At 45.4% G+C, this 144,179-nt stretch overlaps 7 protein-coding genes and 4 long non-coding RNA genes across 13 annotated transcripts; 6 read left to right on the forward strand and 5 right to left on the reverse strand.

Annotated features, from left to right (window-relative positions):
* Positions 1-15,675: 15,675 nt before the first annotated feature.
* On the reverse strand, positions 15,676-19,594 carry LOC125545064 (uncharacterized). 3 transcript variants are annotated; one of them, XR_015617739.1, is made up of 6 exons: positions 19,422-19,594; positions 19,245-19,305; positions 19,058-19,131; positions 17,810-18,023; positions 17,030-17,204; positions 15,676-16,393 (listed from the first exon to the last, which is right to left on the reverse strand). It is a non-coding gene; the product is annotated as an uncharacterized LOC125545064 (long non-coding RNA). The 3 variants fall into 3 exon arrangements; XR_015617740.1 differs by having other exon boundaries at positions 15,676-15,970; positions 16,283-17,204; XR_015617738.1 differs by having other exon boundaries at positions 15,676-17,204.
* A 14,711-nt stretch (positions 19,595-34,305) lies between these two features.
* On the forward strand, positions 34,306-37,716 carry LOC125544430 (uncharacterized). The gene is made up of 3 exons (XR_007299459.2): positions 34,306-34,838; positions 35,682-35,963; positions 37,438-37,716. It is a non-coding gene; the product is annotated as an uncharacterized LOC125544430 (long non-coding RNA).
* Positions 37,717-40,632: 2,916 nt separating this feature from the next.
* On the reverse strand, positions 40,633-41,076 carry LOC125545146 (uncharacterized). The gene is made up of 3 exons (XR_007299928.2): positions 41,002-41,076; positions 40,789-40,914; positions 40,633-40,693 (listed from the first exon to the last, which is right to left on the reverse strand). It is a non-coding gene; the product is annotated as an uncharacterized LOC125545146 (long non-coding RNA).
* Positions 41,077-41,117: 41 nt separating this feature from the next.
* Positions 41,118-42,775, reverse strand: LOC125532635 (uncharacterized). Its single transcript, XM_048696622.2, has 6 exons — positions 42,463-42,775; positions 42,180-42,381; positions 41,874-42,077; positions 41,617-41,790; positions 41,306-41,535; positions 41,118-41,142 (listed from the first exon to the last, which is right to left on the reverse strand). Exons 1-6 carry the CDS (start codon positions 42,732-42,734, stop codon positions 41,118-41,120), a joined length of 1,107 nt encoding a protein of 368 aa, XP_048552579.2. The 5' UTR covers positions 42,735-42,775.
* Positions 42,776-42,823: 48 nt separating this feature from the next.
* On the reverse strand, positions 42,824-46,418 carry LOC147988787 (uncharacterized). The gene is made up of 3 exons (XR_015619033.1): positions 46,241-46,418; positions 45,721-45,820; positions 42,824-43,020 (listed from the first exon to the last, which is right to left on the reverse strand). It is a non-coding gene; the product is annotated as an uncharacterized LOC147988787 (long non-coding RNA).
* LOC147988788 (uncharacterized) lies at positions 43,082-44,613 on the reverse strand. The gene is made up of 2 exons (XM_087542706.1): positions 44,422-44,613; positions 43,082-43,953 (listed from the first exon to the last, which is right to left on the reverse strand). The coding sequence occupies exons 1-2, from the start codon at positions 44,611-44,613 to the stop codon at positions 43,147-43,149; spliced, it is 999 nt and encodes a 332-aa protein (XP_087398832.1). The 3' UTR covers positions 43,082-43,146.
* A 3,453-nt stretch (positions 46,419-49,871) lies between the features above and the next one.
* On the forward strand, positions 49,872-51,153 carry LOC147988789 (uncharacterized). Its single transcript, XM_087535900.1, has 2 exons — positions 49,872-50,804; positions 50,884-51,153. Exons 1-2 carry the CDS (start codon positions 49,872-49,874, stop codon positions 51,151-51,153), a joined length of 1,203 nt encoding a protein of 400 aa, XP_087392026.1.
* A 10,759-nt stretch (positions 51,154-61,912) lies between these two features.
* Positions 61,913-62,661, forward strand: LOC147988790 (uncharacterized). The gene has a single exon (XM_087547238.1). The coding sequence runs from the start codon at positions 62,029-62,031 to the stop codon at positions 62,659-62,661; it is 633 nt and encodes a 210-aa protein (XP_087403364.1). The 5' UTR covers positions 61,913-62,028.
* Positions 62,662-63,782: 1,121 nt separating this feature from the next.
* On the forward strand, positions 63,783-81,089 carry LOC147988791 (B3 domain-containing protein Os03g0619600-like). Its single transcript, XM_087535903.1, has 9 exons — positions 63,783-63,907; positions 64,974-65,003; positions 65,066-65,187; positions 65,273-65,371; positions 65,479-65,687; positions 78,613-78,687; positions 78,771-78,968; positions 79,812-79,958; positions 80,805-81,089. The coding sequence occupies exons 1-9, from the start codon at positions 63,783-63,785 to the stop codon at positions 81,087-81,089; spliced, it is 1,290 nt and encodes a 429-aa protein (XP_087392029.1).
* LOC147988792 (uncharacterized) lies at positions 76,857-78,231 on the forward strand. The gene is made up of 2 exons (XM_087547296.1): positions 76,857-77,292; positions 77,568-78,231. Exons 1-2 carry the CDS (start codon positions 76,860-76,862, stop codon positions 77,612-77,614), a joined length of 480 nt encoding a protein of 159 aa, XP_087403422.1. The 5' UTR covers positions 76,857-76,859; the 3' UTR covers positions 77,615-78,231.
* A 5,784-nt stretch (positions 81,090-86,873) lies between the features above and the next one.
* On the forward strand, positions 86,874-88,135 carry LOC125544433 (uncharacterized). Its single transcript, XM_048708132.2, has 2 exons — positions 86,874-87,218; positions 87,326-88,135. Exons 1-2 carry the CDS (start codon positions 87,080-87,082, stop codon positions 87,976-87,978), a joined length of 792 nt encoding a protein of 263 aa, XP_048564089.1. The 5' UTR covers positions 86,874-87,079; the 3' UTR covers positions 87,979-88,135.
* The last annotated feature ends 56,044 nt before the right edge of the window (positions 88,136-144,179 follow it).

Here is a 144,179-nt window from a genome sequence, read left to right on the forward strand (position 1 = left end):
GTACCCTGAGAAAGAGATATGTGCAGCTCCTATCGGGATTTGTCGGCACATTCGGGCGGTGTTGCTGGTTTACTTTTACCCTGTCGAAATGTCTTGTAGAACCAGGATACCGAGTCTGATCGGAATGTCTCGGGAGGAGGTCTATTCCTTCATTGACCGTGAGAGCTTGTGATGGGCTAAGTTGGGACACCGCTGCAGGGATTTGAACTTTCGAAAGCCATGCCCGCGGTTATGAGAGCTTGTAAAACCTGGAGTCAACCTTAATTAAAATATATCAACAGCGTGTGTTACCGTGATGGTCTCTTTCTGGCGGAGTCCGGGAAGTGAACACGGTGTTGGAGTTATGCTTGACGCAGGTTGTTCTAGGATCACTTCTTGATCATAGTTTCTCGACCGTGCTTTGCCTTCTCTTCTCGCTCTCATTTGCATATGTTAGCCACCATATATGCTAGTCGCTTGCTGCAGCTCCACCTCATACCTTTACCTTACCCATAAGCTTAAATAGTCTTGATCGCGAGGGTGCGAGATTGCTGAGTCCCTGTGGCTCACAGATACTTCCAAAACCAGTTTGCAGGTGCCGATGAGTCCGCGCAGTCGACGTGTAACGCCCCGAGACCGTTGTGCCAGGTGTCGTGCAGTTATTCGCTGTTGTTGCGTTGTCATTTGCTTGCGTGTTGCATTTCATCATGTCATTATGTGCATTGCATCATCATGTTTTCAAAACTTGCATCCGTCCGGGTTCCCCCAGTTCTCTCCGTTGTCCGTTCTGAGCCCAACCACACTTGCACGCGCCCGCGGCATGTCCGAAATAGTATTTTTATAAGTGGCCGGAAAATGTTCTCGGAATGGGATGAGATTTTACGTGTGGTCTTATTATAGTGTAGATAGACCGCCTGCCAAGTTTCATCGCAATCGGAGTTCGTTTGACGCCCCAACGATTAAATATAGCGGCAATAGTAGCCGGTCTAACGTCGGACGTTTTCGGTCTCCGGAAACCGTGCCGGGCTGCATCTCTCCCCTCTTCTCTCAGACCAACCCGCTCTTCACAATCTGCCAGACCCAACCTAACCTCTCTCGTCAGCCCGCACCCCCCCTCACGTGTGCGTCCGAAATTGTCCCGGACCCGACCCAAGCAGTCGTCACCGTCGTGTCCGGATCATCCCCAAACATCTACAAAACGTCACCGTTTTCTTATTTGGACTTCCTAGCTATTTTACTCGCGATCGTCCGATTACGATCGTAGGGATGAGGTATCCCCTAACCTAAATTCATAATAAATATCAGTCTAACCCTAGATCCTAGGGGCTTGTCCCATCATTCCCTCCCAGCCGCCGCCACTTCACTCCATCCCATCACCCAGATCCGTCGCCACCCACCTCCTGTGTTTCTGTGCCTGACCAACCCCCGTGTCTCCTCCCGATTCCCATGGATGTTGCTTCTCTGCCCGGCTCCTCTCCACCTCCAGCCCGTGCTCGACGCCCAACCTTCGAGCCCCGCGCCATGCACCGCCGCCGGTGTCCAACAGATGAGCCCATGTGACCACCTCTTCCTTTGATTCCCTCCTCTCTGTCTCTCATCTCTCTCTCGTTTTTTGTTATGCACAGGAGCAGACCAAGTCTCCGCCACACGGATCTCCGCCACTGGCTGCCTCCCCTATCTGCTTCACCTCGCGCCAAATCATGCGTGCTTCCAACAGCAGCGCCATCTCCGCCTCACCTTGTTCATCCGCTGCCTCCCGAAGGCCATGGAGCCTCGTTGCCGATGCTCGCCCTTGCCGTTGTTCATCCCTGTCGTTCGGCCACTGGACCCGTTCGTCCTCCGTCAACTTCTGCCGGATCCACGCTCACCTCGCCTCGCCGGAGACACCACGTGCCACCGCCCGGGGACCCCGCCGCCATGGCTCTGAACTCTCTCGCCTCTGTCTGTAACGGGCAGGAGGCCAGCCGATCTGACGCCAATCCACCGGTTGCCTCCGCCACCCTTGTCGTTTCGGACATGCATCATAATTGTTTGTGCATCATGCCATGTCTATGCCGTGGTTGTTTACTATGTTGTGTGCCTCTTTTCCGGTGATTGCTTCTTCGGGTTGGTTCCGATAACGTCGCTTTTGCGAGGACCCGTTCGACTACGTTCCGTTTGTCTTCTTCATGGACTCGTTCTTCTTCCTTGTGGGATTTCAGGCAAGATGATCATACCCTCGAAATCACTACTATCTTTGCTATGCTAGATTGCTCGCTCTTTTGCTATGCCAATGCTACGATGCCTACCATTTGCTTGTCAGCCTCCCAAAATTGCCATGTCAAACCTCTAACCCACCTTGTCCTAGCAAACCGTTGATTGGCTATGTTACCGCTTTGCTCAGCCCCTCTTATAGCGTTGTTAGTTGCAGGTGAAGATTGAAGTTTGTTCCTTATTGGAACATGGTGATGTTGTTCCTTGTTGGAACATGTTTACTTGTTGGGATATCACTATATATCTTATTTAGTTAACGCATCTATATACTTGGTAAATGGTGGAAGGCTCGGCCTTATGCCTGGTGTTTTGTTCCACTCTTGCCGCCCTAGTTTCCGTCATATCGGTGTTATGTTCCCGGATTTTGCGTTCCTCACGCGGTTGGGCTATAATGGGAACCCCTTGACAGTTCGCCTTAAGTAAAGCTTTTCCAGCAATGCCCAACTTTGGTTTTACCATTTGCCACCCAGCCTTTTTTCCCTTGGGAGTCGCGCATCCCGAGGGTCATCTTTATTTTAACCCCCCCCCCCGGGCCAGTGCTTGTCTAAGCGTTGGTCCAAACTAGAGCCCCTTGCAGCGCCACCTCGGGGAAACTCGAGGGCTGGTTTTAGTTGTACGGATTGCTTATCCGGTGTTGCCCTGAGAACGAGATATGTGCAGCTCCTATCAGGATGTCGGCGCATCGGGCGGTGTTGCTGGTTTAGTTTTACCCTGTCGAAATGTCTTGTTGTACCGGGATACCGAGTCTGATCGGAACGTCTCGGGTGGAGGTCTATTCCTTCGTTGACCGTGAGAGCTTGTGATGGGCTAAGTTGGGACACCCTGCAGGGATTTGAACTTTCGAAAGCCGTGCCCGCGGTTATGGGCAGATGGGAATTTGTTAATATCCAGTTGTAGAAAAACCTAAAGTCGACCTTAATTAAAATGAATCAACAGCGTGTGTAACCGTGATGGTCTCTTTCCGGCGGTGTCCGGGAAGTGAACACGGTTGTTGGAGTTATGCTTGACGTAGGTAGTCCAGGATCACTTCTTGATCATACTTTTATCGACCGTGCTTTGTCTTCTCTTCTCGCTCTCATTTGCGTATGTTAGCCACCATATATGCTAGTCGCTTGCTGCAGCTCCACCTCATACCTTTACCTTACCCATAAGCTTAAATAGTCTTGATCGCGAGGGTGCGAGATTGCTGAGTCCCTGTGGCTCACAGATACTTCCAAAACCAGCTTGCAGGTGCCGATGAGTCCGTGCAGTTGACGTAACCAAGCTCAGGAGGAGCTCGATGAAGATCTTGTCATTTGTGTTGTTTCGTTCTAGTTGATCAGTAGTGGAGCCTAGTTGCGGTCGATCGGGGACCTTTGTCGCATTTGGGGTTCTTCTTTTATTTTGGTTCCGTAGTCGGACCTTGATTGTATTTGATTGATGTAATGTTTATTCATGTAATTGTGTGAAGTGGCGATTGTAAGCCAACTATGTATCTTTTCCCTTATGTATTACATGGGTTGTGTGAAGATTGCCTCTCTTGCGACATATGCCTTCAATGCGATTATGCCTCTAAGTCGTGCCTCGACACGTGGGAGATATAGTCGCATCGAGGGTGTTACACGACGTAACCAAGCTCAAGGAGGAGCTTGATGAAGATCTTGTCCTTTGTGTTGTTCCGTTCTAGTTGATCAGTAGTGGAGCCCAGTTGGGGTCGATCGGGGACCTTGTCGCATTTGGGGTTCTTCTTTTATTTTGGTTCCGTAGTCGGACCATGAGTGTATTTGGATGATGTAATGTTTATTCATGTAATTGTGTGAAGTGGCGATTGTAAGCCAACTATGTATCTCTTTTCCTTATGTATTACATGGGTTGTGTGAAGATTACCTCACTTGCGACATATGTCTTCAATGCGATTATGTCTTTAAGTCGTGCCTCGACACGTGGGAGCTATAGTCGCATCGAGGGCGTTACAGATAATTACTTCACAGTTAGTATCGCTAAGATATTTTCATGCTACTATGAGAAAAGCGGTGTTCGTCTATATATGTTGTATTCCACCTAAAAGTTAAGTTTAATTCATATATCCTCCTCCCTTCATCGCATGGATGCTGAAGCCTCCTCATTTCATCAGATTTTATGTGTGTTAAAAAAATGTCATGACGGTCGACAGATCATGATTTGATGTAATATTTTGTCCAGATGAACCAAAGAAATAGATAAGTCATGTTTCTCCATTTTCTGATCTCAATAAAAGGGTCTGTGGGTTTCTTTCTGATCAGAATATACACAACGTCGAGGTCTAGGTATGACTACAAGCTACCATCACATACTTCCTCCACCCCAAAACAAATGTCTCAATTTTATACTAACTTTAATATAAAGTTGTACTCGATTTGAGACCCTTATTTTATGATGGAGAGAGTACTAGATAGAAAGTGTGGCCTGCTGCACCACGCTTGATCTCGTTTAAGATAACCTGGTAACAAAACAATAAATAACTTTGAATGGAAATGAAGAGTTAGCAGAGAGATGAAAGTATAATGATCCAAAATTTCATATTACTCGAAGAGTAGAGATAATAAGTAGAATGGCCAAGTACAGAACATCCCTTGCCTGTAGCAGGCCACATAACCTCCACATATCAGGTTGTCTCCATCAAAAAGCAAGTACCATAATACATAAATGGCAATTGGGATAACACAACCCATGATACAAAACATACGTTCCTATTACCAGGATAGGGAAATGGTGGCAAACAACATATTGCCGTGTGTCAGGTTGCCTCTTAGCAAGGAGCCAGGCACGAATTCTCAATTCTGTTTCTTCTACTTTTCCTCGGATCGCTGCAGCAAAAACAGATATACAATACACAAACTTGCATTTGAAGTCACAAAGTCTAACAACAAACTCACATAAGCATTATAAAAGTAGTTCACACAAGTTTCATTTGAAATCACATAGTATCTCTTTGGTACAAGCGCCTACTTACTAAACAACAATGTGGTCAATGTATGTCCACATGCAACCACACGATAAAAGCAACACCACAATTATGACGAACTGAAGGAGAATTATCAAGTTCTTCCATCCACTGGACCCGATAAGCTGTTTCTGGCTTGCACCATTGCCTAAGCCTAATTCAGATTTTCTCTTCTTGTTAAGCACATACTAATTGTAATGATACTTCACCTTCGCTCAGCTATTGAAAGAGTCATGGGAGCTGCCTTCGTAGCGAAACACTTTTTCATTGCATTCATACCATGAATGGTAGACTCTTGGACACCTATCTCTGTACATCACATACCACTTCATCTACAAAGAAAGAGAAAATGAGGCAGAGAAGGAATGCAAAATTAAAATATCACATCATGCATAATCCAAGTAAGCATTCATCATTCAAACAATCAAAAGCATCACAAGTGGCAATCCAAGTCCATATCAGCTGCTACATGACTATATCACTAAATCGACGCCAACCTATATAGGTGGACTACTTCGAGGTGTAGTCGGTGAAACTAGTGATCGTGGAGTCAGAGCACGTGGAGGCATTCCCCCACAGTGGAGGACCAAGCGTCGTCAGGAATGAAGGTCGATGGACTCAATGGCATTGGGTCGTCACACTCCTTACGTGGCGGGGCCTTCCTCTCCTTAGCTGGCGGATTCTTCATGGCTAGATCCTCAAAATACTTTATTAGGATCAGCTGCGGGTTCTTCTCAATGAGCGCCGTGAAGCGGTCCTCGGCACGCTTCTCCTTGACCGCGGAGTCGACCCTAATGGAAGCCGCGTCTTCGGAGGAAGCCATAGCCGCGGAATCGATCAGTGCTAACACCGTTCATCACACAATGAAAAATAGCATAAGAATCAAACATCGAAGATTACTTCTAAGAAAATTAATCAAGATGGACACTGTCTCACAGATATTTCAACTTTCGGTGATGGTCGAGCTAGGCGAGTCCATCATGCATGACAAATGTATATCACAGGACGAATTTGCACAGATCGACCGCCATCGGCAAAATTCGATTTTCTTCCTCCAAGAACAACTCTCATCTCTCTCACGTATATATGGTGGACACTCTCTCTAGTGGTGATATATATGGTGGACACTCCCTCACAACTATTTCGACTTACAGTGATGGTCAAGCTGGGCGAGTCCATCGTGCGTGACAAATGTATATCACAGGAAGAACTCGCCCAGATTGACAGCCATCGGCAAAAGTCGTTTTTCTTCCTCCAAGAACAACTCTCATCGACACTCTCTCATGTATATATGGTGGACGCTCTCTCTGGTGGTTGTATATATGGTGGACACTCTCTCACTGATATTTTGACTTACGGTGATGTTCGAGCTGGGTAAGCCCATCAGGCGTTATTAAGATATAACAAGAAGAGCTCATCCAGATTGACCGTCATATTGTCAAAAGTCGATTTTCTACCTCCAAGAACAACTCGCATCGACTCCTGGTGATGGTCTCTCTTCCTTTGTTCCTCCTGCTTTGAAAAGACACAAAGGTGGCTCCCTCACAACGACTATGTGTGAGGTCTCGACTGCCTACACCGGCAGCCGTGCTAAGTTGCGCGACCGTGCTTATTATCCATCGATGAGCATGCAACATGACACATTAGCGTCCCCGTCCGTTGTCAGCATGCGGACATTCGATTGTTGTATATATCGACGACAACCGTCGTCGATCGCTAAAATCATAGCCCACCCCTTGTCTCGCAACCCTTCTCCAGGCAGCAGCGGGTATGCACCAGCATCGTCACAACATAGTTGACACCACCATGGCTGATGAGTATCGATCGTATGTCACCTGTCTTTAGATATTATTATTTCATCCCGTAGCAACGCACGGGTATTTAGCTAGTAATAAATATTGTATTACTACATGCCTTGCATGCCAATAAAAAAGGTCATGTAAGATACTAACTTCTGATACTATGCATTTTAGAGATAGTATTATATATTAGTGATACACATGAAACAAACTTATGATACTATTCATTATGGGCATCCTAAAAGCAATAGAAGTCCAAAGTGCTTTGGATGAAATTTGAAACCACACCCATATGAAAGGAGCAACACGCGCTGAGCACGAGAATGCATATTGTTTTGTGCATCTAGCATGTTAGTTATTACTTCCTCCGTATCAAAATGTAAGACGATGCAGAGGGAGTATCTTACATGCATTGTTTCCTTTCACGTAACCAGGAGCCCTGGACGGAGAGCGATCCGGCGGATCAGGCAGGTTTCCTCAAAGCAATTAATCCGTTGATCGGCGTAACATGGAGCCCGCGGCTGGAAGCTTTTACATGTTCCCAGCGATCGTGACAGGCCTGCCTTACTAGCTGCACGCTGCCATGCATGGCTGCACTCAACTAGGGTACTGGGCACGAGTACACTCAATCGCTGGGTGCCATGCCGTCACGATCAGCGGCAATCGCCAGGCTCCAATGCAAGCCGGGCCATGGCCTCAAATTTGTTCGTTGACTGTAGCATGTTTGCACTGTTTGGCACTGTAGTTTGTTGTTGGCCCGGGGCTTGCCATCCTGACGCCGCCACTGATCATAACCAATCGATCATGGCGGAGATTTTCTCCAAAAAATGCATGCGCGCGCGTTATGAGATCCCTAGTGAAAGCCAACCGGCCGGATAGTGTATACAATGATCGATTGATGCTGGCAATAATCGATCGTCTCCCTTGTTGGATGATGGACTCAGCCGTTTGGAGATATATTGCCTTTTCTAGTTGGACTTGATATTTCATTTTAATTTTCCAAGAATATAGGAATTTGTCAAACGAAAATTTAGTTATACAGTTTAAACATTGGAATTTTAGCCCTATCGTATCAAAAGTTTGACACGAATTTTATGTAACTCTTGGATTATGATTAAACTGCTTATAGGTGAGAATCTCTTGATTGCCCAAATGAAAAACTATAGATGATGGAAGAAATAAATATGAAAAACGTCGATAGTCTCTCTCCATCTGCGACTGCTTGCTTGGGTTTTATGGTGATCCGACTCCCTTTCCTTTGTTCCCATACCCGTTGGTGCCCATTGAACAGAATCAACGACAACATAGGACAGCGCACTCCGGATGGGTATTGCGCCGATGAGACTCTTGCTCTGCCGTTCTAACGCTTGATTTGTCCTTATATATCTTTATATAGTATAAGTCCAAGGATATACTGCCAATTGCTTTTCGAGAATAAGCAGCCATGGTTTTGCCATCTTCATTAATATTTTGGAAAAAGAAGTACAATTAACAAGAGGGGTCAGATCAGATCAAGTCGCCCAACCATCCACCCTACATCTCGCTACCATCCACCAGTTGCTGCCATTGACACCTCCATTTCCTCCTATGTATCTGTCGTTCCATGTATCTGCTTGATGCTACACTATGAGTCAATAAAAAGCATCATTTGTCGGAAAATATGTCATTTCAGCACCGCAGAAACTCGAACATCTTGTAACCAATTTGCTTCCTCCTGCCCAGGTGAGGGCTCCTCGAATGTTATTTATGGCTGAAACTTTGCAAGAATATCAAAGTTTGGTCATGTTTGATCCCCAAAGCTTCAGATTTTTTTTGAATTTACTGTTCATAGAGGTTGTATGGGCGCTAGGTGTTGAAAGTCCAGTCTCATACTAAATCTGTCTAGAGCCGAGAATGTAATCATGTACGTGAACTAAAGCAAATAAAAAACTCTAAGAAAATGGACCTGATTGTAGGCTTAGAAGAACAAGTGATACATGACAGACTGGAGGAATAGGGCTGGACCGAAAGCTTGTTGCTCATGAGATTAATGAGCGCTTGATAGTTCGACTCATTAAACTCGTGGCTCGCTTCTTGATGAACAGAGTCAATCATTGATTCAGCTTGTTAAGCTTAACGAGCTTAACCAACGAGCTAATTAGTTTTACGAGTAGTTCGTTAAGCTCGTTAGTAACAACACATTACATATTTTCATCTTACGTGACAAATTTTTTGAAGCACCTCAGGCTATTCATTCAATCTAATCTACATTGGAGGCAACAAACTAGTGCATTTCCTTTTGTAGTCACCTTCTTCCTTCTTAAAAACCACATCTACACACTTATCTTGTAGATCATAACACATTAGAATGTATTAACGAGCGCTTGCGAGTGCTCACGAGCTTAACGAGCTTCAAATGAACCGAGCCAAGCAGGGTTTTCTGCTCGTTAATCTTAACGAGCCGAGCAGCTCATTAATCCACCCCTACCTGGGACATGTGATGTTTTCGTGTCGTTATCTTGTTGAAGGCATTACTTGGATATACTTGAACTTGTTTTTAGGCTGAAAACCAAGAATGGCCTCTGGTGTTGGATTAGGTGACGACGACGCTTGAGCGTCGTTCCCTTCCCGAAGGCACTGCTTTTGAAGAATATCGTTGTCCTTGATGTGTCAAAGAGGATTGAGACGGATATGGTCATTGTTGTAGTTTGTCGATCATTGTAATGATCGCTCTGGTGTTTTTCCTTATTCTTAGCTTAGGTATAGTTTTGGTCTCATATGACTTTCCTCTTTGCAAGCATGTGCTTTTCCGTGAGTTTGGTGTTTGTTGTATGCATCCTAAGTTTCTAACTATGTTGAACCAAGGTGTGTGCTTATTGTGTTTGTATGTACTTTTATGCTTCATTTTAGTCAATAAACCCTTTGTAAAAAATTAAACATTGTGTACATCACTCAATGTAGATACTAGGTTTCCCCTCTTTTCTATTTGTTTATCAATAAACAGTTTTTTGTCATGAAAAATATCATCTGCACAAGCATGTTACTGTGTTTGTTCCTTCTTGTTTGGTCATGAAAAAGACAAGTCATGCACGTGCAAAGTTCCCCAAGAACATGTACGTGCATGATTAATGCATGTTGTAGACTTATATGTGACATATTTTCTAGGTGCAATACGGATGAGCAAAATCCTTTTGGTGTCCCCCGCAAAAAACAATGCTTTCGGGATATCAATACTCCTACCAACGTCTCCTGGCTAGCACACGGAAATATATTGCTTTGCGCAGCACCCCCAAGCACCAAACAAAACATATGTCTTTTGTTGAGATAAGTAGCGGTGACTTCGGTTCCAGCACATGAGAAAGAGAGGGAGGACTAGGCGAGGTCCTTGATCCTTTGCCAATGGGAATGAGAGGGGTCAGAAACTAGATGGGCTCCTCCAGAATCAGTGGGAGATACAACTTGCAGTCAAGCCTAGTGTTTTACCCCAGAACTTCACGGCAAGAACAGGGATCATGGGTGGGAGTACCAGTCACATCTAGTGCATCGAAGGAGGGGAGGGCTAGGGCCCAGATCGATGGCTGGACGTACAGGGGTGTCTCCAAGGAAATTTGAGTCCACAAATGCAGACCTTATTTCTCTTGGTTGCATTTGCTAAAGACATGTGGTTCCATTATCTGCAGAAGTAGCTGATTTAGTCTAACCATACCGTCACAGATTGTAACCACATCTACATGTTCTTTAGTCACGAGCCAGACTCAAGGGAATTAGTTAGCCATGGTAGACTTGCACCTTCGTGCCTCCCCTTTACACAGTATATATTGTTGAATATATGAGCAAGTTACTACGAGATTTAATCCGAATAAACACAAAATAAATCACGATGGCTAAAGCAGAAAATAAACTAATCATGTGGACTAGCATAAGAGATGAATAGATCGAATCTAGAACACAGACTAGATACATGAATTCTACCACGATCTCGAACAGGAAGGACGGAAACACATAAGGTGCAACGGGAGCAGCACCATTGGCGTTGAGGTTGTCGCCCATGTCGTGAGGAAGAGGTTACCGAGGTTGGGGAAGAAGTCGTCGTCGGTGAAGTCGTCGCTGCCAGCAGTCGCGCGAGTGTGCTCCCCAAAAACCTAATCTCCCCTCTCCGCGATCCAAAAGAATCGAAAACGGTTCAGTAATTAACGCGTCAGTTAATTATTAATTAATGACTCATTAATTTATCCTGAGCAGCAAAAATATAGACAATGTGCATATAGCTCATTCCCGCAACCCGCGTCGGGGCGAGGCGAGCGTGGAAGAGCGTGAGTGTAAGTCCCCTCTTCTCATGCTTATACAAGTGGTAGAAGAACTCACCTTATAAAGAGGTGCAAGTCTCTCAACTTCCGGGGTGGGACTAAACTTTAGTCTCACTCACACCACTCACATGTGTGCATGAATGGGCCAAGAGAATTTTAGAATTTTAGTTAGGCTTTCGAGGGGGGGGGTCCACACTACAGATTTGTTTCACCTCTTTCATTCCCCTTTTGTCAAAACGGATTCGGATCTATTGTGAAAGTTCAGAAGAAGTACAAAGCATCCCCAACATAATAAAAATTGATCACGAAACGACCACTACTACCACCAGTACGAGCCTCCGATGTGTCACTGTCGCCACTCCACTATCGGAGCCAGCCTGACCTTTGTCCCTGATAGCCGGAAAATTGTCGTGCACATGTCCCTAAGGACCAGTGCCCTTGGAGGCATAGCTGTCGTTGTTGAACTCTTGAATCGATTCAAAGAGCCTGACACCATATGTCGCCGCCGCGAACGCGAGGCGAGATAATCTAACCTCTCTACCCAGAGAAGACAACAGGATTCTATGCCGGACCTCCGTCAAATCCGTTTTGATGGACGAACTTGAGCAGGATCGAAGTCCAAAAGCCCAACTCGAAGGTGAGACATTGCCATCCATGTGAACGTTGTCCCTGTGAGAAAATAACCTAGCCTAAACTACTAGCTAGCCATGGCACCTGGATTCCCCTCTCTACCACTAGCCGCTTCCGAAGCGGCAAGCAAATGGGAGGAGAATCCACAGGCTGGTCGACGGAAATGGAAGGGATTAGATTTGTAGCCGCCACCGCCGCTTGAGTGAATCACAGGAAAAGACGCCTTGCAGCTGCCAGTAAGAACTGTTTTTCTTTCGTTTTCCTTTCTCCATAGTTTTGAAATATGTCAAACTGTATCTTCATTTGTGTCATACTAACAACTATGAGTGGTGATAATATTGAATCATGAAAATTTTAAAGACATGGGACAAATATACCAAACAACTATTTTTTTTACAGAGAAAACACCTGAAAGGTTCATATCAAGGAAAGGGCTGCAAAGAATGAGAGTAACAAACACCAGAAAATAATAAAGAAATAACCAACAAACACCTGCTAACTCCAATCGCTTGATTGATTTTGAGGACCGCAAATGAGGACCAATTCTAGTGATGGAAGAACGACAATTTTGATCCAGCGTCAGCAGGGCCACGTCCCAAGCTTGTTGACGCTCTAATCTGGTGCCACCACTCCCGAGTCTGGAAGAGTATATAGACGGCCACAGTGCCACACCGGGGCAACTAACTGGCAAGGCAAACAACACAAAGTTGCATCGTCGTCCTCAACCATATCTGATAACACGTCTTCGTCGAATAGTGTAATGCCATTGGCCTGGGGGCATGACACAAGAGAGGTAAATCGTGGGGAAGTTTACATGACGTAAAATATATCATTTATATTACTAGCCTCCCTTGACGATCAACATAAAAGTTTACAGATTTCAAGATCAATTATGAAATCACACATTATAGCTGCCATAAAACTTTGAGCATTATTACTTAATTGAGACAGGTTTAGATTTGAATGAAAATAAAATAGCCGGCAGCAACCTTGCAAAACGTTGTGCACAATTCATACATCCGCCCAACCGACCCTTCACACTTCTCTTAACGACATTTCATTGTATTTTTAAAATGGATGATCTGATATTTCATTTTAATTTTTCAAGAATATAAGTATTTATCAAATGAAGATTTAGTAATACATTTTCAACATTGCAACTTTAGTCCTATTTTACCTAAAGTTTGACACAAACTTTATACAACCCTTACATTCCAGCACTGATATAAACTCTAGTATCTTCCAACCAATTTGCTTCCTCCAGTCTGTCACGTGTCACTTGTTCAGCCTGCAATCAGGTTCACTTTTCCAAAAAAAATTGCTTTAGTTCACATACATGGTGACATGATCGGCTCTAGAAAGATTTAGTATTGTAGCTAGCTAGTGATTCGTTTTGCTAGTCGGATTCCTCTGCTAGTGATTCTACAGTGTGCTGTTAATTTTACCAATTACTTGAATGCTGCAGAATGGAGCTTTTGCTCTATACTGGCTACTAGCCTACTAGCTAGAACATATTTTGCAGCTGCAGCCACATATATTGATCCCTCTTACCTCCTCTTTTCACGTGGGAGATAAGAAGGTAAGAGTTAATCAGCCTCACTATTTAATAAAATCAACGGCTCAAATCTATTAAATACTCTTATCTTTTATGTGAAAAGAGGATGTAAGAGGGACCATGTTAAAATTGCTCGCTCAAGAGTGCGTAACAGAAAAAAAAATCCATTTAATTGACAGGTATGCCCACAATCAAACAACCTACTGGGATTCAAAAGATATAGTAGGATATTACATCGTCCTTGGTCATACATTGAGAAAATGTGGTCATTTAGGAAGTTGGGAAAGTAGAAATACTTAACTCTAGCAAGAAAAATTAAGAAATTAACAAGGCAAAATAGGTGACCTTGCTGATGAGAGTGAAATCAATGATAACTCTTAACCACTATCAACTGGTGTATGCCTATTAGTTTTACTATTTGCTGCAAACATACCAAATCAGATGCTTGTAGTCAGTATTTAATCATGATAACATCTTTTATTCATCTAAATCCCAAAGATTGATGTCAAATGTGTTTTCTTTTTGCGTGGAGAAACTCCTTTCTTTTGATCAATTCACCATGGACTAATAATTATTATCAACTATCGGCAGAAGTATTACACGCGTTTGTTGTGACATCTGAGATTCGGTGCACCCAACCGACCCCTCCAACATTTATTAATAACATTTCATTTTTTCTCTAATTGGATGACCTGATATTCATTTTAATTTTTCAAGAATATAAGTATTTATCAAATGAAAAATTGGTTGCACATTTTCGACATTGCAACTTTAGTCCTATCTTATCTAAAGTTTAACACAAATTCTATACAACTCTTGGATGATACAACTATATTCAACTTGGATGATGAACTTCGTAGTACCTAATAAAAGGTTCTGTGAGAGCATTATGTAGAAACAATGATAGAAACTAATACCTAGTAACCACACGACCCTCAAGTCACTCCCAGTGCGGCTTGAGGCAGGAAACCTAGCCGCCGCAACTACCTCCCACCGCTCCTCTTTGTCTCGCCGCCACCTGAGGGCGAAGCCCGGGTCAGCCCGAGGAAGGCGGCAGAGGGGGACTTCCACGCCGACACGACCTAGTTGTGCGGACAATGTATCGAACGACGCGACGGCTTCTCCAGGCGGTAGATCATGGTGACACGACAGCGCCCAGTCGGAACAGCAAAGGACACAACAGCTTACCCTATTGAGATCTCTTGAGGGGAGTCGGCTAGGACACGCCGCTCACCTCAGGTGCGTGTGGGTCTTGCCTCTATGTTGCATGGATACTTTAGAAAGCGCGTGTATCCAGCCGGATACTGCCCCGATACAACCCGATACGTATCCTGTAAGTATCCCTCGATTTTTTTATTTTATAAAAGGAAAATAATGTTTGATACTCCTAGGATACTTCTGCGATACTTTTTGGATACCTGAAACCCCTCGTTCGACTTGAAATCCCATTAATAGTAAAAGGCGCACCTTTTGAAGATACCCAACATGGGCATGAGTTCATGCCAAAACATGACTATCAATGTTCTTGTTGGATTAAAGGTGAGCAAGAGAGAGTCGATGCACTGATTGAAACAACAAAACCGGGAAATCCCACTGCCAATTAATGGAAGTGGACCGAGTGCAAGAAAACAAAGGGAATAATCCTATCGAGGCATCACTACAAGAAATATGTCAACTTGTGACCCTCACTATTGGCCGCTGAAAGGTCATAGTTTTTCATTTGCGACCTTTTTGTGACCAAAAACAAAAGGTCAAAAGCTGGCGGTCGTAAAATGAAACTAACGACCTTTTCATTTGGGACCCTCACTGGCTGTCTGCCCAGGCCACGTCGGATCCGACGTGGCAATCTGACGTGGCAAAATTGCGACCAATTGAAAAGGTCAAAAATTAGAATCGGCCCGGTCCAATTGGGTGTTTATATGGGCCGAGCCCATTAATTCAGCCCATTTGTTGTTTTTTTTCCTTTCAATTTGGGTAAGCTACATGGGCCAGGCCCTATAATTTGGCCTTTTTATTTTTGGGTTGTGGCCCTTCTTTTTCCTTTTTCAAATGGGTCCCAATTGTCAGATTCTGATAAGCGGGTCCCAAATGTCCGTTTCTGGTTTGTGGGTCCTTATTGTCATGGTCATGTTCCTCATATTTCAATATGCCAATAATTAAACAACCAATATTTAAATCAAAATAGAAAGAAAACAGGTGTAATACTTCAAATAACAAGAAGCAACAATCTGTGACATCAACACATACAAATGCGATCACAGTATAACAAGCTCTACAGGTGTACAATATGTCACATGAGCTGATGAGCATCAAGCTCTATAGTATAACATGTGTACATACAATCAAATACACAGGCACCAAAACATGGTGGCAACATCAACTAAGACTGATGCACATCTCCAGGCTGATCTTTGGTCACAGCAGCAGCCACCTCGAAAACATAAGATCCTGATCTATATAAATTATTTACTTAAAGATTCTTCTCCTGGAGTTCCTTGTACACAAACTTTTGACGAATGAAGGCCAAAATCAGCGGATTATAAATCAGAAAAGTTAGGGAACATAATCAAGTGTAGCCGTGCATATAACATTCTCCTAACAATGAAACATAGCTGCAGAATTTGAGATCTAATAAGAAACCATGCATATAACATTCTCATAACAAAATTGAGATATATTTGGAAAGGGCAAATGACAAGTATCAACCTACTGCTAGATAACAGAGCAAACATGTCAAAATTATTGAGATATCCTGTTGTGTGTGTCACATTATACATGCATCAAGCTTCAGGCCATCAATGTAAGGACAAGTAGATACCTAACTTCATGCCGATGATATGGATGGGGCTGCTGTAGAACATCTGGTAAGCATCATCTTTGATGCTGAACGTTCCAGATACTTGTCCATTTAGTAGTCTATTATGCGCTCCTGCCATCGCGCCAGAGAGGATATGATAAGTCTAAAATACTATTAGCAGCCCACAATGCTAAAAGGGTGCTCTAAGATAGTGAACTAGTGGATATCACTCAAGTAAACTATTTTACTCCTTACATACAACAGTCAGGAATTAGTACAGTTGTTGAAGCAGGAGTAAGCTAATCATATAACATAAGAGTCAGGAATTCTATGCTTATTTTTAAGAAAAAATGATACAAGTTAAGACTTTGTTTAACAGTAGGTCTAAGAAAATAAACTGTGCATTTGGTGAGAATATAGCAACAGATTAAGAGCATATTGTTCAACATCACACAGATAGTAGCTAGAAACATGCTACGGGAAGCTATTTGCATAAAGTAGAGAACTACAAAACAAGCTATTGACCATCCTACTGGTAGCAAGGACATAAAGATAATCACTTAATAAGATAAGAAGCAGACATGAATCACATAACTATGTACAAATCAATATCCCAACTGAGAGTGAACATGTATTCAACATTACATGCATTTCAATACATGCACGACAGATTCACAGCAAAACTATATATAGCTGTACAAACATGCATGAATAGGAAAGCAACCAAACTACAAGAACATATAAGGAAACAGAGGGAATCACTATAACCTATGGAGTGACAAGCACATATATGAACTCAAAGTAATGCCCAGCTAGACCAAAAGAAGCTGGATTAGTCAGAAGCACATATATGAGCCGTGTCGTCCAGGCCCGCAGCCACCAACTCGCGCCGCTCGCCGCCGCGGTCACCACCTTCGTCGTCGACGCGGCGGTGCTGCCAGACCTGCAAAAAACAGAGGAGGCGTTTGGAATCAGGCGACGGAATAAGGCGAATGGACATCACACTTGCCAACTAATTAACTATAGCATGCTAAAGAAACATTTCATTAACAAATCTGATTCAGGAACTAGCTTATTGAGTATGACAAAAATTCTTAGAATAAAAATCATTTCAAGAAATGCTGCAGTAGCTAAAAAACAAATTAAGCTATACCATTTCAGGAAAATGTGTAAGCTGTTCAACTTTTCTCACATTCACTCCAGCTGCTTCCAAACTTGACGCTGTACCACCAGTGGGGACCCATGTTACTTGACTAGTTGTTCAAACACATGGGGCCCTAATCAAGTATCACTGGATAGAACTAGACAACAGATACAAAATGTTCTCAAAAAGACAGAACATTAACTAGTGTGTGCAGTACAGTGTGCCTAATGATTTAGTCTGCAGGGTTTAGATGCTACTACTAGTACACATGAATCCAACCACTCTGCTTCTACACAGTCATTAGGCTGTAGGGTCTCGTGACTTTTGTTCATCAGTCCAACAGCCTATTTACACTAAAACCAGCGCTACAGCAATAATAATCATAGGGAAGCCGATTTGGTTACCTGTTGGCACAGCCACGGCCCCAGCCCTGCAGCACCTCCATGAACTCCTTGGTGCCCGAGCCCGCGATGGTGCCCAGGTTGTTCACATGGTCTGCCACTTCAAAACAATCATCAGAGAAAATAGGTCTTTCCATGGAGGAGAGAGCATAGACTCGATCATCGGCCTTGTGCCAAATCCCCCACGCCTTCCTATGACGGCCTTCACAACAATGACCTGCAAGCAAAACACACCAAAAACTAAGTCACACATGCATGCTACTAATCCACTGTCATGTAGTTGTTTGGTTATTATTTTAGATTAATATGAATAATTCAATATGTATTATCTGTTTTAAAAAATGGAGTAAATATTTTATGCTAGACTATTGTTTCAAACAAATATATTAGAATGTTAAATTTAACATGCTAGAAAATTAAAGTAGAGTGCCCAACACACACAGTGTAAGTAAGACTAGCATATAGTAGTTTGTCTTGTACAGAATGCTTCTAATCTAAGTAAGCATGAGAGTGTACGTGTTGGAGCTTTGTCATGCATGCAAATAAATATGAGGAGAACTAGATACATGTATGTGACCATTAGAATGCATACGTGTGTAAGGGAGCTCCCTCGGCATCGCTGCTATCGTGTTTGACCAATGAAACAAAAGGTTACAGGGAGCTTTATTGTAACTGGCATGCTTTGTTGTAACTGGATTCACTATTTAGTCACAGGAATACAACACAGTTCAAGAAGTACTCCACCAAAGACAAATCATAAATTAAACTACTGCAAGCAAGAAGAGATAAGAAGAGGGAACTACTGCTTGCAAGTACTACTGCTTGCAAGTCCCAACTTAACAACAGTTGTCATCAATTTAGTTAATCGAAGATGCTACTCTAACTACTCCATTTTGCAAGATGCCACTGTAACTATCAGTACTGGAGTAATCGAATGTGTTGCAAGATGCTACTCTAACCAGATGCTCCAAGTTGATACTCCAAGATACTGCAAGCAAGTTCATACTCCCACAAGAAGAGAAGTCAGACAAGAATCTGTTCCACACACACTGTTCATTCGAGCCTGTGCTCTCTACAAAACTTGAAACAGTACCACACGGACGTCCAACCAGCGGCAGAGGGGTCAGCCACATCACAATAGACCTAGAGCTACAACCTGACAGTAACAATAACCGCACAACACAGCCATTCCTCACGCATGTGACTGAAAAAGTAACAGAAATTCGTTTAACGGTGCTCTCGTAGGCGTACCTCTCGCCTAAGCTCCTCATCTGTGTCATCGCCATCTGCCAACTGCTGGTTCGACAATGTGCTCTCTGCAAAACCTGAAACAACACCACACAGACATCCAACCAGCGGCAGAGAGGTCAACCACAGGTACACAACACACCAAACCAATACCGTGAAATCACAAATCTGACCGAGAAACCCAGGGCACCTTTCTCTTCGTCCGAGGCCGGGAGCACCTCCCCTGTCCAGTCCTTGGGCACGAGCGGATCCTGCACAGACACGAACGCACCAAAAAATAAAAACATCACCGCCTGGGATCGAAGATCGAACGAACAGAGGAGCCGGACGCGAGGGAGAGGGAGAGGGAGAGGTAGGGTTGGCTTACCCGGTGGGCGGAGGCGGGGCTGTCGGGGCCGGGGCGGCGGCGGCGGAACTAGAAGAGGAAGCAGTCGACAAGGAAGGCGTCGAAGAAGGCCACCACCGCCCTCATGAGCGCCTCCGCACGCCCACACATAGAGATCCTCGAAGGAGAGACTTCGACACGGTGCTTGACGGGCTAGATCTTGGGGATGCGCTTCTGCCGCCGCCCCTTCCCGTGCACCCGCGCAGCGGCGATCCGCCCTCCCTGCCTAGGGCAGGGGCCGCGGCCGGTTGGTTTGGCCGGAGAGGATGAAGGCCCGGAGCGACGGGAGCGTCGGGGAGAGGAAGGGAGGGGGTTGGGGTGGCGATGCGGTGAGGAAGGGCGCGGGGGAGGCCATGGATGCTGATGGAAGGGCGCGGGGGAGGCCATGGATGCTGATGGAAGGGCGCGGGGGATGCCATGGATGGGCGCGGGGGTGGCGATGCGGTGAGGAAGGGCTCGCCGGTGGAGCTGATGGGGAGGCGGCGGCGGCGATCTAGAAGGGGAAGGGATGAGGGGTTTGCGGTGGGGTGGAGACAGGTAGGGGTTTGCAGTGGGGAATGGATGGATGGATGGATGGATGTGGGATGTGGGATGAGGAGATGGATGGATATGTGTCATGTCATCGATCCATGGCACAAACGTCTCCACCAATCAGAATTAAGCTCATGTAATTGTATTTCTTCTTTAGTTTCTCTTATATATTTTCTCATCAATGTAAAGAATCTATCAAATATTTACTGCAAAATGGCACCATTTCATTTTCCAGAAATATTAGACCATATTTATGTCCAATTAACCAGATGATTGTGTGTTAAAAACTTTTCATCAACCTCCCATCAAATTGACAAATTTTTGCCAATTCAGCAGGAAACAGGTCAAATTTGAACTACCCCATCGCACAATTTGCTATTTATTTTTTCAAAAATCATTTTTAGGTACAAAAGTATCTATTTAATATGAGAAAGACCAAAAGTTTTTGTAGATTCAACCACTAGCTAGGAACGGTCATGCCCGTCGTTTTGACCGCATTTTGAAACGGGTATGAAAAATTCAAAAAAAAATCAAAAATTTGGAAAACCTTCGCATTGTGTCATTATATATGGCAAAGTTACCAGGAAAAATAATAAACTTGTAATACGATAATTATTTTGAAAAAGTGTTCTCAAAAACGAGCTATCCTGTGTAGAGATCAATGACTTTCAAGCCAAATGATCAATCTTATGCCCATATTCATGGCATAGTTTGTTCAAATGATCTCATATTGTGCACAAGGGTGCATATTGGAATGACAAACAATGTTACCTAAGAAATTTTTTATTTTGTTTGGACGAAAAAATCATTTTTCATTTTCCGAATGGCAAAAATGGGTTTTTTTGTGAAGAACCTATCAAATATTTGCTGCAAAATTAGACGAAATCAATTTTCTAAAATACTAGGCCATATTTAATGCACAAATGACAAAATGGTTGGGTGTAAAAAGTTTTGATCCACCTCTCGTGAAAAAGACAAATTTCCGTTGATTCAACTAGAAGCGGGTCAAATTTGAATTGTACCTGCCTTCTAGTTTGCTCTTTATTTTCTCCAAAAATCATTTCTAGGTACATAAGTATCTATTTAATCAGAGAAACATCAAAAAAAATCAAGATTCAACAACTAGCTAGGAACGGTCATTCCCGCTGTTTTGAAAGCATTTTAAAACGGGCATAAAAATTCAAAAAAAAAATCAAAAAATTGGGAAACTTTCGCATTGTGTCATTATATGTGGCCAAGTTCCCAGGAAAAATAATAAACTTTTAATATGGCAATTATTTTAGAAAATTGTTCTCAGAAACGAGCTATCACGTGTGGAGATCAATGGCTTTCAAGCCAAATGATCAATCTTATGGCCACATTGATGGCATAGTTTGTTCAAATGATCTCATATTGTGCACAAGCGTGCATATTGGAATGGCAAACAATCTTGTCTAAGGAAGTTTTCATTTTCTTTGGACGAAAAAACCATTTTCCATTTTTCGAGTGCCCAAAAGGAGGTTTTTTTGTGAAGAACCTACCAAAAAATTGTTGCAAAATTGGACCAAATTATTTTTTTAAATACTAGGCCATATTTAATGCACAATTGACCAAATGGTTGGGTGTAAAAAGTTTTGATCCACCTCTCGTTAAAAAGACAATTTTTTGCCGATTCAGCTGGAAGCGGGTCAAATTTGAACTGTAGCTGCCTTGTAGTTTGCTCTTTATTTTTTCCAAAAATCATTTATAAGTACAAAAGTATCTATTTAATCATAGAAACACCAAAAAAATTACAAGATTCAACCACTAGCTAGGAACGGTCATTCCCGCCGTTTTGACCGCATTTTGAAACGGGCATAAAAAATTCAAAAAAATCAAAAAATTGGAAAATCTTCGCATTGTGTCATTATATGTGACTAAGTTACCAGGAAAAATAATAAAATTCTAATACGACAATTCTTTTAAGAAAGTGTTCTCAGAAATGAGCAATCATATATGAAGATTCATGGCTTTCAACCCAAATGATCAATCTTATGGCCACATTCATGACATTGTTTGTTAAAATGACCTCATATTGTGCACAAGGGTGCATATTGGAATGGCAAACAATGTTGCCTAAGGAAGTTTTCATTTTCTTTGGACAAAAAACCATTTTCCATTTTTCGAGTGCCTAAGAGGTTTTTTTGTGAAGGACCTCCCAAATAATTGTTGCAAAATTGGACCAAATCAATTTTCTAAAATACTAGGAAATATTTAATGCACAATTGACAAAATGGTTGGCTGTAAAAAGTTTTGATCCACCTCTCGTGAAAAAGACAAATTTCCGCCGATTTAGTTGGAAGCGGGTCAAATTTGAACTACAGGTACCTCATAGTTTGTTATTTATTTTTTCCAAAAATCATTTCTAGTTACATAAGTACCTATTTAGTCATAAATACATGGTTTGGTGGCAATACGTCGAGGTTTTGGCGGTGCCGAGGGCCCCAACTCTAGAGCGCGTAAACTCGCATGTCCGCCGCGTGGTCACCGCGTGACTGTGGCGTTTCCATGTGTTCTGGGCGGCCTAGGCATGTCTAGTGGGTTGGGCACTCCCTAGGTAGGTGCTAGGAAGAAAATTACAACATAAGATTCTCACGAGGAGACCGATCGATGCTCAAACATGAATTAGCAGCCAAGTGTTTGATTAGCAGTACGGGAAATGTACATAGCTAATGGGCGTGAGTTTTGGCTGAGGATGATCAGTTACTAAGAACACCGTCTTCACAAATTTTCATCTCAAAAGGAGGAGCCTAGGTGGTACTTGCTTTGCAAAGTACCACACTGGACATAAATACGAATGTTGAAGTTAGGCTCAAAATAATGAATGGATTGAGCTGGCATTTGGTGGAGGATGGTTATTTGGGTATAGGAAAGCACTGTAGAAAATGGATACTATTTGGACATGCCAAAGTGGTACTTCCTTCACAAAGTGTTGTTCTGAACAGAATAGGAAAATGAATATTGCTGAATTATTTTTGAACTAGGCAAGGAAGGGTTTTTACATATTTGACAAAGATATGACCCAAAGAATTTATGAGATTTTTTGGGGAATTTTGGGAATGACAGAAATATAGGTTGCTTCACAACCTGGGGCAAAAATTGACACATGGACATGACACAGGCAAAACTGATGAGGTGACGCCTAGTCATACCAACCCACCATAATTTACAAGGTTATGACCATCTATATTGGTCATGATCAGCTAGAAATAAGGCAGCAGACTAGTGCTATCTGCTTTATGACCATTTCGTGTAAGGAAATTATGACCTTTATACCCAAAATGGTCGTTATAGTTTAGGGTTTGGAGCCCCCCGAATAGCTTTTGACCAATTAATCTGAAATGGTCATAGATCTATGACCAATTCTTCCAGGGTCACTGACAGAAGGTCACTAGTTGACATATTTCTTGTGGTGCATGCTTTGACCTAGAAGCTCTATTTTGTTTTCATTTTTTTAATAATTAATATATGTAATGTCTATTATACAAACGTATCCCCGTATCCATGTTTGCAGAAAATTGGTGTATCGGCCGTATCCCCGTATCGCATATCCGATACGTATCCAAGTATCCATGCAACGTAGTCTGGCCTCATATCAGTTCACTAGAAAAATGAGCAAGTTGTTGCTTATGGTGGTGGTTTCTCATTCGAGATGTGGATTGCGGTAGCCAGCGATGGGTCTTCGTGAGGGTTCGTCGCTCCAGATCCAGTACCTACTTCCGACAGCTCATTCTTGCAAGGTTGTGTGGTGCCGTCAGAAGGCTCCTTTGTGGACTTAGGTGATTCTCATTTCGACAAGTTTGCCTTCGATTGTAAAATGCAATCAATGGATGACGGCTTGCCGCAGAGGATATGATTGTGCAACACCAGTGGTGGGATTTCTAGCCCAGCGCATGTAACTGCCGGGTTTGCGGAAAAGTGATGGCGACAACACATGATTGACTCTGATTTGATGGTTCTTCTTAAGTACCCGGTCTCGAACTCCATGGTGAAAAACATCGGTCTGACCTAATTAAGTGGATTGTATCTGGGAAATGTGATGTAGTTACCTTGTTCAAGGCATTGCTCGGATATGCTTGCACTTGTTTTTCTGGGTGAAACCCAAGAATGGCCTCTGGGGGTTGGATGCGGTGATGACATCGCTCGAGTGTCGTTTGCTTCCTGGAGGCGTTGTTGTTGAAGATAATTGCTATGGATATTGTCATTGGTAGCTTGTCGATCATTGTTTTGACCGCTTTGGTGATTTTTCTTTTACTTCGCTTAGGTAAAGTTTTGGTCTTGTATGATTTTGCTCTTTTCAGGCGTGTTTTGTGCATGGGTGTGTTGGCGTTGGTTGTGTGCATCCACCCTTCATAAGTAATATCATTGTGTTTGTATTTACTGTATGTTCATTTTTGTTAATAAGACTCACCCTTCGTAAAAAATAAAAGGTTTTGTGCATCACTCGATGCAGATGCCGAGGGCGTTTCCTTCCTATTCTTGTTTTTTATCAATAAACAGATTATTCTTATGAAAATACCATCTGCACAAAGCATGTTACTATGTTTGTTCCTTGTTGTTTGGATATGAAAAAGATAAGTGATGCACGTGCAAAGATCCCCACAAAAGAAAATGTACGTGCATGATTAATGCATGTCGTAAACTTATATGCGATGTATTTTTGTGTCCCCTGCAAAAAACAATGCTTTTGGGATATTAATACTCCTACCAACATCTCCTAGCTAGCACGCGGAAATATATTGCTTTCTGGAGCACCCCCAAGCACCAAACATATATGTCTTTTGTTGAGATGAGCAGCGATGACTTCAGTTCATCCACGTGAGAAAGAGAGAGAGAGAGAGAGAGAGAGAGAGAGAGAGAGAGAGAGAGAGAGAGAGAGAGAGAGAGAGAGAGAGGAGTAACCGTGGGCCTTGATTCTTTGCTGATGGGAAGGAGAAGGACCAGAAACTAGATGGGCTCGTCCAATATGTGTTTGGCATACAACTCGCAGTCAAGCCGAGTGTTTTACCCCAGAACTTCATGCATACAAAAGGCTTTTTGGGTTGGAGTACGAGTGACATCCAGTTCGACGTCGGGGGCGCGTACTACGGCCGAGACCGATAGCTGCAGGTGCATGGGTGCCTGTGAGGACATTTCGGTCCACAAACGCAGTCTTTTCTCTTGCATGGAAGAAAATCAACCATCTTTCTCTTGCTTGCATTGTCTACGGATATCTGGTGCTACTATCTGCAGAAGTAGCTGATTTAGTCTAACCATACCGTCGCACACTGTAACCATCTATCCCTGTTCTGTAGCCAGAAGCTAGACTCCAGGGAATTAGTTGGCCATGGGCACGAAAAAACCCAGTTCGTCAATTGAGGTAAGGAAACCATATATGCGACACAGTTTAATGCTTTCGGGATATTAATACTCCTACCAACGACTCCTAGCTAGCACACGGAAATATATTGCTTTCCTGCAGCACCCCCAATCACCAAACCAAACATATGTCTTTTGTTGAGATAAGAGGCGGTGACGTCGGTTCAAGCACATGACAAAGAGAGAGAGAGGAGTAAGCGTGGTCCTTGATCCTTTGCTGATGGGAATGAGAGGGATCAGAAACGAGATGGGCTCGTCGAGAATGTGTGGGGGATACAACTTGCAGTCAAGCCTAGTGTTTTACCCCAGAACTTGACGCCAAGAACAGGGATCCTGGGTTGGAGTTCCAGTCCCATCTAGTGCATCAGGAGGGCGGTGTACTACGGCCGAGACCGATAGCTGCACGTGCACGGTTGCCTGTGAGGAAATTTTGGTCCAGAAATGCAGACCTTACTTCTCTTGGTTGCATTCGCTACTGATATGAGGTGCTACTATGTGCAAAAGTAGTTGATCTTTACCATTCCGTCGCACATTGTAACCATCTCGCCTTGTTCTGTAGCCACGAACCAGACTCAAGAGAGCTAGATAGCCATGTTAGACCTGCACCTTCGTGCCTCCCCTGTACACAGGATATATGCACTGACATGAATCAAATACAGAAGGGTGTTGCATCCTATCTGTGTCTCTTAGAGTATCAACTGCTGAATCATGTCCATTTGTTTCAATGTTCCTCACAAACATCTAAAAATGGTTGCTCCTTGTCTTTCAAACATGTTCAAATGTGGTTTTATGTTACTTCATCCCTGATCTAAAGCCGCAAGGTTGGGGTTAATTGTGGTCTATTTCCTCTTACTACTTTGAATTCATGAACATTTTTTAAAATTTATGAAAAAATTTATGAACCCATGAACATTTCATTGAATTCGCGAATTTTTTTTAAATTCTGAAACATTTTTTCAATTCACATAATTTTTGGAATCCGGAAACATTTTTCAAATTGGCGAACATTTTTGTAATCTAGGAAAAGTTTCAAATTCGTGAATCTTCCGAGAAATTCAGAACATCCTTTATCCGGTACATTTTTGAAAGAATAAAAAAAGAAAATATAAACAAAAATGAAAAAGAAAACAGGGGCGCCCGCCCCGCAGTGGGCTGGCCCAAAGCTCGCTCGTGGGTGGGTATTGCTCGCTATCCGCTGACCCATGCGGGGAATAGGAGCTCCCCCATTCCCAATCTCGCTCTCGCTTCTCTCCGGCCCAAGTGCCGCTCCTCCTCCGCGCCTAATCGAGCCGCTCCTCGGCCCGCAACTAGTAATACGACCGAGCTCCGATCCCCGCCGCCGTCCGGCTGCTCGGATCGATGTATGGGTCGCCAAGATCAACGCCGACTGCTCCCATTCCTTTCCTTTAGGTGCGCGTTCTCGTTCTCCAGCAAATCTACTACTGTAGTAAAACTATACTGGTAGTACTACAAACATAATATAACAGGACTGATCTGTTCCCAGCATCCTGCTAGCCAGGTCCTTTCCCCCCAGTTCCTTTGTGGAAATCATAGAGGCAATTATATGCCTGGATCTGATAAACTAACACTATCTACTACTAGATCGGCTGAAATTCAGACTGTTGTAGTATACTTCATTAACTGATTAGCAAAGTTGATAGATTGATTTCATGTTTGATGTTCCTGTTGGATGGCAATATAACAATGCTAAAATTTGACGTCTACTCGTAACGGAGGTAATCAACTAGTAGTTTTCTGGCATCCGGCCAGGTTAATACTCACCATGTTTTGATGAAGTATACTAATTGCAAAACTATATGAAAACATCCTTTTGGACAGTGTTAGCCTCCGCCATGATTTATATTACTCCCTCCGATCCAAGTTAATTGACGCACACATAGTACAACTTTACAAAGTTGTACTATCTGTGCGTCAATTAACTTGGATTGGAGGGAATACTATTATTGTGGGCACTAATGCATTGAAGTGATTCTCAATTGTGTTTCGTCATGATATAGTTACTGAGGGTAAACACTATCTGTCAGCTTCATTGAGATATTCCTATTGTTTTTTTAGTGCTCCAAAGAAGGGATGGCTGCTTTTTTCCGGGAGAAGTATTCATAAAATTCTTTTCCAAGATTTTACATTGTCTTTCTTCTTGATTTTCCAGGGTCATGTAAAATAGCATCGAGACACAATTTAAGAAGCATACAAGTGGGCCACGGTGCTTATCCAATATGCATTAAACAGATTTTACTACGCTCGTCGGTTCCATACCAGGAAATCCTTTTAGCAAAATGACATTGGTATCGATGTTGATGCTCATATTGCTATTCTGACAGGAATTTATCCAAGAACAGGATGGCTGATTGAGTATATTCCGATGCTCTACAGATATGTTCAGTAATTTCCCTTTAAGTGCGTACTTGTTAGATTCAGTATTCTCAGTATCACATTAATTTTGGTGATGGTGTTCATATTATTAGGTGAGCAGAGAGTACAACAAAGAGGAAGCGTCCTTTGTTTTGTAAAGAAGGAAATACCAATGCTCAGTCATCCAGAAATTCCAATGGTATGTTCAAGCTTAGTTTAATTACTTAGTTCTTCGTTCTTGATTTGTTACAATCCTACAAGATAGCACTCAAACAACTTTATAAAAATGATACTAGGCGGCATTACTCAATCAGTTCCACACAACCGATTGTGCTTCTATACTTTTGTTTCATGTACCACATGTACATTATATCCGCAGTCGGTCATTTATACCTTGCATGGAACAGTAAAACATTGATGATGGTATTCATATTATTAGGTGAACGGACAGTATCATATTAATCTTGATGATGGTATTCATTTTTTTAAACGGTCACCAGGGGGAGAGATTCCCCACCTAAATATATTTCAAAAAGAAACTGATCCGGTTTATAAAGAAAACCGGATTGAAATCCAAACATGATGGACCAGTTTATAAGGAAAACCAGACCAAAAAGCCACACAAGCAACGAAGCCTCATCGTCCACACAACACAAGGCTACGTACAGTCACCTCAACACACGCCCCCAAGTCCAGAGCCGCTGCTCCGACAACCACCGCTCGCACGCGAGCCACAACGCCGCATGGCACGGACACCCTATAGGCCTAGCTACAAGAGAAACCCGTCCGCCGACCACGAACATTGTGCCAAAAATCCAGGGCCGCCGCCCTGACATACCAGTCAAACCGATCCCACTGATCACGTCGACCGGGTCGGCGCACTCGCAACCCTCGCAGCACAAGAACGACACCCACACAAAGCAAAGGCACGACCCTGCCCCATAGAGTCGTGAATGCATTGCAATCCGAGGCCGCCGACTCGGCACACATCCACCGTCCGGAGTCGCTGCTCCGGCATCCACCAAACCTTAGCCGCACGAGAACACCACCATCGTAGACCAAGAGCTCCAATCAACCGAGACCATCCATGATGCCTGAATTCATATTATTAGGTGAACGGACAGTATCATATTAATCTTGATGATGGTATTCATATTATTAGGTGAACGGTGAGTACTCTGAGGAGCAGACTTTGCTTTGTTTTGAAAAAAGGGTTTCCCCCCGCTTTGTATTACAAAGCAACCATCCGATACAACCAACGATAGGTGCTGGGGTGGAAGCAGCACAATCACGCCCAAAAGAAAAGAAAGAGAAAAAAGAAAAGAAACACATGCCGATAACGGCGGATCGACAAAAACGACGAAGCCTCACGACCACTGCGTCCACCGGAAATCGACCTCCAAGCTCCGAGACTACGAAGCGCCGGTACCAATCAACACCTCCAAGAAGGGACGCGATGATGACAACGCTGCTGCCAAGGGTTTCCCCCGGTACGCGGTGAGGAGAGAGGAAGGGTAGCCCCGACGCCCTCCAGGAAGGTCTGGTGGTACCCTCAGGCGCCACCGCATCAGTGTCGGCCAAGCCAACAGGGATTCCTTCCCGATCCCATCCTCCACCTCAGGCACTCCGGAGCTCGCCACCAAACCGACCAACACCCTGCGCCAACACGGACATGAAGCTTCCCACGCTGTCTCACCACGGCACTGCGAAGATGGCCTGCACAACGAAGAAGGGGAGCCGGGACTAGGGCAGCAACACCGGCAGCATACTGGAGGGCCCCACCTCCACCATCCATGACGGTAGCCGACCGGACGCGAGGCAGGAGCCTACCGGGCCCGTGGCCCCACAGGCCCGGTCAGGCCCTCAGAGGCCCGGACAGCTCCCGCCTTCGCGCCGCAGTTGGCACGCCGTCGGCGTCGCTGCCCCCCGTCCGAGCTGCTCCTCCTCCTCACCACACAGACGACGACGAAGCCATGCCGGGGGGCCAGCCCGCTAGGACCCAGATGGGGCCCGCGGGCCTCGATCTGGGCCGAGGCGCGCCACCGGCCAACCTGCGCCACCACGTCGTCTCGCCACCAAGGGGCTGCACCACCACCGCGCGAACCGCCGGCCACCGATGCCGGGGCGCCGGGCCATCATCAAGCCGAGGAGCACCGCCCCCATGCCCCGGGCAGGGAGCTGCGCGCACGGGGACAAGCGGACTCCGCCGCCGCCAACACCACCCGGCCAGCGCCGGGGGCGCCTGTCGGCGGCGACAGGGAGGGAAGGGGGGGGGGGCTCGCGCCGCCCCGGCCACCTCCCGGGGAGGTGGCACGGAGCGGAACCGGGGGAAGGGAGAGGGGGGGAGGGGGCGGGGGCGGCCGACCGGCGGCGGCGGGGGGGGGGGGGGGGGGGGGGGGGGGAGGGAGGAACCCTTTGCTTGGTTTTGCAAGGATGGAAATGCCGATGTTCAGTCATTCTGAATATATATATTCCAGTGGTATGTTCAAGCTTAGTGCAACTGCTTTCTTCTTTGTTGTTGATTTGTTACAATTGTATAAAATAGCACTCAAACAACTTTTAAAAAATGGCACTAGTGTAGTTTATAAGGATGTAATTGCACTCGGTCATGTACCACCTGATTGTGCTTTTATATTTTTGCTTCATGTACCACCTGTGCATTACATCCTCACTCGGTCATTTATACCTTACGTGGAACAATGAAATCTTTTTACCGCACATGTCATTGCCCAAGTTCAAGTTTATAGTCATGTCGTTTGCCATGACTTTTGTGCTTACGTATATAACAGTTAAAGTAAATGCTTAGAATTGAGAAGGGCGTTTTGGCTATTGGGCTCAGATGAGCCCGGGCATGAACAGTATTAAAAGTAGCAAACAAAAAGAATTGAATTGTGTCTGGTGAAAGATGCCTGAGTGCATTATGTTTGTGCTAAATTCGGTGAAGTTTGGACATTCAAGTAGCTCGAGTGTAGTTCTAATCTTAGCTAACCCTATAAATAAGGAGGGGTGGGGGTCTATTTATAGTGCTAGTCGTGAAAGGGGTAAGGGCATCTACAATGCAAGAGCGCTTATTTGGACGCTTAGGCAATAAAAAGAATTAATTAAAGAAGTGGCGTTGCTGTAGGAGTCCGTCTCCTCAACGCATGGGCGCCTGGTCGAGCGCTAATGCAATGGGTTTCTCGTAGAGAAAAAGGGGCAGCGCTCGTTAAACAGCTCAGACGAAAGGAAAAAAAGAACGAAGCGCCCGATGGCAGCCCTGGCAGCGACGCTAGCACTAATCCTTCGATCGACCAGGATTGGACCATAACGGCCAGGAAGTGAATCCTAGCGCCTTCATTAGCGCCGGCGTTGTACATGCCCTAAGTGGGAAAGAGATACAAGGCCAAAGGCCCGTGGTTGCACACAGGCAGTTACTGGATGTCCAGTGGGTGTCGGACGTTCGGTGGCTCAGGAGGGTCTGGACATCCGATGCGCGTCGGACTTCTCGAGACACTCAACTGAGCCGGAATTATGTTTGCATTTCTGTCGGGTGGTTTTCTTCTTAAGTTCCACCCACTAGGTGCATTGCGACTTGGCATGTGCACGACTCGTTTTCCTTTGTTTCTTACCAAAAACATCGAAGTTGGTTCGGTCCCTAAGGCCTACTCCTTATCTAAGGGGAATGAGCCAAAAAAAAAGCATATCAAATTCAGTCGAATTGAGCAAATGTACCTAATCAAATGAAACTTAAGTAGCACCACCACCTGTTGAACTTAAAGTATTACACATCATTCGACATTCCGAGGCTAATTTAAAGCATTGCTGGTCTAGCGCACCCTTCACATTTTTTGCAAGGCTGCGAGCCCCGCTTAGCGCCTCCTCCTCGCTGAGGCATGATGGGTCATCACCCGGGGTGGTGAGCGCCCACATGGGTTGATGTGTCAACTGCGTGGGCTGAATTCGACGCTTGATGAATTCGACACGATCCCCCTTCTCGAGAGCCTTGGCTCACCAAGGTTGAGATCATAGGCTCTAGAGCCCTGGCCTCTTTCAGGTCTTCTTGAGAAGGGATCTCCCCGAGGACCTAACAACGGCTGGCTCCCTGGTGTTGAACGTTGGCATGGGCTTGGGTTAGCAAATTAGAAGCATAGGTGGTGCCAACACTTGTTTAAGGGGCGACGATCCACGACACCTGTGATGCTCCCTTGATGCTCCTCCTAGTGAAGCAAGCTCGCCTGGCATGAGAGAGCTCTTCCTTGGATAAGTAGGGCTTGGCGAAAAATAGAGCTTTCCACAAAAGCAAAGTACGACTCGACCCCCAAGAAGCCTTCACATAACGCGGTGAACCCGACCACGACCCTTTTGGAATTTAGATGGTGGAGCGCCATCTCATACTACTAGATCAACCCACGAAGGAGCGGTGGGCTGGAGACGCCCAACCCTTGCAGCCTCTCCATCTCATCGAGGAAGGAGGAACGTCTCCAAACAAGGGGCTCTCTCAGAACCCCTCTCTCCTTGATGGAGGTCGCCTCCACAACCCGCGGTTTTAGAGTATTCTTCCTCGTCTATGACGTCCTCCTCCTCCGCTTCTTCTTTTCCTCCGCCGGTGTCGATGAGTTCAATGTTGGGCGCCACCCCACGTGCCCATTAGCTACTGCCCATGCCTTGAGCTTATAAGGCAATGGAATTGCATTACTATCCCCTCAATTCGGGGGTATCGAGGAAACTCACAGGGCGGAGCTTGGGGACAAAGGGGAAGAAGGCTCCATGCAAGCTCGAGGTGAGCCACGGAGATCCCTGGTGGTGGCACTCGAGTGGGAAGGACGTGACGGAGCAGATACAAGTTCATATGGGGGAAGCTAGGGAAGTGATGGGACGAAACATACCATTTCTTCTCGACCCCCCTCCCTTAATTAAAGCGGGGAGGGTCAAAATGGTTACATGCCCAAGACGTCCTCACGACGTAGCCAGCCCAAGCGTCGACGTGACAAGATGTGTCAATAGCCCTTCGACTCTCTGTCCTGCTAATGCCATCAATGCCATTTCCCTCCTCGCGGAATTGAAATGAACCCCACCAATAGTGCGAGGTGTTTGGAGGCTAAACCTCTAGAAGACCGTGCGTCATGGGGGAGGGGGGCACCTTTCCTTTGATCATGGCAGCGGAGCTCGAGGAGTTAGGATGCCACCATTTGACGGAGCACCACAGAGGGAGCAAGATGACAACAAGTCCTATTGCGTCCTGCCTAGGACCGCGGAGGGACAAGTAGACACTTGGGGGCTACTAATGAGGAATCCAAAGACCAAGGTGCCCCTGCCCCTACCCTTGAAGGATGTGCGGCCATGTTACTAGGATTCTATGGCACCCCGAGATCCCTCTCTCAAACGATCAAAGGGAGAGATTTTGTGACCTGAACTCGATCGGCTATACAAGGCGGGTTAGGGACCCCCACGGGGGAAGGTAGAGAAACCCTAGGGCTTACTTGCTTTCCAAGAACCCCTCACTTGGCCCCCAAGGAATTAGGATTTTAATATCTAAGATCTTGTCGGCGATCCTCGAGATCTTCGGCGACCACCATAATGCAAGAGATAACAAGACAGGAGTAGGGTCTTACCTCCCCATGTAGGGCCTGAACCTGGGTAAACCCATCACGTCTTTGCCTTACTATTCCAATCCACCGTGTGGTCGCCATTGCCGGACAAATTGTCATGCAATGATAGCACGATCAAGACAAAATTTCGACGCTACCTACTCCCCCTGCCCCCCCCCCCCCCGCCAACAGGCCCATAGCCCAAGGCCCACTCGCCCAGGCTCGCCAAGCCTCGACCCCTACAGGACCGGGAAGTCCTCCTCCCCCAACACACCACCGCCGCCAACTTCGATGTGGACCTCGGTTTTGTAACCCGACTCTGTTGTAGCCCCGCCTAAATTGTCTTTGCCGAGAGAGTATCTGGTGCATCGGTGCTTGTGGTGCTACCGGTGCACCGGGTGTCGTAGTGCGTTTAAAAATGTTTAAAAACTGAAAAAAAAAATATAGTACATTGCCACAACACCGGTCTATGTTGTCACAAAAATCCAACTCAAAATTCAAAACATTGCACGAGATACAAAAAATGGGAAATTTGGCAACAATGTGATGATGGACCAAATCTAAAGCCCAACTTATGTTATGTACTCCCTCTGTAAAGAATCATAAGAGAGTGATCTAAAAGCTTTTATATTTCTTTATAGAGGGAGTACTATTTAGTGTCAATTTTTGTACCTCGAGCAATGTTTCAAATTTAGAGTTGAAATTTTACGACAACACAGACACTACACCACGACACCACATTCCCTACAGACGTGTGTTGGGGAAAGTACAACATACCATCAGACTGTCGGTCGGGAAAACTTGTATCAGACTGTCGGTTGGCAATACAAACATGTAGCATCTAATTGTCGGTCGGGAATACTTTACTATCCCACGTCACATTATCGGTCGGGAACGCTTCACTTCCCCTTGGATTGTTGGTCGGCAATGAACGCCGACCGATTGTCTGCGGGTACTGGGCCGGCCAGGTAGCTGCGCGCGGGGGGATGAAAACTTGGCGCGGAAACAGCCCACTCCTTTTCTCGTCCTGCCTCCACCCCGTTCCACAGACTGCCCCCAAATCTCGTTCTGCCTCCAAACCTAAATCCTCCACCACCGCCGCCGCCGCCGCCGCTCGAGCCCTCTCTCGCCGCTCGTGCTCTCTCCCCGTCCGGCTACGTGCTCTCCTGGCGGCGAGTCTGTAGCCCCGTCTCCCGCTCGTTCTCCAGTGTCTCCACCGCCGACCCCACACCATCCTGCCACGGCCACGCGCTCCACTGCTGCTCCCCGGCTAGTGCTCTCTCCAGCCAGCCACCACGCGTAAGCTTCCAGCGAGGCTGACGCCACCCTGCCTGGCCCGTACTCCCCATTCTCCACCGTCGTATCCACCATTGCCATCGAAGTAGTACAGAAGAGATCTTGGCGCCGGCGAGAGGGGGCTCGGGATAGGGCTAGTGAGGGGCTTTGGATATAGAGGAGAAAAGATGCCCTCGGTTCCTCCCCTTTCGGCCTTCCCCGGCCGGATCTGCTCCCCTTCATCCACCCCGCCTGAATCCCCGAGCTCCTCCCTCAGGTAGTTCCTCTGCTCACCTCTCTTCCCCTGCTTGTGCTGCTGCCTACTTGCTGCTTGCTACTACTGCGTGACCGTGTGCCTGCTTGCTGCTTGCTACTGCTCCTGTGGTGCTTGTTGCTTGTGTGGTTGTGGTGTGCTAGCTGATTTTCTGCCGCGTGTGCTTGCTGTGGTGTGCGGTGTGCTGCTAGCCAAGGTTGTGCTGCTGAATGTTGATGTTCTACTGCCTACTGATTGGTGATTAATCCAATTTCTTCCTTGGAAATAGCATTAGGCAGTATACATGTCAATAGGTTCTCCCCTTGAAAACTGAAACTTTGCTACGAATTGTAATTCTGTTAAACCTTGTAAGCAATGAACTGTACATTATCTGAGACAACTTTATATGAAGAGAATAACAAAAATATTTTGTATACCACCAACAGGTAAGAAGTGGCATTGAGCTAAACATACTTAATAAGAGGAGAATATAGACACTGATTTATCTCTAGACATGGTTCAGTCTTGCTGTTACACTCAAATGTTTGTAAACAAAACTTTTTCTTCGGGACAGGTGAAAAATAATGTGTTCTTTTCAGAAGAGTACAGATGAAATTGTGTTGCTGTAAACAAATAAGGCGGACCATCTAATACAACATTGTTTCAGAATATGTGGTTTTGGAATGATTATTCCATTTTTTCTTATGAGACCTGGGTAACAAGATAAAAGTTTCTTAGATGGTATACTATTCTGTTGATTCTTTTCCCCTCATCTTTTACATTTTACGATGCTATTTACTGCTTAGCAAATGCTTTTGCCGCTACTGTTCTTAATCATCCGAGTTCTTAGTCCTTTCATTTATGTAGGAATGTCTGAAGAGAGTTATCCCCTATGGGCACATGGATATTGCATAATCAGTCTTTTCAAGGGAATAATTTGCCTAAAGAAGGTGAAGCAATCAGCTAAGCAATGAAACTGGAGTCAAGTAAAGAGAAATATTCCAGTCGCAATCAAGAGGTGAATCGTAAACATTCTGAAGGAGACAAGTCATCCACCCATCCAACAGAAAGTGTAGACAGTTTAAAGCTAACAGCACTTGATCTGGGCAATAACAGCGCATCAGTTTCATCTAGTTCTGACATAAGAAGGTAACGCACTTCTATGTTCCACTGTACATCTATTTTTACATGTATGTCTCAATCACTATGTTTCTAGTCTTCACTGTGTAGGTATATGTCTCTTGCAAGTGTGCTATTTATTGCAGTGGCATACTCGTGGATGCTTCTACTATGCGCACCTTTTTTTTTGAGGGAAAAAAAATGCCTATATGGCTTGTCTATGCGCACCTTGCTTTGACTGACTTTATTGCTTGTCTATCTAAGGCCTATATATAATTGTCGGCGTATATTATCAAATAGTGTTAGGCACATTTGCTTACCTATTTAAGACAACATGGATTCTTTTTTATTACTGCTCTGTTTTATAAAAACTGGCCGTTTGTTTTCTATTTTTATCTTGGCACATATGTTGTCTCCTTGGTTGACTGTTTATTTAGCCTGGTTGACTGTTTCTAGCAACGCTGGAAAAAAACTGCTTTTAGCACATGGGTATGTCGTGTGTTTATGATGATAAAGCGGCCAATATTAATTTGTAAATGTCATGAGCGATAATTTCATGTTTTTAACTTTTGGACGGCAATACAAATTGCACCTCGCTCACGCTGGTGCTATTACGTGTGCCAACCGGACTACTGCTTTTTTTTCCTTAATCGTGTTTGGCTCCCGTCGGACTACACACTTTTTTCCCTATGATTGTAACCGTGTTTGGCTCCAGCGTAAACATATATCTGTTTGTACGTGACAGATTGTACCCAATAGATGTTCTACGTAACTTTGTTCATCTCTTTAGCTCAGCCGTTATAATTAAAATCAATGGATACTATTTTTTTTAGCATTTGTGGATTAAGGTGATGGCTTGTTCTTCTTCTATTTTAATTATATAATCGATACCTACACCTCTACATTTCCAATTGCAGTCTGGAGATTCAAATTTAGATATGAAAACTATATGGGGTTTTCAATTCTTCGGGAATGTTACTACATATATTTTTACAGGTTTCTCTCTGAGGCTAATTTCAATTTCACACCATCCTGGGTGGTACTGTGCATGTAGTACATGCTCTGCTTCATCTTCTTTTTGCTCAAACCTCCATCTGTCAAGTTCTATCGCGAAAAAAAAACAGCTACATAGATATCACCGGTAGGGGCCTGACAAAATGTTACATATCTCAGTTTTGTCATTTAAACCCATTTGATGTCTCTATCTTCATAACTCTGTCTTGCTCTACCTTCAGATAGCCATAAACATTCAGTTCAGAGCTGGATATTGTTTGCTGCTATAATCATACCTACAACACAGTTCTACATTTCTAATTGCAGTCTGGATATTCATATTCAGATATGAAAATATATGCTCTTGTTTGCAGCCCAATGCAGAAAGATACCAAGGGTGCCTCCTTCCCCGCTAGTGATAATGAATTCTCTTCAGTTGAAGGCAGCTTAGAGGAAATATCATGCTCTCCAGCTATGGTGTGGAATATTAACTTGGGATTTTGACTTGCAGATATTCAAGCTGGAGGATGTGGCGATGGGAATATGGATCAATGAGATGAAGAAGGAAGGCTTTGATGTCAAGTACGAGAATGATGGAAGGATCTTGGTGGGTATCTAGTTGCCCACTACCAGGAGCCAATGTAGATGATGTGCCTCTAGGGCAAATTCCAGAAAACAAAGCGACATATTTTTTGCTCTCAAACAATGAACCATAATGTTTGCTCTAGTTAATTAATTAAATTAGTTTATGTAAAATTTGGATGTGAAAAGTAATGAATGTGTGTTATTATTGTTTGCTTTCTGGTTAACGACATGCACGTTACTGTAATGAATTTTCTAAGTTGATTGATATTCCGTTGATAACATGAAATCTAGCTATATGGGAGGGCTAATGCTAGGCCCACCAGAATGTTGGCTGGGAAAGAATGCCCTGTGTGATAGTTGGTTGGGACAGGCCCATAGCAGCCCCAACGGATTGTCGGTCGGGAAAGAATATTGTGTCAGATAGTCGGTCAGGAAAGGCCCATCACAGCCCCAACGGATTGTTGGTTGGGAAAGAATACCGTGTCAGATAGTTGGTCGGGAAAGGCCCATGGCAGCCCCAACGCATGTTGGTTGGGAAAGAATACTGTGTCAGATAGTCGGTCGGGAAAGGCCCATGGCAGCCCCAACGGACTGTTGGTCGGGAAAGGCCCATAGCAGGCCCAACAGAATGTTGGTCGGGAAAGATACATCATAGCTGACAACCAGTCGGTCGGGAAAGGGTTTCCCCGTCTGGACTTTCCCCAACAGACAGGGTCGGTCGGCAATAGGCTTTCCCGACCGACTGTCTATCGGCGTAACATGTATTCCCGACCAACCTGGCTGTCGGGGATGTAGTGTTGTGGTGTAGTGAGACTAATGTTGTGTGAATGTGCTATTTTTTCAAAAAATCCAAACATTTCTAAACACGCTACTTTGTTTGGTGCACTAGTAGCACCACAAACATCGGTGCGCCAGATACTTTCCTTGTCTTTGCCTGCCCGCGGCGCCACCCAAGGACCACACGCGCACCGACAAGATGAAATAAGGTCCCACGCTCCTCTCCATCATGTCACACAATAAAAAGATGCACATAGATAGATACATGGTCTAAATCATCCAAAGAGTGAGATGGAACAAGATAGTTCTTCCCCAAATCCTAGGACAACAAGGGCTTGAATCCATAGAAGGATATTCCCTAAGAAGAGGTCTTGAATCCCTGAGGATCTTCTCAAATGAAGTGTCTCTTTCTCTCTCTCAAGAGGAGTCCCACAAGGGAAGAGATACATAAGCTAAGCTCTAGCGTAGTTCTAATCTTAGCTAACCCTAGAAATAAGGAGGTAAGGTGAGGGGGGGGTCTATTTATAGTGCTAGTCGCGAAGGGGAAGTGGGAGAGAGATACAAAGTCAAAGGCCCGTGGCTGCACACAGGCAGTTACTGGATGTTCGGTGGGTGTCGAACGTTCGATGGCTCGGGAGGGTCCAGGCATCCGGTGCGCGTCGGGCTTCCGCCAGTTTGCTTCTGGTCATGTGACGCCGGATTTCTGGGAGATGTCGGACTTTTGGCGGGTGGGACTGATCGGACGTCTGGCCACTGAGCACTCAACCGCTGGCCTTTTGGTCGGCTGGGCGTGGTCGCGTCGAACATATGTTGACTTTTTTTATCTATCTACGTGTAGAGAAGATGATTCACCTTTATGTATGTGAAGTAGATGTGGCACGTGTCACCTGTCAAACGGGCTCTTGACATGGTTATGTCTGTAGGATGCTCCGCATCACCGAGTGTGTGCTCATTGTGTTTTGTATCTTCTTGATGCTCATTGTGAGTCAATAAAAATCCACTCTTTATACAAAAACTAAGATCAATTACTTAAAAAACGTGTACTCCCTCCGTCCGGAAATACTTGTCGGAGGAATGGATGTATCTAGACATACAGCTGTCCGCATGCTTTTTCCTTCTTCTCCATATGACATGCATCGTATAAAAAAAAGAAAATACACTTGGCTTGTGTTTTTCTTTGGAGAAGATGTGGCTTGTGTATTTTTCTTTTTATTCAAGATGTGGCGTGTATTTGAAGAGGCAAATTTCGTGCATAGGCGCGGTGGGTGAATCCAGATTTGTGTTCCGTATAAAGCGGAAGGAGTGGGCCCGAGGCCGCCGCCCATAGACACTACCGGACTCGCGGGCTATGCCTACGGCCCAGGGCCGTCGGCATAGGTCCTCTGCCGTCGGCATAGATCTATGCCTACGGCCGCCGTCGGCATAGCCCCGTCGGCGTAGATCACGTCAGCGTAGATGTGTCAGACCGTCGGCGTAGTATAGCCGTCGGCATAGGTGTATATGCCGACGGCCGTGGGATAGCCGTCGGCATAGTTTAGCTGTCGGCGTTGTTTTCCGTCTGACGGCAACGGACGGCGCCGTCAACAGCGCGATTCAGGAGACGACACGTGGCGGGATTCAGGAGATGACACGTGGCGCAGGTATGCCGACGGCTTGGCCGTCGGCATAGATGCAAATCTATGCCGACGGCCTAGCCGTCGGCATACCTGCGCCACGTGTCGTCCCCCGGCTTCTCCTGGCGGCAGGGCTATGCCTACGGCAAAACCGTCGGCATAGATTTCCATCTATGCTGACGGCTTTGCCGTAGGCATATGTCTGCCACGTGGCAGCTCCTGGTTTCTCCTGGCAGCAGGGCTATGCCTACGGCAAAGCCGTCGGCAGAGTTTGCCACGTGGCAAGCCCTGGTAACTCCTGGGCGTATATATGCCGACGGCTTTGCCGTAGGCATAGTTTTTTTTGTTTTTTTTTATTTTCCCTGTTTTCTCTTTTCCAATTCATTTGACAGCATTTCAAAACAGAACAATATGAAATTATGCAGAAATATGACAATTCATCATGTGAACATACTCAAGTTCATCTAAACATACTCAAGTTCACCATCATCATCTAAACATACTCAAGTTCATCACATCATCTAAAGATCATCACCGATGGAAGTTCATGAACATAAAAGTAGTGCAAGACATGAAACATGATAAAAGTAGAAATATGAAAGGCATGGCACGATGGCCACATGCACGGAATCATGAAGCAAGAGCACCCCCGCCAAAAGCACCACCTCCGCCATAACCACCACCACCTCCGTCAAAAGCACCACCTCCGCCAAAACCGTCATCGCAACCACCACCACTCTGCCAGATCGGAGTGACTGGGGTCGACGGAGCAGGAGTCGAGCCACCGGTCCCCTACATGTTTCAAAAAAGATTCTAACGGTAAATATGATATGATAGTGTTTCATGAACAAGAACTAGTTTGCTAGTAGTTAGGCAAATGTACTAACCGAACCATCACTGCCTAGTGCCACCCATTCATCGAACGTGGGCACGTGTGGGGGTTCTCCCGCAGGTGGTGGTGGGGGTCCCATTTGTGGTGGATCCGTGCGGTTAGTCCAAGACGCCAACATAGCCTGAATGTTAGTTAAACAAGCAAACTAGAAGATCAGAAGGAATGAAAGTGCAAAAATTTAGGTTGGTTTTAAGAGGGCAAAACTAACCGTCATCATCTGACGGTTGTAATCATCGTTTGCCTTCACTCGTTTCAAGTACTCCCGCACCTCGAGATTCCTATGATCGACAAACTCCTTATATGCCTACATAATTTAGGTTGTTTCTAAGTGAGCAATGCTGAAAATAAACTGAGAATGCAAGATAGAAAAAGATAAGGAGGAAGTACTTACAGCATGCTGGCGGGCTAAGGGAGTCTGTGAACGCCCCGTACTCTCTAACTGGCTCGGGTTGCTAGCCCGAAGCCGTGTGTACGAGATCGAAGGAGTGATCAAGCCATCGAAACACGGATACCGGCCATTCTTCTTCCCCTGGATGGCCACCACCGCCGTGTCGTCGATCTGAGACTGGGCGACCTCAGCAACAGGAACATCCGGATGCAACTCCTGATAGTGATGAATGTAAGACCCCAGGTGCTCCTCGGTCTTGCCATAGTACTGGCTCTCGCCCTCCTTGCGATGACTCCACTCGCGGGCCAGCTTCCACGACTCCATGTCTGAGAGCGGCCTCTTCAACTTGTCCTCCTACAACGTCAAATAGAAGTCAGACATACATAAGAACATGACGTAAAGAAGAACAAAAATGCATCATGCACATAGATATACCTTCATGGCCTTGAAGCCCCAGTGGTTCCTGTTTCCTTGGCCGTGTGTCCCGTCGTCTCGACGGTTAGCCCGGGCCTTGATGCTCTTGGCAGCAAACTCTGCATCGGCGCCGAGCCACCTATCCACCAAACTCGCCCATCCGTCATGCCTTCCATAGCACCAACGAGGAACAACCTATGCAAATTTTGAAAGCATGACATGTGAGCACGAAACATATAGTTGACTGCTTGAAACAATGAAAAGTTAGTAATAGTTACCATCATGAACTGCTCCTTGCTCAAGGTAAGTCGTAGCTTCTGCGCTTGAGTTTTGGGCATCTTTTGGTGCAAGTAGTAGTGGTAGTACTGCGAGACGGCAACCCAGCGCACCTCGTACTGCAACTGACGAGCTTTCTTCTTCGCAGCCGCAAGCAAGACCACGTCGGCTCTGGCCTTGTGCTCGTCAAGAACTCTATAGAGTTGCTGCAATCATGCAAAAACCAGAAGCAAACAAGGCATGAGTTGAGTGATTCAATGATAAACTATGAACGAAACTGAAGACAAGTGATTCAGAAGAGAACTTACCCAAAATTTGGTGATCACGGCCTTAGCGGTCGTCCCGTACTCCGCGTTGCTGCAAGCCTCGTAGTGGGCCCAGCTCGTGGCCAAAACCCGCTGCTGCGGGTCCCTGTCTGGCCGCGGGCAGAATAGGCCAGGCCAAAACTCCTTCAACAGGACAGTGATAAGGCCGTTCGGTTTACGGCCCTTTCCGTGAAGGATCCAGTTTCTGCAAAAGAATCAAATGATTGCCATGTGTACAATAAGAAAATGTTGTCATGTGTTGAAAATATGATTGAGAGGCACTTACTCTGTCCCCACAGGTTCAATGAGCCACTTGTGCTCCTCGATAGAAGGTGGTGTAGGTAGTCCGGCATTACCACGCAGCCACCCCTGCGAAGAACCCGGTGGCAAGTCACCCCACAACGCGGGATCAACCTCCCCTCCACCCTCCTCGGCCTCCTCCTCGCCCTCCTCCTCGGCCTCCTCCTCCTCCTCACCCTCCTCCTCGGCCTCCTCCTCGCCATCAGGAACATACTCCTCCTCCTCAGACTCAGAAGGTGCCTCTGTATAGGAGGGCATCGAAGAAGACCCTCCTATTTCAGACACGGCCCGGAGTTTTTTGCCCCGGTTGCCTCTCCCCCACCTCCTCCTCCTCTAGGGGCTCTCCCCCCACCGCCTCCTCCTCTAGGGGCTCTCCCCCCACCGCCTCCTCCTCTAGGGTCTCCTCCCCCGACCCCTCCACCTCCCTGTGAGGTGTCATCCTCGCGTAGTCGGGAGGGAACCTTGTGGGCTCGTCCACTCCGAGTAAGTCCTTTAAATTTACTGAGGAAACTAGCGCCGCTGGACTTGCCCATGATTATTAAACCTGCATTGAGAAGAGAATAAACAATTAGTAAGGATATCACTTAAACAAGCATACAGGAAAAACATTAATACCAGAAGAGCACATTAAGCATACTATTGTAATGATCATTAAAAGAACTTACATTTTCTAGAACCCATATGAATCATCACTATTGTAATCTATTTGTGGACCGGTCTCATCATCACTATCACGCATATCTTCTTCGTTGTCTGACGGAGGTGGAGGCTCTTCCTCATCGTCAGCGTCTTCATTTAACTTTTCAAGCATAATTATGTCTCTTTGATTCACAACTGCCTCACCATCAATCCGTGCGTCGTCGTCGTTTGGGTCCAGGTCAACATAACCCAAGTCATCATCCTCGTTGTTTCGGACCACGTCATCATGTTCCTCTTGATAGAACACTCCCTCGTATGTCATGGGGTTTATGTTGTAGTAATCATCATCGTTCGGGTCCGGTAGCTTACCATGCGGCGACACCTTGAACACAACTTCCCAACCCTTTAGGTACTCTTTCTGGCATGGGTAAGGCAGATAATATACTTGTGTGGCCTGGGTAGCGGCGATAAAGAGATCAGCTCCGGCATAGACGGTTGATGGTTTAACTTCAACTAAACCAACAGAAGGCGTATGTCTCAGACCCTTTTTGGGGTCGAACCATCGGCATTTGAACACAGTGAGACTTAGGTGTTCGCGGCCACGTTTGAATGTAAGCTCGTATATTTTTCCTACCCTTCCGTAGTAATCTACTTCATTATCTCCTTCAGTGAAGACTCCGGTATTTATGGTTTTGGGATCAGGCCGACTGTTCTGGTGCTCCTCTGTATGGAAGCGATACCCATTCACATCATACTTTTCGCATGTCATGACAACAGGATCAAAACCCATGGAAACCCATCTCAAATCTTCATCCATTGATTCGGTCGGATCATTTCCCTACAAGTTTAATTGAAATTATAGGGTGCATGAGTTTAATTGAAATTATAGGGTGCATGAGTTTAATTGAAATTATAGGGTGCATGAGTTTAATTGAAAGTGTGAAAAATTACTTTCTCGATGAACCACGCAACGAAATTTTTCCTTCCATCAGCACCCTTTCGGAGAAGAGCAAGTGCCTCCGCTTCAGAAGGAGGCAGCATATACGGGCCAACAGCTGTATGGATTAGACAACATACCATATGGATTGAACCCATCACCTGTTATAGCAATTCTGACATTCCCAGCCTCGGCTGCTTCCTCCGGGTACTCTATATCGAGTGACTTCCATGCTTCACCTCCTGATGGATGTACAATTTTTTTTGGATTGTACCTTTTCCCTTCCTTGTGCCACTTCATCATTTTGGCAGACTCCTCGGTGATGAAAAGGCGCTGCAGTCTTTTTATAAAATCAAGATACCGAAGAACCTTCACAGGGATTTTTAGCTGCTGCTTCTGACCATGCTTATCGACCACCTCAATATACCGAGAGGAACCGCACTTCCTACAGTACTTGTCATCCGCATACTCATGCCTAAACAAAAGGCAATTCTTTGGACAAACATGTATTTTCTCATAGTCCATCGAGAGCGCCTTCATGATTTTCTTCGTGCCGTACATGGTTTTCGGCAGTTCATGGCCCTCAGGCAGGCTGTTAGCCCATACTCCCAGAAATGCTTCGAAGCAACCACGGCTACAGCCGTACTCAGCCTTGACTGCCATCAGTTGCGAGATGGCATCCAGCACAGACAGCTTGGCACCCTCATAGAGAGGTTTCTTTGACGAGGCCAAGATTTCCAGGAAGGCCTTTGCGGTTTCCTCCGGCTCCTCCGGTTCATTCGCTGAATGTGACGGAGGTGTTGGCTGTGCAGCAAAGACATCATCTAGCATGTCTCTAACCCCATCGTCCTCATAACCAGCGACGCGTTGTCGTATCACATCCTCTCTACCACGGTCCCGTTGGGCAAAGTTTATCGGCATATTAAAGTTGGGCATAAATCCATGCGTGCGAAGGTGCTTAGTCATCTCACTCTTATCTCTGCGGATACGCCTCTTACACCTGGCACACGGGCATTCTGGCACCATCCTCATTGGACTACGGATATCTCTTTCAAAAACACATCAGTTTTCTCGACCCACTCTGTTGTTACTTGATTCCGACGGAAAAACCCACTATACATCCACTGATTATCTGCCATCTCTGCTTTATTGGAAGCCACACAACAAAATTAAGGATTCATTTAAATTACTCACATCAATATTTTATTTTTTACAAGGTTGACGAGAAACGACATTTAATCCACCTACATCTCTAATAGGTAAAGATGGGTCCTAATCCCACCCGAGAATGTGTAGATTGAGTACGTTGCCCATGCTCTACCCCATTCCGAGACAAAATTTCGGCAGCACCTCCCCGCTGTTCTCCAAATACACGTCTCGGCAAAATGCCGAGAGAATGTGCATCCGGAGAACAACAGGGAGGCGCCACCGAAATCCTGTCTCGGAACGGGGTAGAGCATGAACAACGTACCCAATCTACACATCCTCGGGCTGTCCGTGGAAAGCGCTGGACAATCCGAAAGAGCTGCGGTGATAAATATGCAATTGAATGCATATTTATCGATGCAACCCTTTCGGACGGGAGACCTAGGTTACGCGACTTGATGTGAAAATTTAATCTAGTGACATGATTAAAAGAACGTATGAGGTGGTGGATTTGTAGCTCACCCTCGGATGTAGATGATGTAGTCGATCAGCGAAGGGACAATCAAAGACCAAGAGCTCCAACGTCAATGATCACTCCACCGGAGGCAACACCAGAAATCCTCTAAATTCCACCAAATGAAAAAAATTAGGTCATCACATCACATATAAAGCATCATCACACATCACATCATATCACAAACTTGTTTTAGCAAGACCAACTTAATGAAGTAACCACTCATCATATCCAAATTTTAACTTTCGTCTCTCTATCTTCACAAAAAAATTACTCTTCCCTCTCATCTCATCTTCACAATACATATATCTATAATATTGAGTATGTATCTAAAAACATAGTAAAACTACACAAATATCCATTCATCTCATCTATCTATCTCACATTGTGCACTTAATTTTTTTCACATTTATACTCTCTTTCATTTCATTCATCTATCTAACATCCATCTATCTAATCATCTATTACTATACATATATATGCATTCATCTACAACATTACTACACAAAAAGGTAAAAAAAATCTTACCTACGGATGAGGGGGCGACCACCGGAGCAGGGGACGACCACCGGAGCAGGGGGCGGCCGGTCGGGGCAGGGGACGACCACCGGAGCGGCAGGGGGCGGTCGCCGGAGGGGCCGGCCGGTCGGACCAGCAGGGGGCCGGCCAGGCTAGGCCGAGGGCCGGCCGGGGCGGCGTCCATGCAGGGAGGAGGAAGGGGCGGGGCCGGGGTCGAGGAGGAAGGGGCGGGGGCGGCTGGAGCAAGGGAGGGGCGGGGGCGGCTGGAGCGGGGGCGGCTGGAGCGAGGTGCGGCGGCGGCGGCTGGAGCAAGGGAGGGGCGGGGGCGGCTGGAGCGAGGTGCGGCGGCGGCGGCTGGAGCAAGGGAGGGGCGGGGGCGGCTGGAGCGAGGTGCGGCAGCGGCGGCAGGTCGGGGTGGGGGGTGCGGCGGCGGCGCAGGTCGGGGTCGGGGGGTGCGGCGGCGGCAGCTCGGGGCGTGGGTGAGTAAGTGAGTGGATGGGGAAGAACCAGAGTGGATAAGGTCATCTATGCCGACGGCTAAGCCGTCGGCATAGCTCAGGGCGCCACGTGGCACCTATGCCGACGGCTTAGCCGTAGGCATACCTTTTTTTTATTTTTATTAGCCACGTCACGGATCCGCGTATAAGCTTCCCTATGGCCGCAGCTATGCCGACGGCATATTTTTATTTTTACTTTTCTTATTTTGTATAAATTTTGTAATGTTTTCTTATTTTTTAATAAATATTTTAATGTTTTCTTATACATATATGAGGGCCCGGTACGACGCTCCGGTGGCATTGCTACCCCCAGGGCCCCCGTCCCGCCTAACCCTGGAGCGGTTGACCACGGGATCTAGCCCTTTGACTTTGCACGGACGGGCCTTGACCAGTGGACCTCTCCACCCGGTTGTGTCGGGTCGGCCCAGAGAGACACCGGGGAGCAACATCTGGGCCAAACCCACAGCTAAATCCACTCCGTGTAGACCCGATGCGGTAGTTTCCCCCCTCCAGGTGCCGGCGGCGGCGCCGTCCGTGAGGGGGGCCACGCACCGGAGACGCGTGCGGCCTCTTCGGACATGCCACAACACCACCCCGCATGTATGAAGGCCCGGTACGACGCTCCGGTGGCATTGCTACCCCCCAGGGCCCCCGTCCCGCCTAACCCTGGAGCGGTTGACCACGGGATCTAGCCCTTTGACTTTGCACGGACGGGCTTTGACCAGTGGACCTCTCCACCCGGTTGTGTCGGGTCGGCCCAGAGGGACACCGGGGAGCAACATCTGGGCCAAACCCACAGCTAAATCCACTCCGTGTAGACCCGATGCGGTAGTTTCCCCCCTCCAGGTGCCGGCGGCGGCGCCGTCCGTGAGGGGGGCCACGCACCGGAGACGCGTGCGGCCTCTTCGGACATGCCACAACACCACCCCGCATGTATGAGGGCCCGGTACGACGCTCCGGTGGCATTGCTACCCCCCAGGGCCCCCGTCCCGCCTAACCCTGGAGCGGTTGACCACGAGATCTAGCCCTTTGACTTTGCACGGACGGGCTTTGACCAGTGGACCTCTCCACCCGGTTGTGTCGGGTCGGCCCAGAGGGACACCGGGGAGCAACATCTGGGCCAAACCCACAGCTAAATCCACTCCGTGTAGACCCGATGCGGTAGTTTCCCCCCTCCAGGTGCCGGCGGCGGCGCCGTCCGTGAGGGGGGCCACGCACCGGAGACGCGTGCGGCCTCTTCGGACATGCCACAACACCACCCCGCATGTATGAGGGCCCGGTACGACGCTCCGGTGGCATTGCTACCCCCCAGGGCCCCCGTCCCGCCTAACCCTGGAGCGGTTGACCACGGGATCTAGCCCTTTGACTTTGCACGGACGGGCTTTGACCAGTGGACCTCTCCACCCGGTTGTGTCGGGTCGGCCTAGAGGGACACCGGGGAGCAACATCTGGGCCAAACCCACAGCTAAATCCACTCCGTGTAGACCCGATGCGGTAGTTTCCCCCCTCCAGGTGCCGGCGGCGGCGCCGTCCGTGAGGGGGGCCATGCACCGGAGACGCGTGCGGCCTCTTCGGACATGCCATAACACCACCCCGCATGTATGAAGGCCCGGTACGACGCTCCGGTGGCATTGCTACCCCCCAGGGCCCCCGTCCCGCCTAACCCTGGAGCAGTTGACCACGGGATCTAGCCCTTTGACTTTGCACGGACGGGCTTTGACCAGTGGACCTCTCCACCCGGTTGTGTCGGGTCGGCCCAGAGGGACACCGGGGAGCAACATCTGGGCCAAACCCATAGCTAAATCCACTCCGTGTAGACCCGATGCGGTAGTTTCCCCCCTCCAGGTGCCGGCGGCGGCGCCGTCCGTGAGGGGGGCCACGCACCGGAGACGCGTGCGGCCTCTTCGGACATGCCACAACACCACCCCGCATGTATGAGGGCCCGGTACGACGCTCCGGTGGCATTGTTACCCCCCAGGGCTCCCGTCCCGCCTAACCCTGGAGCGGTTGACCACGGGATCTAGCCCTTTGACTTTGCACGGACGGGCTTTGACCAGTGGACCTCTCCACCCGGTTGTGTCGGGTCGGCCCAGAGGGACACCGGGGAGCAACATCTGGGCCAAACCCACAGCTAAATCCACTCCGTGTAGACCCGATGCGGTAGTTTCCCCCCTCCAGGTGCCGGCGGCGGCGCCGTCCGTGAGGGGGGCCACGCACCGGAGACGCGTGCGGCCTCTTCGGACATGGCATAACACCATCTGATTGTGGTAGGTCATCCGATATATATGAACACTTGGAGCAAAGTCCCCTTCGTATAGACCCGATGCGGTTGTTCCCCATTCCAGTTGTCGGCTGGCGGCGGCACCGTTCGTGAGGGCGGTCACACCGCTCTGTACAGAACCGAAAAATAATGTATGTATGCTTATTAACACATACTGTATGTAAGTTAGTTAAATAATAATAATAAAGAAAACAGGGAAGAAAAAGAAAAAATAACTATATGTATGCTTATTAACACATACTATATGCTTATTAACACATACTATATGTATGCTTATTAACACAATCTATATGTATGCTTATTAACACATACTGTATGCTTAATAATAATAATAATACTATATGGGAAAAAGAAAAAAAGAAAAAAAAACTATGCCGACGGTAGTTGCGGCCAGGGCAGATGGACAGCGCCGCGGATCGATGACGTGTCAGCTATGCCGACGGCTGCCGTCGGCATATGTCCCGGTCGGTGCGCTCTGGATCGGTGACGTGTCACCCGTATCTATGCCGACGGCCACCCGTCACGGCCGTCGGCATAGATTTGACGTCGTTAGCCGGCCGTGATGAGTGTTGTCGGCGGGCCCGCATCTATGCCGACGGCCTCTATATGCCGACGGCAGCTGTAGGCGTAGTCTGGGATAAGCCGACGGCTGCTATGTGCCGACGGCTGCTGTCGGCGTAGACGGGAATAGCCCGACGGCCATTGTACGCCGACGGCCAGGACCTAGCTGTCGGCATAGCTCTGGTTAGGCCGACGGTGGCCGTCGGCATACATTTGGCTGTCGGCTTAGAGCCCTGTTCCGGTAGTGAGAGCACAGATCTACACGGCCTCCAGCTCCAAGTCCCGGTGAGCCGTGAGGACCATGGCAAGCCAGCCCTCCTCCACCACCGCCGACTCCATTCCAGACGAGGCCCTTTCGCTAATCCTGCTCCGCCTCCCGTCGGCGGCGTCCCTCTTGCGCGCCGCGTTAGTCTCCCGGTCCTGGTGCCGCATCACCTCGGAAGGCAGTTTCATCAAAGACTTCCGCAGGCACCACCCTTCGTCGCTGCTCCTCGGCTTCTTCACCCCCAACCTCTACTTTGAGACCGCCTGCTCAGTCCTCGGATCCCCTGAGCTCGCCGCCCCGCTATGCCATGCCGATACCGCTCTCGCACGCTTTGAGAGGGATCAGCGCGTCCAGGATTGCCGCAATGGTCGGCTCCTCCTCTCCAGAGATGGCAATAATCTGTGCATCTACGACCCCTTATCCCGTCGGCGTGTGCCCATCGGCCCGCGCACACTTGATGACCACGACGGGGAAAACCTCGACGATTGCTTGCTCGATGACCTTGCCCCCCGGATGGTCCGCGTGCAGCAACGCGGCCAATGGAAGCAGGCAGAAGAGTCCTTCCGTGTCGTATCCCTGCAGAGGCGGCGGGGACCTCACAGTCGCAGTGTACGAGCTGTCGAGTACGACCCTTGCAAGCACGAGCAAGGGTGGCACGGACACCAATGGGTGCAGGTTCAGTCGGTGAAATTGCTATCAAAGGCAATGTATGCGGCCAACCACATCTTCTGGAGAACTAATGATGCATTACTGCTCGTGCTAGATACTAGCACCATGAGGTTCTCAGAGCAGACTCTCCCGTCCAAGATAAACATTAGCCGTTGCGCCATCGGGGAGCTCCAAGATGACAAAACCTGCCTTGTGTGCCTCCAAGGCCTCAATATCACGTCGGACAGTGATAGCTCTATAGTGCTACGCCGTCACTTGAAGGTTTCCCTGGAAGTCTGGGCACTGGAGGAGGAGGAGGAGGTGGAGAAGAAGAAGAACGACGCAGAGGAGAAGGAGAAAGGAGAAAGAGGAGGAGGGGGAGGGGAAGAAGAAGAAGAAGATGTGTTGGAAGCCGAAGCAGAGTCGCCTGGTGAGTCAGATATGCAGAGAGAATGCTCGTGTGTGCCATGTCAATAAGGTTATCAATGGGCTAGCTGTGGTTAGCGGCTACGGCGACTCCTATGCGATTGACTTGCAGACCATGACTCTGCCGACCAAGTTTAAGTCTGGTGGAGATGCTTATCCCTACCAGATGCCGTGGCCACATGTGCTGGCTGCTGCTACTAGTTTTGTATCTAGCCATTTGGGTGCCAACCTGTCAAATGAGTAAGCTTCTAACTCTCCCTACTTTCATTTGATTGCAATTTAGGCTGGTAACATTTATCTTCTCTTATACATTTATAGAGAGTGCTCAGATTCGTAGCAACAACAGGGATGGCCAAGAAGGCACCTCATCTGGTGGATCGGAGCCCGGTAATACTCGATGTCGCTCATTCCATTCCAGAATAGGGTGGTTTCAGTCAAATACATGAAATATATAGAGGGATTTTTTTTCAAAGCTGGTGTTCCTTAAACCTTGCTAGCTGTATGTACATAGCCTCTAAATTCACTCTATATACTGCAGTATCTCTCCAAAGTCAAGTTCAGGTGGGATCCCCTGACGTCAGTGGATCTAGTGGTACTGAGGATGCATCATGTGATGATGATAACCAGCATGCCTTGGCGCCACTGGGTGTTGGAGATACGGCACACACACATGCAATGATAGCAGCGACTATCAATGCCGTAAATTCCCATGCCAACGGTACCACAGAAAGACATACCTATATTTTAAAAAAATTCTACACATTTTAGATTTATTTTCCTAATGATCTGTATTTATCTGCAGAAGAAGAAACTGGTGGCTGGACATCTGACGGAGGAACAGTGCTAACTACAACGCATGAGAAAGTAGCACAAGGTACAAAGTCCCGCCATCTGATTTATATTCCAGTTATGAACAGAAGAATTCACAATGTGCTTCAATTTCAAATTGCAACTGCACTTTCAGCAATTTCCTTGGGATTCGTAGGTAATGCTATCAGCGGAGTGGGGTGGGGGTGGGGGAAATTTATAAGCGTAGTGATGCTTGTGTTGAGTTCAACATATAGAGGCAGTCGATAGAAGGAGTTGTAAAACTGTGCTGGTAGGAGGGGAATCATAGCGTAGGATGGAGAGTAAAAAATGACTGAATGGTGAAAATGGAGTCACTGTTCCTTATTTATTTTTTCTAAAGCAAAGAGAATGAACTATCAGATGTTTTCTTGTATTAGTGTTGGGCCTGAACTGGATTCAAGTATATGACTTGGAGATCTTATATTTGCATGCTTTAATGCTTTTTCCGTGTACTATTAGGATGAGTTATGTGAACTGCTTGAACGCTGTGTACCATGTATTTTCCGTGGATGATAAATTACATTTCCTGACCCAACTTCTGTTTCTTCTTTTTTGTCCTTGTGATCCTAGATATTACACCAGTTTTACCTGAAGGAGAAGAGTGCGAGAGCGGGAGCGGGAGCAGAAAGAAGAGGTGTGTTTGTCTAGTAGGGTCGTACAATAATTTTAAACCATTTGCTGCCTTCAGAAATGCTTTCCTCAATCAATATAGTTATTTGAAAAATAAAAAGAAAGCTGCTTATCTGAAGTTTGAGCTGCACGAAAATAGTAATACAAATATTCTTGCACAGTGATGAATCGAGTATGCATCTAGAAGAAAGCTGCAACCCTGGTAACCTTCTATGCCCCTTGATTCTCCGCTAGTGTATATCACTATAGATCTTCTGTTGAGAAACTTCACCTTGCCCCTTATTCGGGTCCTTAAAGGAATGCACATTACTGAGTGCTGGAAATATTGCTAATGTGGATATAATCTCTGAGTTCGCATGAATCATGCTAGCAGGATTCAAGCTTGATGGTGAAGGTGATCATGAAGCTGGTAATCTGCACAAATACCATGTAAGTTCAATCCTTCCGTTTCTCTTGTTTTTTACGTTTTCGGTTGTTTAACTTTGAGGAGGGAGAGATGTGGATAATTAAATGTGCTGGAGTAGGCTTTCGTAATTAGCTGCAAATGCTCTTTTCATGTTCCGTAGAAAAGCTTTCTTAATTGATTACTAGAAACATGAGAGCCATTCTATGTTTTCTTAGAGAATTCTCAATGAAAGTTTGCTTATTTAGTATGGTCTGACCAGTCATGTTAGCTAGTTCTATCTAGAATGAGGCTTTCATAATGAATTATGATATTTGGAGGGCCGTGTCTTATTTTTCTTTTGATAATTCTCATGAAGTTTGCTTATTTTACTTTGTTCTGTGTTAAACTTCTGCTTTTGGTACCAAAAGCTTCCGCGGAATAATAAAAGAACGATAAAGATATTTCAATATGCATTCCAGGATGGCGCTGTTCTGCAGTCTGAAAATGCGCAATTTGCAGAGATGGAAACGTTGGGGTCTACATCAAGTGTTGAAGCTCTGCTGGACAGCATGCTGAACTCTAAAGATAAAGATGTATCACATCTCATCAAAGGCATACATACCCCACTTGTATCAACAGGTACTATGTCTTCTCCTACGAATTACGGTGCTCCTGCTCCCAATTTAATTTTCATGAGATTAGTAGAACATCATGCAGATAGTCTTTATATTTCGAGAAGCATAAAAATAGAGGAAAGAAAACAGCAAGCAGCCCACACGGCACTGCAAACCACAACCATTACCATCATCCTTTAACCACACAAACATAGCATCTTTTACCAAGCAACATGCCTGAAACAACCACAACATCTCTGGCAGCGGCTGGTGAGAACAGAGCTTGATATATAATTTGTCGGTGTCATCACCGTCGGGGCCCAGCCTTGTCTCCAATGTAGGATGCAGATGGGGAATAAAAGGATAGGACGGAAAGGGGGAAATGGAGTCAATGTTCCTTGTTTTATTTTTCAAAGGAAAGGGAACATATATTAGATGTTCCTTATATTTGTGTTGTGCCTGAAATAGGTTCAAGTATATAACATCATTTCATCCTGCAGAAGTACACAACAGCCAAACTCCTCTCAGTTCCGAGCAACAAGACATTAGTGAGAAATCAAGTGAAGATATGCATGGTGTTAGTGCTAGGATTCAGCCAATGGACACGGATCCCGTTCATGATGAACTGACTCTGCAAATGGCTAGTGTTTTCCATTCTGTAAGCTGTGTCGAGGCTATTCGAGAAGGTATATCTGAATCCGACAACTTGCCAAAGAATAATACAGAAGATACTGAAATGTTGGAACAACAGAATAGTTGTAAGGCTCACCTGGAAGGCAGTTGTACCGACAAAGTGAGTAAAAGGAAGGTTGCTGCAGAGTCTCATGATTGTGACTTGATTATATTACATAATAACTGTTCAGAAGCTTTCCTTTTCACAAAGCAATTTGCAAAGCAACATGGTGAGCAATCTACAGGAAAGCATAAAATGACTGCTAACAGCGAGGATAAATTGAATCGGTGTAATACGTATAAACGACAAGTTAACCATCAGCCTGAAACAGATAATGAAGGGCCTGGTGGGCGGAGGAAGAAGTGGAGAGCAAATACTACAAGTAATGCTTGTTCTCCTGAGGAGACAATATCAAATAATCATAAAACAATGTTGAGGCACCTAGATCAGCACATGCCTTCGCCATCAAGGTAAAAGAACTTTGTGAATCCACCTGAGTGTTAGTAGTTGTTAGAAATTTGATACTTTGGTGTAATTATAATTTAGTGAAATTGAATCCCCTGACTTAGGCTTGCTGTAAATAAAGTTGTACCATGGATGTTTGTGGGATGGAACCTAACTGATCTTGCACTATTCCACTGTTTAGAGTTGTTTATATCATGCATAGCCTTGCACTAATTAGCTTTGAGATGGTATTAACTCTAAGAGACTGATGCAAGGATAAGTCAGTCTCTTTGTTCAGCGGGCAATATATAATTCAGGGAGCTTTTGTGAATTCATTGTTAGTTATATATCTAGTGAAGTTATATTTGGGATAGTGCAGCTAGACTGTAGTTCATTGCAGCTAGTGATGACTGCTGGCATAGCTTATGTTCCTAGAATTAATCAGTTTTGGACAGGCACTGATGGACTTTACTCTCGGCATTGTGACATCAATGATGTTTGTACTAAACTAATCTGCACACATAGAACTTATTTTACAATACCAGTGTCTGTAAGTGTTAAAATAGATTCTTATCCAGATGCTCATTTCCTTGCTAAATTTTTTTACATAAAAAAATGAATATTTAATGGTGCATCTTTCTTACAGTTTCAAAATCTGAGCATATCTGCCTTGCAGCTCTGTTCCCCTTGCACGGAATGGAATGTGCTCAAAGGTCTTGTCAATGGAAGGGGAATACACTTCTTTAGCCGCTGCCAGTGTAGTCAAAGATGGCATGAGGCTGGTGGAACGTTCCAAGGTTGCTGAGACTGCACTGTCAGCCGCTGCGGTTGAGTCTGTAACAATCTCCACAACTGCGGTCCCTCAAATAAATCCAGGACTTTCGTGTCAGGACAGTTCAATGAGGCAGTCGCCAGCAACCACACAGGGTAAGCCCACTACGAAATCAAGACGTAAGGGTAAGTGCACCAACTTTGATGGGTGGCTGTGCACTGGTAAAGAAAACTAATGGTCCTTTGACTTCATGCAGAAGCAGCTCATCCCAAGGTGGTCATCCATGCTAAGAGGTACCATAAGCTAAGGGCGAGACCCTTCACATGTGGATTCACTGGCTGCAGCCAGGAGTTTCCTTCAAAGTGTGAGAAGAAGATTCATGAGGAATCTAGTGCTCATATTGAGGTAAACACAAAACAACCACTCCCATATTACCTCCTGTACACATGCCTTTCCCTTTCAGAAGTTTATGAAACACACACCAAACGCTTGCCGTTTTGTAGCTTCCCACAAAGAAGATTAAATGCCCAAACAGTCCACATCAAACGCTGCCAACAAAAATTGCAACCATCTGTGAAGACTTTTATGCAATGGATAGTGAACCCTTTTTTCTATCAGAAAATTGTCCCCAACTGCACATTTGCATATCGGATCGCCCCTTAGATTAACTTGATTTTGAGTTAACACTAGGAGGACTTCCCACGCTCGATCAACCATCACCTTAAAGCACACTATCACAGATTAAGCACTTGCTCTGTCGAAAAAGAAAAACAAATAGACTACCAATTACTGGAGGATATACCAATTCAAGCAAGTCGAAGTGAAGCCCCTCTTCGGTGATGAGATCTGGTTAATGTCATGATGATGGCACAACACGATAAGCGGATAGAGGAGGCGCATGTTGTGGGCCTGCACCTAGCTCCGTGCATCATGGTGGCCTTGTTGACCTCGAGCATCTGCAGTAAGACTGACACAAATCAAACTGCGCGCATGATTTTTCTGGTTAACCCATCATTTAGTTTTTGTTAGTTGTACAGGATAATTGATGTTGCCGCAGTATTCGCCGTGCTATCTGCTCTTGATGGTCTTATGTTTAAATAATTATATATATGATTTTAGCATGCACACAAGCAAGATAATCATTCCCATTGCAAAAAGAAAATAAAAGAAAAGGAAAAAGATAATTATGCTTGCGTTGCTGAGCACATATATATGAAACATATGTGTAAATTTTACTTATATATGTGAAAGTGAACTTTACTTTGGATCTGAGATATGTTTGTTCACGTATATCCTTTCAAAATGTTGCAGAGGACCTTTGCGTGCCATGTAGATGGTTGCCACAAGCAGAAGAAACTTAACCCGTGTTTATTCCCTCGGTGCGGCATGAAGTTTGCGCGAAAACACCATTTGGCCAGACATGTTAGTGAAATCCACAAGCAGGAGAAACTTAACCCGTGTTTATTCCCTGGGTGCGGCATGAAGTTTGCGCGAAAACACCATTTGGCCAGCCATGAGAAGGCATTCCATATGCAGAGGGAGACACCCTTCGGGTGTGGATTCACTGGGTGCAGCATGAAGTTCTCTTTAAAGCATGAAAAGAAGGAGCATCAGAAATCTATTGCTCACGTTGAGGTAAACACAAAGCAACCACTTCCATAAAACATAGCTTAACTCCTGTACCCATGCCTTTGTCCTTCAGAATTTTATCAAACACACACCAAACGCATGGCATTTTGTAGCTTTCCACTGGGAGGATTAGATGTCACTTCAAGGGCTGCACCCGGACATATACAATGGTGGGATTGTCAACCTCACATTCGTTTTTGCTTTTATTGATTTGTTTCTCTGCAATTAACTACAAAACTGGATTGTTTTTCATTGTCGTCAACTTTGAATTTCAGAAAAATATGCTTATCAAGCACTATAAGGAGCGGCATGAGCAGGGACGATAGGGCTGCGGCAAGAAGTTTTATTACGAGCAAGCAAAGGACGACCATGAGAGAACCGCGCAGCATCTCATAGAGGGCCTTATGCCAGTGTGTTGAAGACGGCACATTGCAGTCCGCTGACTTCTGAATCTTTTGTACTCCCTCTGTAAAGTAATATAAGAGCGTTTAGATCACTAAAGTAGTACTTGTGTAGTATTTCTTGCGCATTGTTGCAGCAGCCTTTAGGGTGCTCTTTTGTGTAGCGGTTATGTTTAGGGGCTGGCTCCAGTTCTTCTTTCACGTGCCGACTCTGCGCGCTGTGCTGCTGCTGCACAGCCTCAGTTTCTTCAGTTTTCCATGCCCTGAAAGTGTTCAAATCTCGTTTTGGTAGGCAGTAGTAAGAAAAGCTTCAGTTCATATATACTGCAAGCGCTCGAATGCTCTCCATCTTTTCTACCGCGGTGGGGAAGCGAAATGGCATCATCATAGTTTTTTTTTTGGAGCAACCGTTGAGAGCACTATGTTTTTTGGAGCAACCGTTGAGAACACTATGTTTTTTTTTTGAGAAACACATGTAACTTTATTGATCATAACAATTACAGGTACATTGATTTGAATCTAAAATCTAAGAAAATAGAGAGTAACTCCTATGACTAAGAATTACAAATGAAATCTCTTGTAAACACCTTTGCGGTAGCAATCTTTGCTTGAAGAAATACTCCAAAGACTTTGGTAAAGAGACTGCAATTAGACTGGAGCAACAATGTTGTCACTCTTTCACCCGCACGGAGATACTATAACGTTGGTGGCTTTTCCGGCCGCGAACATGACGGCGGAGAAAAGTCCGGCGAGAAGGCGGTGGCGGTCACGGCGGCGGACACGACGGGCGACAGCTAGCAGATCCGGTGGTGGTCGTGGCGGCGGACGCGTGGAAGGGGCCTGGTGCGGGTCAGAGGAACGGCAACAACGGTCGAGGCGCAAGATGATACGCAAGGGAAGAGGAGAGAGGAACTGACTGAGAGAATTGAAAAGGTGGAAATGAAAATAGATCGGGGACGGTTAGGCGGGTGCGGAAGGGTAACTGTCTGTGGAGAGCAGTGGCGGGCATCCACCCGCCGAAACTTTTTCAAAATTTGGATTTATTTGGTGCGTCTTGCCAAAGTGTAGTTGTGAGATTTCCGGCTCAACGCATGTAGCTATTGGGATTGCGAAAAAGTTATGGCGATAGCACATAATTGACTATGGTTTGGTGGTTTTTCTTGAGTACCCGGTCTCGAGCTTCAGGTGAAAACGTAGGTAGGACCTTAATGGATTATACCTGGGAAAGGCAATCTTATTGTGTTGTTACTTTGTTGAAGGCATTGCTCAGATATCCTTGCACTTGTTTTTTTAGTGCAAAAACCAAGAATGGCCATTGATGGTTGGATCTGATGACGACGGCGCTTGAGCGTTGTTCCCTTCCTGAAGGCGTTGGTGTTGAAGAATATCGTTGTCCTTGTGATCTCAAAGATGATTAGTGTGGATATGGTAATAGTTTGTTGATCATTGTTTTGATCGATTTGGTGATTTTTATTTTTCTTCGCTTAGGTGTAGTTTTGGCCGCGCATGATTTTGCTCTTTGCCGCCGTGTTTTTTTCATGTGTGCGGTAGTGTTCATTGTGTGCATCCTAATTATGCAGAGTCCAAGTATGTCTTCATTATGTTTGTATCTACTTTATGCTTCATTTTAGTCAATAAAATTTACCCTTCATAAAAAATAAAAGTTCTGATGCAGATGTCAAGGGTGCTTCCTTCTTTTCTACCTTTTTTTAATCAATAAACAGATTACTCATGAAAAATACCACCTGCACACAAGCATGTTACTATGTTTGTTCCTTGTTGCTTGGAACTTTGGATATGAATAAGACAAGTCATGCACGTGGAAAGCTCCCCACGAGAGAAAATCTATGACATGACATGTCCTAAACTTATATGCGGCATATTTTCTAGGTCCGGTACGGAAGAGCAAAATCCTTACGTGCCCTCCCCTCCCCCCACCCACCCCTCCCAAAAAAAAACAATGCTTTTGAGATATTAATACTCCTACCAATGACTCCTATTGCTAGCACACGGAAATATATTGCTTTCCTGCAGCACCCCCAAGCACCAAAGACCAAACATATGTCTTTTGTTGAGATAAGTAGCGATGACTTCGGTTGAAGCACATGAGAAATAGAGAGAGGAGTAAGTGTGGTCCTTGATCCTTTGCTGATGGGAATGAGAGGGATCAGAAACTAGATGGGCTCGTCGAGAATGTGTGGGGGATACAACGTGCAGTCAGGCCTAGAGTTTTACCACAGAACTTCATGCCAAGAAGTGGGATCCTGGGTTGGAGTACCAGTCACATCCAGTGCATTGGGTGGGAAGCGTACTAGGGGAGAGACCGATAGCTGTAGGTGCAAGGGTGCATGTGAGGAAATTTCGGTCCACAAATGCAGACCTTATTTCTCTTGCTTGCACTCGCTACTGAGAGGTAGTGCTCCCATCTGCATCAGTAGTTGATTTGGACCATATCGTTGCACATTGTAACCGTTTCTCCTTTTTCGTTTTAGGCACGAGCCAGGCTCATGGGAATCTCTCCTTGCTCTTTAGCCATGACAGACTTGCACCTTCGTGCCTCCTCTAGACACAGTATATATGCACTAACATATGAACCAAATAGAGGAGTGTGTTGCATCCTATCTTTGTCTCTTACGGTATCAACTGCTGAATCACGTTCATTTATTTCAATGTTCGTCACGAACATCTGAAATTGGGCGCTCCTTCTCTATTCAAGCATGTTCAAATGCCGGTTTATGTTACTTCTTCATCCTTGATCTAAAGCCCAAAGATTGGGGTTAATTGTGGTCTTTTTCCTCTTCCTACTTTGCATGGACAACCTCAACCTTCTTTCTCCCAATCGCATTCGCTATGTGGACTGTAGCGCTCCTATCAACCGGTGTATCATGCCTATTTGTTTCACTATTTGTTGCAAACAATATAAAATCAGAGGCTCGTTGTCAGTATTTAAACATGATAACATCTTTTATTCATCTAATTCTTTCGGTCGATTCACCGTGGACTAATTATTAGTATCAACTATCAACCAATGTGTTACATGCATTTGTTGTGACATCTGAAATTAGGTGCACCCAACCGACGCCTCTGACTTTTCTTAATAACGTACCTGATAATTCATTTTAAGTTTTCAAGAATATAAGTATTTATCAAATGAAAATTTAGTTGTACATTTTCAACATTGGAACTTTAGTCCTATCTTATTTAAAGTCTGACACAAATTTTATACTACACAACTCTTGGATTATGATTAATCTCCTTTATAGGATAACAATCTCTTGAATGCCTAAATTCCTGGAACAGACCTTGAGAAAATGAAAACTATAAATGGTGGAAGAAAAAAATATATTTTTTGAGACAAGGAAGAAAAATATATGTAAAACATCAATCGTCTCTCTTCTTCTACGACTGCTCGGACTGTGAAGTAAGAGGCCCACCACACGGGCCCTCCCGCACGTGTCCTACGGTTCGTGCGCATACACCTGCCGGGTACTGCAGCCCAAATACGCAAATTTCTGGGCGCTCACGGCCTTGTCATTTAATGGTGCTCGTGTTGCGCAGTCTCTGTACTGGTATGAGCTATATCGCTGCTTCCGTGTGAATCATGAATTCCTCTGTCAATAGTAAGATTATATTGATCTCGACAGTCGACACAATCATACAAATAAATCAAGCTTCCTCTGTCAATAAAATCAACACGCGTATAAATGTTTAACTTTGTACCCTACTCTCTCTAAACATGTTTTTTTTTGCGAGTGAAAAGATTGGAACTCTCTAAAAAACATGTATTGTCTGCATATAAAAAGGGACAAACTCATAACTGAAATAGTACATACAAATTACGGCTCGCAGGGAGAGCAAATTAAATTTAAAAAATTGACTTCTAAGTAGTGTCTCCTAGCTAGCACGCGGGTGTATATATATTGCTCCGTGCATCATGCAGAGCGCCCCAAATAGTACTAGCTAAGTTGGAACTCTAGTAGTAGAAGTGTAAATGAGAGAGTATGAACATGCGAGGATCTTGCTGAGAATGAGAGGAATCAGAAACTAGACGAACACTATTGTTGCAGATGACTCGTGGAACTATTTTAGGATGAGTGTTTGTTTGTATATATGAGCGTCCATTTTTGTACTTTATCAAAAACATCAATTTCTAAATGCTTACATCAAACTTTTTTTTGGACAAGCTTATGAAAAACTTTAATTGAAAAAGAAAAAGGAGAACATTCCCTTAAAAAAATGGAAAACATCAATTGTCACTCTCCTTTCACGACTGAGAGGTCACCCCCATGGTCCGATCCCCTTTCCTTCGCTCTAGTTTCCGCCTGTCCCATTGGCCGGTCGGTGCCCAGTGCCGACTCCGGACATGGCGGCGACGGGTACGACGCTGGGGGGGGGGGGGGGGGGGGATGTCGTGCTGGAGCGAAGGCTGGTGGCAAGCGGCGGCGGCGCTAGCCTCCCCCGTCCTCCTCGTCCGAGGCTAAGGGCATCTCCAGCCGTTCGGCCCCCCAGGGCGCCTAAATAGAGCGGCCTGGGGGCGTGCCGACGCTAGTTCAGCCCCTGGGGGCGACCTAGCTCCCAGTCACGCCCCCAAGCGCCGGCTCAGGATGCGGGAAATTTAAACTTGGTCGTTCCCGCTCTCAAAAGACGCCACAAATCCGGCGATCGGACGTAGTCTGGCGTTACAAAAAACAGAGCGCCGCACGCCGCAAATTCGCGTGCGCAATGATTCACTCGGCGGGGTCGGCTCCAGGCGTTGGCGGAGTCGGCGTGCGCGGGCTCGGCGGTGTCGGAGCTGCTTCGGTGCTGGGCTGTGTCGGCGCGGCTTCGGCACTGCTGGGCGGCGATGTAGAGGCATCATTCGGGCTTGGCGTCCGTGTGGTCGTGGGCGCGGGAGCTTGCGTCGTCGGCGTCGGCGGCGTTGCCGTCTGCATCTGGTTCAGGATGAGGCCGCGCTCCGCCATGTACCACGCCCTGAGCTGCTCGTCGTTGCTCTGGAGCATGTCCGCCCCGCCCATCAGAAAAGCCATGTCGGTGTTCCTCTTCTTCGCAGCGACGTTCGTCCGGAGCAGGTCGAGCTTGATGGCGCTGTTCTTCATCAGCGACGACCAACGCGCCTCGGTCTTCTCTTCACGTAGGACGGCCCGGGCCTGGGCGTCGGCGAGGCAATGCTCGATGGACTTCTGCACTCGCGCGGTTGCCGCGTCGGTGTTTTTCCCCTTCTTTGCCAATTTGTGGCCGTCCGGCCGCCCCTCTGACGCGCTCGGAGTCGTCGCGTCCGGCTTGTATGTCTCCTTGGCCTTGTCGAGGGTACGTCGGACTTCCGCCCACTTCTCGCACTTGTCAATGCGCTTGTAGACGTGGAGGTGCTTGAAGTCGGCATCTTGGTTGTCGCGCAGATACATGGTGAACATACGCAGCAGCTGCGCGGAGGAACAAACAGTTGGCGGGCGGCGGGCGTTGACGACGAAGAGATGCGGGCGAATGGCGTGCGTACCTGATCCTCAACGCTGGCGCCGCTCTCCGGGCGAGCCACGACCTCCTCGACGATTCCATGTCATTTGTTGCACGCCAACTGGATACGCCCCCAATGGTTCGCCATCGCCTTGGAACCGCGCTGCATGTAGACGCCTTTGAAGTACGGGTTGACGAGCTTCCGCTCGTCGAACTCGGCCTTGATGCGGTCCCAGTACGTCTCCAAGCTCTGGTTCGCGCCGATGGTCAGGTCGAGGCAGACGACTTCCCATGCTTCGGCGAGGCATTCCTCCTCCTTGGACGTCCACTTGATGCGCGGTTCGCCTGACCTAGCCGCCCGCTTCTTCTTCTTCTGGCGCCCCTTCGTCGGAACAGGACCCGGCTCCTCCTCCTCCTCCTCCTCCTCCTCGGGTTCCTGCGCTTCGTGCGCGTCCTCGCCGTAGACGTAGCCGAGCTCGGCCTCCATGTCGCCGCTGAGATCCACTACCTCATCCCGGGTGGCGAACCCGGGAGACGCGGCGGCCGCGGTCGATCCTGTCGCGATGATGTCGTCCATGTCGGCTCCTGTGTCGTCCGTGTCGCCGAGGTGCGAGAAGGGCAGCGGTCCACGGCGGAGATGGGGCGTCGGTGTGGACGCGTAGGCGGCGGGCGGCGAGTAGTTGTATGGAGGGTACTGCACGCCGACGAAGGCGGGCGAGGGTGTGCGCGTCGTGGGGTGGCCATGGGGGAAGGTCACGTTTGGGTTGAACCCCCCGTGCGCGTCGCCGTCGGCGTAGCCGGGCGACGACGATCCCCATGGAGATTCGACGCCTTGCTGTCCCCAGGGCGCGTACTGGGCGTGGCTGACGACGGGTGGATTCATCATCCCCGCGTGGTCGACCGATGAGGAAGACGTCGCCGCAGGCGCCGCGTTGTCGCGGGCCTTCTTGGCAATGGCCCTGTTCCGCCGGTCGGTGGTGACTGCGTCGCGTCGCTGAACTTCCACCCTCCACTCGGCGCTCGACATGCCCGGTGGCTTCGATGGCGGCGCCCTCGGCTTCCTCTGCTTCGGCTGGGCCACGGTGCCAATCGTGGTTGCCGCCGCGCGCGGCATGGCGTACTTCTTCGGCGGCATGGCGGCGATTGGAAGGCGAGCTGGAGGGGGTTTGGCGGGAGAAAGGGAGGGAATGGCGGGAGGAAGGCGAGCGAGCGGAAGAGATGCGAGGGAAAAGCGTCAAGAAGCGGCGGGAAAAGGCCCTCGGGTCGCCGCCAGGGCGGGCCCACGCGCCTTTTTCGCTTATGCCGGCTCCCCAAGCGCCTCCCAAGGCGCCGGGTTCGGCCTGGGTCCGCCGGCACCAGTTTTGGCCCGAGCCGGCGAAAAACGGGCTTCTGGGAGCGCGACTGGGCCATTTTTTTGGCGCCGGCGCGGCAAAATCGCCCGGGGAGGGCCTGTTGGGGGCGCGGCTGAAGATGCCCTAAGAGGTTTCCTTTCTTTATCCATTTTTTTTTGGCTCAAAGCGACCCAAAATTGTGAGTTTGCCCCCTTGCATTCCGCCAGAATTCATCGCTTTGTTGTGCACACTTGCGCACTAAATCTGCATTTATTTTTAGATGTGTGGTGCACGAACTAGTTTGCTTTGAATCGACGACTGGGTGTTGGGAACAAGAAAAAAAAAGAGGGTTTTTCCTCTTTTTTTTTCTTGTGGTGCAGTATACACAGGTAGTGCCAATTTATTAAGGCCAAGAACCTCTTGGGCTGCCTTTCGATTTCATCATTTCTCACTATCTATAAGTTCTGGAACCTCTTGGACTGGTGTTCAATCCCTTAATTTCCCACTATCCGTCTTCACAATCTGCCGTTCAAACCCCTTCATTTCCCCCTGTCCATCTTCATATATTAAGCCCAGGACCAACTGCCGCTGATACCTTCATTCCCTCCTATCGATCTGCTGTGGCAGAAGCACCACAGTAAGCACCTGTATCTTCTAACCAATTTGCTTCCTTCAGTCTGTCATGTGTCTCTTGTTCTTCTAAGCCTGGAAATCAGTTTACTTTCTTCGTTTTCGTTGTATTTTCTTCACTTCACATGCATGGCGATATATAATCTGCGGTAGACAGATTTAGTATTCTAACTAGCTAGCCGAAATGTGTTGTTCGTTTTACCAGTTTCTTGAATGTAGCTGTCTGAAATAATTTCTGCTTGATCCATTTTACAGGACTTATGAGAGATGGGCAATCCTTGCAAGGTCTGCAAGGGAATGGAGTTGGTCGGAAAAAATAACATTTGTGTACGCTGTGCGAAAGACAGAGCTTCGTCCTCTGCTGCACCTGTGATTGATGGATCTGGTGAAGGTGACAGCAATACCTCGAGGCGTCATGGAAAACAACTGAAGAGGGCAGTAACATCTTCTCCATCTCAGGAATTTTCAGGTTAACTTGTAGGGTCAGTTTGCATCAAATTAATAGTCACCCCTCACTACAATCCGCTCAATTTACTCATGGAACTCTGTTGCAGCACAAGACAATGAAGATATTGAGTCGGATGATCTTCCACATGAAGGCCCTGGGCATGATAATTTCCTTCTTGGAAGACCTGACATTGTCCCAATCCAAGGTAATACTGAATAAACATGCGTCATTTATTTTCGTATTTGAAGCAGCTCCGATAATATGTTCGTATGTGTCAAACCTTAAATTACTTACCTGTGAAATTTTGTACAGGACATGGCAGTCTTCTAGAATATGAGTCTGTGGAGCCAGAAGATGGGCAATCACCTCCAGAAACTGATTGCGGGATAATTCTTAGGGGTTGTCTATCTGGAGCACAAAGTGAGAGACTAAATGCGCTTATCCAGAAAGTTCAACCTGAAACTGTTGTATTCGTGGCTGTCATGAAAAACTGTGATGTTCAATCACCTCGTCCTCTTCTGGTAAAATACTCTTCTTCTTCTAAACTGAATCGGCAACTCACATGCTTATAATATGAACAATATGTTGGTGTGATTGCTGTTGTACTCTACATTTATGTTCCTAGTGTACATTATAAGTGGGGAATTCCCATCTTCAAGTTCTTGTGGATCTTCAGAACACTTTATTAAATGTTTTTCTCTGGACAATTGAAACATGTTTTTCTGAATTCAGCCTGAGTTTTGTTTATCTATTTATTATTCAATGATTATCACATCCGATTCATACATAACCAGATCATCTCGAAGGAACACACATTAGTTGAAGCTGCACACTTTCCACATGAAAGTGGGATGCCTGTCACACTTCAAATTCCAGACAAGAGCGAGGAGTGGCATCCAAGGTTCTACATGGAAAAAGGCGAGCGCATGCTTGCGGGTGATTGGTTAGGCTTCGTATGTGACAACAATGTGCAGGTGGGAGATATGTGCATCTTTGTACCATCGAAGGGTAGTGAAAGTTCCATGTTTACGGTCCATGCAGTTATCGGTTCAGTAGTAAATCCAAGGTTCTATTTATTATTCAATGATTATCACATCTGATTCATACATAACCAGATCATCTGATTCATGTAGATAACCAGATCATAAAAAACATAGCCATACTTCCAACTTTTTGAACGGTTCTATAATTTTGTTCTAATGATCTGAGTTATTTACATGATCAAACGTTTCCCCAGAAAGCATCATTCATGGTTTTTGTCATGATTTCGGTTCAGCAGTAAATACAGTGGAGCCTTCTCATGGTCATGGTATCATACTATCGTTGAAAACATAGCTATACTCCCAACCTTTTGAAAGGTTATATATTTTGTTCTAATTATCTGAAGTTACCTGCAGGAGGAAATGCTTCCTCGGAAAGCAACATTCATGGTTTCCCTGTTGATAGTCTGGATGGCAGTGACACTCATCCTTCTGAGCACCCTCCTTTCATCTTACCGTTTAGAGGCAATCTAACTACTACTCAGCAGAGGGTAGTTGATGAGAAATGGCAAGCTATCGGATCCAAGTTGTTAGAGTTATAATATAAGTCATGTACCCCTTTATATTTATCCCGTTGTATAAGGGGTTTCCTGCATATGTTCCACACATGTACATGTATATATATCGGCCTATGGCCTCATGGGAATACAAGTTGCATATTTCCTAACATGGTATTAAAGCTAGGTCAATTTTTTTTTTGCATGCTGCAACTCGTGCTATTGATCCAACCCGCGTCGCCGCCGTCCTCTGTGGCCGCTGCTCCATTTCTCTGTCTATCGTAGCCGGCGGCTCTCCACGCCCGCTACTCTCCCTTGCAGGTCAACTCAGGCCGGCTCCTTCCCCAGTCCCGTCTCCCTGGATCGAACACGAGCAAGCCGGTTTTCCTCTGGATTGAGTTGGCCCCGCTCGAGCCGGCTTCCTCTGGATCTGATCTGCTGCCAGCTGCCGATCTCGGAGGAGTTTGCTTGCCTGCAGATCTGCCCACGGCAGGACCGGGCCTCCAGATCAATCACCCGTTTGTCCTCAGTTGAAGATCTCATCGATCCGTGCTACATCTCCACGTAGTGCTACTTTGCTCTCCGGTGATACGTGGTGCTAGCCACTTCCTACGGGTGCTGCTTCTGCTGATACGTGGTGCTGGCGTATTGATTCGTCACGCCGCCGGATCTCGGCTGATTGGTCTGCTACGTTCGTCTGCCCTTGACTAACACCCACAAAAAAAATGTCTGCTGCATCGGGCTATGTTGTTGTCCCTCGCTGTCCGGTGATCTTTGATGGTACTAACTACACCGAGTTCACTGGCTTTATGCGCATTCACATGCGTGGCATCCGTCTCTGGGGTGTTCTTTCTGGCGAGGTCTGCTGTCCGCCACGTCCAGTTCCTCTGGTGGCCCCTACTCCGCCAACTCCATCGGTTCTTCCTACGGATGCTAATCAGGTCGCCAAGGATGCGGCTAAGCTTGCTGATGAGGCTGCTGATCGTGCTTATGATGAGAGGGTTTTGGCTTATGAGGAGGCTCTTCAGACGTATTTGTTGGGTTTCATAGTAATTTCAAAAAATTTCCTACGCACACACAAGATCATGTGATGCATAGCAACGAGAGGGGAGAGTGCTGTCTACGTACCCACGCAGACCGACTGTGGAATCGATGACACAACGTAGAGGAAGTAGTTGTACGTCTTCACGATCCAACCGATCAAGTACCGAAACTACGGCACCTCCGAGTTCGAGCACACGTTCAGCTCGATGACGATCCCCGTACTCCGATCCAGCAAAGTGTCGGGCAAGAGTTCCGTCAGCACGACGGCGTGGTGACGATCTTGATGCACTACAGCAGCAGGGCTTCGCCTAAACTCCGCTACAGTATTATCGAGGAATATGGTGGCTGGGGGCACCGCACACGGCTAAGGAATAGATCACGTGGATCAACTTGTGTGTTCTAGGGTGCCTCTGCCTCAGTATATAAAGGACTAGAGGGGGGAGGCTGGCCGGCCAAGGAGTGGCGCGCCAGGAGAGTCCTACTCCCTCTGGGAGTAGGATTCCCCCCAATCCTAGTTGGAATAGGATTCGCGGAGGGGGAAAAGAGAGAGAGGGGGCCGGCCACCTCTCCTAGTCCTAATAGGACTAGGGGAAGGGGGAGGCGCGCAGCCCATGTAGGGATGCCTCTTCTCTTTTCCACTAAGGCCCATCATGGCCCATTTAGCTCCCGGGGGGTTCCGGTAACCTTCCCGGTACTCCGGTAAAATCCCGATTTCACCCGGAACACTTCCGATATCCAAACATAGGCTTCCAATATATCAATCTTTACGTCTCGACCATTTCGAGACTCCTCTTCATGTCCGTGATCACATGCAGGACTCCGAACAACCTTCGGTACATCAAAATGCATAAACTCATAATATAACTGTCATCGTAACCTTAAGCGTGCGGACCCTACGGGTTCGAGAACAATGTAGACATGACCGAGACATGTCTCCGGTCAATAACCAATAGCGGGACCTGGATGCCCATATTGGCTCCTACATATTCTACGAAGATCTTTATCGGTCAGACCGCATAACAACATACGTTGTTCCCTTTGTCATCGGTATGTTACTTGCCCGAGATTCGATCGTCGGTATCCCATACCTAGTTCAATCTCGTTACCGGCAAGTCTCTTTACTCGTTCCGTAATACATCATCTCACAACTAACTCATTAGTTGCAATGCTTGCAAGGCTTATGTGATGTGCATTACCGAGAGGGCCCAGAGATACCTCTCCGACAACCGGAGTGACAAATCCTAATCTCGAAATACGCCAACCCAACATGTACCTTTGGAGACACCTGTAGTACTCCTTTATAATCACCCAGTTACGTTGTGACGTTTGGTAGTACCCAAAGTGTTCCTCCGGTAAACGGGAGTTGCATAATCTCATAGTTATAGGAACATGTATAAGTCATGAAGAAAGCAATAGCAACATAGTAAACGATCGGGTGCTAAGCTAATGGAATGGGTCATGTCAATCAGATCATTCTCTTAATGATGTGATCCCGTTAATCAAATAACAACTCATTGTTCATGGTTAGGAAACATAACCATCTTTGATTAACGAGCTAGTCAAGTAGAGGCATACTAGTGACACTTTGTTTGTCTATGTATTCACACATGTATTATGTTTCCGGTTAATACAATTCTAGCATGAATAATAAACATTTATCATGATTATAATGAAATAGATAATAACTTTATTATTGCCTTTAGGGCATATTTCCTTCAGTCTCCCACTTGCACTAGAGTCAATAATCTAGATTACACCGTAATGATTCTAACACCCATGGAGCCTTGGTGCTGATCATGTTTTGCTTGTGGTAGAGGCTTAGTCAACGGGTCTGCAACATTCAGATCCGTATGTATCTTGCAAATCTCTATGTCTCCCACCTGGACTAGATCCCGGATGGAATTGAAGCGTTTCATGATGTGCTTGGTCCTTTTGTGAAATCTGGATTCCTTTGCCAAGGCAATTGCACCAGTATTGTCACAAAAGATTTTAATTGGACCCGATGCACTAGGTATGACACCTAGATCGGATATGAACTCTTTCATCCAGACTCCTTCGTTCGCTGCTTCCGAAGCAGCTATGTACTCCGCTTCACATGTAGATCCCGCTACGACGCTTTGTTTAGAACTGCACCAACTGACAGCTCCACCGTTTAATGTAAACACGTATCCGGTTTGCGATTTAGAATCGTCCGGATCAGTGTCAAAGCTTGCATCAACGTAACCATTTACGACGAGCTCTTTGTCACCTCCATATACGAGAAACATATCCTTAGTCCTTTTCAGGTATTTCAGGATGTTCTTGACCGCTGTCCAGTGATCCACTCCTGGATTACTTTGGTACCTCCCTGCTAGACTTATAGCAAGGCACACATCAGGTCTGGTACACAGCATTGCATACATGATAGATCCTATCGCTGATGCATAGGGAACATCTTTCATATTCTCTCTATCTTCTGCAGTGGTCGGGCATTGAGTCTTACTCAATTTCACACCTTGTAACACAGGCAAGAATCCTTTCTTTGCTTGATCCATTTTGAACTCCTTCAAAATTTTGTCAAGGTATGTTGTTTGTGAAAGTCCAATTAAGCGTTTTGATCTATCTCTATAGATCTTTATGCCTAATATGTAAGCAGCTTCACCGAGGTCTTTCATTGAAAAACTCTTATTCAAGTATCCCTTTATGCTATCCAGAAATTCTATATCATTTCCAATTAGTAATATGTCATCCACATATAATATCAGAAATGCTACAGAGCTCCCACTCACTTTCTTGTAAATACAGGCTTCTCCGAAAGTCTGTATAAAACCAAATGCTTTGATCACACTATCAAAGCGTTTATTCCAACTCCGAGAGGCTTGCACCAGTCCATAAATGGATCGCTGGAGCTTGCACACTTTGTTAGCTCCCTTTGGATCGACAAAACCTTCTGGTTGCATCATATACAACTCTTCTTCCAGAAATCCATTCAGGAATGCAGTTTTGACATCCATTTGCCAAATTTCATAATCATAAAATGCGGCAATTGCTAACATGATTCGGACAGACTTAAGCATCGCTACGGGTGAGAAGGTCTCATCGTAGTCAACCCCTTGAACTTGTCGAAAACCTTTTGCGACAAGTCGAGCTTTGTAGACAGTAACATTACCGTCAGCATCAGTCTTCATCTTGAAGATCCATTTATTCTCAATTGCTTGCTGATCATCAGGCAAGTCAACCAAAGTCCATACTTTGTTCTCATACATGGATCCCATCTCAGATTTCATGGCTTCAAGCCACTTTTCGGAATCTGGGCTCACCATCGCTTTTTCATAGTTCGTAGGTTCATCATGATCTAGTAGCATGACTTCCAAAACAGGATTACCATACCACTCTGGTGCGGATCTTACTCTGGTTGATTTACGAGGTTCAGTAGTATCTTGATCTGAAGTTTCATGATCATTATCATTAGCTTCCTCACTAACTGGTGTAGGTGTCACTGGAACAGTTTTCTGTGATGTACTACTTTCCAGTAAGGGAGCAGGTACAGTTACCTCGTCAAGTTCTACTTTCCTCCCACTCACTTCTTTCGAGAGAAACTCCTTCTCTAGAAAGTTTCCGAATTTAGCAACAAAAGTCTTGCCTTCGGATCTGTGATAGAAGGTGTATCCAATAGTTTCCTTTGGATATCCTATGAAGACACATTTCTCCGATTTGGGTTCGAGCTTATCAGGTTGAAGCTTTTTCACATAAGCATCGCAGCCCCAAACTTTCAGAAACGACAACTTTGGTTTCTTGCCAAACCACAGTTCATAAGGCGTCGTCTCAACGGATTTTGATGGTGCCCTATTTAACGTGAATGCGGCCGTCTCTAGAGCGTATCCCCAAAACGATAGCGGTAAATCAGTAAGAGACATCATAGATCGCACCATATCTAGTAAAGTACGATTACGACGCTCGGACACACCATTGCGTTGTGGTGTTCCGGGTGGCGTGAGTTGCGAAACTATTCCACAATTTTTCAAATGTACACCAAACTCGTAACTCAAATATTCTCCTCCACGATCAGACCGTAGAAACTTTATTTTCTTGTTACGATGATTTTCAACTTCACTCTGAAATTCCTTGAACTTTTCAAATGTTTCAGACTTATGTTTCATTAAGTAGATATACCCATATCTGCTTAAATCATCTGTGAAGGTGAGAAAATAACGATATCCGCCACGAGCCTCAATATTCATCGGACCACATACATCTGTATGTATGATCTCCAACAAATCTGTTACTCTCTCCATAGTACCGGAGAACGGTGTTTTGGTCATCTTGCCCATGAGGCACGGTTCGCAAGTACCAAGTGATTCATAATCAAGTGGTTCCAAAAGTCCATCAGAATGGAGTTTCTTCATGCGCTTTACACCGATATGACCTAAACGGCAGTGCCACAAATAAGTTGCACTCTCATTATCAACTCTGCATCTTTTCGCTTCAACATTATGAATATGTGTGTTACTACTATCGAGATTCAACAAGAATAGACCACTCTACAAGGGTGCATGACCATAAAAGATATTACTCATATAAATAGAACAACCATTATTCTCTGATTTAAATGAATAACCGTCTCGCATCAAACAAGATCCAGATATAATGTTCATGCTTAACGCTGGCACCAAATAACAATTATTTAGGTCTAATACTAATCCCGAAGGTAGATGTAGAGGTAGCGTGCCGACTGCGATCACATCGAGTTTGGAACCGTTTCCCACGCGCATCGTCACCTCGTCCTTAACCAATCTTCGCTTGAGCCGTAGTCCCTGTTTCGAGTTGCAAATATTTGCAACAGAACCAGTATCAAATACCCAGGTGCTACTGCGAGCATTAGTAAGGTACACATCAATAACATGTATATCACATATACCTTTGTTCACCTTGCCATTCTTCTTATCCGCCAAATACTTGGGGCAGTTCCACTTCCAGTGACCAGTCTGCTTGCAATAGAAGCACTCAGTTTCAGGCTTAGGTCCAGGTTTGGGTTTCTTCTCTTGAGTAGCAACTTGCTTGCCGTTCTTTTTGAAGTTCCCCTTCTTCTTCCCTTTGCCCTTTTTCTTGAAACTAGTGGTCTTGTTGACCATCAACACTTGATGCTCCTTCTTGATTTCTACCTCCGCAGCTTTCAGCATTGCGAAGAGCTCGGGAATAGTCTTGTTCATCCCTTGCATATTATAGTTCATCACGAAGCTCTTGTAGCTTGGTGGCAGTGATTGAAGAATTCTGTCAATGACGCAATCATCTGGAAGATTAATTCCCAATTGAATCAAGTGATTATTATACCCAGACATTTTGAGTATATGCTCACTGACAGAACTGTTCTCCTCCATCTTGCAGCTATAGAACTTATTGGAGACTTCATATCTCTCAATCCAGGCATTTGCTTGAAATATTAACTTCAACTCCTGGAACATCTCATATGCTCCATGACGTTCAAAACGTCGTTGAAGTCCCGATTCTAAGCTGTAAAGCATGGCATACTGAACTATCGAGTAGTCATCAGCTTTGCTCTGCCAGACGTTCATAACATCCGGCGTTGCTCCTGCAGCAGGCCTGGCACCCAGCGGTGCTTCCAGGACGTAATTCTTCTGTGCAGCAATGAGGATAATCCTCAAGTTACGGACCCAGTCCGTGTAATTGCTACCATCATCTTTCAACTTTGCTTTCTCAAGGAACGCATTAAAATTCAACGGAACAACAGCACGAGCCATCTATCTACAATCAATACATAAACAAGCAAGATACTAATCAGGTACTAAGTTTCATGATAAATTTAAGTTCAGTTAATAAAATTAATTAAAGAACTCCCACTTAGATAGACATCCCTCTAATCCTCTAAGTGATTACGTGATCCAAATCAACTAAACCATAACCGATCATCACGTGAGATGTAGTTTTCAATGATGAACATCGTTATGTTGATCATATCTACTATATGATTCACGCTCGACCTTTCGGTCTCCGTGTTCCGAGGCCATATCTGTATATGCTTGGCTCGTCAAGTATAACCTGAGTATTCCGCGTGTACAACTGTTTTGCACCCGTTGTATTTGAACGTAGAACCTACCACACCCGATCATCACGTGGTGTCTCAGCACGAAGAACTTTCGCAACGGTACATACTCAGGGAGAACACTTCTTGATAATTTAGTGAGAGATCATCTTATAATGCTACCGTCAATCAAAGCAAGATAAGATGCATAAAAGGATAAATATCACATGCAATCAATATAAGTGATATGATATGGCCATCATCATCTTGTGCTTGTGATCTCCATCTCTGAAGCACCGTCGTGATCACCATCGTCACCGGCGTAACACCTTGATCTCCATCGTAGCATCGTTGTCGTCTCACCAAGCTTGTGCTTCTACGACTATCGCTACCGCTTAGTGATAAAAGTAAAGCATTACATCGCGATTGCATTGCATACAATAAAACGACAACCATAAGGCTCCTGCCAGTTGCCGATAACTCGGTTACAAAACATGATCATCTCATACAATAAAATTCAGCATCATGTCTTGACCATATCACATCACAGCATGCCCTGCAAAAACAAGTTAGACGTCCTCTACTTTGTTGTTGCAAGTTTTACGTGGCTGCTACGGGCTTAAGCAAGAACCAATCTCACCTACGCATCAAAACCACAACGATAGTTTGTCAAATAGACTCCGTTTTAACCTTCGCAAGGACCGGGCGTAGCCATACTTGGTTCAACTAAAGTTGGAGAGACAGTCGCCCGCAAGCCACCTATGTGCAAAGCACGTCGGGGGAACCGGTCTCGCGTAAGCGTACGCGTAATGTTGGTTCGGGTCGTCTCGTCCAACAATACCGCCGAACCAAAGTATGACATGCTGGTAGGCAGTATGACTTATATCGCCCACAACTCACTTGTGTTCTACTCGTGCATATAACATCAACATAAATAACCTAGGCTCGGATGCCACTGTTGGGTTTCGTAGTAATTTCAAAAAATTTCCTACGCACACGCAAGATCATGTGATGCATAGCAACGAGAGGGGAGAGTGCTGTCTACGTACCCACGCAGACCGACTGTGGAAGCGATGACACAACGTAGAGGAAGTAGTTGTACGTCTTCACGATCCAACCGATCAAGTACCGAAACTACGGCACCTCCGAGTTCGAGCACACGTTCAGCTCGATGACGATCCCCGTACTCCGATCCAGCAAAGTGTAGGGCAAGAGTTCCGTCAGCACGACGGCGTGGTGACGATCTTGATGCACTACAGCAGCAGGGCTTCGCCTAAACTCCGCTACAGTATTATCGAGGAATATGGTGGCTGGGGGCACCGCACACGGCTAAGGAATAGATCACGTGGATCAACTTGTGTGTTCTAGGGTGCCTCTGCCTCAGTATATAAAGGACTAGAGGGGGGAGGCTGGCCGGCCAAGGAGTGGCGCGCCAGGAGAGTCCTACTCCCTCTGGGAGTAGGATTCCCCCCAATCCTAGTTGGAATAGGATTCGCGGAGGGGGAAAAGAGAGAGAGGGGGCCGGCCACCTCTCCTAGTCCTAATAGGACTAGGGGAAGGGGGAGGCGCGCAGCCCATGTAGGGATGCCTCTTCTCTTTTCCACTAAGGCCCATCATGGCCCATTTAGCTCCCGGGGGGTTCCGGTAACCTTCCCGGTACTCCGGTAAAATCCCGATTTCACCCGGAACACTTCCGATATCCAAACATAGGCTTCCAATATATCAATCTTTACGTCTCGACCATTTCGAGACTCCTCTTCATGTCCGTGATCACATGCAGGACTCCGAACAACCTTCGGTACATCAAAATGCATAAACTCATAATATAACTGTCATCGTAACCTTAAGCGTGCGGACCCTACGGGTTCGAGAACAATGTAGACATGACCGAGACATGTCTCCGGTCAATAACCAATAGCGGGACCTGGATGCCCATATTGGCTCCTACATATTCTACGAAGATCTTTATCGGTCAGACCGCATAACAACATACGTTGTTCCCTTTGTCATCGGTATGTTACTTGCCCGAGATTCGATCGTCGGTATCCCATACCTAGTTCAATCTCGTTACCGGCAAGTCTCTTTACTCGTTCCGTAATACATCATCTCACAACTAACTCATTAGTTGCAATGCTTGCAAGGCTTATGTGATGTGCATTACCGAGAGGGCCCAGAGATACCTCTCCGACAACCGGAGTGACAAATCCTAATCTCGAAATACGCCAACCCAACATGTACCTTTGGAGACACCTGTAGTACTCCTTTATAATCACTCAGTTACGTTGTGACGTTTGGTAGTACCCAAAGTGTTCCTCCGGTAAACGGGAGTTGCATAATCTCATAGTTATAGGAACATGTATAAGTCATGAAGAAAGCAATAGCAACATAGTAAACGATCGGGTGCTAAGCTAATGGAATGGGTCATGTCAATCAGATCATTCTCTTAATGATGTGATCCCATTAATCAAATAACAACTCATTGAACATGGTTAGGAAACATAACCATCTTTGATTAACGAGCTAGTCAAGTAGAGGCATACTAGTGACACTTTGTTTGTCTATGTATTCACACATGTATTATGTTTCCGGTTAATACAATTCTAGCATGAATAATAAACATTTATCATGATTATAAGGAAATAAATAATAACTTTATTATTGCCTCTAGGGCATATTTCCTTCAGTATCATGGTGCTCTGTCTGTTTACACCCAGTGGCTTGATTATGATGCTCGTGCTGCAGCTGTTCTCACTGCTAGTGTTCTGCCTCAGTTTGCTTCTGAATTTCTAGGAGATGTGGACCCGTCTTCGTCAGCGCTATCAGCCCTCTGGTGATGCCTTATACCTCTCTGTTGTCCGTCAGGAGCATGCTCTTCAGCAGGGTGACTCTACTGTTGATGACTTCTATGCACAGAGTTCTGCTATCTGGCGCCAGCTTGATTCTCTCCACAGTGCTGGGTGTCGTACCTGCCCCTGTTGCCAGGCTGTCCAGGCCAATTTGGAGTTTCATCGCGTCTATGAGTTCCTGTCTCGGCTTCGTAAGGAGTTTGAGCCCCGGCGTGCTCAGTTATTTGCTCGTGGCCGTATTTCTCTTATGGAGGCGCTTTCTGAGATTCGTGCTGAGGAGACTCGCTTACGTGGTGCTGGTTTGCTGGAGGTTCCCTCTGTGCTCGCTACTCGTGCTCCTACGCCACCTGCTGCACCGACCCCTTCTCGCTCGAGTGCTCCGCCGCTCTTGCCCACTCCTTCTGGAGGCTCAGGTCGCCCCCGTCCACATTGCGACTATTGCAACAATGATGGTCATCTTGAGTCTCAGTGCTACACGAAGAAGAAACACCTGCGCAAGGCTCGATCATCATCTTCAGGGACTTCGTCATCTACCTCGACAGCTTCAGCCATTGCTTTGACTGAGCAGGATATTCTGAGACTTAAGCGTCTGCTCGCGGCTTCAGGTTCTTCCTTGACGGGTACTGCTGGTTCTGTGACTGATGCTTCCCGCACTGAGCAATCACCCTCTACACAGTCAGGTACATCCCCATGGGTTCTGGACTCTGGAGCTTCTTTTCATATGTCTTCTCATTCTTCCACTTTGTCCTCTCTTCGATCACTGGATTCTCATGTTCATGTTTTCACTGCTGATGGTACTCCACTTTCTGTTGCTAGTAGAGGCAATCTTACCACTCCTTATTCTGTTCCTGATGTTGCTCATGTTCCTCGACTTACCATGAATCTGTTTTCTGCTGGTCAACTTACGGATTCTGGTTGTCGCGTCATCCTTGACGTTGACTCTTGTTCTGTCTAGGACCGTCGCACGCACACTCTGGTTGGGGCTGGCCCTCGCCGCCGTGATTCTCAGGGTCTTTGGGAGTTGGACTGGCTTCATGTTCCTTCCGCTGCCACCACCATCGCCAGTTCTTCCGCTTCTGTCGCCTCCGTTACTGGTTCCTTCCAGCAGTGGCATCATCGACTTGGTCATCTGTGTGGTTCTGGGTTGTCTTCTTTAGTTCGTCGAGGTCTTCTGGGGTCTGTCTCAGGAGATGTCTCTTTAGAGTGTCAGGGTTGTCGTCTTGGCAAGCAGATTCAGTTACCATATTCACATAGTGAGTCAGTGTCCAAGCGTCCTTTCGATTTAGTCCATTCTGATGTATGGGGTCCGGCCCCTTTCGCTTCGAAAGGTGGTCATAAATACTATATTATTTTCATAGATGATTTCTCTCGTTACACATGGCTTTATTTCATGACTTCTCGTTCTGAGGTGTTGTCTATTTATAAGCGTTTTGCTGCCATGGTTCATACTCAGTTCTCTTCACCCATTCATGTTTTTCGTGCTGACTCCGCTGGCGAGTATATCTCTAAGATGTTGCGTGGTGTTCTTGCTGAGCACGGGACTCTCTCTCAATTCTCTTGTCCTGGTGCTCATGCTCAGAATGGTGTGGCTGAGCGAAAGCATCGACATCTTCTTGAGACGGCTCATGCATTGATGATTGCTGCCTCTCTCCTGCCTCATTTTTGGGCTGAGGCCGTCTCCACATCCACCTATCTTATCAATATACAGCCTTCCGCTGCTCTACAGGGTGGTGTTCCTTTCGAGCGACTTTTTGATTCTACCTTGACGATTCCTCCTTCTATTATTCCATCTTTTCCTCAGCATTACACTCGTCGTCCACGACCAGTCGATGCCTCTGTGGATGAGTCATCATCTTCCTCTCAGCCTACTTATGGCTTGCGTTCTCGTCCTCGTTCACCTGTTGATCGCTTTGGATTTCCCACCGCTGGTGCTGCTGTTCTTGAGCCGACTTATTACCGTCAGGCTATTGTTCATCCTGAATGGCAGTTTGCGATGGCAGAGGAGATTGCTGCTCTTGAACGCACTGGTACCTGGGATCTTGTTTCTCTTCCTCCCGGAGTCCGTCCGATCACTTGTAAGTGGGTCTACAAGGTTAAGACTCGCTCCGATGGTTCTCTTGAGCGTCACAAAGCTCGTCTTGTGGCTCGTGGTTTTCAGCAGGAGCATGGTCGTGATTATGACGAGACTTTTGCTCCTGTGGCCCATATGACCACTGTTCGTACACTTCTTGCTGTTGCCTCTGCACGCCACTGGTCTATATCTCAGCTTGATGTTAAGAATGCCTTTCTTAATGGTGAGCTACGTGAGGAGGTGTACATGCAGCCACCACCTGGGTATTCTGTTCCTGATGGCATGGTATGTCGTCTTCGTCGCTCTCTCTATGGCCTTAAGCAAGCCCCCCGCGCCTGGTTTGAGCGCTTTGCCTCTGTGATCACTGTTGCTGGTTTTTTAGCAAGTGCTCATGATCCAGCATTGTTTATTCACCTTTCTCCTCGTGGTCGGACTCTTCTTCTTCTTTATGTTGATGACATGATCATCACGGGGGATGACCCCGAGTATATTGCCTTTGTAAAGGCCCGTCTTAGTGAGCAGTTTCTTATGTCTGATCTTGGACCTCTTCGCTACTTTCTTGGGATTGAAGTCTCTTCTACCTATGATGGCTTTTTTATATCCCAGGAAAAGTATATCCAGGATCTTCTTGCTCGTGCTGCTCTTACTGACGAGCGCGTTGTTGAGACTCCTATGGAGCTCAATGTTCACCTCCGTGCTACTGATGGTGATCCTCTCCCTGACCCGACGCGTTATCGTCATCTTGTTGGCAGTCTTGTCTATCTAGCTGTCACTCGTCCGGACATCTCTTATCCGGTTCATATTCTGAGTCAGTTTGTCTCTGCTCCCACCTCGGTTCACTATAGTCATCTCCTTCGTGTTCTTCGATATCTTCGAGGCACGATCTCTCACCGTCTATTCTTTCCTCGCTCCAGTTCTTTACAGCTTCAGGCCTATTCGGATGCTACGTGGGCTAGTGATCCTTCAGATCGCCGTTCACTTTCTGCTTACTAAGTTTTTCTTGGTGGTTCTCTCATTGCATGGAAGACGAAGAAACAGCTTGCAGTTTCCCGTTCGAGTGCCGAGGCTGAGTTGCGAGCAATGGCTCTTTTGACGGCAGAGGTGACTTGGTTACGGTGGTTACTTCAGGATTTTGGTGTTTCTGTCACTACACCGACTCTGCTCTTATCTGACAGTACAGGTGCTATTAGCATTGCACACGATCCTGTGAAGCATGAGCTCACCAAGCATATTGGTTCTGATGCTTTCTATGTGCGCGCTGGTGTGCAGGATCAGGTTATTGCTCTTCAGTATGTGCCTTCCGAGTTACAGTTGGCGGATTTCCTGACGAAGGCTCAGACTAGAGCACAACATGGCTTTTATCTCTCCAAACTCAGTGTTGTTCATCCACCATGAGTTTGAGGGGGGGTGTTAGAGTTATAATATAAGTCATGTACCCCTTTGTATTTATCCCGTTGTATAAGGGGTTTCCTGCATATGTTCCACACCTGTACATGTATATATATCGGCCTATGGCCTCATGGGAATACAATTTGCATATTTCCTAACACAAGTTACCCCTTTATGTAGCAATATTGAACTCAAGCAGTCTTCAGAAGAAGCAAATTGTAAGCTCAATTCTTTGCAGGCTTCACTTTATACAAGTACAAAATCCATTTTGTTGGGATTTGCCGGTGAAAGAAAAAGACTTAATTAAGTGATGCGGATATAAGAATGTGACTTTTCTTAGGGAGTAACAGTAATGTGTATGCTCTCACACTCCTTTTTTTTTCCTTTAGCTTTATGTTAGATTTCTATGGTATGTAGGGGGTGTAGACTATTAAACATGACAGATATTAGGCTTATCATATTCAGTTGTAGAGATTACACTAAAAAAAGAGTCAGTAGTACATATTATACTCTAGTTCACTAGTTCTTATCTTCTTGACCTGTGCTTTGTTGAAATGGCATGATTTGTATTGTCAAGTGTCTCCAGGTTACCGTGGATATCATCGAACTACATTTCTCTTGAAATGGCACTTGACTAAACTGGTTACCTACATGAAGAAGTCTACTTACTTCACTGACATAATGTACCAAACCACCATTTTAACTTCTTTTTTCCTATCTGCAAAGCACCAGGAATTTGGTCAAGACTATGCCCATGCCATACATCTTCCAGCTAAAAAAACAGATGTGATACTCAAGTCGAACGGGAAGGACTGGGAAGCCAAGATGTCTTGCAGGAAAGGCAATAATAACTCAAACAGATGGATGTTTTTTAGTGGTTGGGGCAAATTCATGCATGAGAACGAAGTGCGGGAAGGAGGCCTGGGTGATAGAGACATGCTCCTCTTCGAACTCAAGTCGATGAACGAGGAGAAGATTACCATGGAGGTCCATGTCGTTCCCAGAGACATTCTCTAGTTTCTACTAATACAGAATGATGGGAGCCAGCTAGCACCTGCATGCTCTTCCTGTTTAGCACTCTGAAATCGAGCTATGGCTAATCTGATGGACCAAATAAATATAATAAAACCATCTTGAAAGCTTTGCTTACTTTCTCTATGTGTGTTTCTGAATCTGAGGAATGAATTCTCAAAATAAAATTAATAGGAACGCATGCAAGATCTTTAATCCGTTGAAAATTTGCTACATGCATCACGCATCAGTATATATACATAAATACTGCTACTTAAGGTTTGTGGTACTGCCTAGCTTCTCTGGTACCTTAAGGGATCTTGCTGCTTTTGTCACCTGGAAGAGGTATACGTGAGCAAGTGTCCTCTCTCCACCAACAGAGACAGGATACAGAGTAGCTTGGGCTGGCTTTCCATGGACCAAAAGGCCACCTTCCCCCATCTCTGCTCCTACTAGCCATGCTGATGCACTTTTGAACTGCACAAACCTAGCAAAGTCGCAAGAATCGCGCCAACACGATCGGACCGAACGGCAAGGAGAGTCAACAGTTCTGTATTGTAATAGTTATAATAGCTACTTCCTCTGATTCAGAATAAGTGTCGTGGTTTTGGTTAACTGAAACCACAAAATCAATCAATGGTTTTGTGTTGTACAGTTATAGTAGCTACTCCCTCTGATTCAGAATAAGTGCCGTGGTTTTGGTTAACTGAAACCACGAAACCACGACACTTGTTTTGGATCGGAGGGAGTAGAACATATTTCGGAGATCTGCAGCCACATATTAGTCTTCTCAACATTTTACCTACTGTGGGGCTGCTGACGTACGGGATAGGGTAGGATAAGAGGAACTTAGGTAGGTGCTGTCCACCTCACCTTTCCACGTACGTAGCTGATGCTATATACCTTCCTTCTTAAGTACAAATCCATGTATTCTTTCAAGTTCAAAGCAGCTGATGCATGAAATTCAGAAATATTACTCCCTCTGTTACGTCAATTAATTCGGATCAAAGGGAGCACTAGATTTTAGATGTTCAGCTCAGTAATCCTATTTCCTTTTTGCAAGGAAGAAGCTAGTTACAATTTATTTATATACAAGTCTCCTCTTAATTTTCCCTGTTTGAGGATCAGGTTGAACACAATGTTACACTGTCTTCTAGGATAACTGATAGGCATAAGCTTATTTGAAATCCTAAACAATGGTTTTAAGTATGAAATCTTCCCCGCAAAAAAAAAACACTCTTAACCTTCTAAAACCCTGTACCTTCAATCCTTGCCCGGTTTTAGATAACGGTTTCGCTCGTTGGTGAAGATAATGCCAGAAAATAATGACATACAAAGTTTCATTAAAAATGAATTTTGTGCCGTGTTCACAGATGCACACAAGACATAAACACATTTGTGTGCCCGTATGTGTTGTGGTGTACCTGTCTGCGCATGTGTCCGTCTATGTCGTACTCCAGTGTTTCAGAACAGAATTAAAGCTAGTCGATGCACTAAGTTGCGACCTCAACCGTACGTTGGTCGTAGTCTGCACTGCCGACATCGATCACTGATCGTCTGATCCTATCACAGTATCAGTTCACCTTTCCTGGAAGGAATGATGAACAACGCCTACCTTACTGTAGCCAAAGATACACATGAATAGCAGTACACAAGTTGTCTTCCCGAACTATTCTTTTTTTTTTACAAAAATGATTCAGATCTATTATCAAAGTTCATCAAAAGTACAAAGTATCTCAAACATAATAAAAATCACATCGAGCTTCCAAGACCACGAACGACCACTATCGCCGACAGAACGAGCCACTGATGTGCCGCTGTCGCTGCTCCCTTACCAGAGCCAGTTTGACCTTGTCGATGACATTCGGGAAGTCTTCGTGCACGTGCCCGTAAGGACCAGCACCCTGGAGCTGCAGTCGTCGTCGTTGAACCCTTGAATAGGTCTAAAGCACCTGACACCAAATCTTGTCAAATGACGAGAAACTCTAACCTCATTGTCCCAAGAAGACGGCATATATCGGCTACGTCCGGATGGACGAACTCGGGGAGGATCGGAGCCTGGAAGTCAAACTCGAAGAAGAAGTGATTCCATCCGCCCGAGCATCTCACCTGTGAGGACTAAAAAATCCTAACCTAAACTACTAACCGGACCGGACGCACCGGGATTCCCCTCCCGGCACCGGTCGCTGGAGCGGCAGGCAGAGGGGAGACGAATCCACGGGCTCGTCGGCAAAGCCTTGAGGGGAGATTTTGCCCTAGCCACCAAGGGATAGGGTCGGGAAAGAGAAACCCTAGATTGGTTCACGATTTGCAGGGCATGCTATTCATGTCTTCCCAAACTATTCATCATTTGCTCCAATACTTTGCAAACTCTCATATTAGCACATTTTCTTCTTTCGTTTTCTAAATAAGGCTGGCAATCTTGAAAGGGAAAAGATTCAAAAAAAAGGCATGATTGTCTATAATAGAAGAAATTCCAAAAAAAAGTATTAGAGGGGAGATTGGTGGAGTGTTGTTGTATTGCTAAGCCTCGTGGGCGAGTATATATTGTGTACATGTCTTGGAGGACAAGAAGCCCTTGTATAGATAAGGCAGGAGAGAGATATGAATCCTATACTATCAAATACACATATACCAAAATATACTCTAACATGAACTAGTATGTGTTTCTCTTAAAACTCAATTTTCTTGGGGAGAATTCCTTATTTAACACCGTCTTAAAATTTATTTCCCTATTTAACACAAAAATATCTTTTCTTCCCTATATAACACCGAGTCTAAAATTTATGCCTTATATGACACTTCCGTCCATTTTGGGACTTGACGGTGTTAAATGACACTTGAAAAGACCATTTTGCCCCTCATGTGGTATGTGACCAGAATATTAATACATGATTATATAATGAAAAAAGGACACGTCCAACCCGCTTGGTTTGTTGATACCAAGTTGAGCAGCCGAACTCAAAATCGCACACACTGTTTGTATTCCATGAGTTTGAGTCTCATTTGGCCCTTGCGTTGGATACGCTATCATCTTTGAGCACATACATTGTGTTAATTTTAAGCTTTTAATTAATTATAAAGGAAAATCCAGTAACCAAGATGATTAGATTAAAATGTATAGTGGGATATACCCTTTTCTTGCGATAACGTTGGGTGGATGCCACTAGTACCAAGATTGAGTAGTGCACCACTAAGCCGACGGTTCTTGTTGCTCAGATAATATCCAACCTTGCATTTAGACCCCATATGCACTGATGTTTAGCATTGTGGTGAATTGCAATAATTTCAATAATCTAGTTTAGCTACATGCATCACCCGATGCAAAGGGGAGGTCTACCCTCCTTTTTGGAGAAAAGAAAATTATAGATGTTTGACTGTCTTTTCTCTTTCTATATGTGAAGTTGAGATAAGTTCCTTGTAATTCAAAAAATATGTGTCGATACATGAGAGGGCCACATTCCCCCCCAAAATAAAGACCTGCAAGAGGGTCATCGTTCATTGAAGTATAGAATTTATTCTTATTTACCCATCAACCGAGAAGTAGAATTTTTCTTCTTTTCCACGAGTCCACTTTAAAAAGAAGATCAAGCTAGTGTAGACCACATAACAACCTCAAATAGAGCCTAGCAAGATTCATGGAGAAACTCTCAAGCTGGCAACAAGTAGCTGTATCTTTTGTGGATCTTTTATTCTTTTGCCAGTGGTAGCTGTAGAATTTTGATTGGACGGAGCTGTAAATTATCCATGGGTAAGCTGGGAAAGGTGGACGCAAGTGGGGTAAATTATTTCCAGGCATCTTTCATCTGATGCATTTGATCTTTATAGTTTATCATTGGAGAGAACAAATTCTCTACATCTTTTCTATTTAATTAGATATAAAAACACAAGGATATTATTAAGAATTGCAACATGGCGATTAAGTAAGTTACATGCATGCATTGCTATCACTAAAGATGATCTAGAAGACGTGAAGAATCAGGTCTACAGATGACATTCGATCCTGTGATTAACAAGCTAGCTTTGCTTTTGCGGGAATGTAATTAACAAGCTAGCTGGTAGATATTTTTTTCTAGTACATGCATACGACTTACATCAGTCAAGAGATTCAGGTCCTCGCTGGATATGCCTTGGCATATCAATTATGACTATGGTACTTGATATGATTGGTTATTTCGTTCTTTTTTATTTCAAGAAATTTTTAAAAGAACAATTCAACATACAACAGTTTTTTCACTTGGCTGATAGTTGCAGCTTTTCGTGAATAAAAGACATGTGTGGTAGTCTGAAAAATAAAATAGTTCTATAAAAAACTTTCTTTTGAGCACAGCATGCAAAACTATGATCAAACCTGGAACCCTAACCTAAACGCCATCATCGCCAAACCTGACGGCGGTGGTACAGATGGTGTGGCAAAGCTTCTGAATTTTCCTGCGAGAGTCTGCTGCCTAAGGCTGAAACAAACAAGGGCGAAATGCAAGTCAATATTTCATATGTTTGCAACAAACTGAAAACTAATAGTTAGACTATTTATGAGAGTAGATTTTCTCCCATGCACGGGAGGTCCCGTGCCTGGATTAGTCCATTGATCACTTTGGATGAGCTCGTGCATACAACTTTTGACAGCTCCACCCATCCCATCTCCCATCCTTCTATATGTTTTGAACGATAATTCCTATTTATTTATTTTTAGATTCATGTTCCTTGTATAAGGGGCTTTCAAATAAGATCCATCTTAAATACATTTTGATGAGTTTTTAAATCTTCGTTAAGTTTCAACTGCTGAAACATGGTATGCGTGAACGACAAAAACACAAGTTCCAAAAACTGAAACTAAAAATTTGGTGTGCCTTCGTGCGGAATCCAATGACTTGTGGGTCGTGAGGCAAATCGGGCGGCCAGACAAGTTTCAACTACGAAAACTTGGTAGAAACAATGATAAATTTAGCAAGTTTTAAAACTAAAACTGAAACTTAAATCCTAAACACTAAACCCTAAAACCCTAAAAGCATATGAAATTTGGTATAACTTGGAAAAAAATTCATGTTCCAATATTTGAAAGTTAGATTTTTGTTATAAAAGTTGTCAAGATGGCGGACACAAATATGCAAACGAAACTTAATTTAGATTTTCGTTTCAAAAGATAGAGTAAATCAAAATTAAAAGATGGAATAAAAAAGATTTGAGATGGATGACTCATGCAACTATACAAAAGCATGCATGAGGTCTTCCAAAAAAACATGTATGCATGCGAATCTCCAACCAAATGGACGGCAAGAATCTCTTTTCTCGACCATTAATTAGCTCAACAAAACCAAAAACCACACCAACTACCGAATCATATGTGTTGAGTTTTCGTGCGTGTTGGTGCCGTGAGCATTCTCGTAAGAAAAATCTTGTGCGGTTGTATCAGCTTGACACGATGGTAGACCTGAAAATAGACTCCATGGTGAAGAAAAATCGAATCAGGAGGCTTGAGACCTGAGGCCGGCATGGCTAATCAAGAGGCACAATTTTGGGCACACACGCAAGGCAATGAACAGATTTGAGACCTTGAGGCCGGCCGGCATGGCTAATCAAGCCGTCGTCGGATACGACAACCGATTGACAGGCAGCTGGTAGCCAGTATGGTGTCACGAGGCACGCACGCACTACCCTTCGTCCTTGCAATCAGTGGCGCATATCTGTACCGGATCCACCACCACCCACTGACATCACCGCGCACAACGCCGCACTATAGCTACATTTAGCTAGGTGCCACTCACTCGCTCCCTCACCATGGCTAGTAGAGTATACTCTCTTAGCTCTATATATAACCCGGTGGTTCGTCCAGAGTCTAGCTCCATCCATTAGCATAGCATCCATCTCCGGCCAGCAAACACAAACGAGCTTCTCTTTCTCCTCCTCAGGTTCAGGGTAATTGGCCGGAGTTGAAGACGAAGCCGGCGGTGAAGACACGAGGGGGATCATCAGTTCATCACAGAGATCGAACGGCCATGTGTAACAACAGCGGTGGCCGCGGCGGGGCGAGGGCGGCGAGGAAGGGGCCGTGGACGGAGAACGAGGACGCCCAACTGGTATGGTTCGTGCGCTTGCTCGGCGAACGCCGTTGGGATTTCTTAGCTCAGGTCTCAGGTTTGCGCGGTGGCGGGTGATCGATCCAACCTGACTCTACGGCCAGTCACCATTAATCTTCTTCTACCTCCCCTCCCCCGGCGTGTTCTCGGCTGTGCTTCGTGCAGGTCTCCGGCGCACCGGCAAGAGCTGCCGCCTCCGGTGGGTCAACTACCTCCACCCGGGGCTCAAGCGGGGACGCATCACCGCCGACGAGGAGCGGCTCATCCTCAGCCTCCACGCCGAGTGGGGGTCCCGGTGGTCCAGGATCGCCAGGAAGCTCCCCGGCCGCACCGACAACGAGATCAAGAACTACTGGAGGACGCACATGAGGAAGAAGGCCCAGGAGGAGAAGATGCTGGCCAAGAAGAAGGCTGTCGCGGAGGCCTCCTCCTCGACCACGTCGCTGACGACGACGACCTGCTCGGCCTCCGCCACGCCCACGTCGTCCAGGGCGGCCACCACCGAGGCGCCGCAGGAAAGTGGTACAAGCATGGACGACGAGGCCGAGGAGGAGGCCACCACGTCGGTGAGCGAAGAGAAGAAGGCGGAGGTGGTGCAGTACTGCTCCGCCGTGGACATAGACCAGCTGTGGAATGACATCGCGGCGTCGGAGAGCTACCCGGAGATGATGATGAGCTGGGGCTCAGCCGGAAACGTCGCTGTCGCCGCCCCCGTGGAGCCATCGTCGCCGGTGTGGGAGTTCTGCGAGGATTACTCCCTATGGAGGATCGACGACCACGAGTACTACAACAAGATTGATCAACACGCTCTGAATTGAGAGGATTTAATTACGTTTCTCTTGTTGTTCTTGTTCTTAATTCCTAGCTAGCTAGCTTTATTGCACTACTTGTATTACTATATACTAATTCATGCATGTAATTATATGTAAAACTCGAGTTGTGAGATTATATTAGTGACAGCTAGCTTTTTGTGCACATGTGTAAGTCACTAATTATCATATTTCTGGAGAATCTGTTGCAAATTAAACTTGTCAAAATCAAAGATAGTGAACTAGAAGTTCTCTTGGGCTTAATTAATCGATGAGACAAATATCGTTCCTCCGTTTCGGAAAAAGTCAACTAGTTCTCCGGCCTCTGCATATATATTTCAACAGATTCTTTGCATCTATACGTCTGCATTTAAATCCAAGGGTGGGTAAGAAACATTTCATTTTCCTACACACAAATGTTTTTCTTTTTTTCGCGGGTTTTATACAAATATATTTTTGGGAGAACTTGATATTTATTCAACCTATACAAGTGGAAATATTCGCGCATTTTTGCACGGTTAGATATTACACAGCGCAAAGTGAAAAATGGTATAACTTTAACGGTAGATATACGCGCAAAGTATAGATATCATCTTCACCAGAAAATATATCCTATATGCCAAGATACCAACACACGAGTGCATGGGAATCCATTTCACAAAATTGCATGGGAATCCAATGATAGAGCCCTAGCCCCATGTCAAGCAAGCAACTTGCTAGATCAAAAGATGCCCAGATCAGGAGGCCAGCTGGTACCCATGGAATAGCAAGGAAGAAGCAAGAAGAAGAGACCACCATGCATCATCCCATTGTGGAGGTCTCTTTCCAACTTTTCATCATGTCCACCTCTGCCTTTCCATCGCTCCAATAGCCTGTTCAAATCCCATCTGATAACAGTACTCTTTTCACCTTCGTCAATGGCCGATCCACACCTTTGCTCCCCCGGCCGGGTCCACGCATGGGCGCAAGCAAACTTCCGCCAGTGAAATTGAAAATCACATCTCCTATTTCTGTCACTCACTGAGTCATCTTCAGCGGTATTTTTCTTCCGTTCCGTTGAAGAACGCCGATGGTATTTTTGTCCCGGCTATTTCCGTTCCATTATTGGTAGGAGGCAGGGCATATACCTCCACGAGATGTGCAAGTTGGAACAAAAAGCCCAAGTGGCTTTGTGATAAGGGGTGAGGTGAATAAAAATATGGGGGCGGAAAGGTGGTGATAAGGAGCAAGGGCTGCCTTTGTTTCTTCTTTTGGGGGTTGCTTTGCTCCTAATTCTTACTAACCTGACATTATCTCCGCGGTTTGTTTACACCCACTGGTGGTTCACCACAAGACCTTTTGGTTTAGTGTGCTAGTTACCCCACAGAAAGATTGTTTTTGCATCCGTTAATTTTGTTCCTCCGTTGTTAGGCTGTTGCATTAGAATCCTCGAAAGAAATCTCTTTCCGCTTGATTCTAACTTTTTCCAGACGGACTAAACAACGCATCACGACTGTAAATAATAATGGATTTGTTAATTCTCAATCATCTAAGAATTAAGAGTTAATTACACAAAACCACAACTTCAGGTTAACTTATAACACTTTACCACAACTTTTGAGTTTTTAAATAAAAAACCACAACTTCAAGTCAATTTATAACACTTTACCACAACTTTTGAGTTTCTTTAACACAAAACCACAACTTCTGAACTAATTCTCAACATTGAGCCCAAATCTATCGGTCAACTTCTTTTAATAGCCAATCTGATTGATTGGGCCCACATGTTAGGACCTAAGTTGAAAAAAGGTGGCATGTGCGCATCTCCTATGTGGCCTACCATTTCCTCCTCTTGCCATCCCGTACCGGCGCTATCAACTCCACCGACGCATTGAGCAGGGAGCTGGTTGTTGGTGGGGTGGTCGAAATTCTGCGACAAGATAATCACTCCGAGCATCCTTGAAGGCGAGGTTCCTAGTGTCGCAAAGCCGCACCCGTCCGGACTATGGCATGGTCAGGCGGGGCACGCGAACTAGACAGAGAGGTCTTGGGGAGCTGCAGGTGAACGCATCGTCGAGGATACGATGATGTCGTATGCAGACTGCTATGTTACACATATCCAGTCAGCGCCACGTAGGAGGGAACTTGCTACCTAGAGCCTGACATGTGGGCCAAATCATTCATATTGGCTATTAAAGTAGTTGACCGATAGATTTTGGCTCAATGTTGAGAATTAGTTCAGAAGTTATGGCTTTGTATTAAAAAACTCAAAAGTTCCGGTAAAGTGTTATAAGTTGCCCCGAAGTTGTGGTTTTGTGTTAAAAAACTCAAACGTTGTGGTAAAGTGTTATAAGTTATCCTGAAGTTGTGGTTTTGTGTAATTAACTCAAGAATTAATTAAGTCCCAAGCAACGCGTCAAGATTCATGCAACAAAAATTTCTATTGTTTTCCCTTTTTGGTGTTGTGCTCTGACTGCAGACACTTGCATGCAACCGATTTGCGTTGTACGTTGTATTTTACCTTTTTTTCTTTGGGTTATTCTTTTCTGGGTGCAACTACATCTGCACATTTCTCATCGGCTTCACCATTTCCCCCCTTTTTTTCCTTTTGGTTTCCTTTGTTTTCTTTTTTTTTAATTATTTGGTTTTCATCGATATTCTAGTGTTTGTTTTCCTTTTTTTCTTTTAATACACGTATACATTTTTGTACACATTGCACATTTTTTGTATACATTAGACATGTTTTTAATACATGTTTAAATTTTTGAAATACACGAATAATATTATTTTTCAAATATGTGTTTGATTTCTACTTATATTCATGCATATTGTATATTTTTGGTACACATCTCAAACATTTTTTACACATGTTTAATATTTTTCAAATACATGATTTAATTTTATCAAATATTTTTAAAAAAAATTTAACTAAAATATGTGTCACAAAATTCATATACACGTTGAAACATTTTTCCATTATTTTTTTAAAGTGGAAAAAATATTCTTGAAAAACGGCAACATCTTATTAAAAGGAACGTACATATTTTTGGATGGTACGAAACATTTTTTTAATTACACAAACATCGTTTTTATATTTTGTATCATTTTACAAAAGTGTCACGTACATTTTTTGAAATACATGAAACATTATTTTCTGAATGTTATGAACATTTTTTTAAAGTACACCAACAAAAGTTTTAGACCATGTTAACATTTTTCAAATTCATGGTGTCACTTAAAAAATAAGTACTTTAAGGTTTTTAGAATGTATGTATTTATAATATTTCAACAATATAAACAAAAATAAAAAGAAAAAATATGAACGAAAAAAGAATAGAAAGTAACGTACAACTGTGTGATTATGGACCGGCACATTTAGCGCGTGCTTGTGTCTCGCTGCGGGCGAGACACAGTTGCTCTCGGCTGAACAAGAGACCGAGCAAAGAAGCGAGCTTGCTAATGGGCCACTGGCAAGAGGTCTCAACCTTCACCTAAGACCAAGAGATTATGAACGAAATCACTATTTAAGGATTACTCCTTATAAAGGTCACTCTCATCTTTACAGGCGCTGACTTCTAGCGCATTGCATATGCGTCACTTGTCATAAGTTAGGAGTTTTTCTTTTTTGTTGATTCGTTTATTCTAAATGTCTTGTCCCTCGAACCGTCCGTTTAAATCCTAAACTGTTTTCACTGGTTTTCTTTTAGAAAAGGAGGAGGACCCCCGGCCTCTGTATCTGGATAATGCATGCAGTCGCTTTATTAATTATTCACACAAGACCTTACAAAGTCATAAAACAGTAAGACCAAAGCCACCGTCTAGGCAACATCTGTCGCTACTCCTATCCAGTTGATAAAAGGGATGCTGGTAGCCTGGGCCTAATATCAAACAGACCTCGCAGCCAAACCTAACATCTAAGACTGAGGTCCCAACCAGGACTCTTGCCGGGTATGGGGCACCCACCAGTCCGGCGCACTCCTCAACCAGGACGCCTGCCGGGTATGAGGCCACCGCGGCAACCTGCCACCAATCCATCTTCAGTGTTGTACTGCTGCATCTACCTTGCCTGGTCTAGCTGCCGTCGACGCCACCACGACGCCAAACAACGCCACCACCCTGTGCTCGTTCATCATCACACGTCCACCGAGGAGACCCCACTGCTCCATGCCGCTGAGACCCACCGTTATCGACGTGCCTGATACCACGTCGCTCCTCTGTCGCGAACACCACCTGTTGCCACTGGTCCCATCCCCTCAGCCTGCAGTTCCTCTAACCAAGCACCCAAACGCCCCTGGGGGCGCCTCCAAGAAGGGAATGACTCACGCAGTGTCGCCGCTGCCCGATCTAAGGAGATTTCGGGTTTTCACCCGGGCATGGGGTCGGGGTGGAGGGCATGGACCTCAACGGCGCTTGCAAGAAGGAGAACGGCGAACCTGGTCGTCGCCACCGTCGGGATGAATGAGTCATCCAGAGTTTTCTCCGGTCTGATGGCACCTCTACCAGCTCCGAGGCCGACGACCGCGATCATAAGCCACCAAGTGCAGCGGGAGAGAGCCAACAGCGTGGAGGAGATCCACCGGCAACTCACCGCCCACGCGGTCAAGACGCTGTCCATCCACCGCCCCCTCCCCCCGCGCGAACTTCGCCAGCCGAGGGCGCCGTCGCCAATCCTAACGGGGTCGCCGCCCCTGGTCTAGGTTCCTCCACGATGGCCGGAGTGGCGAGATCCGCCACGAGCGACGAGATCCGGCACCGCGCGGCCGACGCCATCGCCCAAGCCCGCCGTCGGCCGATCCATCTGCCGCGCCGTCGGGAGCCCGCACACTGTCGGGACTCCCACACTCATGGATCTGGGCGCCCGTGCACCGCCGCAAGCCCGCCGCCTCCGGGATCCGCCACACCGTCGGGAGGGCCGCACACCACGGATCAGGACGCCCGCGCCGCCGCGGATCCAGGAGAGTGAGGAGAGACCCTCCGTCGCCGCCGTCGCACGCACGGGCTTTGCCCGGCGCCGACCATCGGCAGCGGCGGAGGAGAGAGGGGCGCTGGAAGGTTACTAGGCGGCGGTGGCTGAGCCCTCCGGAGCCGCCCGCGGGGGAGGCGACGTGAGAGGGAGGCCGCGGATCGGAAAGCCGATGACGATAGATCGTCCACCGTTGTTGTTGGGTTTCTCGCGCCTAGATCTTCGAAACTGGATTCCGTGTTAATAGGTTTCGAAAAACCATTTTTCACGAAAAAAAACCTGAAAAAAACCCAATGCAGGGAGCATGATTTATTTTTTCACTTTTTTTCCTTTTTCGAGAACCACAATTGTGGTACTGGCGGAAGCAAATCTTCGCCTCCATGAGAGGCAAAGATGTGTTTCTCATGGAAGCATATTTTTTTTTCGAAAAGCACGGTTATGTTTCTCACGAAAACAAATATGTACCTCAATGAGAAGCAAATATGAGCCGTGGAAGCACAATTTTAATTCTATAATTTTCTATTCTCCAAACCTAGGAAAAAATGGGCGAAAACCAAAAAACTAAAACATACCCATCTAAAACCTGAAAACACATAAAAAAATAAATTCTAGAGGAAGCACCCAGCATGCGATATGTGTAGTGGCTAGACTTGCCACTTGGCATGCTCCCAACTCACTCAAAGTGACCCTTAAACGTCCTCAACAAGGGGCTGCAAATAGCACAAAGAAGCACCAAACGGGCCGGCCTATTAGGCAACTAATGCTTTTGTGACCAGTTCTTTGCTAATTTTATACAATTTTCCACTTGTGTGTACTGGTTTTCTGCCCTTCTTTGGTTTTATACAGTTTTTGTACTTTTTATGTTTTCTTTCATATTCCTTAGATCTTTATGGATTTTTTCCATTATTACTATTTATTTTGCTTGCCTTTTAATATATGAGTGTTTTTAGATAATTCTACATTATTTCATTCACATGTTTTTTGAAATCAGTACATATGCTTCATTTTCAAATTCGGTGAATTCTAAATTGGTTTTTAAATTATGTACTTTTTAAAATTCTGGTTTATTTTTTGGATTCGACGCATTTTAGAAAATTTGTTTATTTTTGGTAAAACATCTATTTATTAATGTTTTAAATAAATTCCTTAGAAAACTTAGATTAATGGATTATTTCATATCTTCAACATTTTTTAGGAAAATTCAAAATAAAATACCAAAAGCAAAAAAACAAACCGGTAAAAAAACTTGAAATTCTAGAAAAAGAAATCTGAATGAAAAACATAAGAAAACAAAACCGATCGTACTAAGCTTGGTTACTATAGTTTGGCCCTTGCCCATGTGAGGAGGGAGACCTCTGATTCCCTGACCCATGCGGTGGGCAAGTCCTATTCGGCACATAGTTCGCCAAGTAGTGACGCAGTACATACCCTCTCCGTGGCTATTTCTTTTTTAAATAATACATTTTTTTAATAATTTAGAGAAATATTACACCGCTTTTTAAATTTTTTTTAAATAATACACGGTGGGCCCGGGGGAAGCTGACTGGCTTCAGTCGTTTGTGGCGTAGCCAACAGGCTTTGTTGGCCCACTACGAGGCCGACTAGTGTCTTTTCGGCCACGTGGAGGCCGACTATAGGCCGGACCACGTCACTCGGTCTCGGGGTTCCCAGTCGGCCAGGCCCAGGCCAACAGGCCCAGTCTACTTACCCAGGGCCGACAGGTAGCCCAGTCGGCTTCCCCGTGGCTGATAGGAGGCAGCCACCCCTCCAGTCGGGCGCACGCCCCTTCTTCCTCCCCTATTCCTCTTCTCTTCTTCTATTCTTCCCTTCCTCTCTCCCCATCCGAAAAAACTCTCATTTATGCACCATTTGGTAGCCGGTTTCTTGCCCATTTTCCATCGTAGTGTTATTCTAGAGGGTTGGGGGAGGTAAGGGAGACCTCGATCTCACGATGGGATAGCTCATGGTAGTGGTGGTGAGTGGTGTAGGTGGTGGTGGTGGTGGAGGTCAAGGTGGTGGTGGTGGTGGAGGTGGTGGAGGCTCCAGTGATTGAAGGCCGCCGTTCGTCGTTACTTCGCACACTTCAAGGGTAAAATTCAACCGACATTTTGTCTGTCATAGTTGTTCCGGTAGTATTCAGTAGGTTTGGTGATATTTCGGTGTGAGATTATTCAGTTGGCTCGGCAATGTTTCGGTGTGCGATTATTCGGCTGGTTCGGTGATATTTCATAATATATTTAGATGTCAAACATTAAGGTATGCGAATATTTTTAGTTGGTTCGGTAATATTTCGTAATATATTTAGATGTCAAATATTTAGGTGTGCGGATATTTTTAGTTGGTTTGATAATATTTCGTAATATATTTTGATGTCAAATATTTAGGTGTGCGGATATTTTTACTTGGTCCGGTAATATTCCGCAATATATTTAGATGTAAAATATTTAGGTGTGTGGATTTTTTAGTTGGTCCGGTAATGTTTCATAATATATTTAGATGTCAAATAGTTGTGTGAATATTTTTCAGTTTATCCTTTTGCTTAATAATTGTCCATGTTGAATAATTTTTTAGACCAGCAGAGATGTCTGATGTAGTGAAGTTCGTATTTTATTACGGTCCTGGTACTGTCCAAAGAAATGTGATGGGAGCTGATCTAAGTGATTTTGAGTAAATAGAGGTGCCACTGACTGTCCCTCAAACATGGTATGTTAGTCAGTTGAAAGAATGGTTGACAGGAAGTTTAGGGCTTAATACTGAAATACACATCGTCGGTGTGCATGCATTATGGACCCGGTCAAGTTCAATCGTTTACTTTTATTTGAGGTCAATAGAGCGGGACCCTCAGTGGGTGCGCTGGTTACAAGGTTGTGAAAGCAGGGAATGCAATCATGTTGCCTTAGTGCTTCCCATCATGAAGGAGGTCAGTGCACCTGAAGGCGAGGGTGGTTACGATCCTGGCCAGAGCAGTGAAGGGATGCATTTATCTATGTCAAATTTTGTGTCAAATGCTGGAGATGACAGTTACGAACCAGGGCAGAGTAGTCAGGTAGAAGGAGGAAATGCCGATGGTTATTACAGTGGCGAGGCGGACGCTGACAAGGTAGATGGGCAGATGCAAAACTAGATGGAAGATGAAGATACAGATGGTGATAGTGATAGTGGTCATGCCGATAATTCAGACGAGTTGGATGGAGAAGAGAATGTAGAGGAGGTATCGAATCCTGCATCATGGAATAAGTGCGGGAAACTTTGGCGGGAGAAATGAGCAGGAAACAGTGTTGCCGCCTGGTCCAATAGCGGCAGGTGCCACGCGAGAACTTAGGGGGTCTTTTTTGTCATTCTTGTCCAGAGGTGATCATTTCTCTCAATTAGATTAGCCAGGTGATATTTTTGTACACCTGGTTCAGAGGTGATCATAATTACGGTGCAAAATATGGTGGGCATGCACCTATCGAGTTCGGTGTAGCCGATTGCAGCTAATCGGCTTAGGCGAAACCAATTAGTCCTAATCAGACACACTAAAACCGGCAGGAGCTTTACCCTGCAGCCGAGAGCCCTGTCGGCTTCCCCACCCGATAGGATCCCATTCGGCTTCCCCTAGGCTGACAGGACCCCATTCAGCCGCGCCAAGGCCGACCGAGGCCAGTCAGCTTCCCCCAGGCTAACCATGTATTATTTTTTTTAAACTGCACGATATTTTCTAAATTATTAAAAAAAATATTATTTTAAAAAAATAGCCTCACCGTGAGCCTGTATCCACCAGTTTCGGGTAGATTCTACAACCTTCCCTGAACCAGTTTTTCTTCTCTTCTTTGTTATCTCTTCTGGTTTCTCTTTCTTTTAAATTTTTCATTTTTTTCCTTTTTATTTTCTGTTTTCCATTTTCTTTTCCTTTTTTATTTTCATTTTCTCCTAAATTTAATTTTTCATTTTAGTTTTTTCTTCTCTTTTTTTATGTTTTTTATTTCAATTTTACATTTCATTCTTTCTTTTTCGATATCTTCTTTCTTTTCCAATTATGGAAACATCTTTCAAATTAGAAAACACTTTCTGAAATAATGAATTTATTTTAATCATAAACATTATTTGAAATCAGGATCATTTTTTAAATTACTGAACATTTTATGTAATCGTGAACATTTTGGAATTAACGGTCATCTTTTGAGATTTTGTAAAAAATTTGGGAAATCATCGACATGTTTTTATTTTTGCTGAACATTTCTTGAATGAATGAACATTTTAGAATCGAAGACATTTTTTTGATTGTAGAACAATGTTTAAAAAAATGTTCGGCCAGGACGCGAACATTTTTTGACTTTTGTGAAAAAATTATTATTATTCAACATTTCCATTAAATTACGATTATTTTTAAAAATCCCAACTTTTTTAATATGCAACATTTGTACATAATTGTGCAAAAATTAACATTTATGATCATTTTTTAAGAAGAATTAATATTTTTTAACAAATCCGAACATTTCTCAATTCCTTGAATGTTTTCTGAATATGCGTACCTTTTTTGAAATCATGAACAATTTTTGAAATTTGCAAACATTTTAGATTATTTGAGTTGACAAACATTTATAATTTCACGACATTGTTTTTGAAAATTTTATTTTTATTCTGAATTTGTAACTTTTATAAAATCCTAATTTCTTTTAAAATAGAACAAAAAATAAAAACGAAATGAGAAAAGGAGGATATCCCAAATTGCGCATAAGCCTGCCCAACAGGGCACACGTGGGGAAGGGGACGCATGCCAAGCCTCTCTGCGGTAGAAAGCGAGGTAACGCACATGGGAGCTCCTTACCGGCGCATTCAGCGCCCGTTGGTGTTTGTGGCGCCTACGCAACTTATATGGGTCGGCCAATCACGATGAAGAGGTGAATCGACCGCCAGCGAACACTCGCGTGCATGCTTCGTTCAATGGTTGACCGGTCGTGGTAGACTAAAAATAAATAGAAAATCAAAATAGATCCTCAATGTCAAAAATGTTCACGGATTTAAAAGAATGTCCACAAACTGTAAGAAAGGTTCATCAAATTTATTTTTTTAAAGATCTCCGGTTTTGAAAAGTTCATTGTCTTTGAAATAAGTTCACTAATTTGAAAACAAAAACATCGAATTTAAAAACATTCCATCAAATTTTAAAAACATTCACTGATCTGGAAAAATGTTCATCGAATTAGAAAAATGTTTGTCAAATTTTCAAAAAGTTCATTGATTTTGATAAATCTAATTAGGAAAAGGATTATCAATTTTGAAAAAAAATTGTCAAATTTTAAAAACCGTTCATAAAATCCAGTGAACTTCTTCTACGAATTAGAAAAAAAATCCAAAAAAGGGAAAAAAGAAATGAAGAAGGAAGAGAACACTAGTAGAAAAAGGGCCTGTTGTCCCGGTTCGTAAGGGCCTTTTGTCCCGGTTCCTGAACCGGGACTAAAGGATCGGTACTAATGCCCTGTCCCTTTAGTTCCGGTTCAATCCAGAACCGGGACAGATGGGCCTCCACGTGGCCTGTGCGCGGAGCCCGGGTAGGAGGGCCTTTAGTCCCGGTTGGTGGCACCAACCGGGACCAATAGGCATCCACGCGTCAGCATTTCTGTGGCTGGGTTTTTTGTTTTTTTTAAAGGGGGGGGTTTGGTGGTTTTGGGGGGTTAATTTAGGTGTTTCATATATTGTGTTAACTAGCTATAATTAATAGAGAGAAGTGTCCTCTCTTATGTCCGTGCTTGGTCGACGCTACGTACTATACATATGTATAGAGAGGACTAGACATGCTAGCTAGCTAGTAAGCAAACGAAGGAAACAGAAGATCGTCATGAACATATATGCATACAGAGAGAAGTGATATCGACCACCTCTCCTTCTCCGAGAGATTGGTCGAACAACAAGTTCTCGTATATCTATCCGACACTACCGGCTACATATATACAATAATTATCTCTTACAAATATAATCTCCTAACATACGGACTCATGGTCCACATAGTATTCTTCGTCTTCAGCGATCACGTGATCAAGAAAGAATGCCGCCAATTTCTCTTGAATTGCTCGCATGCGAGTTGGTGCTAGGAGTTCATCCCGCTTCCGAAACATCTAATTTGAAAAAGGGGGTCAATACATACATATATATATATATATATATATATATATATATATATGAATGAATGAAACTAAACACAAATGATGGTAATAAAATAAAATTGTGAATGTTGTTATTTACGTACTTCATATTGTTCGTCAGTGTAGCCCCGCTCACAGGTCGTGTGGCGGATGGACTCGCAAATGTAGTATCCACAGAAATTATTCCCTTGTTCCTGCCACAACCACTTTACAAGAAATAGAGGTCAATCAAACTGATAAGTAAGAATGCCAAATGGTATTGATGAAACTAGCTCTTGAATCAATAGGAGATGCGCGGAACATGCTACTATAGTACTTACTTTCGGGTGTCTAAATTGCAGCTTCTTCAGGAGTCCCGGAGCTTTTTTGGTGAATTTTTTCCAAACCTTGCCAGGCAAAGAAAATAATTACTTGATATATCAGGAAATGAACAAAGTTGCTGATGTGGTGGATAATGATCGATTTAACTTACTTCTCGAGCATTTGAGTCATGTCCGCATAGTCCTGGGGATCTTTTCGTCTTGAGTCTAAGACGGTTACTAGTCCCTGCTCAAGCTTAATCTCTAGGAGAATATAGTGGAAACTGCACACGCGTGCATAACTCATCAATTACATTACTATAAACTTGACTAATATATAAGGGAAACCGAATACGCACAAGACAGTAACACTCACTTGAAGTTGTAAGGAAAGAGTATTATATCTTTGTTTTCATTTATTACCAACGATCCTAGCAAGTTAGCCTCGGTATCTGCGGGATGAAATTTAACCTCAGTTTCATCTATGAGATATGTGTTAATGAACCCAATATCACCGACTTGTCTTTTATTCAATTCGGCGATCTTCAATCTGCATAATATAGTGAGGATAATTATAAATACATGCAATGAGAGAGTTGAGCTATATAGAGAGACTTAATGACAGAAGTAGTACTACTTACAGATAGTAGCAGGTGACCGTTGCTTTATCGAGGGCCAATTGATTGAAAAACTGAAAGAAATCCTCAAATGGAACAGGCAACAGATCAATTCCAATGAGTTCATGCTCCTTTTTAACTCTCACATACAAAGTACTCCTCCCCCCAGACTCTCTACAGATTTTCAAGTACCAATCATGCAATCTTCGCATCATCGTTGATAGAGATCTTTCATTTTTGACGAAAGGCTTCCCGTACTCGTATCTTTGTATCTGCACCTCCATGAAATCATAATGTACATCGTCGGGCAGGTAATCTCCAAGAATGCTATAACCGGGCACCATCCTCGGATCATTATCGACGATGTCGCTAGGCACCTTGAGCGGGGGGCACGATTGCTTCGCTTGTTCGCCAAGCTGTGCAATTTGTTTCCCAGCTCGTCGTTCTTTCAGCCTTTGATCACTAACAGTACGTCCCGACCGCTCCGCTTCGACAAATTCCTTTCCAATAATGCGCTCATAGTTTCCTTTCGGCGGAGACTTGGGTGGTTTTGTCAGGGCAGCCAGAGTGCACTTCGCTTTCACCGGATCTACCTTCTCCTCCGGAGGTGGATGTTTCTTTGCTTTCACCCCTTCAAAGAAGTTCCTCACTTCTTCTCGCGCGATCTCGGCATTCTCCTCCGGGGTCCTCTCGTATGGTAACTTCTCTGGAGTCTTCAGAGAAGGACCGAATCTGTATGTCCTCCCGCCTCTGGCTGTACTACTAGACGCCGGCAGAGCAGACGGAGCGGTTGTCTTCTTTACTTGGTTACGAGGCGGAGGAGAAGGACTACGACGCGCCAGAGCAGCTGGAGCGACGGCAGGGCTCTTCCGCCCTTGCTGACGAGGCGGAGAAGGAGGAGGCTGGCTGCTCGGGCGCGCCGGCGCAGGCGGAGAAGGAGGCGGAGTGCCGCCACGCGCCGGAGAAGGAGCCGGCCGAGTGCCCTGATCGTCACTCGCCAGAGGAGGAGGTGGTGGAGGAGGCGGAGTGCCCTGACTCACCGGAGGAGGAGGCGGTGGAGGAGGCGGAGTGCCCTGACTCGCCGGAGGAGGAGGAGGAGGCGGAGGCGTCCAGTTCGGAAGGTTGATGAGCTCCTTCCGCCATAGGCATGGAGTCTTCAGAGCAGAACCCAGCCTAATCTCCCCTTCACCGGTAGGGTGGTCAAGCTGGAGGTCCTCAAATCCCTCCGTTATTTCATCCACCATCACCCTAGCATATCCTTCTGGAATCGGCCGACAGTGAAAAGTTGCGCCGGGTTCAGTAGGATAAACAGAGCCAACAACCGTGATAGCATCCACAGGAGCCGTCAACCGTGATTGCGTCATAAGGTGGCAATTTTGAGACTCCGTGAGAGCATCCACAGGATAGCTGGCAGGAGCCGTCAAGACATGCTCCGGCTGAAGCAGCTCGGTGGAAGCCACGCTGCTTCTCTGCTGAGATGGCGGGGTAGCTTCGGGGGAAGCTTCGGCAGTTCGTTTGCTGCGATTTGCTTCTCGTTCCTCTATCGCTTGTACCCTTGCTTGCAGCGCCTGCATTTGGGTCTGTTGCACTTTTTTCCTCCTCTCCTGGCATTTGTAACTGCCTGCGTCCGGAAACCCAACCTTCCACGGAATGGAGCCTGGCGTGCCTCGTGTCCGTCCAGGGTGCTCAGGATTCTCGAGGGCCGTTGTGAGCTCGTCGTTCTCTCTGTCTAGAAAGAACGTCCCTTGCTGCGCTGCTTCGATATACTGCTGAAGCTTCTTGACTGGTATGTCCATTTGATCGTTCGTCCAAATGCACTTCCCTGATACAGGGTCCAAGGTTCCGACAGCCCCGAAGAACCAAGTCCGGCAACGGTCTGGCCAGTTAATTGTCTCTGGTTCGATCCCTTTATCAACCAGATCATTCTCAGTCTTGGCCCACTTAGGTCGGGCTACGAGGTAGCCACCTGACCCCGTGCGATGGTGATGCTTCTTCTTCGCAACATTTTGCTTGTTTGTCGCCGACATCTTCTTACTCTTTTCCGATGTCTTGTGGTCCACAAATGCGGGCCAGTGATCTCTGATCTTCTCATATCTGCCCTTGAATTTTGGTGTCTCTTTATTTTCGACAAACTTATTCAGCTCTTTCTTCCACCTCCTAAATAGTTCTGCCATCCTCTTAAGAGCAAAAGACTTGATTAATTGCTCTTTAATTGGCTTCTCCGGATCATCCTCTGGCGGTAGGGTGAAATTTGACTTCAGCTCAGTCCAAAGATCATTTTTCTGCATATCATTGACATAAGACACCTCATGGTCTTCTGTAGCCGGCTTTAACCATTGCTGGATGCTGATCGGGATCTTGTCCCTAACCAAAACCCCGCACTGAGCAACAAATGTGCTCTTTGTCCGGAGGGGTTCAATCGGTTGGCCGTCGGGAGCGATTGCTATGATCTCAAACTTTTCATCCGAGCTCAACTTTTTCTTCGGGCCTCGTCTCTTTACCGAAGTTGTGCTCGATCCGGAGGGCTAGAAAAAAGAACAAAGACTTAATTAATATGTGTACATACCAAAACAATGAATGCATCAATTATCTAGTCAGCAGAAGCTTAACTAAAATATATACCTGGCCGGACTCGGTTCGGTCACCGGAGACGTCATCACGGTCTCCTTCTTGCACCGACATTGGGTCACCGGAGCCGTCCTCACGGTCTCCTTCTTGCACCGGCATTAGGTCACCGGAGCCATCATAATCATAGCCAGCTGCTTCCAGACCATCGGTGTCGTTGAGAAACAACGAGCAGACGGCATCACTTCCTCGTGCGATTATGTCCCCCAACAACTCTTCTTATACTTCGTCTCAGGCGGTGTCCATAGTTTCTACAAATATTTACAACATGGCAATTATTATTCAAACATGACAGATGGATATATTAGTGGCAAACGTAGAACTAATATTAATTAGTTGCCTCGACGCTGCTTCTCTAGGGTTTGGGGTGGCCTCGACGCTTCTTCTCTAGGGTTTGGGGTGGCCTCGACAACGCTTCAAGGATAAAAAAATAAGAGGAAGAAGAAGAAAAAAAGAGGAGAAGAAAGAATAGAGGAGTTCTACTCCTCTATTCTTTCTTCTCCTCTTTTTTTTCTTCTTCCTCTTTTTTTTATCGGGAACGAGGGTCGTCGAGGGTCACCGAGCGGTAGAGGAAACCCTAAATAGCAAGTATCGTGGGTGTGAGATACATGTGGCCGTCGGTGTCGGACACTACATCCACGTCCCACAAGTGACGTGGGCGTCGAAGCCCGCGTCACTTGTGGGACGTGGATGTACTGTCCGACACCGACGGCCACATGTATCTCACATCGACGATACTTGCTATTTAGGGTTTCCTCTACCGCTCGGCGACCCTGACCCTCGACGACCCTCGTTCCCGATAAAATAAAGAGGAAGATGAAGAAAAAAAGAGAAGAAGAAATCTTTCTTCTCCTCTTTTTTTTCTTCTTCTTTCTCTTTTTTTTATCGGAAACCAGGGTCGTCGAGGGTCACCGAACGGTAGAGGAAACCCTAAATAGCAAGTATCGTGGGTGTGAGATACATGTGGCCGTCGGTGTCAGACACTACATCCACGTCCCACAAGTGACGTGGGCGTCGAAGCCCGCCTCACTTGTGGGACGTGGATGTACTGTCCGACACGGACGGCCACATGTATCTCACATCGACGATACTTGCTATTTAGGGCTTCCTCTACCGCTCGGCGACCCTCGACGACCCTCGTTCCCGATAAAAAAAAGAGGAAGAAGAAGAAAAAAGAGGAGAAGAAAGAATAGAGGAGAAAACTCCTCTATTCTTTCTTCTCCTCTTTTTTCTTCTTCTTCCTCTTCTTTTTTATCCTCTTCTTCCTCTCATGTTCGACCCCCCCCCTCGTGTTGAAGTTATCAGGAGGGGGTATATCGACCCCCCCCCACATTTTGAAGTTATCGGGAGGGGGTATATCGACCCCACCCCACGTGTTGAAGTTATCAGGAGTTTATATCGACACGACATACGTACATGCGGGAAAATAATATTACCGGGGAGGGGGTATATATCGACCCCCCTCGTGTTGAAGTTATCGGGAGTTTATATCGACACGACATACATACATGGGAAAATAATATTATCGGGGAGGGGGTATATATATCGACCCCCCCTCGTGTTGAAGTTATCGGGAGGGGGTATATCGACCCCCCCCCCACGTGTCGAAGAAAAAAAAGAAGAAAAAAAGAGGAGAAGAAGAAAGGAATAGAGGAGAAGAAGAGAAAAATAGAATATATATTCTATTTTTCTCTTCTTCTCCTCTATTCCTTTCTTCTTCTCCTCTTCTTTTTCTTTTTTTTTCTTCTTTTTATTTATTTCTCCTCGTCTTCCTCTCCCCTCTTCTTCTCCTTTCTTCCTCTTCTTATTTCCTTTTTCCTCTCATTCTTTTTCTTCTTCTTCCTTCTTAAAAATACATGAAGTAGTATTGCCTAATTCATTGTTCATATGAATATACAAACATTTGCATATTTACAATAATTAATATCACCAAAAAATTCTATGAACAGAAAAAATCCTAATTTTTTGTAAAAAACTATCTTTTGCATATATATACATGAACATATATATACACAGAGAACATATATACATATATATATAAAACAAGCATATATAAGAAAAAAAAAGCATATATATGACAAAAATGCTAGCTAGGGAGGGCGCCGGCCGGACCTGGAGGGCCGCGGGGTCGGCGGCGAGGATGGCGACGGGGCAGTGGGCACGCGCTCGGGGTAGGGGGCGCGGGCGACGGCGACAGCGGGCCGGGGCGGCGCGCGTCGGGGAAGGGGCCGGCGCGGGCGGCGGTGAGGGCGGGCCGGGGCGGCACGCGTCGGGGCAGGGACGCGGGCGACGGGGACGACGGGGGCGGGCGGCGTCGGGGCAGCCTAGCGGCGTCGGCGTCGGCGGGGGCGCCAACTGCAAGATGAGAGTGAAAATTTCCTAAGTGTGGACTTATATAGCAGAGCCTTTAGTCCCGGTTCGTGGCAGCAACCGGGACTAAAGGTGGGCATTAGTCCCGGTTGGTGCCACCAACCGGGACCAAAGGCCTCTTTTCAGCAGCCCAAAGGGCGGGAAGCGGCGGCCTTTGGTCCCGGTTGGTAGCACCAACCGGGACTAAAGGGAGGCATTGGTCACGGTTCGTGGCACCAACGGGGACCAATGCCCCCTTTAGTCCCGGTTGGTGCCACCAACCGGGACCAAAGGCCTTGTGCTGCTGCGGTGTCGAAAGTTTAGTCCCACCTCGCTAGTTGAGAGGGGTGCGCAGTGGTTTATAAGCCCCACTGCCGCACCCCTCTCGAGCTTCTCTCCATTGCAGGCTTACGGGCCTAATTGTCACTGCTATGCCTGTGGGCCTACTGGGCCTTCTACGGGCCTGAATCATGGCCCTTGGATGGGTTTCTAGTCGTATTCAGGCCGTGGGGGCCCAGTAGGTGGCACTTTTTTGTTTTTTTGTTGCTTTATTTATTTTATTTTCTTTTGTTTTTTGCTTTATTTTTTAATTCTTTATGCTTTTAGTTTTAGAAAAATTATAAACTTTTTGTTAATGCCATTAGTTTTCAAATTTGAAAACACTTTTTTTGTTTTTTTGTTTTCTTTGTTGCTTTATTTATTTTATTTTGTTTCTACTTACAACAAAATACTTATTGTTGCTATTTTTTCCAGTTTTTTTGTTTTGTTTTCTGCATTATTTATTTTCTTTTGTTTTTTGCTTTATTTTTTATTCTTTTTGCTTTCAGTTTTAGAAAAATTATAAACTTTCTGTTAGTGCCATTAGTTTTCAAATTTGAAAACACTTTTTTAGTTTTTTTGTTTTCTTTGTTGCTTTATTTATTTTATTTTGTTTCTATTTACAAAAAAAATACTTATTGTTGCTATTTTTTTGTTTTCCAGATTTTTTGTTTTGTTTTCTACATTATTTATTTTCTTTTGTTTTTTGCTTTATTTTTTTTATTTCTTTTTGCTTTTAGGTCAGCAAAATTATAAACTTTCTGCTAGTGCCATTAGTTTTAGAAAAATTATAAACTTTTTGTTAGTGCCATTAGTTTTCAAATTTGAATAGTTAAAATTTGAATTCTTTGAAATTTGTGTGAATCACAAGTTTGTGATTAACTTTACTAAAAAAAATGAACATAGATGCACCTATAGAGAAAATTCGACCTAAATTCATAGTTTTCAAATGAACTCTGAAAAAGTTGGCATAGCATACTCGTGTGTTACAAAGTTGGCATGGTATCATCATAATAGTTGCGGGAGAAAGTCTTCACTTTTTCTTCGCTTGTGTCATTTGCTTATTGCGCCGTAACCATGGATAATCTTCATCATTTATCAGGATGCTTGGGTCAGCCTTGACATTGAAGGGAGGAATTTCATGAAACTTTTCATAATCTTCAGACATGTCTGTCTTGCCGTCCACTCCCAGGATGTCCCTTTTTCCTGAAAGAACTATGTGGCGCTTTGGCTCATCGTATGATGTATTCGCTTCCTTATCTTTTCTTTTTCTCGGTTTGGTAGACATGTCCTTCACATAGATAACCGGTGCCACATCATTGGCTAGGACGAACGGTTCGTCAGTGTACCCAAGATTTTTCAGATCCACTGGTGTCATTCCGTACTATGGGTCTACCTGTACCCCGCCGCCTGACAGATTGACCCATTTGCACTTAAACAAAGGGTCCTTAAAATCATGTCCGTAGTCAAGTTCCCATATGTCCACTATGTAACCATAATATGTGTCCTTTCCACTCTCGGTTGCTGCATCAAAGCGGACACCGCTGTTTTGGTTGGTGCTCTTTTGATCTTGGGCGATCGTGTAAAATGTATTCCCATTTATCTCGTATCCTTTCTAAGTCAATACAGTCAAAGATGGTCCCTGGACAACAAGTACAACTCATCACAAACAGTGTTGTCACCTCTGAGACATGTTTCCAACCAACTGCTGAAAGTCCTGATGTGTTCACATGTAATCCAGTCGTCGCACTGCTCCGGGTGTTTGGAGCGCAGACTTTTCTTGTGTTCATCGACATACGGGGTCACCAAGGTAGAGTTCTGTAGAACTGTGTAGTGTGCTTGAGACCAAGAATATCCGTCCCTGCATATTATTGAGTCACTTCCAAGAGTGCCTTTTCCAGTCAGTCTCCCCTCATACCGCGATTTAGGGAGACCTATCTTCTTAAGGCCAGGAATGAAGTCAACACAAAACCCGATAACATCCTCTGTTTGATGGCCCATGGAGATGCTTCCTTCTGGCCTAGCGCGGTTATGGACATATTTCTTTAGGACTCCCATGAACCTCTCAAAGGGGAACATATTGTGTAGAAATACGGGCCCCAGGATGACAATCTCGTCGACTAGATTAACTAGGACGTGCGTCATGATATTGAAGAAGGATGGTGGGAACACCAGCTCGAAACTGACAAGGCATTGCGCCACATCACTCCTTAGCCTTGGTACGATTTCTGGATCGATCATCTTCTAAGAGATTGCATTGAGGAATGCACATAGCTTCACAATGGCTAATCGGACGTTTTCCGGTAGAAGCCCCCTCAATGCAACCGGAAGCAGTTGCGTCATAATCACGTGGCAGTCATAAGACTTTAGGTTCTAAAACTTTTTCTCTGGCATATTTATTATTCCCTTTATATTCGACGAGAAGCCAGTTGTGACCTTCATACTGAGCAGGCATTCAAAGAAGATTTCTTTCTCTTCTTTCGTAAGAGCTTAGCTGGCAGGACCTTTATACTGCTTCTGAGGCATGCCGTCTTTTTCGTGCAAACGTTGCAGGTCCTCCCGTGCCTCAGGTGTATCTTTTGTCTTCCCATACACGCCCAAGAAGCCTAGCAGGTTCACGCGAAGGTTCTTCGTCACGTGCATCACATCGATTGAAGAGCGGACCTCTAGGTCTTTCCAGTAGGGTAGGTCCCAAAATATAGATTTCTTCTTCCACATGGGTGCGTGTCCCTCAGCGTCATTCGGAACAGCTAGTCCACCGGGACCCTTTCCAAAGATTACGTGTAAATCATTGACCATAGCAAGTACGTGATCATCGGTACGCATGGCGGGCTTCTTCCGGTGATCTGCCTCGCCTTTGAAATGATTGCCTTTCTTTCGACATTGATGGTTGGTCGGAAGAAATCGACGATGGCCCAGGTACACATTCTTCCTGCATTTGTCCAGGTATATACTTTCAGTGTCATCTAAACAGTGGTGCATGCGTGTTATCCTTTGTTTGTCTGTCCTGAAAGGTTACTGAGAGCGGGCCAATCGTTGATGGTCATGAACAGCAATGCCTTTAGGTTAAATTCCTCCTGTCTGTGCTCATCCCACGACGTACACCGTTTCCATTCCACAGCTGTAAAAGTTCTTCAACTAATGGCCTTAGGTACACATCAATGTCGTTGCCGGGTTGCTTAGGGCCTTGGATGAGAACTGGCATCATAATGAACTTTCGCTTCATGCACATCCAAGGAGGAAGGTTATACATACATAGAGTCACGTGCCAGGTGCTGTGATTGCTGCTCTGCTCCCCGAAAGGATTAATGCCATCCGCGCTTAAAGCAAACCATACATTCCTTGGGTCCTTTGCAAACTCATCCCAGTACTTTCTCTCGATTTTTCTCCACTGCGACCCGTCAGCGGGTGCTCTCAACTTCCCATCTTTCTTCCGGTTCTCACTATGCCATCACATGAACTTGGCATGCTCTTCGTTTCTGAACAGACGTTTCAACCGTGGTATTATAGGAGCATACCACATCACCTTCGCAGGAACCCTCTTCCTGGGGGGCTCGCCGTCAACATCACCAGGGTCATCTCGTCTGATCTAATACCGCAATGCACCGCATACCGGGCATGCGTTCAGATCCTTGTATGCACCGCAGTAGAGGATGCAGTCATTAGGGCATGCATGTATCTTCTCCACCTCCAATCCTAGAGGGCATACGACCTTCTTTGCTGCGTATGTACTGTCGGGCAATTCGTTATCCTTTGGAAGCTTCTTCTTCAATATTTTCAGTAGCTTCTCAAATCCTTTGTCAGCCACAGCATTCTCTGCCTTCCACTGCAGCAATTCCAGTACGGTACCGAGCTTTGTGTTGCCATCTTCGCAATTGGGGTACAACCCTTTTTTGTGATCCTCTAACATGCGATCGAACTTCAGCTTCTCCTTTTGACTTTCGCATTGCGTCCTTGCATCGACAATGACCCGGCGGAGATCATCATCATCGGGCACATCGTCTGGTTCCTCTTGATCTTCAGCAGCTTCACCCGTTGCAGCATCATTGGGCACATCATCTGTTTCCTCTTGATCTTCACCAGCTCCCCCCGTTGCAGCATCACCGTATTCAGGGGGCACATAGTTGTCATCGTACTCTTCTTCTTCGCCGTCTTCCATCATAACCCCTATTTCTCCGTGCCTCGTCCAAACATTATAGTGTGGCATGAAACCCTTGTAAAGCAGGTGGAAGTGAAGGATTTTCCGGTTAGAGTAAGACCTCGTATTCCCACATTCAGTGCATGGACAACACATAAAACCATTATGCTTGTTTGCCTCAGCCGCATCGAGAAACTCATGCACGCCCTTAATGTACTCGGAGGTGTGTCTGTCACCGTACATCCATTGCCGGTTCATCTGCGTGCATTATATATAATTAAGTGTCCAAATTAATAGAAGTTCATCATCACATTAAAACCAAAGTGCATACATAGTTCTCATCTAACAACATATAGCTCTCCAGAGCATCTAATTAATTAAACCATACATTGAAACTATGTAAAACATTTCAATGCGAAAACAAATGCGATCATAATCGCAACCAAGGTAACAATTGATCCAACGGCATAATGATACCAAGCCTCGGTATGAATGGCATATTTTCTAATCTTTCTAATCTTCAAGCGCATTGCATCCATCTTGATCTTGTGATCATCGACGACATCCGCAACATGCAACTCCAATATCATCTTCTCCTCCTCAATTTTTTTTAATTTTTTCCTTCAACAAATTTTTTTCTTCTTCAACTAAATTTAACCTCTCGACAATAGGGTCGGTTGGAATTTTCGATTCACATATATCCTACATAAATAAAATCTATGTCACGTTGGTCGGCATAATTTTCATAAACAATAAATAAACCAATAGTTATAAGATAATATATATACCACATCTGAATCATAGACAGGACGAGGGCCAATGGGGGCGGATACCAAAACCATCGCACTATATAAGGTTAAGTAGTGTGGCTCGGGCATTCCATCGAACACCTTGTGTGCATAGGAGGTGAGCTAGAGTACCACCAAGCCCTCTCCCCCTCGGCCAGAAAAAAACAGAGCAGTGTGCTCTGCTCTTACGCGAGGGGGTATATATAGGCACCTCATTGGTCCCGGTTGGTGGCATGAACCGGGACTAAAGGGGAGCCTTTGGTCCCGGTTCAAGCCACCAACCGGGACCAAGGAGCGAGGCCCATCGGTCCTGCTTCGTCCCACCAACCGGGACCAAAAGGTCCAGATGAACCGGGACCAATGGCCCAATGGCCCGGCCGGCCCCTGGGCTCACGAACCGGGTCCAATGCCCCCATTGGTCCCGGTTCTGGACTGAACCGGGACTAATGGGCTGACCCGGCCTGGACCAAAGCCCTGTTTTCTACTAGTGGAACAAAAGTAAACGAAAAAAGAAAAAAAGAAAATGAACGAACAAAGGAGGAAAGAAGATTTATGTGATCACATAGGTGAAGTGGCTAGTGTGGTTATTGCCGGTTGGACTGAACCCCAAAGTTCGAATCCCACCTTAGCACGCATTCACATGTAGAGGTTTTGTGTGGATTTAAACCCCAAAGAGAAAAGCTAGCTGGGTTGGCCCTCCGAGGGGGTGCCTGTGTATGTAAAATGCACAGGAACAGACGCCTGAAGTGCCAAATAGGATCTACCACGCTCAGCCCTCGTTGCCCCAAACGAATTTGGGCAGGGCCACCTACGGGAGGGGCTTCTCAGTTTTCTTTCCTGTTCTTCTAAAAAAGTGTTTGCTCTCACGTTTTCTTTTTATTTCTTTCTTTATTATTTCTTATTTTTTACTCCTTTAAAATGTTCGGTATTTCAAAAAAGTTATGTATTGCAAAAAACGTTTACAAATTTTGGAAAGGTTCAAAAACTTAAAATGTTCTTGAATTCAAAAAGTATTCTTTATGTTCACAATTTCAAAAAAGTTTCGAATTTGAAATATGATCTCAAGTTCAACAAAAGTTCATGTCAAAAATGATTGCAAATCTAAAACATGTTCATGAATTCAAAAAATGTTCATAAATTGCATAAAATGTTCGCGATTCTTGAAAAACTGTTCATGAATTTTAGAAACGTATGTCAGACAAGACACCACATGAGATGTGGACCGGGAAGAGTCCCAGTTTGTCTTTTCTAAAGATTTGGGGTTGTGAAGCATTTGTCAAGAAACTTATGTCAGACAAGCTTACATCCAAGTCGGATAAATGCATATTCGTGTGATATCCGAGGGAAACCTTGGGATATAACTTCTACAACCGGGAAGAGAACAAAGTGTTTGTTGCTCGGAACGGGGTTTTCCTTGAGAAAGAGTTTCTCAGTCGGGAGGCCAATGGGAGGACGGTCCGACTCGAAGAAATTCGAGGACCACTCGGGGACAGCTCGGCTAGTGATGAGATCATACCGGAGTCAGTCAGGGAACCCGTAGTGGAAGCGGCACCGGAACCATGTAGGTCGGAAAGATTGCGCAGAGTGCGCGATGTATTGTTGCTAGAAAGCAACGAGCCGCCCACATATGCGGAAGCGATGGTGAGCCCAGATTCCGAGGCATGGCTGGAGGCCATGAGATCCGAATTAAAGTCCATGGATGAGAATCAAGTTTGGGACTTGGTTGATCCGCCGCCTGGCATAATGGCCATTGGTTGCAAATGGGTCTTTAAGAAGAAAACCGATGTGGATGGAAATGTTCAGATCCACAAAGCTCGGCTTCTCGCTAAGGGTTATGGACAAGTTCAAGGAATTGACTATGACGGGACTTACTCGCCGGTAGCGATGCTGAAGTCGGTGAGGATCGTACTAGCTATAGCTGCATATTTCGATTACGAGATATGGCAGATGGATGTCAAGACGGCTTTCCTTCATGGAAATTTAACCGAGGACGTGTATATGATACAGCCCGAGGGTTTTGTCGATCCGACTAGCACTAGTAAGGTATGTAAGCTCAAGAGATCCATTTATGGGTTGAGGCAAGCATCTCAGAGCTAGAACATTTGTTTTGATGAGGTCGCCACTGGTTTCGGCTTCATCAAAAGCGAAGAGGACTCTTGTTTATACAAGAAGTTAAGTGGGAGCTCGATAGTGTTTTTGATCTTGTATGTGGATGACATACTACTGATCGGAAATGATATTTTGATGCTGAACTCGGTCAAGGAGTCATTGAATGGCAAGTTTTCGATGAAGGACCTTAGTGAGGCAATGTACATTTTAGGCATTAAGATCTATAGAGATAGATCAAGGAGGCTGCTCGGCTTAAGCCAGAGCACGTACATAGATAAAGTGTTGAAGCGGTTCAACATGAGTGAGGCAAAGAAAGGGTTCTTGCCACTCTCACATGGTATAAGGCTAAGCGAGACTCATAGTCCTTCGACATCTGATGAGCGAAGCATGATGAGTAGGATTCCATATGCCTCGGCAATCGGATCCATCATGTATGCCATGATATGTACGCGGCCCGATGTTGCTTTTGCAATAAGCCTAACAAGTTGATACCATGCCAACCCAGGTGAGAGTCACTGGGCAGCGGTAAAGACTATTTTGAAGTACCTGAAAAGGACTGAAGAGATGTCCCTAGTTTATGGAGGTGAAGAAGAGCTCGTCGTAAGGGGTTACGCCGATGCTAGTTTCCAAACCGACAGAGATGATTATCGATCACAGTCCGGATTCGTGTACGTCATGAACGGAGGAGCAGTGAGCTGGATGAGTTCCAAGCAAGATATGGTGGCCGATTCTACTATAGAAGCCGAATACATTGCTGCTTGTGAAGCTGCAAAGAAGGTGTTTGGATCCGGAACTTTCTGGATGATCTTGGTATTTTCCCAGCCTCGGTAAAACCATTGGACCTTTATTGTGATAATTCTGGTGCCATCGCACAAGCCAAGGAGCCGAGAAATCACCACAAGGTCAGACACATAGATCGGAAATATCACCTGATACGAATGATCGTAAAGAGTGGTGATGTAGAGTTATGCAAAATTCACACGGATGCAAATGTTGCGGATCCGTTGACTAAGCCGCTTCCACAACCCAAGCATGAGGGGCACGTTAGAGCTATGGGCATTCGATGTCTATTTGATTGACTCTAGTGCAAGTGGGAGACTGTTGGAAATATGCCCTAGAGGCAATCATGTATGATGATACTTCCTATGTGTTCATGAATAAAGATAGTCCTTGGACATTATCAATGATGTGTATCAACAAGTACGTGACTTGTTTTTGGGACTATGCATTGTATGATGACTATCCTAAAAGGTCCCTAGTCGAAAGGGTTGTGTGGACGCGCAGCCAACTAGACTAACATATGACACAGTCGATGGCTTGGTCTCACTAGCCATGGAGCATTGGATGCTAATCGGATAATATGGACTTGGAAGGATCTGGTCGGATTCGACGTAGTCGGATCCGAGTCGAGATAAGGTCCGAGTCGGACAGACCCAACTATGAGACGCAACGATATGTCATCTGTGAGTCTCTAGTACAACATATGTTCTATGTCCTAAGACCTGAGCTGACGCATGTACTCAGGATGGTGACAGACTTGCTTTGGGCCGACCAAACGCTACTCCGTAACTGGGTAGTTATAAAGGTAGGTTTCGGGTTTGTCCAGAACCATGCTGCGAGACGTGGTCGAGCAAGATGGGATTTGCCCCTCCGATCAGCAGAGCTATACTCTGGGCCCCTCGTGTGATCCGACCAGCATAAGCATGGCCATGCGACAAGGATTATGAGATAATCCGGTTTGTGGTCGGCATCACTGGAACGAGAAAGAGGTCGGGCTAGCACAAGGATGACAGACTCGCCTTGAGCTCGACAACATATATTGTGTGGCAAAAGGAATGGAAGTGTGATGTACAGGTTCGCTAGCCAGCTTCATAGTCTGCTTGGTGTTCGGCATGCCTTCCTAGAGGCCGCTACCAACCGTGCAGTTCAAAGTTGATCCGAACTGTGACCAAGACGACTTGAACCTAAGGGGTCGCGCGCTTAAGGGAAGGAACCTACGAGGTCGGATCTGAGGACACTGGTCGGATGTGATCCGAACTGTATTTGGATTGTGGCCGAGTAGACTTATGGGCTTTAGGGTCCGTGCGAGGCCCAAGTGTTGAGCCCGCGATGGACGCCTATATATATAGTGGAGGTGTCGCACACTCACGCGGTTGATCGCTTCGGCGCTGTCACTAGGGTTTGCATGTGTTGCGAATAGACAACTCCACTCGCCGCCCGTTGTGTGATCGGACCTAGCAGTCCGCCGCATGATGTTCCTCTTGCACGCGCGGATACCGTTAGAGGCGGTGCACTTGCGCCGCTCCAGCGAACCTGTACGTGGGAACCGACCACCGGTTGTACGAGGGAGATCGGACGAGGAGGAGACGATCCACGTGGACGTGCTGCCCCAACTCTTCTTTCGCTGCACGGCATTGTGCGTCTAGTGGTAACGAACTGTGATCCATCTCCCGTAGCATGTTCTTGGTTGTTCTGCGCGTAGGAAATTTTAATTTGCAGTCGATGCACCCTCCCGTAGATCCCAACACTCCTCCTCCTCCTCCTCTGGCGAGTGATCAGGGCACTCCGCCTCCTTCTCCGGCGCATGAGGGCGGCACTCCGCCTCCTTCTCCGCCTGCTCCGGCGTGTCCAAGCAGCCCGCCTCCTCCTCCTCCTCCTCCTTGTCAGCAACGGCGGAAGACAGGCGCCGCCGCTCCGGCTGCTCCGGCGCGTCAGAGCACTCCGCCTCCTTCTACTACTCGTCAGCAGCAACGGAAGAGAGACGCCGCCGCTCCGGTGTCTAGCAGTACAGCCAGAGGCGGGAGGCAATACAAATTCAGTCCATCTCTCAAGCCTGTAGAGAAGTTACCATACGAGATGACCGAGGAGGAAAACGCGAAGATTTGTGAAGCCCAAGTGAAGGACTTCTTTGAAATGCTAAGAGCTATGAAGCATCCACCTCCGAAGGAGAAGATAGATCTGGTGAAACTGAAGCGCACAATCAATTGTTGGGTGTCGTAGTAATTTCAAAAAAATTCCTACGCACATGCAAGATCATGGTGATGCATAGAAACGAGAGGGGAGAGTGTTGTCCACGTACCCTCGTAGACCGAAAGCGGAAGCGTTAGCACAACGCGGTTGATGTAGTCGTACGTCTTCACGATCCGACCAATCAACTACCGAACGCACGGCACCTCCGAGTTCTGCACATGTTCAACTCGATGACGTCCCTCAAACTCCGATCCAGCCGAGTGTTGAGCGAGAGTTTCGTCAGCACGACGGCGTCGTGACGATGATGATGTTGTAGCGATGCAGGGCTTCGCCTAAGCACCGCTACAATATGATCGAGGTGGATTATGGTGGAGGGGGGCACCACACACGGCTAAGAGATCAAGAGATCAATCGTTGTGTCTTTGGGGTGCCCCCTGCCCCCGTATATAAAGGAGTGGAGGAGGGGGAGGGTCGGCCCTCTCTATGGCGCGCCCTAGGGGAGTCCTACTCCCACCGGGAGTAGGATTCCCCTTTTCCTAGTAGAACTAGGAGCCCTTCCATGTAGTAGGAGTAGGAGGGAAGGAAAGGGAAGGGAAAAGGAGAAGGAAGGAAGGGGGCCCCCCCTCCCTAGTCCAATTCGGACCAGCCCATGGGGAGGGGTGCGGCCACCCTTTGAGGCCTTTCTCTCCTTTCCCGTATGGCCCATTAAGGCCCAATACGAATTCCCGTAACTCCCCGGTACTCCCAGAAATACTCGAATCACTCGAAACCTTTCCGATGTCCGAATATAGTCGTCCAATATATCAATCTTTACGTCTCGACCATTTCGAGACTCCTCGTCATGTCCCCGATCTCATCCGAGACTCCGAACTCCTCATCAAAACACATAAACTCATAATATAACCGTCATCAAACTTTAAGCGTGCGGACCCTACGGGTTCGAGAACTATGTAGACATGACCGAGACACGTCTCCTGTCAATAACCAATAGCGGAACCTGGATGCTCATATTGGCTCCTGCATATTCTACAAAGATCTTTATCGGTCAAACCGCATAACAACGTATGTTGTTCCCTTTGTCATCGGTATGTTACTTGCCCGAGATTCGATCGCCGGTATCTCAATAGCTAGTTCAATCTCGTTACCGGCAAGTCTCTTTACTCGTTCCATAACACATCATCCCGCAACTAACTCATTAGTTGCAATGCTTGCCAGGCTTATAGTGATGTGCATTACCGAGTGGGCCTAGAGATACCTCTCCGACAATCGGAGTGACAAATCCTAATCTCGAAATACGCCAACCCAACAAGTACCTTCGGAGACACCTGTAGAGCACCTTTATAATCACCCAGTTACGTTGTGACGTTTGGTAGAACACAAAGTGTTCCTCCGGTAAATGGGAGTTGCATAATCTCATAGTCATAGGAACATGCATAAGTCATGAAGAAAGCAATAGCAACAAACTAAACGATCAAGTGCTATGCTAACGGAATGGGTCAAGTCAATCACATCATTCTCTAATGATGTGACCCCGTTAATCAAATGACAACTCATGTCTATGGCTAGGAAACTTAACCATCTTTGATTCAACGAGCTAGTCAAGTAGAGGCATACTAGTGACATACTATTTGTCTATGTATTCACACATGTATCATGTTCCCGGTTAATACAATTCTAGCATGAATAATAAACATTTATCATGATATAAGGAAATAAATAATAACTTTATTATTGCCTCTAGGGCATATTTCCTTCAGTCTCCCACTTGCACTAGAGTCAATATCTAGTTCACATCGCCATGTGATTTAACATCAATAGTTCACATTACCATGTGATTAACACCCATAGTTCACATCGTCATGTGACCAACACCCAAAGGGTTTACTAGAGTCAATAATCTAGTTCACATCGCTATGTGATTAATACCCAAAGAGTACTAAGGTGTGATCATGTTTTGCTTGTGAGGGAAGTTTAGTCAACGGGTCTGCCACATTCAGATCCGTATGTATTTTACAAATTTCTATGTCAACAATGCTCTGCATGGAGCTACTCTAGCTAATTGATCCCACTTTCAATATGTATCCAGATTGAGACTTTGAGTCATCTGGATCAGTGTCAAAACTTGCATCGACGTAACCCTTTACGACGAACCTTTTGTCACCTCCATAATCAAGAAACATGTCCTTATTCCACTAAGGATAATTTTGACCAATGTCTAGTGATCTACTCCTAGATCACTATTGTACTCCCTTGCCAAACACATGGCAGGGTATACAATAGGTCTGGTACACAGCATGGCATACTTTATAGAACCTATGGCTGAGGCATAGGGAATGACTTTCATTCTCTCTCTATCTTTTGCCATGGTCGGGTTTTGAGTCTTACTCAACTTCACACCTTGTAACAAAGGCAAGACCTCCTTCTTTGACTGTTCCATTTTGAACTACTTCAAAATCTTGTCAAGGTATGTACTCATTAAAAAACTTATCAAGCGTCTTGATCTATCTCTATAGATCTTGATGCTCAATATGTAAGCAGCTTCACCGAGGTCTTTCTTTGAAAAACTCATTTAAAACATTCGTTTATGCTTTGCAGAATAATTCTACATTATCTCCGATCAACAATATGTCATTCACGTATACTTATCAGAAATGCTGTAGTGCTCCCACTCACTTTCTTGTAAATACAGGCTTCACCGCAAGTCTGTATAAAACTATATGCTTTGATCAACTTATCAAAGCGTATATTCCAACTCCGAGATGCTTGCACTAGTCCATAGATGGATTGCTGGAGCTTGCATATTTTGTCAGTATCTTTAGGATTGACAAAACCTTTTGGTTGCATCATATACAACTCTTCTTTAATAAATCCATTAAGGAATGCAGTTTTGTTTATCCATTTGCCAGATTTCATAAAATGCGGCAATTGCTAACATGATTCGGACAGACTTGAGCATAGATACGAGTGAGAAACTCTCATCGTAGTTAACACCTTGAACTTGTCGAAAACCTTTTTGCGACAATTCTAGCTTTGTAGATAGTAACACTACTATCAGCGTCCATCTTCCTCTTGAAGATCCATTTAATCTCAATGGCTTGCTGATCAATGGGCAAGTCAATCAAAGTCCATACTTTGTTCTCATACATGGATCTCATCTCAGATTTCATGGCCTCAAGCCATTTTGCGGAATCTGGGCTCATCATCGCTTCCTCATAGTTCGTAGGCTCGTCATGGTCAAGTAACATGACCTCCAGAACAGGATTACCGTACCACTCTGGTGCGGATCTTACTCTGGTTTACCTACGAGGTTCGGTAGTAACTTGATCTGAAGTTACATGATCATCATCATTAGCTTCCTCACTAATTGGTGTAGTAGTCATAGGAACATATTTCTGTGATGAACTACTTTCCAATAAGGGAGCAGGTACAGTTACCTCATCAAGTTCTACTTTCCTCCCACTCACTTCTTTCAAGAGAAACTCCTTCTCTAGAAAGGATCCATTCTCAGCAATGAATATCTTGCCTTCGGATCTGTGATAGAAGGTGTACCCAACATTTTCTTTTGGGTATCCTATGAAGATGCACTTCTCCGATTTGGGTTTGAGCTTATCAGGTTGAAACTTTTTCACATAAGCATTGCAACCTCAAACTTTAAGAAACGACAGCTTAGGTTTCTTGCCAAACCATAGTTCATACGGTGTCGTCTCAACGGATTTAGATGGTGCCCTATTTAATGTGAATGTAGCTGTCTCTAATGCATAACCACAAAACGATAGTGGTAAATCGGTAAGAGACATCATAGATCGCACCATATCTAATAAAGTATGGTTACGATGTTCGGACACACCATTACACTATGGTGTTCCAGGTGGCGTGAGTAGTGAAACTATTTCACATTGTTTTAACTGAAGGCCAAACTCGTAACTCAAATATTTTACTTCTGCGATCATATCGTAGAAACTTTTATTTTTGTTACGATGATTCTCCACTTCACTCTGAAATTCTTTAAACTTTTCAAATGTTTCAGACTTGTGTTTCATCAAGTAGATATACTCATATCTGCTCAAATCATCTGCGAAGATCAGAAAATAATGATACCTGCCGCGAGCCTCAATATTCATTGGACCACATACATCAGTATGTATGATTTCCAACAAATCTGTTGCTCGCTCCATTGTTTCGGAGAACGGAGTCTTAGTCATCTTGCCCATGAGGCATGGTTCGCAAGCATCAACTGATTCATAATCAAGTGATTTCAAAAGCCCATCAACAACTTACATGAATAACTGTATTGCAATAAACATGATCCAATCATATTCATGCTCAACACAAACACTAAATAACATTTATTTTAGGTTTAACACTAATCCCGAAAGTATAGGGAGTGTGGGATGATGATCATATCAATCTTGGAACCATTTCCAATACACATCGTCACTTCACCCTTAACTAGTCTCTGTTCATTCTGCAACTCCCGTTTCGAGTTACTACTCTTAGCAACTGAACCAGTATCAAATACCAAGGGGTTGCTACGAACACTAGTAAAATACACATCAATAATTTGTATATCAAATATACCTTTGTTCACTTTGCCATCATTCTTATCCGCCAAATACTTGGGGCAGTTCCGCTTCCAGTGACCAGTCCCTTTGCAGTAGAAGCACTTAGTCTCCGGCTTAGGAACAGACTTGGGCTTCTTCACTTGAGCAGCAACTTGCTTGCCGTTCTTCTTGAAGTTCCCCTTCTTCCCTTTGCCCTTTTCTTGAAACTAGTGGTCTTGTCTACCATCAACACTCGATATTTTTCTTGATTTCTACCTTCGTCGATTTCAGCATTACGAAGAGCTTGGGAATCGTTTCCGTTATCCCTTGCATATCATAGTTCATCACGAAGTTCTACTAACTTGGTGATGGTGACTAGAGAATTCTGTCAATCACTATTTTATCTAGAAGATTAACTCCCACTTGATTCAAGCGATTGTAGTACCCAGACAATCTGAGCACATGCTCACTGCTTGAGCTATTCTCCTCCATCTTTTAGCTATAGAATTTGTTGGAGACTTCATATCTCTCAACTCGGGTATTTGCTTGAAATATTAACTTCAACTCCTGGAACATCTCATATGGTCCATGACGTTCAAAACGTCTTTGAAGTCCCGATTCTAAGCCATTTAAGCATGGTGCACTAAACTATCAAGTAGTCATCATATTGAGCTAGCCAAATGTTCATAACATCTGCATCTACTCCTGCAATAGGTTTGTCACCTGGCGGTGCATCAAAGACATATTTCTTTTGTGCAGCAATGAGGATAAACCTTAGATCACGGATCCAATCCGCATCATTGCTACTAACATGTTTCAACTTAGTTTTCTCTAGGAACATATCAAAAATAAAACAGGGGAGCTAAACGCGAGCTATTGATCTACAACATAGATATGCTAATACTACCAGGACTAAGTTCATGATACATTTGTTGGGGAATGTAGCAGAATTTTAAAATTTTCTACGCATCACCAAGATCAATCTATGGAGTCATCCAGCTACGAGGGAGAGAGGAGTGCATCTACATACCCTTGTAGATCACGAGCGGAAGCGTTCAAGAGAACGGGGTTGATGGAGTCGTACTCGACGTGATTCAAATCACCGAAGATCCTAGTGCCGAACGGACGGCACCTCCGCGTTCAACACACATACGAAGCGAGGACGTCTCCCGCGCCTTGATCCAGCAAGGAGGAGGGAGAGGTTGAGGAAGAGGGCTCCAACAGCAGCACGACGGCGTGGTGGTGATGAAACTGCAGTACTCCAGCAGGGCTTCGCCAAGCTCTTATGGAGGAGGAGAGGTGTTGGGGAGGGGAGGGGCCGCGCCTTGGATGTTGTGTGCAGCCCTCCCCTCACCCCTCTATTTATAGGGGAAAGGGGAAGGGGGCCGGCCCCCTCTAGATGAGATCTAGAGGGGGGCGGCCAAGGGGAGGGGGGCTTGCCCCCCAAGCAAGGGGGCGCCCCCCCTTTAGGGCTTCCCCCAACCCTAGGCGCATGGGACCTAGGGGGGTGTGGCGCCCCAGCCCACTTGGGCTGGTTCCCTTCTCCATACAGCCCATAAGGCCCTCCGGAAGAGGTGGACCCTCCCGGTGGACCCCCAGAACCCCTCCGGTGGCCCCGGTACAATACCGATATGCCCCCGAAACTTTCCGGCGACCATATGACAACTTCCCATATATAAATCTTTACCTCCGGAACTCCTCGTGACGTCCAGGATCTCATCCAGGACTCCAAACAACATTCGGTAATCACATACAAGTCTTCCTAACAACCCTAGCATCACCGAACCTTAAGTGTGTAGACCCTACGGGTTCGGGAGACATGCAGACATGACTGAGACGACTCTCCGGTCAATAACCAACAGCGGGATCTGGATACCCATGTTGGCTCCCACATGCTCCACGATGATCTCATCGGATGAACCACGATGTCGAGGATTCAATCAATCCGTATACAATTCCCTTTGTCAATCGGTACGTTACTTGTCCGAGACTCGATCGTCGGTATCCCAATACCTTGTTCAGTCTCGTTACCGGCAAGTCACTTTACTTGTACCGTAATGCATGATCCCGTGATCAAGCACTTGATCACATTGAGCTCATTATGATGATGCATTACCGAGTGGGCCCAGAGATACCTCTCCGTCATACGGAGTGACAAATCCCAGTCTCGATTCGTGCCAACCCAACAGACACTTTCGGAGATACCTGTAATGTACCTTTATAGTCACCCAGTTACGTTGTGACGTTTGGCACACCCAAGGCACTCCTACGGTATCCGGGAGTTGCATAATCTCATGGTCTAAGGAAATGATACTTGACATTCAAAAAAGCTACAGCAAACGAACTACACGATCTTTGAGCTAAGCTTAGGATTGGGTCTTTTCCATCACATCATTCTCCTAATGATGTGATCCCGTTATCAATGACATCTAATGTCCATAGTCAGGAAACCATGACTATCCTTTGATCAACGAGCTAGTCAACTAGAGGCTCACTAGGGACGTGTTGTGGTCTATGTATTCACACATGTATTATGATTTCCGGATAACACAATTATAGCATGAACAATAGACAATTATCATGAACAAAGAAATATAATAATAACCATTTTGTTATTGCCTCTAGGGCATATTTCCAACAGTCTCCCACTTGCACTAGAGTCAATATTCTAGTTACATTGTGATGAATCGAACACCCCTGCAGTTCTGGTGTTGATCATGTTTTGCTCTAGGGAGAGGTTTAGTCAACGGATCTGCTACATTCAGGTCCGTATGTACTTTACAAATCTCTATGTCTCCATTTTGAACACTTTCACGAATGGAGTTGAAGCGACGCTTGATATGCCTGGTCTTCCTATGAAACCTGGGCTCCTTGGCAAGGGCAATAGCTCCAGTGTTGTCACAGAAGAGGGTCATGGGGCCCGACACATTGGGTATGACTCCTAGGTCGGTAATGAACTCCTTCACCCAGACTGCTTCTTGTGCTGCCTCCGAGGCTGCCATGTACTCCGCTTCACATGTAGATCCCGCCACAACGTTTTGCTTGCAACTGCACCAGCTTACTGCCCCACCATTCAAAATATACACGTATCCGGTTTGTGACTTAGGGTCATCCAGATCTGTGTCGAAGCTAGCATCGACGTAACCCTTTACGACGAGCTCTCCGTCACCTCCATAAACGAGAAAAATTTCCTTAGTCCTTAGTCCATATTCTTGACCGCTGTCCAGTGTTCCATGCCGGGATTACTTTGGTACCTTCCTACCAAACTCATGGCAAGGTTTACATCAGGTCTGGTACACAACATAGCATACATGATAGACCCTATGGCCGAGGCATAGGGGACGACACTCATCTTTTCTCTATCTTCTGCCGTGGTCGGGCATTGAGCCGTGCTCAATCTCGTACCTTGCAATACAGGCAAGAACCCCTTCTTTGACTGATCCATTTTGAACTTCTTCAATATCTTGTCAAGGTACATACTCTGTGAAAGACCAATGAGGCGTCTCGATCTATCTCTATAGGTCTTGATGCCTAATATATAAGCAGCTTCTCCAAGGTCCTTCATTGAAAAACACTTGTTCAAGTAGGCCTTTATGCTTTCCAAGAATTCTATATCATTTCCCATCAACAGTATGTCATCCACATACAATATGAGAAATGCTACAGAGCTCCCACTCACTTTCTTGTAAATGCAGGCTTCTCCATAAGTCTGCATAAACCCAAACGCTTTGATCATCTCATCAAAATGAATGTTCCAACTCCGAGATGCTTGCACCAGCCCATAAATCGAGCATTGGAGCTTGCACACCTTGTCAGCATTCTTAGGATCGACAAAACCTTCCGGCCGCATCATATACAATTCTTCCTTAAGGAAACCATTAATGAATGCTGTTTTGACGTCCATTTGCCATATCTCATAATCATAGAATGCGACAATTGCCAACATGATTCGGACGGACTTCAGCTTCGCTACGGGTGAGAAAGTCTCATCGTAGTCAACCCCTTGAACTTGTCGATAACACTTAGCGACAAGCCGAGCTTTATAGATGGTCACATTACCATCCGCGTCTGTCTTCTTCTTAAAGATCCATTTATTTTCTATGGCTCGCCGATCAACGAGCAAGTCAGTCAAAGTCCATACTTTGTTTTCATACATGGATCCTATCTCGGATTTCATGGCTTCCAGCCATTTGTCGGAATCCGGGCCCGCCATCGCTTGTTCATAGTTCGAAGGTTCACCGTTGTCTAACAACATGATTTCCAAGACAGGGTTGCCGTACCACTCTGGTGCAGAACGTGTCCTTGTGGACCTACGAAGTTCAGTAGCAACTTGATCTTAAGTTTCATGATCATCATCATCAACTTCCTCTCTAGTCGGTGCAGGCACCTCAGGAACATTTTCTTGAGTTGCGCCACTTACCGGTTCAAGAGGTAATACTTCATCAAGTTCAACCTTCCTCCCACTTATTTCTTTCGAGAGAAACTCTTTCTCTAGAAAGGACCCATTCTTGGCAACAAAGATCTTGCCTTCGGATCTGAGGTAGAAGGTATACCCAACAGTTTCTTTAGGGTATCCTATGAAGACGCATTTTTCCGACTTGGGTTTGAGCTTTTCAGGTTGAAGTTTCTTGACATAAGCATCGCATCCCCAAACTTTTAGAAACGACAGCTTAGGTTTCTTCCCAAACCATAATTCATATGGTGTCGTCTCAACGGATTTCGATGGAGCCCTATTTAAAGTGAATGCGGCAGTCTCTAAAGCATAGCCCCAAAATGATAGCGGTAAATCGGTAAGAGACATCATAGATCGCACCATATCTAATAGAGTGCGATTAAGACGTTCGGACACACCATTACGCTGAGGTGTTCCAGGCGGCGTGAGTTGTGAAACTATTCCACATTTTCTTAAGTGCGTGCCAAATTCGTGACTCAAGTATTCTCCCCCACGATCTGATCGCAAGAACTTGATTTTCCTGTCACATTGATTCTCAACTTCACTCTGAAATTCCTTGAACTTTTCAAAGGTCTCAGACTTGTGTTTCATTAAGTAGACATACCCATATCTACTCAAGTCATCAGTGAGGGTGAGAACATAACGATAGCCACCGCGAGCCTCAACACTCATTGGACCGCACACATCAGTATGTATGATTTCCAATAAGTTGGTTGCTCGCTCCATTGTTCCTGAGAATGGAGTCTTGGTCATCTTACCCATGAGGCATGGTTCGCACGTGTCAAATGATTCGTAATCAAGAGACTCTAAAAGTCCATCTGCATGGAGCTTCTTCATGCGTTTGACACCTATGTGACCAAGGCGGCAGTGCCACAAGTATGTGGGACTATCATTATCAACCTTACATCTTTTGGTATTCACACTATGAATATGTGTAGCATTACGCTCGAGATTCATTAAGAATAAACCATTCACCATCGGAGCATGACCATAAAACATATCTCTCATATAAATAGAACAACCATTATTCTCGGATTTAAATGAGTAGCCATCTCGTATTAAACGAGATCCTGATACAATGTTCATGCTCAAAGCTAGCACTAAATAACAATTATTGAGGTTTAAAACTAATCCCGTAGGTAAATGTAGAGGTAGCATGCCGACGGCGATCACATCGACCTTGGAACCATTCCCGACGCGCATCGTCACCTCGTCCTTCACCAGTCTCCGTTTATTCCGCAGCTCCTGCTTTGAGTTACAAATGTGAGCAACCGCACTGGTATCAAATACCCAGGAGCTACTACGAGTACTGGTAAGGTACACATCAATTACATGTATATCACATATACCTTTCGTGTTGCCGGCCTTCTTGTCCGCTAAGTATTTGGGGCAGTTCCGCTTCCAGTGACCACTTCCCTTGCAATAAAAACACTCAGTCTTGGGCTTGGGTCCATTCTTTGGCTTCTTCCTGGCAGCTTGCTTACTGGGCGCGGCAACTCCCTTGCCATCCTTCTTGAAGTTCTTCTTACCCTTGCCTTTCTTGAACTTAGTGGTTTTATTCACCATCAACACTTGGTGTTCCTTTTTGACTTCTACCTTTGCTGATTTCAGCATTGCAAATACTTCAAGAATGGTCTTTTCCACCCCCTGCATATTGAAGTTCATCACAAAGCTCTTGTAGCTCGGTGGAAGCGACTGAAGGATTCTGTCAATGACCGCGTCATCCGGGAGATTAACTCCCAGCTGAGTCAAGCGGTTATGCAACCCAGACATTTTGAGTATGTGCTCACTGACAGAACTATTTTCCTCCATCTTACAGCTGAAGAACTTGTCGGATACTTCATATCTCTCGACCCGGGCATGAGCTTGAAAAACCATTTTCAGCTCTTCGAACATCTCATATGCTCCGTGTCTCTCGAAACGCTTTTGGAGCCCCGATTCTAAGATGTAAAGCATGCCGCACTGAACGAGGGAGTAATCATCAGCGCGTGTCTGCCAAGCGTTCATAACGTCTTGGTTCTGTGGGACGGGTGCGTCACCTAGCGGTGCTTCTAGGACATAATCTTTCTTGGCAGCTATGAGGATGATCCTCAGGTTCCGGACCCAGTCCGTATAGTTGCTGCCATCATCTTTCAGCTTGGTTTTCTCTAGGAACGCGTTGAAGTTGAGGACAACGTGGGCCATTTGATCTACAAGACATATTGTAAAGGTTTTAGACTAAGTTCATGATAATTAAGTTCATCTAATCAAATTATTAAATGAACTCCCACTCAGATAGACATCCCTCCAGTCATCTAGGTATAACATGATCCGAGTTAACTAGGCCGTGTCCGATCATCACGTGAGACGGACTAGTCAACATCGGTGAACACCTTCATGTTGATCGTATCTTCTATACGACTCATGCTCGACCTTTCGGTCTTCTGTGTTCCGAGGCCATGTCTGTACATGCTAGGCTCGTCAAGTCAACCTAAGTGTATTGCGTGTGTAAATCTGTCTTACACCCGTTGTATCCGAACGTTAGAATCTATCACACCCGATCATCACGTGGTGCTTCAAAACAACGAACCTTCGCAATGGTGCACAGTTAGGGGGAACACTTTCTTGAAATTATTACGAGGGATCATCTTATTTAAGCTACCGTCGTTCTAAGCAAATAAGATGTAAAACATGATAAACATCACATGCAATCAAATAGTGACATGATATGGCCAATATCATTTGCTCCTTTGATCTCCATCTTCGGGGTTCCATGATCATTGTTGTCACCGGCATGACACCATGATCTCCATCATCATGATCTCCATCATCGTGTCTTCTTGAAGTTGTCTCGTCATCCATTACTTCTACTACTATGGCTAACGCTTTAGCAATAAAGTAAAGTAATTACATGACATTTATGTTGACACGCAGGTCATAAATAAATAAAGACAACTCCTATGGCTCCTGCCGGTTGTCATACTCATCGACATGCAAGTCGTGATTCCTATTACAAGAACATGATCAATCTCATACATCACATATATCATTCATCATTCATCACAACCTTTGGCCATATCACATCACAAAACACTTGCTGCAAAAACAAGTTAGACGTCCTCTAATTGTTGTTGCAAGTTTTTACGTGGCTGCTATAGGTTTCTAGCAAGAACGTTTCTTACCTGCGCCAAAACCACAACGTGAATTGCCAATTTCTATTTACCCTTCATAAGGACCCTGTTCATCGAATCCGATCCGACTAAAGTGGGAGAGACAGACACGCGCCCGCCACCTTATGCAACTAGTGCATGTCAGTCGGTGGAACCGGTCTCACGTAAGCGTACGTGTAAGGTTGGTCCGGGCCGCTTCATCCTACGATGCCGCCGAATCAAGATAAGACTAGTAATGGCAAGCAAATTGACAATATCGACGCCCACAACTACTTTGTGTTCTACTCGTGCATAGTAACTACGCATAGACCTAGCTCATGATGCCACTGTTGGGGAACGTAGCAGAATTTTAAAATTTTCTACGCATCACCAAGATCAATCTATGGAGTCATCTAGCAACGAGGGAGAGAGGAGTGCATCTACATACCCTTGTATATCACGAGCGGAAGCGTTCAAGAGAACGGGGTTGATGGAGTCGTGCTCGACGTGATTCAAATCACCGAAGATCCTAGTGCCGAACGGACGGCACCTCCGCGTTCAACACATGTACGGAGCGAGGACGTCTCCCACGCCTTGATCCAGCAAGGAGGAGGGAGAGGTTGAGGAAGAGGGCTCCAACAGCAGCACGACGGCGTGGTGGTGATGAAGCTGCAGTACTCCAGCAGGGCTTCACCAAGCTCTTATGGAGGAGAGGTGTTGGGGAGGGGAGGGGCTGCGCCTTGGATGTTGTGTGCAGCCCTCCCCTCACCCCTCTATTTATAGGGGGAAAGGGGAAGGGGGGCCGGCCCCCTCTAGATGAGATCTAGAGGGGGGCGGCGGCCAAGGGGAGGGGGCTTGCCCCCCAAGCAAGGGGGCGCCCCCTTTAGGGTTTCCCCCAACCCTAGGCGCATGGGCCCTAGGGGGGTGTGGCGCCCCAGCGCACTTGGGCTGGTTCCATTCTCCATACAGCCCATAAGGCCCTCCGGAAGAGGTGGACCCTCCCGGTGGACCCCCGGAACCCCTTCGGTGGCCCCGGTACAATACTGATATGCCCCCGAAACTTTCCGGCGACCATATGAAAACTTCCCATATATAAATCTTTACCTCCGGACCATTTCGGAACTCCTCGTGTCATCCGGGATCTCATCCGGGACTCCAAACAACATTCAGTAATCACATACAAGTCTTCCTAACAACCCTAGCATCACCGAACCTTAAGTGTGTAGACCCTACGGGTTCGGGAGACATGCAGACATGACTGAGACGACTCTCCGGTCAATAACCAACAGCGGGATCTGGATACCCATGTTGGCTCCCACATGCTCCACGATGATCTCATCGGATGAACCACGATGTCGAGGATTCAATCAATCCGTATACAATTCCCTTTGTCAATCGGTACGTTACTTGTCCGAGACTCGATCGTCGGTATCCCAATACCTTGTTCAGTCTCGTTACCGGCAAGTCACTTTACTCGTACCGTAATGCATGATCCCGTGATCAACCACTTGATCACATTGAGCTCATTATGATGATGCATTACCGAGTGGGCCCAGAGATACCTCTCCGTCATACGGAGTGACAAATCCCAGTCTCAATTCGTGCCAACCCAACAGACACTTTCGGAGATACCTGTAATGTACCTTTATAGTCACCCAGTTACGTTGTGACGTTTGGCACACCCAAGGCACTCCTACGGTATCCGGGAGTTGCACAATCTCATGGTATAAGGAAATGATACTTGACAATCAGAAAAGCTACAGCAAACAAACTACACGATCTTTGAGCTAAGCTTAGGATTGTGTCTTGTCCATCACATCATTCTCCTAATGATGTGATCCCGTTATCAATGACATCTAATGTCCATAGTCAGGAAACCATGACTATCCTTTGATCAATGAGCTAGTCAACTAGAGGCTCACTAGGGACGTGTTGTGGTCTATGTATTCACATATGTATTACGATTTTCGGATAACACAATTATAGCATGAACAATAGACAATTATCATGAACAAAGAAATATAATAATAACCATTTTATTATTGCCTCTAGGGCATATTTCCAACAACATTTAAGTTCAATTAATCATATTACTTAAGAACTCCCACTTAGAAAGACATCCCTCTAATCTTCTAAGTGATCACGTGATCCAAATCAACTAAACCATAACCGATCATCACGTGAAATGGAGTAGTTTTCAATGGTGAACATCACTATGTTGATCATATCTACTATATGATTCACGCTCGACCTTTCGGTCTCAGTGTTCCGAGGCCATATCTGCATATGCTAGGCTTGTCAAGTTTAACCTGAGAATTCTGCATGTGCAAAACTGGCTTGCACCCGTTGTAGATGGACGTAAAGCTTATCACACCCGATCATCACGTGGTGTCTGAGCACGACGAACTTTGGCAACGGTGCATACTCAGGGAGAACACTTTTTATCTTGAAATTTAGTGAGAGATTATCTTATAATGCTACCGTCAATCAAAGCAAGATAAGATGCATAAAAGATAAACATCACATGCAATCAAAATATGTGACATGATATGGCTATCATCATCTTGTGCCTTTGATCTCCATCTCCAAAGAATCGTCATGATTTCCATCGTCACCCGCATGACACCATGATCTCCATCATCTTGATCTATATCAATGTGTCGTCACATGGTCGTCTCGCCAAGTATTGCTCTTGCAACTATTGCTATCGCATAGCGATAAAGTAAAGAAATTATTTGGCGCTTGCATCTTATGCAATAAAGAGACAACCATAAGGCTTCTGCCAGTTGCCGATAACTTCAACAAAATATGATCATCTTATACAACAACTTATATCTCATCACGTCTTGACCATATCACATCACAACATGCCCTGCAAAAACAAGTTAGACGTCCTCTACTTTGTTGTTGCAAGTTTTACGTGGCTGCTACGGGCTTAGCAAGAACTGTTCTTACCTACGCATGAAAACCACAACGATAGTTTGTCAAGTTGGTGCTGTTTTAACCTTCGCAAGGACCGGGCGAAGCCACACTCGGTTCAACTAAAGTTGGAGAAACTAACACCCGCTAGTCACCTGTGTGCATAGCACGGCAGTAAAACCAGTCTCGCGTAAGCATACGCGTAAAGTCGGTCCGGGCCGCTTCATCCAACAATACCGCCGAACCAAAGTGTGACATGCTGGTAAGCAGTATGACTTATATCGCCCACAACTCACTTGTGTTCTACTCGTGCATATTACATCAACGCATAAAACCTGGCTCTGATGCCACTGTTGGGTGTCGTAGTAATTTCAAAAAATTTCCTACGCACATGCAAGATCATGGTGATGCATAGCAACGAGAGGGGAGAGTGTTGTCCACGTACCCTCGTAGACCGAAAGTGGAAGCGTTAGCACAATGCAGTTGATGTAGTCGTACGTCTTCACGATCCGACCGATCAAGTACCGAATGCACGGCACCTCCGAGTTCTGCACATGTTCAACTCGATGACGTCCCTCGAACTCCGATCCAGCCGAGTGTTGAGCGAGAGTTTCGTCAGCACGACGGCGTCGTGACGATGATGATGTTCTACCGACACAGGGCTTCGCCTAAGCACCGCTATGATATGATCGAGGTGGATTATGGTGGAGGGGACACCGCACACGGCTAAGAGATCAAGAGATCGATTGTTGTGTCTTTGGGGTGCCCCCTGCCCCCGTATATAAAGGAGTGGAGGAGGGGGAGGGCCGGCCCTCTCTATGGCGCGCCCTAGGGGAGTCCTACTCCCACCGGGAGTAGGATTCCCCTTTTCCTAGTAGAACTAGGAGCCCTTCCATGTAGTAAGAGTAGGAGGGAAGGAAAGGGAAGGGAAAAGGAGAAGGAAGGAAGGGGGCCCCCCCTCCCTAGTCCAATTCGGACCAGCCCATGGGGAGGGGTGCGGCCACCCTTTGAGGCCTTTCTCTCCTTTCCCGTATGGCCCATTAAGGCCCAATACGAATTCCCGTAACTCCCCGGTACTCCCAGAAATACTCGAATCACTCGGAACCTTTCCGATGTCCGAATATAGTCATCCAATATATCAATCTTTACGTCTCGACCATTTCGAGACTCCTCGTCATGTCCCCGATCTCATCTGAGACTCCGAACTCCTCATCAAAACACATAAACTCATAATATAACCGTCATCAAACTTTAAGCGTGCGGACCCTACGGGTTCGAGAACTATGTAGACATGACCGAGACACGTCTCCTGTCAATAACCAATAGCGGAACCTGGATGCTCATATTGGCTCCTGCATATTCTACAAAGATCTTTATCGGTCAAACCGCATAACAACGTACGTTGTTCCCTTTGTCATCGGTATGTTACTTGCCCGAGATTCGATCGCCGGTATCTCAATAGCTAGTTCAATCTCGTTACCGGCAAGTCTCTTTACTCGTTCCATAACACATCATCCCGCAACTAACTCATTAGTTGCAATGCTTGCCAGGCTTATAGTGATGTGCATTACCGAGTGGGCCTAGAGATACCTCTCCGACAATCGGAGTGACAAATCCTAATCTCGAAATACGCCAACCCAACAAGTACCTTCGGAGACACCTGTAGAGCACCTTTATAATCACCCAGTTACGTTGTGACGTTTGGTAGAACACAAAGTGTTCCTCCGGTAAATGGGAGTTGCATAATCTCATAGTCATAGGAACATGCATAAGTCATGAAGAAAGCAATAGCAACAAACTAAACGATCAAGTGCTATGCTAACGGAATGGGTCAAGTCAATCACATCATTCTCTAATGATGTGACCCCGTTAATCAAATGACAACTCATGTCTATGGCTAGGAAACTTAACCATCTTTGATTCAACGAGCTAGTCAAGTAGAGGCATACTAGTGACATACTGTTTGTCTATGTATTCACACATGTATTATGTTTCCGGTTAATACAATTCTAGCATGAATAATAAACATTTATCATGATATAAGGAAATAAATAATAACTTTATTATTGCCTCTAGGGCATATTTCCTTCATCAATGCCCTGAAGCGACCATGACCGCCTCCGCCTGATGACAACCATGTCCGTTGTCTTAAACTTGAGCAGGGACTAGTAACCGTCTTAGACTCGAGACGAAAAGATCCCCAGGAGTATGCGGACATGACTGAGATGCTCCAGAAGTAAGTTCAATCGATCATTATCGCACCATATCGAAAACTTTGTTCATTTCCTGATATCAAGTAATTATTTTCTTTGTCTGCCAGGGTTTGGAAAGAGTTCACCGCAATTTCTCCGGGACTGCCGACCGAGTTGAAATTTAAACACCCGTAAGTAAGTACTACTACCTAGTTCCGCGCATCTCCCATTAATTCTAGGTAGTTTCATCAATACCATTTAGCATGCTTGCTTATTAGTTTGATTGACCTCTATTTCTCGTAAAGTGCTTGTGGCAGGAAGCCAGGAATGATTTCTGTGGATACTATGTTTGCGAGTTCATCTACAACGAGACGGCCAAGAATAAGCGGGCTACTCTGAAAAATAATATGAAGTGCGTAAGAAAAATTATTCACAATTTTATTTTATTGCCATCATTTGTGTTGAGTTTCGTTCATACACATGTATTGACCCTCTTCTTCGATTTAGATCTGGCAGGTGCGGGATGATCTCCTACCACAAGATCACATTAAAACAATTCAAGAGGAAATCGCCGGATTCTTTCTTGACCACATCATCAATAAATCCGGAGAATACCATGTGGAACTTGACTTCAGATGTTAGGGATTGTAAGAGATCTTATATTGTATATATGTAGCTAGTAGCGTCGGATAGATATACGAAAACTTGTTGTTCGATCAATCTCTCAGAGAAGGAGGAGGTCGATCACTTCTATCTGTATATATATGTTCATGACGATCTTGTGTACTTAATGTTTCCTTCATTTGCTTACTAGCTAGCGTGTTGCAAGTTCTCTTTATACGTATAGTACGTAGCATCGACCAAGCACGGACATAAAAGAAGTCACTTCTCTCTATTAGCTAGCTAACACAATATATGAAACCCCTAAATTAACCCTACAACCCCCCCCCTCCCCCCCCACACACACACACCCCTTTCAAAAAAACCCAACCCCTGAACTGCTGACGCGTGAATGCTTTTTGGTGTTACCAACCGGGACTAAAGACCCTTCTACTTGAGCAAGCCGCAGCGGCCACGTGAAGCCCCATCTGTCCCGGTTCGTAAGCGAACCCGGACTAAAGGTATTGGGTTTTAGTCCCAACCCTTTAGTCCCGGTTCTATTAGTGAAACTTGTCACGGCGTGTTTACTTAAAAAAGCCTCTGAAGTGACGTCATAAAGGGTTAACATTTAGGTTTATGTTTGACCAATTTTCTATGAGTGGCCTGGGCTATAGCTAGACATCGATATTTGACCGGTGGATGGATTGATGGTGACCTAAATCTACCTGACGTGCATGGGCATGACTCTATTTTCATTCACCGGCGGTCCTTGTGAAAATCTAAATGCATTCTAGACTCTACTGTACTTCAGATACTATTTCAGCTCGTACTGATGCAACGACGACTTTGCTCCAACACTAGGCTGGGCTGAGGCCCTAGCTAGCTATAGCACATGCCTCAACGTCAAAATGCATGTCCTTCAGAATATTGACATTCGTGACATTTTGACCATTGAGTTATTCATAATTGATATATTTTTATCTAAAAGGTAGTATATTATTTTTGTAGATCAAAGGGTCTAACCAAAGCATCTACTCACCAAGATATTACTCCAGTTCATTTTGCCACGTCCCGTGCCATTTGAGAACCTCTCACCACCTTTCATGTACTCCCTCTGTAAACTTTTACATGACGTTTTAGATAAAAATACAGAGGGAGTGATCTAAAACGTCTTATAAAAGTGTATAGTGGGAGTAGCTATGAAATCTATAAACCTTATCTCCTTGACATCTAGGGTAATTTTGAAATCATCTTTGGGGCAGTCCAAAACCCCTATGCACTACATTAGTTGTTTCTTCTTGAACACAGGGTGCAAGAACAGCTAGCCGTTGATTTAAGCCCAAATAATTCCTCTCTACAGCACCTGCATATGCATGCCGGTCCATTTGATTTTGCCAAAGTGACACTACTGCAACTCATGGCCTGGCCCCAACCCTCGGCTTGATGGTGCTGGTTGCGCACGGTTGATTCCACCCAAAGACATAGCAGATAGAATCCACCGTGTGGATTTATCACCATAAACGACGAGGACCCCTCTGTCGAATTGAAATTGAATGACCCCACTAAACCGGGAGTCGACATACTAGGATATTGTACAGTGTGATGCCTCAAATGGCCGAAATAGGCGATGAGGTTGTCTGGGACCTCCACTCGCACATTCCCCTCGACAAACAACACATGCAATCCATCACCCAAAACATGCCCTTAGGGTCTTAGCTCACCTCTACCATCTGAGGTTCAAAAAATTGTAATCTATCCCACCATCATCCCAACCAGGATAAGAAAGAGGGGTGAATGGTAGGAATATCATATCCCGGGTGTTCACTTAGTAACGGAGGATGAGTTTGACTACCTTTTCATTGATATGATGGTTGTAAACCCCCAATTTAGTTGTGATGTTTCATGTTTTTAAGTGTTTCTCTTTTTGTTTTATGGGATTATTTGTTTTTTCCTCGGATCTTTGGTGGATGATGGATATATATATCACGAACTCTTGCCGTCACCTCACAAACATGCTTGCCAAATATTCCCACTTTGGAAGCCATTTCCTATGGATTTTCCTCAAAGGAACAATTCCAGTTCTTAGGATTGTAGAACCCTAGCAGTGGTTTTCCAAAGCAGCTAACATCAACAATGCTTGGAAAATTCAACCGAAGAAAAAACTAGAGACTACTCTCCACCTACTAAACCACATGCCAGCAAAAATCCCATGGTCTAGCTCAAATGTTTTAAATGAAAATTAATTCCATTTATACACTATATTGGCCATCAATTCCAAAACCCACTTTCTTGGCCTCCATAAATCTTAGGAGATATCGTATAGCCTCCTGGGGATATAAATGCCACAACCGTGTAAAAACATTCGGACCCACAATACAAATTTCCACCAAATCGTCCAAACACTAGGAATGGGCATTTAAACCACTTGTGAAGCGATCCATTGCTACACCTGTCCGTTTCTCGTGAAGCTTGTCCAGGATGCTCATCTCTGATGACATGATCACCCACAAAATTATCAGGCTAATTTGGTCATTGCAACACTTCGATCCAGCATGAAACAACGTTGCTCCAATTTGGTTTTCTTTTGAGTTTGCTTAGTGGTGTTTGTCCTTAGGGCGAGGAAGTGCCACTATCTCTCTCTGGCATCTTTGCAGAGCTTGACATCGGAAGGATGTTGGCTGGACAGCTTTATGTTTATTCGATACGCGGTTGAGATCAATAAGCTTCCATCGTCAAGAGAAAAAACATCTGCCCACGCAGATCACGACGACGGGCAAGAGATCTCTTCATGATAACAGTATGATAAACCACATGGACCATGCGTATATATATCCTACATATACGGATGGATATATCCATATGCATCATCAGTTAATTGGCAACAGCAACACAATACCAGTCCCATGTTTGTGGTCCTCAGAAAACTAATTAAGCCGATGATGGATATGCACGTACCCTAGCCAGCTAACTACCACCTTGCAGTTTCAGGTGTGGGAATAATGCGAACCCATGATGGGACTGCACGAGCCATGCAAAATAGCTAGACAACCGAGCCATTTGATGCACCAACGGCGACTAGCTTGATGCATGGATGGTCTTCTTTGGGACGTCGCCTTACGTGCAGCGATCGGTGGTGCAACAAGGACGGGAACGCCCGACGGATCGTTGTCGTGTACAGATAGGGTAGATCGGCCGAGGGAGGGAGATAGACAGGCTAGCCACGGCGTGGTCCAGTCCAGTGGCTGGACGGGGTGACGGGTAGGAGGAGAGATCGAGATCACAACGAAATAAAACGAACTACTCGGTGTCATGATTAGTGGAGCGAGCTGCCCTTATCCAAGGACGAAATCATGTTGCCCACTTGCAACTTGCGACTTGTGGACGGGCCGGGACGGCTACGCCATTTCTACGCCAAAGCTCTAGCGGTTTACATGTTGGGGAACTAGCTATAGTAACAGAGTTGCAAATCTCACTCGGCCGGGAAAATCGCCAGCGCAAATTTCAGTCGACCCACCAGCTGCACATCTGGAAACGCAAAGCTATCCTGGGGATATGCCTATTTGTAGGTTGCCTGGAAAAAGGATTTGGGGTCAGTCAATTTTTCCGCTACGTCAACCCAACTTCCACCCTTGGTCAGACCGATGAGCTCCGCCACCCGCGGCAATTGCCTCGCCGCACCGCCCTGCTCGAGCCACCACCGCCCCAACATAACTCTAAACCCCCATTTCCCACCACTGCCGACCTTCGGCTTCATGTGGCACCCGGACTCATCAACCTTGTGCCTCGCCTCTGTCGGTGACACCGCGGCATCCATGTCTCAACGCGGTCCTAGCTTGGCCTTCCCGACATGGGCCTCGTCACCCCCATCTCCTCCTCGACTCCTCACCTTAATAGCAAGAGCGAATAATGTATGCAATTTTGTGTAGATTACAGAAACCTAGTTACACATTTGTAGACCAAAAGACAAAGCTTTCACTATTACGAATTCATTTGTAGAGAGCTAGCAAAAGAACAAAGATAACTCTCATCTCCCACCTCTTTCCAGGAAACACGGCTAGGGTTTTTGCCTAAGTGTCGCTGCCGCCACCAGTTCACCTCGCCTCCCGGTGCTAGGGCTCGGTCTAGCTGTCTCAATGTAGGGAGAGGAGGCAATGGCATCATCGGTGTCATGGAATATGTTGTCCTAGATTTGTCCTTGTTCTGACAATGTTGTATGGCATCAATAGAGGGGCATGTGGAGCTTTGGTCAGGGCCAGATCTTTAGCCTCGTTTTTTTCCACGACTCGTCAAGGTGGTCTTCGATGGTGTTGTTGGGAGAGTGGCATCGACGATTCGTGTTTCCATCTTCTAGCATCTTCTCCATCCGGTGATGCTCGACCATCATCAGTTTCGTCGGGAAGCTATGGAGGTAAGGTCACTCCTATTCTGTCCGGAAGGAGCTAGGTTGGTTATCTTGCTCCACCGTCACCTTCGTGGTTGTTGCGTCAATAATGTTACCCTAGTTCCGAGGGTGTTTCATTCATCCAGAGAGGACGTCGAGCTTTGCTTATAGCGTGCCGCCGGAAATGCAGGGGGAAGATGACGTCAATAGAGTCATGTGTTTTTCATGCATGTATAAGGTCTTATAAGGATTGGATAATTTCAATATATGGATTTAGTCGTCTGACAAAAGAAAGAAGAAAGAAGAAACATTGCTTGTTTTTCTTTCCACATGCAAAATTTTGTTATGAAATCACATTTGTGGAAGTCTGGGTAAAAACAGCGAAATCAGCACTTCAAAATGCTTTCAGAAATAGTATTTTTGGAGCATCGATTTTGTTTTTCCGCCCCCTCCTCATTTGCTGAAAGCACTACCTATAGTGAACCAGGCAAGGAACATATTGAGTAGTCTAGTACCAATTCCTTCTTCTCATGCGACTCTTGGATCGAAAAGGGGCTCCTGGACTTGACCACGGCTGAAACTACCAGGCACGGACTACAAGCTTTTATCAGGGATTCCCGAGTCAAATGACTACCATATATAGCATAAAGCTAGAAGCTGCACTAGTGTATAGAGAGATGTATATTGAAATTCCAACATTCTGTGCTGACAAAAGGAATTCAGATTTATTTTCTTTGACTATTTTATTATTATTTTTCTGTTCACGAGGGTGCATTTGAGCCTGTGAGCAGAAACTCCACTTACAAATAAATATAGCATAAAGCTAGAAGCTGCACTAGTGTACATATATTGAAATTCCGACGTTCTGTGCTGAAGGGCAAACGTTGGGGGCTATTTTCTGGTTTTGTGCATCTCGACGGTGACCTGCATGGCCTCTCCGGTCTGCTCTAGGACAGGACGTGCACAGGCTAGCACATAGTCACATACTAGACGTTCACTGTATCTGTATGCACTAGAAAATTTTCAGAGGTTCTAGACCTTGGCAGGGCGTACGCACATGCTAGCTTATCCATGCCAGCAGGCGCGCGGCAAAAAGAGAACCCTTCTTTTCATTTTATTTGCTTGCTGGATGATACGGATATTTCATTGGGTTATCGAGAAGACGGTGGATTCAGAGCGTGTCCAGATAAAAGATAAAAAGAATATGGAGTGATTGGACATCGCCAGAGCTCTAGCGATTGTTCAGTATAAAAAATATTTCGGTTTGACAATCTTGGTTGTCCATGCATGCATGCATGCATGCACCGATCGATGCACGCACCAAGAGTGCTTGACACCTTGTTGGCACATAAAGTACGTACGTGCACACGTATAGATTTCTTACGAGGGCAACACGACAAAAGGAATACTGTTTGGTTAATTAGCCGGCTAATGATCACCTGTGTGCTGTGTGTCATGTCGATCTCTTTGACGTAGTCGGTCAAGTATAAATTTATCTATACGTTGCAAAGCACGTACGTGGCGAAAAAAGTGCAGCTTCCATGTGGCAAGTCGTTTGTTTAACGAGGGCGGTGGTTGCTGGTTCGTCGCATGTAGACCTGCTGTAAACTATCTTGTGTTGTGTATGTGGGTGCGTATGTTGAACGTCCTGCTGGCTGGCTACGTACATAAACAAATTGAACCCGTACATTTAACGACTCATATGAACTTAATTTATAGGAAAAAAGAAATTGAGAAATACTCCCTCTATTCACAAGTATGTAATATGTTCTATTTTATTCTCAATCCGATATATAAACACATGTTAGTGTGTTTGTTTCCTCATTTCAATCCCTATGTAGTTCATGTTCAAATATCCAAAACATGTTACTCCTCCGTAATGATCTAAACGTTTTTATATTTTTTTTCAGAGAAAGTATATAAATAAAAAAAAACTGTGGCGTCCAGTGAACAACCAGATCACCCTGACGAGCGTTCCACCATTCTGACTCAGCTCAAATAATCAAACGGGGTACAAAGTGAAAAACAGGAATGACAAAATGATCCTGTTTTTAAAACGGGACTTCTTGTCACCTTGGGATTTAGAGGATACAAATTTATATATAAGTAAAAAGGAAGAATCGATATACCATGTGATTTATAGTACTCTTTTTGTCCCAAAATTTTTGTCTTAAATTTGTCTAGATACGGATGTATATAACACTAAAACGTAACTAGATACATTTGCGTTTACACAAATGTAAGACAAAAATTTTGGGACGAATGAAGTAGTACTGTACTGTTCTTTTCAAATATATAAACGCATTATAGTTACGCGGGTTGATGAGTAGTTACGCGCAGAACATAGCGCGCACGCGTGACGTACCTACAGTGCATGCATGTGCGTAGTACGTTGAGGCTTGCGGTTCAGCTCATCGCCGGCGCCTCGCTCACCGCGGCGACGGCCGGTGCCTGTTGCGACGTTGTTGTCGCGTTGCACGCCGCACGTGTACGCGTGGGCCGATGGCTGGTCGAGTCCCACATGGGGGCCATGTGCAGCCGCGCGCATACGACAGCGCCGCGCGGGGGCCCCCACGCGTACGTACCACGACTCCACCCCACTGCAGCGACCTCCTTCGTCGGGTCTCTCCCTCGGGGATTATAAATAACTAATTTACAAATGCAAATCAAGAATTCTACCGGAATAGAGCGCTAATCAAAAAGCAACCGGTGCTTACCGTTCGTTAATCATTGCAACCGCTAGTTCTGCACCGTTAATCTGTTTTTGTTTTGAAGTTGCCACCCTCTCTCGACCGACCTTCACTTAATTAAGCAACTGTGAAGGTTACTACGAACCAGTTTACTTGTCAGCTCCAACCGTACTGGTTAAAAAAATCGACGATATATACGTTTGTAATTTAATGAACGGCGGGTAGCTAAGCTAAGCTAGAAAATAATGGCAGGCTGATGGTGGGCTGTTGGGAATTGTGGGCTATGCGGGAGCTAGACGACGACACGGGTTCACGATTGCACCAGCTTGCTGTTAGGCACGCGGCGACCGTATTAAGAATGATACTATAGTATATCACATGCAAGAGTCCAAGCGATATAGTATCGGTAGAAGGTAGATGCTGTTAGTTCCTAGCTATTAGATTAGATATGTGTGTCATGTTTCTTAATCACCTCCTAAGTGCTGGTGCATGCACAGGTTCCGAGGTTGCTGAGAGAAAACACAGATCAGACCAAGGCCAGAGATTAGATTAGATTAAGGTTAGGGGAGAATCCAGAGGATGTGCGCCCCATGTTCTGAGGTGGTGTACGTGGCGACTTGTCCGCGCAGCCCCGAGCTGGAGCCGGTGGCCTCGGTTTTCTACTTTTATTCTTGGGATAGCCTCAGACTAATCAATTTCCATGCTTGACTTTTTCTTTGCAGGGAAGAGACTATTCCCATGCCTGACTTTTTTTATTCCCATGCCTGACTTAATTAGCTATATATCATTTCGTTAAAGCGAATTGCTGAACATGGGTCATATAAGTCTTTTTTTTGCGGGGTGGGTCATATAAGTGTTATACCCCCTCCATTCCTAAATATTTGTTTTTTTAGAGATTTCAAATGGACTACCATATACAGATATATATAGACATATTTTGAGTGTAGATCCACTCATTTTGTTCCGTATGTAGTCACTTGTTGAAATCTCTAGAAAAACAAATATTTAGAAACGGAGGGAGTATATGGTACTTCATGAAAAATAATAAAGAAGTTCAAAAAAACAAGCCTGTAAATGATATGTAAACACAAGGCACTCTCCGGCGACAGTTTAGTGTGTTGTGCAACAATGCCCTGCTTCGTTCTTCTTTTTTCAAAAATATTGGATCTATTACAAAAGTTCAGCGAAAGTACAAAGTGTCTCAAACATGATAAAAATTACATCGAGATTTCGAGACCATAGAACGACCACTACTGCCGCCAACGTGCCGTTGCCACCGCTCCTCTACTGGAGCCAACTTGACCTTGTTGATGACAGTTGAGATGTCTTCATCCACGTGCTCCTAAGGACCAGCGCCCTGGAGCCGAGTCGTCGATGTTGAACCCTTGCACATGGTCACACCCAATCTCACCCCAAGGAGACGACGGGAATCTATGCCGGAGCTGCGACGACTACATCCAAACGGACGAACTTGAGGAGAATCGGAGCTCGAAAGACAAAATCAAAGAAGAAGCGCCACACCTGACAGGACAGAAAAAATCTAACCTAAACTACTAACCGGAGCGAAGGCATAGAAATTCCCCTCCCCACCTGGCCGCTGGAGCAGCAGGCAAAGGGGAGGTGAATCCATGTGCCCGCTAATGAAGTTTGGGAGAGTTTTCCCTAGCCGTCTAGGGTTAGGGGAGGGAAACGAACAGTGTTTCGTTCTTTGTGGGTGGTCTAGCTATAGGATGCTTTTTGTAGGGATGTGGCTACTTTTGTGATCATGCTTGACATCAAGCTGGTGGCATCTAGTAGTGATTCTGCCTTGGTTCTTGTTACTCTTCCTATTGTCGGTTTTTTCTTTGATCTGCTTTCAAAGAGGGTGTACTCATCACCTTGTATCATTTAGACCGTGTAGCTTTATTTATAAAGCATGGGGAAGCACATTTCAAGAGATGAAATGTTGACGCATGTACATATATTTTGTTAAAAATGTGACCATTTGCTAGCCGGGAAGTCACAAATTAAGTGACATAATAGTGATATTTTTATCATAAATTCTCCCTATATTGTGCACACATTTTTCAGTATTTAACTTTGGTCATCAAATAAATCAATAATATATAAACCACGTGACTTGAAAAATTGTACCATTGAAAATTTATTTTGAATACAAATCCATGCAAAATCATAGTCATAAGTGACTATTTTTAGAAAATAATCTAATGAGTTTCATGTGCCTTAATTAACACGTTCACATTCCACCAGAAAAAAACACATTCCGTATTAATCAGATAGTCAAAGAATTTTCAATGAATATAATTATGTCTATATTTTGAAATGAAGAGAGTTAACATAGTACTCGGATAACATTTATGCTACTCTCGCTTTCGTCGTTAGCAACATTACGTACGGTAAAAGAACTCGAAGTATCATGTACTATCACAGCCGGTTTGAGAGTCTCCACATCCAGAGTTGGTTATGATGCGTGTGTTATATCAAGTTATCATATATAGTTTTTGCAAAGGAAGACATGTTTCAATGTCTTTTCTTTTTCTTTTCCTTTTTGTGCAAAGCAAATACTAGAAATCTCCAAGCTCATTTCTGAGTTGCTTGAGTAGCATAAGGCTGCTCATAGTGAGAAGTAACTTATACTAGTGTCATGCATATGACACTAGTCTAAGTTACTACCTCCATAGTGCAAAGTATCTTAGTAGTGTCATAGATAGTTTCATTTATCGCCTCATAGACTCATTTTACTTCGAGAAACGCTATGTTACAGTAACATATTATGTTACTCCAAGCACCTCTCTCCTCATTAAATACTTGTCACATAAGCAAAATTGTCTTGGGGTGTGTTAAGTTACTACCTAAGTTACCCCACTATGGCTAGCCTTAGATAGATTAGGCCTCTCCCAATGCTCCACCTTGTACAGGTGCTAAGCCTTCCACGTAGACAAAAAATCTGATGTGGCGAGTTATTTAAGAAGAGAGAGAGATGAGTATGGTGACCCAGGAAGAAACGATGCTAAGCGCGTGAACCTAGGCAAAACATTTAAAATAAAATAGCCCACCAATACATGAAGATGTTTAGTTGCTAAATCATTAAATGAAGCAAGCTTGGCAACCATAAGCTAAGCACCTATGCATTGGAGAGTATAGTTGCTAAGCTATTTAATGTGCTTAGCACCTCATCTAAGCACTCGTGCATTGGCAGCAGCCTTAAGTAGAAACTTTTGGAGACAAGTGGAGGGTATTAATGGAGGGTGTGGGGTTTCGTGTTGTGCCGGTGCACATGCACGATTAGGTTTGACGGGTAAAGCAGTTGGAGTAAAACCTTGGGAAAGGTCCAAACGGTCGCCTGTTTCCCCGACGAGCTCCGTCTTTCCTTCGCCTCATCACTGAATTCAGCTTCTGTTTCCTGCCCGAAACCATACAATAATATTGCTCGCCTTCATCCAATCCGGTTGACGTCTCGTCCCATGCATACCGACGCCCTACACGAACACTAGCACGGGCCTAGCTAGGTAGCTCCGCTTGGCCGTAATCCAGCCTCACATTGCCCTCACATACTCTGCCGCTCTTATCAAGTTCTCTCCTTGATTCTACCATGGACCCGGCCGGCTACAGTGAAGTCTTATTTGGTGTGGGGGGCTCAGTTGACTACTACTAGCAAATTTTGTGCACCATGCACCATGGTGCACACATCTTTTGCCTTCCAAATTTATAATTACCACTCGGTTGTCTGCATGCTTTGTGGGGCTATACATGTCAGCATGATGCTCAAATTACCTCATGCTGACTGGTGAGGCTCTTGAGCTACGGCCGGGGTTGAGCAGATGCAATATTGTACTCTTTTCTTTTTAACCCATGGGCAGTAGGACTGCATGCTTTGCTGCTTGCCTCCTCCTGATGTCTTCGCTCACATCGTACCATCCCTCGAGAACCGGCTCACTAGACGGAGACAACCAAACACTAGGGTTGCACGCCGTCCCCGCTTTGGCCCCGGGCCCGGCTTTTGTCAAAATTGTGTGTCAAATCACG

Source organism: Triticum urartu, chromosome 1A, assembly GCF_056163025.1.
Source record: "Triticum urartu cultivar PI428250 chromosome 1A, HENAU_Tu73, whole genome shotgun sequence".
In the NCBI taxonomy this organism is placed as follows: Eukaryota; Viridiplantae; Streptophyta; class Magnoliopsida; order Poales; family Poaceae; genus Triticum; species Triticum urartu.

Excerpts from the sequence above, each read along its gene's own strand:
- LOC125532635 (XM_048696622.2), bottom strand. The coding sequence starts at position 42,734 with ATGCCCTCCTATACAGAGGCACCTTCTGAGTCTGAGGAGGAGGAGTAT. Across the intron at positions 41,536-41,616 it reads GGGGCTTCAAGGCCATGAAG|GAGGACAAGTTGAAGAGGCC; the intron begins GTATATCTATGT and ends TTGACGTTGTAG. Across the intron at positions 41,143-41,305 it reads CAGGGGAAGAAGAATGGCCG|TTTATTTTCAGCATTGCTCA; the intron begins GTATCCGTGTTT and ends TTGCATTCTCAG.
- LOC147988791 (XM_087535903.1), top strand. The coding sequence starts at position 63,783 with ATGCCCGGTGGCTTCGATGGCGGCGCCCTCGGCTTCCTCTGCTTCGGC. Across the intron at positions 65,688-78,612 it reads AATCACCTCGTCCTCTTCTG|AGGAGATTGCTGCTCTTGAA; the intron begins GTAAAATACTCT and ends TTGCGATGGCAG. Across the intron at positions 78,969-79,811 it reads ATTCTGTTCCTGATGGCATG|GATTTTGGTGTTTCTGTCAC; the intron begins GTATGTCGTCTT and ends TGGTTACTTCAG.
- LOC147988792 (XM_087547296.1), top strand. The coding sequence starts at position 76,860 with ATGGAGGCGCTTTCTGAGATTCGTGCTGAGGAGACTCGCTTACGTGGT. Across the intron at positions 77,293-77,567 it reads ATCACCCTCTACACAGTCAG|GACCGTCGCACGCACACTCT; the intron begins GTACATCCCCAT and ends TGTTCTGTCTAG.
- LOC147988790 (XM_087547238.1), top strand. The coding sequence starts at position 62,029 with ATGATTCACTCGGCGGGGTCGGCTCCAGGCGTTGGCGGAGTCGGCGTG.
- LOC125544433 (XM_048708132.2), top strand. The coding sequence starts at position 87,080 with ATGTGTAACAACAGCGGTGGCCGCGGCGGGGCGAGGGCGGCGAGGAAG. Across the intron at positions 87,219-87,325 it reads TTTCTTAGCTCAGGTCTCAG|GTCTCCGGCGCACCGGCAAG; the intron begins GTTTGCGCGGTG and ends TGCTTCGTGCAG.
- LOC147988789 (XM_087535900.1), top strand. The coding sequence starts at position 49,872 with ATGGCAAGCCAGCCCTCCTCCACCACCGCCGACTCCATTCCAGACGAG. Across the intron at positions 50,805-50,883 it reads CACTGGAGGAGGAGGAGGAG|ATGTGTTGGAAGCCGAAGCA; the intron begins GTGGAGAAGAAG and ends AAGAAGAAGAAG.
- LOC147988788 (XM_087542706.1), bottom strand. The coding sequence starts at position 44,613 with ATGTACGGCACGAAGAAAATCATGAAGGCGCTCTCGATGGACTATGAG. Across the intron at positions 43,954-44,421 it reads AGCTAAAAATCCCTGTGAAG|GGAAATGATCCGACCGAATC; the intron begins GTTCTTCGGTAT and ends TTAAACTTGTAG.